The following is a 125,855-nucleotide window of genomic DNA, read 5'->3' on the forward strand; positions in this document are numbered from 1 at the left end:
GGGTGAGAATCATGTGTTAGGCTTGAGGCTCATGTGACGTAACGTTTTTTTGGAAGCTTTTGGAGGGTTTTCTCAAGGTGGAGGAAATCATTTGGAGCTTCTCTTTGTTTATGGTTTATTTTCTTAGGGAATTTTATTAAAAATAATATTAAAAGACACTTGATAATATTTGTTGTATTTACCATCTTGTCTCCTATGATATAGTCCATAGGATCAATGTGTTTAAGTTGAGTCACTGAGTTACGAGTGATTGAAGCGATCGCATTTCTAGAATAAAAGTTCTAGGATTGCATGTAAACATATTACATATGGAGATTCATTTGATATCATGCCTCCTCGTCCACCTGGGTTACAACCAGTCTCACGCCATGCATCATTAGAGGAGATAGATTCTATGGAGCCACCATCTGAGATGTACGACAATGAGTTACATGAGGGAGATGATCGTGTCCCATAAACAATATGAAAGTCAACTAATTGTTATCAGTCACTTATATTAAATTATATTTTTTTTGCAATAATTTATGTTATGTGTATGTAGATCCATCCACACCATCTTATTCTACATCATTCGCTTTTATATCATGTCCATCTATTTTCTCACTAAGAAAGTGATGGGTAGGTCAAGCAAGAGCTCTAGAGTTGATGATTCTACGAGAGCTCAATAGTAGGATCTCGATGGAGTTTAGGGATTTATATAGAAGAGCACCGGGGACTTTATAGTCCACTTTTCACTCATTGGGTAGGCCATATCCTTAGGGCTCACATGGAGGGGAAACTGAAAAAGTTTAAAGCCTGCGCTAATGACCAATTAGCTTGTGCATATCCCTGTATTACCCCAAGGCACTGTCCACTCCTTATAAAGGGGTTTCCCTTGAGGGTAGGCAGTGGTTGTGTGTGAATGTGATTCTGTTATGATCATGGGCTAAGTGTTTGACTTTCCACTACCTATCAGGCCGGTCTTTTGGTATTATTGGCTAGGTGCTTAACATTTAATATCAGAGCTACTACTTACGTTGGGAGTTCAAATCCCAGAGGGGACAACCTAGCGGTGTCGCTAGAGTGAGCCGTCGTGGACATTAGCTCGTAACAGAGGAGCTTGTTGAATGTCGGTTCATAAGAGCTTGAGGGCAAACTCTTTCTCCAAGGGGTGTGCAATGTTATGATTCTGGGTTAAGTGTTTGGCTTTCCGCTACCGTTACCTACCAGGCAGGCCTTTTGGGCAATATTGGCTAGTAACAAATTTATGAGAATAGATTCTAGGTGATAAAATTTCTAGGGATCGTGATTTAAAATCTCAATTATTTTTTATTTTATTCATGTCTAATTTTCATCTGTAGAGACATTCCCGAGTAAATATCGAAAACACTAGCAAACAAAATGTTTGACATACTACGGGGTTGAAGATTTTTATGCATATTAGAGAGGAGATAGTATGTATTTAACTCATAATATATTTTCTTTCAATTGTACTACTATGTAATATACTTACATGCATTTGTCCTTCTAAATGTGTAGGGTACAAATTGCTTTGATATTTGAGCAATTTCACGTTACTCGTCAGTCCTAGTACGGATGGACAGATGGATTTGAACAATTATATGTAAGTACAACTATAATTTTAACTTTATCATAAATAATATGTTTTTTTAAAGAAAAAAAATTATAACTATCTTATGTTATTTTTCATAGGAGGAGATGCAACAATTAGTACGAGAGGCACACGAGGCTATTAAGAAGGTTAATGAGTGTGCAATTGTGCATAGGGTTCATGGAGCTAAGTCTGGATATGTTAAGGAGTTGGGTTAAGCTCGATCTCATGTAGTCAAGATGGCCCAACCATCTTCATCTCAACCAATTGCATGTATAGAGGAGTTATAGGAAACTACAGTGGTGTTGTCCCAAACTGAGAGATGTACAGTGTCAGCCTAAAGAGCGGATAAATACTCTATGGAATGAGTATGAAAATAAGATGAAGAACTTAGAGGAGAAGATGCATTTGTTCTTTCAGTGCATGTAGACTTAGAGCGAGCCACCTCTATCCTCCCGCAAATGGTGTTTAATTTTTATTATTTTATACAATTTATTAAAAAAATTATAGGCTTTTTAAAACTTTTTCTACATATTTTGGTTATATATTATTTATTTTATAATTAATTATTTTTGTAATAATTTTATTTGTTAAGCAGGGAAAATCGGTTTAATAAAAAAATAGAGTTGTTTTACCCTTTTCCAACGAAATTCGCAATTCGATGGCAAACTATTGCATCTCTGACAGTGAATTTGAGAAATTTGCTAGCAACAGGTGCGTCTCTACCTGTGAATGTGTGAAATTCGTTGCCAAATATTTTGACTTTTCCCAATGAATTCGTAGGCAGAAGTTCTCCCAATTGAAATGCACAAACACATTTTGCCAATGAATTTTTTGTTGGGAGAAATTTTCTCAATGATTTTTTGGATTCTATCAGCAAAAAATTGGTTGGCAGAAGTTCTCCCTTATATTGCAGTGACTAATATAAGGGAGATTATTCTTCAACATATCTCTAGTGGCTGCTTCAATTGCAAAAGGCATCACACTCTCTCCAAATCCCAATAATCCCCCTCTTTGATCTGTTGATTAGTTTAATTACTCAATTACCTCTCTATAAATATGTTTGACTTGAGGAGCATTAAAGCATTTTGATAGATGTTTGCAATCCTTGAGTCGCCCTCCACCATAACCTGATTGACATTTAAGGAAATTAAGCAATTAAGAGAGTTCTAATGTAATCATTTCAACAACCTTATTTTGAAGTGACTTTAAGGGGAGCAGCAATAACCATTTTAAGCCTTCCATACCAATCCCTTATATCTAACTATATGGTCCCATGTTCTAAATTTCTTTTTGGAGGCAGATAAACCCCATTTTTGGAAGAGAATTTCCTCTTGCATACCAAAAAATACTAGCTTGAAATGTTGCCTTGTTCATAAAGGAAATTCAATCCAAATAAGATTACAAATGGACCCTATTAGGGGTGGTAACAAACCCAACTAGCTCTGAAATCATTCAAGTTTGGTTTGCAAAAAACTTGGCTCAGTTCAATTTTTACTTGAGTTTAGCTTGAGCTCAAACTTAAAATAAGACTCAAGCCAAACTTGAGATTTTCCAAGCTTGGCTTGTTAGTTTATGAGCTGACTCGTTAGCATAATTTTTTTTATGAAAATACCCTTTACTCTAATTATTCTCATCAATTCCCTCTTTAGTTAGTTGACAGTTGCTCTTATTTACCACAAACCTCAAAGACAATCGATCATTCAACCATTTTGGGTCCTTCAACATCTAATGTTGTTATTTGCCAATGGAATAAACACTATTGATAGAGGTGTTTGCTCTTTCTTTTAATTTTGTTAAGCTGGTTATTATACATTAATATGTTTCATTGCAAAGTTTTGGACTCCTCTGTGATTCCTCGCAGTTCAATAGTACCAAGGTCATCATAATATTTTGTTTTTTTTTTGAAGTTTTAAATATAGGTTGGAGCTCAAACCCAACTCGAGCTCAGACTCAAACTCGGTTAAACTTTTTGGGCTTGAAGCTGAGCTCGAGTTCGAGTATGAGTTCAAAGAATTCAGATCAAGTTAAGCTCAAATATAAACAGATTATATCTTGGCTCGACTCTATGCCACCCCTAGACCCTAGGTTGGAGCTTACTGCATCAAACTTCTTTTATCCAATTCACTCCTTATAACCACTAGGTGAATGCCAAAGTGATATTCTAAATTTCTTGTAACCCTTTATCATCAAATCGTTTTGAAAACCTACAAAAGAGTAAAGCTCTGAAAAGACCAATGAGTGGAAGCCAGTGGAAAACTTGAAGTCAAATGAAAGTGGAGAATAGGGTTAGTGTAAAGAGCTAACTTAGTTTTAGAAAAACTTTGCATATGTTATAAAATGTTGTATAATGTGAAAATCTCGGTCTTGTTACATGAGTTATGTGTTTACCATTTAATTCAATTTTACTATTAAACAATAATTCTAGGATTAGTGTAAGAGAAATTACTATTTGTTTATAGTTTATTGTAATTTTATTTCATTTTTCTAACATTAGAATAGAAGACTAGAAATCGGAGAAATTTTATTTTCTCAGACCAATGAAATTATCTCCGAACTTGTTTTATCTTCTTTCTAAATGTAAAAAATCCACAAAACTAACCTTTTATTTTTTTCAAAAAAATACTCTTATGTAACCATTTTTCATAACCATTGTATCAAATAATGGATATACCCCTTTCACCTATTTTCTCTTATACAAAATATGAACACACCATAATATTTTAGATTTTATTTTTTAAAATAAAAATGTCAAAGTACCCATTGAAATTTTTTCTAGTAGGTCACAAACATAATGCAAATATCCTTTTACCCTACTTTTATAATGCCATATAAAACAATAAAAATACCATTTTATACGTGCGATATGACACTACAAAAATACCCCGTCAGCTGAATTTTAGTTGTGTTAAGAGTTTGCTGCGTGTTTTTACTACTACAAGTTCCGCAAACAAATTTCAGAATTCGCTTTAAAAGTTGAAAACTCTACAGAAAAAGTCAATTTTCGTGGTAGAAAATGCAAAAAGTCTACTAGTAAAACCAACTCCCACTAGTAGAAATTCAAAAAATTTGCCACCAAAATACAATTTCATTGGCATGGAGTTAAACCTTTTCGAGTGAAATAACACAGGTTACTGACAGAAGTCAAATATCTACTTAAATATTTTCCAATTACATTGGAAAAAAAGTTCAAAAATACATATTATAAAAATGTTCTACCATCAAAATGTTTCAATTTATTGGTAGAAGTCTAAACTTCAAGCAACAAAATAATTATAATTTGTTGAAAATATTTGAAAAAAATAAAGATTTTATAAAAAACTCATGGCAATGAATTTCTTATTTCATTGGTAAAATCGATTCTTACAATAATTTTATTTTAACTATACTTAAGTGATTGTTCTTCAGATCCTTTAGTCCACCTATATTACGACTTATGAATAATCCTAAATTGCTCAATCTCAAAGCAATTTTTACCCCAAAAATTTTAAAATACGAAGTGAGTTTTTGTTGTATTAATAAAAAAATACTTCAATTAAATACATACCATCTCCTCTCAAATATGCATGCATGTCTTGCAATCTATAATATGTCAAACTATTTGTTTTCTAAAATCTTTTATATTTACTTGGGAATGTCTCTACAAATTAGAATTAAACTACATTAGTAAAAACAAAAAAAATAATTAAACCTTTTATACTCGACCCTACAATTCCAATCACCTGCAATCTCTACCTTGAAAGACACTCTAACACAGTTATTGCCAGTCTTTAAGGAAAACCCCTTTATAAGGGTCGATAGTGTTGTAGGGTGACCCCATGCTCCTTGTACCAGACGTGCATACTAGTCTTGTGTTGTCAAAATGCAACACCGCATGTTGAATACACAAAATCTACATCAAACTTTTACTTCAATAAATGAATACCACAAAACAAAAAACATTATCAAACATAACAATAAAGGTGAGTGTAAAAAAATCAAATGCTCAAAATTTTAATTTGCCTCAATATAGTGGTACCCACATGATAACTGCTCATTAGTGTAGGCCTTGAAATTATCCACTTTTACATCCATATGGTTGCAAAGAACATGACCTGTGGGTGAAGACCTATAAATCCTTGATGTTCTCCTTAGTGAATCTTTGGTTCTTCTTATTATGTTCATCTTTGGTTCACATTATGCTCGTATTATGCTCATTTTGGATTGCAATTAAGTTCATACTATTATCAGAATTAAGCTTAGCCAAAGTTAGGGTCCTATCACTTTTCCCTCATCTACCTAACTACGAACTAAAAAAAAAAAAAAAAGGAAAAAAGAAACACATTAAATCAGCATGCAACACAAAAATACAAAACAAAATGCATAGGCAGTTCCATTGTATTTTCACAATGGAAAAACATCTCCTTGCCACATGGACACTATTTCATAATACTTCAATCTACGAAAATAGTGCAAAATATACACCATGAATATGAACACAAAATATGGTATCACCATGAATATGTATAGAATATATCAATATCAACAAAAATATACACCCCGATAGAATACGAGTGATAACAAAAACACACCACGAATATCAACATAGAAAATAATATAAAAAGGAGAAAAACCATAAATAGGGTTACAAAAAAAACCCTACTAATGGTAGGATCTTAGGTTTAATTAGGGCTCAATTTGGATTAGATTTTAGAATTTAGGGTTTAATTAGGGTTTGATTCATATTAGGGTTAGTTAGGGTTTGATTCAGATTAGAGTTTAGGGTTTAATTAGGGTTTGATTCAGATTAGAGTTTAGGGTTTAGTGTTTAATTACGATTTGATTCAATTTAGGGTTAGCATTAGGCTTTAGCTAGGTTTTAATTAAAGGTTAATTAACGTTAGATTTGGATTAGGTTTTAGACTTTAATTATGGTTATGATTAGGGTTAGGGTTTTATTTAGGTTTAGGGTTTGATTAAGACAGATAACTTGTTCTCATGGACAGTTTTTTTAGGATTTCCGATGAATTTAATAAAAAATAAATTGATGATCTTTTGGTGTTGCCCACTAAAATTATTGAAGAGGAGGAACCGGAAGATCAAGTATCTTTATTAGTGCCTAAACTATAAGCCCTTGTTGATCAATAATTCCAACCAAGATTTGGACCCAGACCCGAATCTGAATCTGGATTTGAACCCAGTTTCTAGATTCAGATTTGGAATCAGTCACGAATCTATTTTAGATTTTAAAAAATAAATAAAAATAACTTATAGCGGACAACAAATAATGGCTAGCCGTGACGAGGCACGGCAAGGCCAGACGGAGCTTGATGGGAGCACGACAGGGTGGAACCAATCATGGTTTGCCGATTAAATTGTTGACCCAACTGAGCAGCCGAGTCACACTCAGTCATGGGTGGGAGAGGAGGAAAATAGAAATCCTAGACCGGGGAAAAATTCCCTCGATATACATTTTTTATTTTTAAAAATATATTGTTATAGGCTCAACCAATGGTTAAACCCAGTTGAATCGGGTGGAACCAAACATGATCTCCTTATTGGGTCAGTGATTGAGTTATTGGGTCATTATTGGGTCAGTGACTGAGTTACTGGGTCATTATTGGGTCAAGTTTTATAATGTATCACAAATTATTAATTCATGTTATCAAGTAAGAAGAGGAAAATTAATAAGAATAAATTTGAACCCTCTTAGTCTTAACTAGACACTCTTAGGATTTGTTTGTCCTAATGCAAACTTGCAAACACTAACACTAAATTTGAATCCTCTCGGCGACAGAGGCGGCGCTCCGACGGTACACCGAGAGAGAAGAGAAGTCGGGAGGCCGAGAGGCTCTATGACAGAGGCTCAGCTTCCTGTGCTCAGTGACGGAGGTCAAGAAGGAGGAAGACCGACAGGGGGAGGGGAGGAAACTCACACAATTTGAAGGTTCATTGTGGTGAAAAAAAGAACCATACAATACAATAAAAAAAATGAAAAGAAAAATGACAAATTAAGTTGCATTGAGTTTTAAGGCTTAAAGAAGAAATGAACAATTTCAAATTTTGAGGACCACAATACTATTCTAATCTTGTCTCTCCCTTCTTAACCTTAGTATTGTTCTTCTTGTCACCTTTTAGATTCTCCTTTGTTTTTCTGCATAATTTTTTTATTTAAAGTAGCTTAATAAAGTATTAATAATCCCCAACTATTTTTTCTTTTGGACATGGTTCTAATATTTTTGTATCCTTATTCAATGTACTTAGTCAATTTTTTTATGAAAAAAAAAACCCTTTTTCTAGTTTGGAACTTTGGATCCATATTTAGTTTAGGTTGCCCCAGTAAACTGTTTCACACCTGAGTCATCGAAAGGAAATTTTTTTATAAATACCCACAAAAAGAACGAACAAGGACAAGAACAAGAACATGACTAATAATATAATCAAAGGACCGACATGGGTGTGTTTGGCTGATTGACATGGAGACTTTGAATTAGTTTAATACAAAGAGAAAGTGGCCAAAGAATGCATGGGATTACGAAAAGCTTGAGGGAAGAAGTTAAAGGTGAGACAAGAATATTGCGTAACACCTAACACAATCTTTTGATAAAACTATATTATTGATAATGACATGGTGGACTTGCCCCAACCCTTACATCATAGTGGTAGTTTACCTAATGGTGGAAAAAAAGAAAAAAGGACGTGAAGCTTGTTATTTATGTGCCTTTCACCGATTAATCGTAAGCTTAATTCTCGATCCAACGAAAAAATTGCCTTTTTCCCCTTGTTTTTTGTTATAAATTCGTTCGAATGTGTACTTAATAGAAGTTAACCATTGTATCCATAAACCGGGATTAGGGTGAGTTAGGGGTGATTTAGTAAATTAATTGGATATGATAATTTATAATATTTTAATTATATTAAAATACTTAATCAGATACTATGTATGTATGAATGGGTCACAATGTGCCATACATAGGACATACGCCGTATTCGACCCCTCGTATCCGACAAGGAGCCGTACCCGTTTTGTTCTCTTGCGGGGATTAGTTTAATCTCTCCACGTGTGAATCCGGATCCTTGACCGTACTCCTAACCCGCCTCCTACGTGTCGATAAGGACTGATTGGTCATTTACGCGTGTCAATACGTGGTTGCACGTGCGGAGTCACCCGTGCCGATGACTCTTTTCTTTAGCTTTTCTCCGTCCAGTGGCAGTCGCCATTGATGGGTTAATCATACCGCGCCGAGTTCTGATCCGATCCGCCGTTTTGCGCTTCTGCCATCGTTGTTTTATTTAATTACTAGATTGCCACTATGAAGAACTGATTTGTGAAATTACCGATGTATTCCCCTTTCGGAACAGTACAAGAAACAGAAAATCTTCGATATGGTGATTAAGAATGCGAAAATGCCCTCGATTTCTAGGGGAAAAGGATCTAAGGTGTGCTGAATTTTCGAAAGTTGGCGTGAGGGTATTTTGGTCTGGGAGGGGAAGAACTGATGGATAAAAGGGCTTTGCGTGAGAAAGCTGCGGAGTGGATTAGTGGTGATGTGAACGTCGAAAAAGCAGTGGCTTCTGTTCAGTGGGAGATACCTTTTTGCCCTTTTTATAATTTATTGATTTTTTTATCCGATCTGATATATCTGTAGAAATTGGTAATGAAAAAAATTATGAGGAGATAAAATGGATATGATTTTTTTATATTTTGATTGGGTAGATAAATGGTCTATGCAAGCAGATGTTTGTTACCACCATATTCCCATCTATCCATCACAGAACCCATGAATCCGGACTTGTTTCAATCATCTTCTCCGTCTGTTTCACTGCTTTCAACTCGATCTCTGCAGTTGGAACTCGTGTTCCCGAGTCAAATACTGGGACTTCCCTGCTTGCTTCTCTTCTTCTTCCTGTCTTATGTTATGAATTTGTAAGTGGTAGAGCAGGAAATCCCGTTTGCGGGGAGTTTTATTTTCTGGGTACTGTTCTTGTGCTTTTTTGGTTTTTGGGTAATCTTGGATCTGGGACATTTGTGTTGGTTTTGGAGGTACAGGGGTCTTACTTTATTAGTCTTGGGAAGCATTTTAGAAGCTCCAGAAGCCCTTTAGTTTTGAGTTCGGAGAAGCTTTTGGTTGAGTTTGTCTGGGCTTCGCGATACTTCCCGGGTTGTAGACTAGAATTACAAGAGGAAGTGGAGGTCTCTGGATAAGATTTTTGGGTTGCTGGAGTCGCGGAAGACAAGTGGAGAGGATTTAAGGCTGCGTCTCCTTTTTGCGTTTGCTTATTGACGGAAGCGGAAACTTTGGTTGTCAATGTGTTCGTCCTCTTTGGGATTTAATTTGCTGGTGTCGGGGAACTCGAGGAAATTGTAAACTAAAAAGAGATAAGGCCACGAAGTATCCTCTTGTAGGAAGCCGATTAGGGATGAAGATGGCTTAGTGTTTTTTTCCGCGGCTTCGATGCTATCAGAAAATAGTTGCAGGTTAACCAGGCAGCATATGAGACTTTCATGGTGAATATTTTGGTCACAGTGGCCGCAGACGGCTAGTTCAGATTTTTTTCCTATCTGTTTTATAAATTCAATTACTTATTTTAATTTATTGGCTCCTGATTTTGTAGGTAGTTTCTCTGCTTTTTATGCTTTTTTGTTGGATTTTGTCTGAGATACCTATGAATTGGTTTATTGATGATAATACCATGAATCAGAGGCGTTTCGTTTTTTTCGATCAATTTTGGTCGAACTGGTCGGAGAAGTTCTCCAGAAAGGGTTTTCGGGCCTACCGGTACTATCAGTATATTGGGTCTAGAGAGCTTTGTGAAAATTGGTTGAGGAAAGTCTTGATCACATGGGTACTTGTTTCCATGTTGGTATCTTCAACAATTTTCTGGTACATGAACTCTCTGGCAGTAGAAAAGAGAAGAGCAGCACTAGCGAGCATGTGTGATGAACGTGCCCGGATGTTACAGGACCAGTTCAACGTGAGCATGAACCATCTTCAAACCTTGGCTATTCTGGTTTCAACCTTTCACCATGCGAAGAACCCATCTGCAATTACTCAGGTGCCTAATTTCTGCCGCTGGCTACTTGGTTATATTTATTATCTAGTCGTTTGAATCTTTTAATCTCTTTTTGTTTTACACCTAATCGTTTGATGATGCAGCAAACACAGTCGTATGGGCTGTGGATGCCACTCTACTTGTACATACCATAATGTAGGACCTCTGTTCACTGTAACTGGTGGTACATGCCTTAAATTCTGTTGTCTGACTACCAGATTTTGAGGTGTCTAATTTAGGTCCTGCTATTAGAAAAATAATCATACATTAGTCAGCTCTTGTCATGAGTTTTGGACTGAGACATGCTCAGTCGGTCCTAAGAAGGAGATTCCACTAGTTTTACGAACCTTTGTCCTGGTAATAAGTGCAGTGGATACACTAAAGTCACCTAAAGTAGCAAGTTTTCTGGCGTCGAAACTTGTTCTAGTGCTTCTTCCAATTCACATTGGGTAATGACTCCTTTAATCTACAGGCAACTTTTGCAGAATATACAGAGCGGACAGCTTTTGAGAGGCCTCTTACAAGTGGAGTAGCCTATGCTGTGAGGGTTCTTCACTTTGAAAGAGAGCAATTTGAGAAGCAACAAGGTTGGACCATCAAAAGAATGGATGCTGAAGAACAATCCCCTGTTAGGGAGGATGATAATGTTGCTGAATCACATCAGACATCTCCTGTGCAAGAGGAATATGCTCCAGTCATCTTTGCGCAAGATACTGTTTCTCATGTGATCTCCCTCGATATGTTGTCCGGAAAGGTAGGTGGTCAAGTTATGCTTGGAGTCTTCGGTAGTTTGGTAACAAGAGGCCTAATTGCTACTCATTGTCTCTTTATATTTGAACTATGGGGAAACTCTTTTTCTCCTTGATTTCTTTGGGTTCATTGTGTGGGATGTTTCTGAATGCACTTTGCAGCTTTATGCTCAAAATAATAATCTGATTTTTTTTCCTTTGCTAATGTTTTTAATCAGAGTTAATATGTGTGTTCAGTATTACTATAAGAATGAATTCCGGATTTGTAAATAAAGGACACATCTGCATGTAAGGTTGACATAAAATTTTGTCCTTTTTACATACATTGATGACAAGAAATTTGAGACCATCTTGTTTTGCTAAAATTATTATAAGCATGCATCTACAGGAGGATCGTGAAAATATTTTACGAGCTAGAGCATCAGGAAAAGGAGTTCTCACTGCTCCCTTCAGATTAATTAAATCCAAGCGTCTTGGTGTTATTCTAACTTTTGCTGTCTATAAGACAGAGCTTCCATCTAATGCTACACCAAAGGACCGAATTCAGGCTACAGACGGGTATGTGTCGTCATGAGCTATTTTAATTTGTTATCCTATCTCAACCTATGTGCAGCTCTGATGAAGACTATAAGTACCAGTTCACAATTTTATAAAACTTTTACTGGCTGCACAATCTAACAATCAGAATTAAATTCTTATTTTTGATAGCTGGAACTTCTTTTCTGTTCACTTCAATACCATTAACTGCAATATGTGACTGGTCTCTTGGTGGTATGCAAGTGATCTTAAAACTGGAACTCAGTTTGTTGATTGCCCATTAATGTTTATTCTAGAAATCATCCAGTGTTTTGTGAGCTAATTTTTTTTTTCTTCTGCTTATCAGGTATCTCGGTGGAATTTTTGACATCGAATCACTTGTGGATAAATTACTTCACCAACTTGCAAGCAAACAAACTATTCTTGTTAATGTTTATGACACCACCAATGCTTCTGACCCTATAAGTATGTACGGTCAGAATGTGACAGATAAAGGGATGCACCATGTCAGCACCCTTAATTTTGGAGATCCATTCAGATGCCATGAGATGCATTGCAGGTAATAAAAAAATAATATGTAAATTAACATCTGAAATTACAGATATACCTCAAGACTTACAAGATAATGTTAGTGTCTTGCTGAATAATTGCTATCATGGCAGATTCAAGCAAAAGGCACCATGGCCAATACTGGAGTTAACCACTTCACTTGGGTTTCTTGTGATTGCGTTGCTGGTGGGGTATATATTCTATGCAACTATGAATCGAATTGCAAAAGTGGAAGAAGATTGTCGTGTAATGACAGAGCTCAGAAAACAAGCGGTGGTAGCAGATGTTGCAAAGTCACAGGTAATTACTATTTTTTTCTCCTAAATCTCGATTAATGGACCAGTGGTTTAAATTATTTTTCTATATCTGCAGTTAACTGTTTGTTATTTTTCTCATAATTTAAGTGATTTATTTGATCTTCTTGTAGTTCCTCGCAACTGTTTCCCATGAGATCAGAACTCCAATGAATGGTGTTCTAGGTGAGTGATGACTCAGTTCACCTAAACTATCATTTGAGCTTTCATACTTCTCTCTTAGCCTCCTCCAATACAATCCGGGTCAGCTGGGCTCATACCTCTAACTCCAAGGCTAGGGTCCTTAGATAGAGCAAAAGGGCTTGAGGCTTTGGGGTCTTGTTTCCATTTTGTAAGTAAAAAAGATATATGCTTATCAGTCTCTAAAATTAAAAAGAAAGAATAGATATCTGACAAAATTAGATTACAGAAGAAATATGCGGCAAACAGACACTGACTTTTTGTTGTTAGATAAAAACAGTCCAATCTTTCATTGTACATGTGCTCCATGTCTCAAGCTAGTTGTTTGAAAATGAGAGTTGTTGTGTTTGGGATATTAGCCTCATATTGGTTTGGACTTTAGAAGATCTATGCTTATCAATCCCAACAATATTTGTACATTAGCAGCCATGTGCATTACAATATTTTCCTTGTTATATGGCATGGAGGCAGATTATATTGGATACGAATGTCCTCTGGACTGGCAACACAGTTCACTTCAATGCAATGCTTCTCCTAGAAAATTGCCATGTTTTGAGGTAGCCTAAAATTGCACATAGCATCAACCATCTTACTGCTGCCATTGAAATGCATCAAGTTTTAGGTCAAAAGTTAGATTAACTAATTTTATAAATGGCAATGCTTCCTCTTCTAGAAAGATTCAGATCTATTTAGAAGCACTCTTGTAACTAAAAAAATGTGATATCTGTGAAACTTTTAGGTATGCTGCAAATGCTTATGGATACAGATCTGGACATAACACAACAAGATTATGTTAGAACAGCACAAGGCAGTGGTAAAGCTCTTGTATCTCTCATCAATGAAATTTTAGATCAGGCTAAGATTGAATCTGGTAAGCTTGAGCTTGAGGCTGTCAGTTTCAACCTGAGGGCGGTCCTCGACGATGTTTTGTCTCTCTTCTCAGGAAAGTCTCAAGATAAAGGAATTGAGGTAACTTGCCTTTTACTCTTCCTATGATGTTTTATATTTTAAGTTTAATCTCTTTTTATTGTCCCTAAGTGCCTTGTATCCTGGAATAGTTGGCGGTGTACGTATCTGAACGGGTCCCAGAGATTCTAATTGGTGATCCTGGAAGATTCCGACAAATCATCACAAATCTGATGGGCAATTCCATCAAAGTAAGTTGTTCTTACATACCTCATTATGGTCATTATGTTTGAATGCAACTAACCAGTGAATTTTTGTTGATTAAAAAAAAAAAAGAGAGAAAGGAGCACATATTGAATAGGTCTAGTCAATGTCTAGTCTTCCTTTTTGCTTTTCTTCTTCTCCTCACTGTTTACATTTGACAGTTCACAGACAAAGGACATATCTTTGTGACTGTTCACTTAATCGAGGAAGTGATGAACCCAGTTGAAGTCGAAACAGAAGTTTCATCCACAGATACCTTAAGTGGCTTTCCAGTTGCAGACAGAAGACGGAGCTGGGAAAAATTCAAGGCTTTCAACCAAGAAGGGCCTCTTTTTCATCAGAGCTTTTCCTCACCTTCTGATCTTGTCAATCTAATTGTATCAGTTGAAGATACAGGTTCTGGGATCCCTCGAGAGGCTCACTCTCGTGTATTCACCCCTTTTATGCAAGTTGGTCCTTCCATTTCACGTACTCATGGTGGCACTGGTATTGGACTTAGCATTAGCAAATGCTTGGTGGGTCTCATGAATGGAGAGATTGGATTCGTTAGTGAACCTCAGGTGGGATCCACTTTCACCTTCACTGGAGTGTTTTCCAATGGAAATACTAATCCAAGTGAATTCAAAAATTCAGATAGCAAGTCAGTATCAGTGTCATCAGAGTTTCAGGGGAGGAAAGCCGTAGTAGTTGATACAAGACCTGTTCGATCAAAGGTTTCAAAGTATCATCTGCAAAGGCTCGGAATTCATGTAGAAATATTCTCTGATCTTAGCTCTGCTTTATCTTTTGCAACTAGTGGTACCATGGTTGCCAACATGATCCTCATTGAAAAGGAAGTCTGGTTCAAAGCTACTGATCTGCCAGCAGCTTTGATTAACAAATTGAGGAAGGATGGCTCACCTAATATGCCAAAACTCTTTCTTCTGGCCAACTCTATCAGTTTGAACAAAGTTTGTGCCATGAAAACTGATGGATATGTGCCACCTGTGATTATGAAGCCACTTAGGGCAAGTATGTTAGCTGCCTCATTACAGAGGGCAATGGGAGCTGGAAGTAAAGCAAATGGCCGAAATGGTGGGGTCCCTCCTTCATCTGTCCGTGATCTTCTTCATGGGAAAAAGATGCTTGTAGTAGATGACAATTTAGTTAATCTAAAGGTAGCTGAGGGTGCTCTGAAGAAATATGGAGCTCAAGTCGTTTTAGCTGACAGTGGGAAAAAAGCCATCTTCATGCTTAAGCCACCACATAGTTTTGATGCTTGCTTCATGGACATTCAAATGCCTGAAATGGATGGGTAAATATTCTCTTTTTCATGTAGTGTTTCAACTTTGAAATTTAGTTTTTCTGTAAGTGAAATGCAACGTATTATTTAAACTATCTTCCAGGTTTGAGGCTACGATGAAGATTCGTGAAATGGAACGTGAGATGAATGATCAGATTCAACATCAAGTGTCTGTAGAATCTGATAACAGAGCTTCTCTCTTTCATATACCCATATTGGCCACGACAGCAGATGTAATCCAGGCCACACATGAGAAATGTTTGAAGTGTGGAATGGATGGTTATGTTTCTAAGCCATTTGAAGGGGAACAGCTGTACAGGGAAGTAGCAAAATTTTTCAAATTAACAGCCACAAAATCTGAATAAGTAGCTAATAAAAGCGGGATTTGATAACTATGGACAAGGATTCTGGAAGGGCAGGTTTTCTCATATGGCCAACTTTCTTTGCTGTGTTGGTGTTGTTTGGCAGGTAAGATTTCTCCCTAGCGCAATATGCACATAAGCTCAGTTAGGAACAAATGATGTTGGAATGATGAGCCATGGTGAAATTGACTTAGAAAATACCAATATGATTCTGTGTTGTTTGGTGTTTTACAGGGAAAATTGATCCTTTTTTTTGGCTTTGAAGTTGGATTCAGTGAGTGTCTAGCCATTCCTATTTCTTGATGACAACTCATCATCTACTTTCAAGCTGCTGGGAAGGACCAATTTGTCATTCCATTTCAGTATTGGCTTACATTTGTTTCAGTAACTGAAGATTCTTCAAAGGGTAAATATCTTTCTTTAACCAGGACAAGATCGCTCAGATGAAAAACTAGGTCGTTGCCAACTGAAAAGTTGGCAATGTTGTAAAATAAACCAAGGAAAGCATTGAGAATTCATTTTTGGTAATTTTGGAGTGTATAGAGATTGGTGTTGTCAAGAAATTCGTTTAGTATGAATGCAGAGTTCTTGTAATGGAGGAGATGCTTGTAAATAACATTCTTAATAATGATTGAAGTCCTCAACTGTTAGTTTACATTTCAACTGTGAGTTTACTTATTGTTTACAGTATGACTTCAAACATCATCATCTTGTTAATGTTATGGAGATTAGCAGAACTGGGTAATACTAGTTTTGTGGGTATATCAGAATCTGGAGCTAGTGGAACATTCAGTAGTGAAACCTGTACTCCCAACTCATCCAATCTAGGAGTGTTTTTTCTTTTATCTGAACTTTTTACCCTTTTCCTTCAAAAACTCCAAATCTCAAAACTGGTTTCAAACAAATGTTTTCTCACCTTTCCTCATGACCCTATTTCAAATCAATTTGCTACTGAATGTACAGAAGATTATGAGCGTTCCTGGAAATTTATGCAAAGCATTCTGAAACGAATGCAGAGTTCTTGTAATGAAGGAGATGCTTGTAAATAACATTCTTAATAATGATTGAAGTCCTCAACTGTGAGTTTACTTCTTGTTTACAGTATGACTGCAAACATCGTCTTGTTAATGTTATGGAGATTAGCAGAACTGGGTAATACTAGTTTTGGCTGCTTTGTGGGTATATCAGGATCTGGAGCTAGTGGAAGATTCAGTAATGAAACCTGCAACTCCAACTCACCCAATCTAAGACTTTTTTTTTTTATCTGTACTTCTTGCCCTTTTCCTTCCAAAACTCCAAATCTCAAAACTGGTTTCAAGCATATGTTGCTTGACGCTATTTCAGTTCAATTTGCTGCTTAGTGTACAGAAGATTATAAGCGTTCCTGTAAATTTATACAAAGCATTCTGAAACACAGCAGAGCAGTTTTATCTCACTGATGGCAACAACTGAAAGGCCCCTTTATTACAAAAGCCTCATTAAAGCAACTCTCTCTCTCTCTCTCTATCTGGCTATTATCCCTAATCAATTAGTTTTCGTTTTTTCGTGTCTGGGCAACACCCAACATCTTTCTCTTTAATTCGTCGTAAAGAAACTTGCATCGACAATGATGGTTTGCCGCTTCTGCGCGAGCTGGTGATGGTTTGTTGGAAATCAAGCCATGACAGGTACGCTACATGGAAAGTTGTTCCGTCCGCCCCTTAGAGGAGGATCCATTTATTATTCGATGTCTCGGATTTTGGAAAATGCTGATAAGACACAGGCCGATAAATGACATGTATCTGTCAATATGTGTTAGATTTTTGAAAAGTTCCCTTATACTAACTTAATACTGAAACACCCACCGTAATTACAGTCAAGAGTTGGTTTAAATCTTATAAAAAAATGCATAAAACTTAATCTTCTTTAGTGAGTCTCATTAGAAAGAGGTGTGAAACTGGGAGAAGAAAACAGAGGAGAGGAAACTAGGGGCCGGTTTGGAACCAACCCAAAAGAAAAGAAAATGAAAAAGTTATTTTCTAGTTGTTCGACAGTAGAGAATCATTAAGAGAAAAGAAAATTAGAGAGAAAATCATAAAATGATAGAATTTAGGGAGAAAATAAAAGAAATAAGAATTTGAGAGAGAGTCTTAATTATTAAAATTTAAAATTTTGTTAAATTTATTTTTCACGTGTATCCAAAAAAGAGAAATTATATTTCTCTTCCATTTTCTCTCTTAGTTTCTATGGGTATCCAAACAAGAGAAAATAAACCTCTTATATTTTATTTTCTTTTTTCTCTACTTCTGTTCCAAACATAGCCTAAAGGAGAAAAACTTATAAGTCTTCTCCCCTTGTTCTTATTTGAGACTCGAATTATATATGAAGGAAGACGAGACAAGAGAAGGAGGGTATAGAGTATTAAGGTTTAGGGTTTAGTGTTTTGAGGTAAGAATTTAGGGTTTAGGGGAAGGAGGGTCCGCTTGTTCCTTTTTCCTTGAAATGAAATGTGAAGGGGGGGAGGGTTCAAGTGAATGAAGCATATATAGACTTAAGTGACCGAATTAGGATTCTGCCCAAAATTCCGATTCATTTGTTTGAAGTCGTCGGGACACTGCATCCCACGCCTCTCTTCCTCCCTCTCTTTTCCCCCTTCTCCCGCTTCTCACTCTCTTTTATCCTAAAAATCCTCTCAATTTTCGTTGATTTCCCCCATTTCGGTTTCGATTTCCTTCGATTTTTCCCGTTTTGGCGTCGATTTCTTTGATTCTACTTCGATTTTCCCTAAATTTCAGAAGGTATTTTTTTTAATTAATTTACTGTTGTCTTTGATTTAATTTTAATTTTGTGTGTGGTATTTGTATTGATTGTTTAATTACTGCATAATTTCGGGATTTATGGTTAGGGTTTACGGTATGTAGGGTTCAATTTCGTCTTTATAGGGTATAATTTTGGGTTTAGGGTATGGTTAAGGGTAGTTAGGGTTTTGGGTTAATGGTTTAGGGTATTTAGGGTTTAGGGTATCTTAAGGTAGGGTTAATAGAAATTAGGGTTTAGGGGGTAGGGTTTAAGGGCTTAGAGTTTGGGGTTTAAGGTTTGGGGCTTTTAGGGGTTTTAAGGGTTTAAGGTATTGGTTTAAAGGGTTTACTTTTTTGAATTAGGGTTATGGTTAATAGAAATTAGGGTTTAGGTTTTGAAAGGGCTAGGATTTATGGTTTAGTAGGGTGTACTTTTTGGAATTAGGGTTTAGGGTTTAGGGATTAGTGTATGTTGGGTAATGAAGGGTGGGTTAAGTCTAGTTCTAACTAGGTTGAGTCGTTTACACCGGCATCCATTAGCCAACGAAACCCGACACCCATCACTGACGAGGTACGGTTCGAAGTAATTGTGAAGTCATATGAAGCTCTACCAGGGGTGTTCGGTGAATTTGGACTTGATGAGTGTGTTTTTGCATTGTTTTAGTCATCTACAATGAAATTAGTTCGATTAAATTTTAAATGTTATAGAATTTTGTTGAATAATTTTGAAGTGCTATGGAATGATCTTGCCATGTGGTGAGGAAATTCGAGTGTTATAAATATCCACCACGTGGTATTTTTTTTCAATGTTTTTTGTGTTTCCATGTGTCTCTAGTTGCTAGGACGGGTAAAGGTTGTCTGATAAAGTTTTTTCCATGAGGACCATATCAGATTTAGATTATATATGGCTGGAAGAAGACAACAAAATGCTCGATCTCTTGGTTGAGCAGGTCAATATGGGGAACAAGTTGCCCAATGGGGTTTGGAAGCATGATGTGTATATGGACTATGTCAATAAGTTCAATGAAGACAGTCAATAAAAAAACTTGTGAGCAACTCAATAATCGAACAAGATCATAGAAGAATACTTACCAAACAGTAATGAGTTATCTCAACACTTGTGGGTTCAGCTGGGATGCAACCACATAATGAGTTACTGTATGTCATTCTGTATGACAAGACTATATCAAGGATGTAGATGTAGGTGGGGATACTCTATCACCATTCCTTAGCGAGAATGAGTCGACACCTGAGCATTCTTGAAGAGGTAACCCATCACCTTCAACTCTTCATAGAAAGAGAACCAAAATGTCCACTGAAGACACTGACAGATTCATTGATGCAATGAAGGATGTTATTGAGGCATTTAGGGATGTCATCAAGTCTAAAGATGGTACGAAGCCCTCCTGGAAATCTCGAACCTACTGATAGAGTTGAAGTATTGCGCTCTTGAATTGTTGAAGACGCCAAATAAGAGGTCATGTTTATGAATATGACAGTGAAAGAGCGGCTCGAGTGGCTTAAATTTTGTTTTGGTGAATTGTAGTAATGAGTTTTACGTACACTATCTATTTTGAGATGACTGTTTTTGTATTTTTATAATGATTTTTGAATTATGACATTGTAAGACTTATCATTGATCTTTTATGAATATCATTATGTTAAGATTTGTTTTCATGATTGTTGTGTTGTTATTGTGTGGATGAATATAGTGGATGTGGACAATTGAATGGATATGGTTGTGTAGGGTTGTGCTTGAAGGCAGGATGTCTGAATGGATATGGTTGTGTAGGGGTATGATTGAAAATAGATTATGATTGAAGATAAGGGCGTCTTTTTGTGTTTATGACTTTTAGAAAGTGTTGAAGAGAAGATATATAAACTTCTTACATGACTCTCATAATAAGAAATCACATAGAGCAAGAATTAATATGGTGAAGTCTTACAAGAGTCTCACAGAAGGTGGTCTCACAGGAGAGTCTCAGTTTAAAAATGTTTTAGTTATGTTAATCTTTTATTTATGTCGAGTTATTTAATTATTATAGGACTTATCTTTAAGTGTTAGAGTTTGGGTGTAATTGGGACAAAGGTAGTTTAATTGTAATAGGACTCTACTACTTTCCTCTATCATAAAAGAGGTTCATGTACTCTTATTACATCAAGTCAATGAAGTATTTATATTTTTCATAAATTCAACATGGTATCAATAGGATATGTGAGTTGACTTGGTCAACCCACAGAGATAATGTAATCCTTTTCTGATTTATTATCTCTAGCAGTTTAGGTTCGTATTTTTTTTCTCTTTTTAGTCTCTATACACGTTATTTGTTTTGCGTTTTCACCTCTATACTGAGCTTTAAATATTTTATATTATATATTGATGGAAATATATTTGAGTATAATTTCCAACGTAAAACTAATTTTGGCAATCAGAATTGTTTACAAAGAGAAATTGATATTTGATGTAGCAAAGGTTAGATTGCAAGAGAGGTTCGAACAACAACAGGATGCTTCAACTTTCAAGCCATTTTATGCTATCAATAACGAGACTTTATTTGGAGAATTATATATCAAAAGAAATATATTTAAGTCTATTTTCTTAAATATTCAACCAATTTTCTATCCGAGTCTTTAATATGTAGATATTGATCTTGGAAGAGTCAATGGTTATGTTGGCAAAAGGAGAAAGAGTACTTAGTTCGACCAGATTACAGAAACCAAAATTTATTAGATTATTTATCTAAAAAGAAGTATATTTTATAAAGAGAAGTTATACTTGGATGAAAGGTATTTAAGTCTAGTTTAGTAAAGAGAAATTTCATGTCAATATGACCTATAATTAAGGATATATTCGCATTGGATGAATCAAAGGTCATGTTGGTATCCTATTGCATTGAAAAATCCGAATTTAAACCAAATTTTTTGCGTCACTTTTTGAGTACTGTTATTGATCAACGATATAAGGAAAATATTTCACTTACCCATTTTTTGATTACCTTTCTCCAACTATCCTTTTTTTACTCTCACATACCCCTTTGGGCCAACTTCTTATGTGTTGCTTCGGTTGGTTTACCTTTTTATATATATAGATGTTTTTAAGTCTATTGAGACATTTTAAATGTATTCGTGGGTCTTTTATCGTCGTCTTGTGAATGATAGGCATTACCCACTTATCACTCATTTTTACCTTTGAGAGTCGGTGCTCAGGTTGGGACACCGTGATGGAAGAACTTATTACTACATCTATGTTATTTGGTTCAAGATGTGATCACTGCCTTTACCTCTCAGTTTGAGGGGGAGAAGTAGAAGAAGAAGTACAAGAAATATGTATTTTATTCTATATGTTGTGGTAATTTTAATGTGACAAAAATACTTAAGAAAGGGGGGGGGGGGGGGGGGGGGGGGGCACAAAAGATGAAGTTTTTGAGTCTATGAAGAATTTTTTGCAGCAAAGAAAATTGAAGACCAATAATCAATTTTATTGCAAGCTGAAGTTATAAACTCCAACTTAAAGGGGAGTGTTGAAGAGAAGATATGGAAACCTCTTACATGACTGTCATAGTAAGCAATCTCACAGAGCCAAAATTAATATGGTGGAGTCTTATAAGAGTCTCACAAAAGGTAGTCTCACATGAGAGTCAGTTTAAAAGTGTTTTAGTTATGTTAGTCTTTTATTTATGTCGAGTTATTTAATTATGCTAGGACTTATCTTTAAGTGTTAGAGTTTGGGTGTAATTGGGACAAGGGTAGTTTAATTGTAATTGGACTCTACTACTTTCCTCTATTATAAATAGGGTTCATGTACTCTGATTACATCAAGTCAATGAAGTATTTATGTTTTCCATAAATTCAATGGAAGAAACATGAATAATTTTTGTAGTTATCATTGTGCTTGTGGTATTTGCAAGTTTCCATGGATATTATGATAGACGAAGAAAAGATTGCAACTATGTTTGCATTCACATATATTTTGTTCACGATGGGAAGATATTATCTTTGCCATTACAATAGACATGAACCACATTCTTGTGGGATTGGTGGTCTATTGTATTTTCAAAAAGGCACTTGACAAATCACCTGTTAAATTTAGAAAAGTGTACAAGATGAATCAAATTGTATTTCATAAATTGGTAGAGATACTTAATAGTAGAGGATTTTTATAACCACAAAGACAATCTCAGTGGGAAAACAACTTGTATATTTTTTCCTAACTGTTGGTCAACAACAATTGTATAGTGTCACAACAGAGATGTTTGATAGATCGAATTGGACCATAAATAGGTATTTCAATAAGGTGTTGATGTTATTCTCAAACTTCACTTTGATTACATTAAATGGCCTTCAGAACGCACTCGAAGATTTTAAACAATTCGATGTTTTATCTGTACTTTAAGGTAACATCACTTGCTCTCTAATGAATAATTTTAGATTAATATATAAATTTACTTTGTATTAATTGAAATGGTATAATTAGGATTGTATTGGGGCTATTGATGAAACTTATATCTTTGCGAACACCCCACTTGAGCAACAACAAAGGTTCTGGAATAGAAAGGGTTATCTTCAATTATTTTATGTGGAAAATATTTTCTATTTTAGATAAATATTATCTAGTCGATGTTGGTTATGCAAATCTTCCAAGATTTTTGGCTCCATATCGATGAACTCATTATCATTTGCAAGAATTTAGAAACAATCTTCCTAAACATGATAAAGAATTATTCAACCGAAGACATTCATATTTGAGAAATACTATTGAGCAAATTTTTGGTGCTTTAAAAGCTCGATTTCAAATGTTGAAAGTTTTCCGTTTTCTTATAAGATCCAGATAAAAAATGTAATTGCTTGTTGCATATTACATAATTATATACATAGAGAAGATTACTATGATATGTTTGAAACGGAAAATGATGATTCGGGTGATGAACTTGGTGGAGGAGGTGATAAGGTTCAATTAGTAGGTGTAAATAATGATGAAGATAGAGATAGTCTTGTGGATGAAAGCATCTAATCAACAAACATTTGGAGACAACATGCATTAGAATCCACAAGAGTAGCACAATACCTAGATGTCATAGCGACTCGCATGTGGAATGATGATTGATGGTTGTATCTCACTGGTTTTGAACATGTATTTTGTCGTTCATATGTACTAAACTAGTAACTTGATGATTTTAATATTAAAGGTACGAACTTGTTTTTATCTTCCAAGGTATAAACGTTTGCTTTTATGCTGAAAATTGTGGACTATTACGAGTAACTCGGTTCATTATCAAACATATTTTTATTTTTTAATTATATATATGTTATTAATAATCTATCTTGTGTTATTAATAAAATAATTTATTTATTAATATTTTTACTATATTAAATTAGATATTTAAGATTGATAATTAAAATATTGTTAAAGTAACCATTTGATCAATTATTTTGGTTTAATTATACCATTTTTATAATTAATTAAATAATTTTTTTTTAATTTTTTGGAAATATATTATTAATTAATACTACGTAAAAAATCCATCTTGTGTTATTAATAAAAGAATACTTTTATTTATTCATTACATTTATTTTTAATTACTGTATTAAATTAGTGATCTAATATTGGTAATTAAAATATTATTAGAGTAAACATTTGATCAATTATTTTGGTTTAATTAACCCATTTTTATAATTAATTAAACCAATGATTTTAAATTTAATGGAGATATATTATTAATTAATAATACATAAAAATATATCTTGTGTTATTGATAAAATAATATATTTATTTATTTATTATATTATTTTTATTACTGTATTAAATTAGTGATTTAAGAGTGGTAATAAAAATATTCTTAAAGTTAGTATTTGATCAATTATTTTTGTTTAATTATTCCTTTTTTATGTTAAAATATATCTTATGGTATTAATAAATTAATTAATGTATTTATTATATTTGTTTATGTTATTTTTTACTTTTTTTTATAATTAATCAATGCACAGTTAATTGTGACACGTAATTATTGTATTAATAAATAAAAAATACTATGTAGAATTGTATTCTATAAGAAATGTGAACAGTGAATCAGTAATTCCAACAGTAATTTCGTATATCTTATTTTTTCTGTTTGTGAGGCTCCCATATTTGCCGACTACAGTAACGGTGGTTGTTCGAATCGCAACGACCTAAAAAATTGGTGTCGTCTTGCAGTTTCCAGCGCTGGGTTTAGGGCTTTTGGCTCTGTCTTTGGGTATCCAAAAATGGAGGAAAAAGGCACTGCAAACGGTAAAACCAGTCAAGAATTGGCCGCGGAAGGGCAAAAACATCTCGAGGATACAGTTGAAGCTGCATTTCAGATACTTTCTTCTATGAATGACGAGCTATGCAACCCTGCTTTGTGGTCTGCATCTCAATCATCCAATGGTGAAGATGCTCCGGATTCCTCGCATCATATGGAAATGGGCGGAGGTGCTCTGGACGAAGCACGTCTGCGTTACAAATCTGCGGTCGCTTCTCTGCGAGCTGTGCTTGCAGCAATTCCTAACTCGCAGAAGGTAATATAAGCATCATAGAGGAAGAAATTTGCCTCGTCTTCATTGAGGTACTTGGTACAGAGAGAAAGTTAATCGCCCAGGAGTGAAAGTGGATTTAAATTCCAGGGCGTCTTCTTACAAAGTAAATTTCGTGGTGCCACACTTTTTTTTTGACAAAACCAAGCATTTTATTAAGTTCTAATTGAAATGAAATGTTACATTCCTTCATATATGGATTTCACTCTCTTTCATAGGGCGAGGGGTCGAGTTCACTTTCTTGTTCTTGAAGTAAATGCCACCACAAGTAGCATGACTTAAAAGGGACGAGTTACCGAGTTTTGGAGGATTGATTACTGTATAGGAGGTCTTTGCATTTTTGCAGCCTCTGAGAAGATCGTTATTAATTTTTTTGTTATCCATGAAAGAAAATGAGTGCATGGTGGTCTGAGTTGGATGTATTATTGTTTAATGCCAAGTGAATTTGATTGGATTTCTCTATCACCAAAGGTCGTAGTGTCTCCAAGTCCCAAAAGTGTGATTTAGCTTGTCCCATTCAGTTCTTACACCTGTTAATTTGATTTCATATAGGGGAAGCCTCAAGATCCAATGGATTCCACAGCAGAACAAGTCGGAACCGAGAGACTGGAAGAACGCATTGTTGAGTTGAGAAAGGTACTCAAAAGTGTTATAAATTAAAATTAAGAGGAGAAATTGCAATTATTGCTCTTCTTGCCTCTTATCAGCTGTAGATAATTATTTAAAAGATTTCAAATTTTTATCTTGATTCTAAAACTTGAAGCTTCTTGAAAGTCATCCAGACTCAGCTTTTGCAGAAATATGTTGATGTTAGGTCAAACTGATGTAGTAATCTGTGAACCCTTTGTCCATTTCATTGTAATTAAAACTACTGGAATTAACACTTGGATCTGCGTCAAGCTTACATCTCAAAAGCTGTAGGACTAATCTTTAATGTGGATTATGCATTGTGGGCTATTATTAGTCACATGATAAATCACATGACTGTTGTTGTTGTAGGATTAACTACATTTACATATTGAACCACCAACATACCCAACAGCTTATGCAGTGAAGTCCACTGCTGAAATAGAAGATGTAGCTGATAAAGCAATCAGAAATTGAGGCATCCTAAAATCATGACATATTTTTTATGTTTTAAATTGGTTATATTACTTGATATTTAGGTGGCCACCGAGTCAAGATTGGTGTACAAGAAGTCACAAACACTTTTAAAGAGAATTAAAACTTTAAATATAGTGCTTGCCCCATCTTCTTCTTCTTCTACTTCTTCCAAATGCTGAGGGTGGTTCACTCCCAAACCTGCAAGGTTATGCACTGTGGGGAGGATGTGAATCCATTCATTGCAAAGATGAGGTTGGTTGTCCAAGGGACTCATTAGTTACTCATTTAGTCACATTATGTCCCTTTTAGTGCTAACTGTGAAATGAATGATTTTGGTAACTATGAGAACAATTAATTGAGCTTTAATTGTACCGGTAATCGCAAGGGGATAAAATGTGTGCTGCATTTATTCGAAAGATGAGGTACGGTCTCCAAGGTTTATCCCTTCAATTAGATGCTCATTTGATCACATTACTTGAATCCCTTTCCAATGCAACCGAAAAATGAAGGATTTTGATGAATGTGTGAAGAGCAGTGAGAAGAGCAAATACTTAAGGTTTAGTATGCCAAGGAGATAAAATTTGAATTCTGCTTGTGGAAGGGAGGATACTGGGACTGTTGAAGGATTGAGAAAAGAGAGGTTGATCAGCTGTTAGTAGGCATTAGTGTTAAGAGTTTTGTGGTTTATAAGTTTTGTATTCTATTACTGGGTCCTCATTTATTTTTATTGTTATAATTCATATGTTCTATGTATATATATTCTAAAACCTCTTTCAAAGTGATGCATCTCTTGTGCATTGTTCCAAGGTCCCTCAAATGGTATATCTGACATATCCACAATTTTTTTGCTTCATTGTGATTCCTTCTTCGTTAATGGTATTGTCCATTTACTTTTAATAAGATTGACTATGAAAGAGGATTTGAGTCCACTAGGAAAAAAAATGTATTTGATTCCTGAAACGTAACAGAAATAGCTAAGTCTTCTAGTTGATATATAGCTTTCTCATCAACCAACTCTCCCAATATGTTGGGCTGGCATTGAATTGCCTGTGGTGAGTATAAGCACTGCCAACTAGACTAGTTTTTATTAATCTTTTTTCCTCTAGTTAGGATTGTATTTGTTTAGGTTAATTTCCAGCTAGAACCCTCTTCAATACAACAATAATCTTTTTTAGGGTCATTTTAGTCTTTTGAACTATTATTCTTACTTGCTGAAGCAAAAGAATGTACATTGAAAAAAGAAGGGGCCAACCTCTCTCACATGGAATCAAGGGAAATAAGTAGGCTTCTGTGCCTACTTCACTTCCCCTTCTTTCCTCGTGTAGAGATGAGAGAGGGCACAGTTCCCCTCAAATTCTATTATTCTGTTTTTATTTGACATTTTAAATGAGGGTATAATAATTACCTTGTCATGGATGTCTCCATTGACATGTACTGGGTCCTTGCTTATTAGTCTTATTATTATTTTCTTGTTGTATGTATATATTCTGAAACCTCTATAAAATGGATGCATCGGTTGTGCATAAAGTGTTGTTCTAAGATTTCCTCACATGAGTCACATGCATTAAGTTTTTATGTCCTTGTGATTTCTTCAGTAATGGTACAATCCATATTCTTCTATGGTTATCACAGAGGATTTGAGTCCACTGGGACCAAAAGGAATTTTGTATTTTTTTCTTGAAACATAATAGTAATGTCTAATTCTTCTAGTTTTTACATACTAGTGAATTTTCATCATTGATCCTTGACTGTTATCAGTTTTGTGATCATGTCTACATTACAAGTATGTCTGAGCGCACATAATCAACATGATTGCCTAGTAGATGTCAGGAGGTTGTTGCTGCCTGTTGGAATTTTTTTTGGTCTGAGGATAAATAGCTCTCAACCATTTTCCCATTGGAAAATTTTCCACCAGTTTGTTGAGTAGTTAGGGCTTGCAATTTCAATTGAATTAACTAAATTTAGGGAGTAAGCACCTTCTCCATGAACAAACTGAAATATACTTTTAAGAAACAAATATTCCATTTTGAAGACAATGAGATGAGATGAAAATCCTTAAGCATAGAATATTCTCTTTTTGTTTTTAATAGTTGATAAATAAATGAGCACTAAGATTTTTATTTGGTGTTTGATTGAGTTGATTCGCTTTCTCTCATTGTTTATTAGGGAGATGTGTAGCTATTTTCTCTCATTTGAGTGTAGGACTCCATGCGATTTTATTTTCTCATTGTAAGCAGCATTGACCCACAAATATGGTAAATGGATATATAAATTTTTTCCATCAACAACTTTCCCTATATCTTGGACTGGCATTGAATCTCCTGTGGTGACTGTGAGCACCCAGTACATGTCTCCCTTGTACTAATGGTGATCTTTTACTAAACATATTACGAGCCTTAATTTATTCATTTCAATTAATCTGATAAAACAGAACTCAACCATCTTATTTGGTGATAATTTTACTTGTACTTTCAAAACAGACTGGTAATTGGGTATATTATGCCATTTATCTATATCAGTTCCATTTGATAAATGGCAGAGTTTAAACAGGTAAGAAATTTTATCCACAGATGACATAGTTGGATGGATAAATCAGTAGAACAGGTAATCAGATAAAATTGTTAGCTTTAATTGTCTGTAATACCATTTGTTGCAAACATTCTGAATTTTTGTATTGATAAACATACCCTACTATTTTGTCGGATTTATTCTGTTCATTTAAATGTAGACCTTCTGATAGTAATTTAGATTGCTCCAGTTGCTTGCTACTCATGGGCACTCATGGGCATTCCTGCCATTTATGTTGAATAATAAACATGAGCTAATGGTTAGATCTTTTAAACCAGATTTTGTAGTGCCACTCATACATATGTATCTATCTTATGCTTGTTAATCATCCGTGGATGCAGGAACTTGCAAATAAGAACAAGCATCTCAAGCTTCTCATTGATCAGCTACGTAATCTTGTAACAGACTTATCCACATGGCAAAGTCCTTGCTCTGTTTGAAAGCAGGAACAGGTTATCTATAAGATGAAGGTTAGTTTACCCTTTGCAATTAGGTTAGGGGTTAGTTTAGGTGATATTTTATAAATTACAGGATGCAAGTGTTCTCTAATCTTAAAGTTTCATGACATAACTGGTTTTATACAGAGTTTTTTTTATGTATCAGGCCTTAAATTTTAAAAAAGTTCAAATGAAGGGACATAAGCTTGCTTTTTTTCTAAATAAAGACTAGGTTCCAAGATTCTTTTTCAAATAGGGCGCTCTTGATGTGCATTAACAGTATAACAGGTGTTTTGATGGCAATAACCTTGTTCTTGTTAAATGATGTCTGGTATATGGTTGATCATGGTGGAGATGAGAAAGCGTGGTTGATCAAAGGATGTTTTAAACATTTTGCAGCTATGAGGAAATTTGGTTTTTTTTCTATTAAATGTGGTGGAGTGCTAATTAAACACGATGATTTCATCCCTTCCCTCAACTGTTATGGGGATGGATTCATGGACTGCGTTCTGCTAAGACAACCATCATGGACCCTAATTTATCCTCTTTAAGAAATTCCTTAGTATGTCCTCTTTTGGAGTACTTTGAAACTCGAGGCAGTTATCTGAAGTAATTTCGAGTATATATACTCTTACTCTATCAATTTTTAACTCATTAGAATCCATTTTTGATCAGGTAATCTACAGTTAGGGAAGCTGAAGGATGGGTACCCTTCAATTTCGTGAGCTTGGAAACACACTTCTTGTGGTCTTCAATTGGCTGCATTCATTGCTTGAAACTGAAAAGACCTCATTGGATATTTTTGGAGCTTCATTCTGCTTCAGTGGGTCTGGATGTCAAGCCGTCCAGCTGTTCTTCACATCCTATACCATGTATTTCCCTCTGTAGAATTCTGAACTAAGCTCATTCTGTGACCTGTGTCCATTGAAGAGAAACCCAACCAATTAACTAGGATGGTTAATTTCAGTTTTTTGGCATACATAAAACTTTGTAAAACTATAAGATCTTGGAGTTGTAAATACTAATCTTCCTGTCCCTTTTCTGCTGGTTTTGTTCTAGTTTACTGGACAATGTTAACCTTTTGAAATATTGTTTGTACTAGGGGAGAACTCTTTCCTTCGACAATTGAAAGGGAGTTCCACTTTTCTAGATAAAAGCTTGCACATTCTCATTCTCAATGTCAACCTTGTGAAATGACCCTGCACATTTCTTTGCTCTTTTCATATCTTCACTGTTATGAAATGCAAATCTCCAACGCAAGGTAGATTACGTTGGAGTTGAGTTGATTTTTTCTAAGGTCACTCGAGGTTTTTAAAATGGGATAACTTGGTAGCATGAAGTTAACCTAGGTAGCTTTTCAAGAGGGGTGAATTGAGATATATAAAATAAAACTTTTGGTGTTTAATACAAATTAATACAAGTAATAAAGTAAACAAGTATATACCACAAAAAGAGTATAGACTTTTTTTTTTTTTTGATATTCCTTTATTTGTAATCATCACCTAAGAACCCTTAGTCGGAAAAATCTTACTAATTGCTCTATTAGTTGGAAGTTTACATTCTCAAAGAGATTTCGACTCTCTTTAAGCTGTGTGTAATATCTTAATACGCTGTTACAAACTCTCCTAAAGAGATAAACAACTAGATTCTAGCTCTAGTTGGCCTTCCCTTTCTAAATTTGAGGTTTTAGAAAAACCTATACAGAATTTCAAAGTAAAATATAAAAGAAAAAAATTTACACCTTTGAGTGGGAGAATCAACCTTCTCTTAGTGAGATCCAAGTCTCCAATCTTTTAGAGTACAAGAGAGAATTTGAGGGAGTTTGAGAATATCAGGATGTAAATAAACTTTGAGAGATTTGAAAGGGATGGAAAATTAGTTTTTATTTTCTTCTCAAAAGTGGGTTTGAGTAGGAATTTCAAGTAAATGGATATTGAATACTTTTGGTTTTCAAATAAATGATCAATCAATTATCTAAGGGACGTTGGTGGGCTATTTATAAAAGCTTTCCAACCAAACTAGTCATTATTTAGCCATTTTCAAAAAGTTGATAGATACATTGATTGATTATTGGAAAGGTATGATTGATCAATTGTGTGTGACAGTTATATTTTTTGATTCCTAAGGGTTGTTGGTTGATCATAACATCGATCAACAAGTTTTCATGCCTTTAAGAAAAAACATGATTGATCGATCAATCCTACTTGATTGATCGATCATGCTTTATAGCCCTGGTAGAGCAAAAGTCATATGATCGATCATGTAAATAGGTATAATCGATCATTCTTTATGTCCCTTTCCGGCATATTGATCAAACTAGTCGGTATGATCGATCATGTTTATAGTTTATTATGCTTGGATTTGGTATGATCAATCAATCTAGTCTAGATGATTGATCACGTTTTATAACTCGTTTTGACAAGATGTTATATGATCGATCGATCAATCCAGTTAGGTTATTCGATTATTCTTTTATATTGTTTTCCAGATTACTTTCGATGATCGATCATGACCAATAACATGATAGATCATGCCAATTGTCGGTATTCTAAAATAACTTCTGAGCATAATAAAAAATGTCCTAAGGTGTTCTAGTAAGTTTTAAACATTAATATGTATAAGCTAAACACGATTTTGCAAAGAATTTTTTCGAAAGCTTCAAAACTCCTGCGTACCTTTGGATTGAAGGTTGGCTAACTGTTTTCATACATGGCTAGAGTTATTGAGATGTTTCTATGTGATTTGGCTCTCGTCTTCAAGTCTTCAAACTTTTTGTAGGTACTTCAAGATGACTTGATACTTCTTTGAGTTTGCGGTTTTGAGATGAATTTGTTGGTTTATTTGCAAAGAAAGTTGAAATTGTATCTCTTGAACACTTAACATTAGATATATTTAATTTAAATTTATTTGCTCAATTAAGTTTTGTTATCATCAAAATATGGATGAGAGCCAACGTATGTCAACATTCTCCCCCTCTTTGATGATAACAAAACCTAACTTATAAAAAGTAAAAATAACAATTCCCATATGTATTTGAGTGTCAAGTTCGTAACCTATTGCTCGCCTTGAATGTGTTCATACAAATGTTTACAAAATTTAGTATTAGCTTAGATTTTTCTTCTCCTTTTTGTCATATGTAAAAAAGATATGCAAACGTGAGAATAGTTTTGCACACAAAAGATGCTCAAGGCCTTTCGTTCATAATCAAAATATGTACAAGATACAAAATGACTTGATCTTTTAGGGGGGGGGGGGTTAGTAAACTTGAAGTCTGAGATGAAGATCAATCACATGACACCCTTTATCAATTGAAGTCGTTAGTGGAGCGCATATGACATTTCATCTGGATACTAGGGATGCAGTCTTTCATCTCTACATTTTAAAATCTTTCATCTTGTTGAAGACCATTTTTTATCTTCTTCGAGATGAAGGACGCGCGCGGCAAGATTCCCCCCCCCTCTCGCGCGTCCTCATTTCCCTTTTTTCCTCCCTCTCTCCTGCACCCCCTCTCTCGTCTCCCTGCGCCCCCGACATCGCTGCTCCCTCTCTTCTCTCGAACTCTCGTCTCCAGCCTCCATCTTTCGGTCTTCTCTCGGACTCGCCCTCTCTCTCGCACCCCCTCTCTCATCTCCGTGCCTCCCTCTCTTCTCTCAGACTTGCTCTCTGTTTTTCTCTCTCGCTTCTCTCTCTCTTATCCCTCTCAACCTCCCTTTCTTCTCCCTTTCAGCCTCCCACTCCCTTCTTTCTCTGGTTATTCTCATTCTCCCAAAATACCTTCCGATTTTGTTCGATTTCCCCATTCGATTTCGAAGATGAAGACAAAGATGAACTTGTCCACACTAACACCCTTTTTGAAGATGAAGATCATGTAGATGCATGAGATGAAGATGAAGATGAAGATCAAATTTCAAGTTTGTTGACTAACCCCCCCTTAAGGATAAATGCAAAATGAATACAAGAGTTAAATCTAGGCCAACTAAGGTAAAAGGGACTAAGCTGAAGGTGGAGGCTAGTCCGGTGGAGAGATGGAGGTGATGAAGGAACATAGAAGAGATCGAATCTCCAGATGGCTATCCTTGTTAGGAATTAAACACCCTAATTCCAAACTAACAAGAGCAATAATAATAAACGTGGAAGAAAGGAAAAACAAGTACGAAAAACAACAAGATTTATACAGGTTTACTTCAAGGTGAGACTACGTCCTGTCTTCCACCACTGTAGTAATCCACTATAAAGATGAAATAGTTTACATGAGAAATCGCACACACTTAGGTGTTTTCTCTAACCTCTCTTGGGCTACAACTCCAACTCCTTCTCGGTGATGATAAAACCCTAATAGCGACATCCCTCAATGATAAAGAGAAAATTAGGGCAACAATGATACAAGAGTAAAATTCTCAAACTGCCCTTAATAAAACAACAGTTAATATATTGTGGAATCGGCAGGGGGCTTCACCCCCACGCCCCTGGGAGGGATGTTTCCCGCCCCCTTTCCAATCCCCACACCGATCGCGAAGGTTGATCGGTGTACCGACTCGACGTAGGGCATTGATTAGGCTCCACAACTTAACAATCCTTGAGTTGTAAGAGTGTTTCTTTTATATCAGCCACATCATCCTCAATGCTCTAGAGTTGGTCAGAGCTGGAGGAGGTTTCAGTTCTTCTCTTTTGAACTCAAATTGCTCCTCATGATACTAACCGGGACTAGGCTCATCTCCTGAGCCTTCTCTTACTAATGCCTTCTTCCTTATTGAGTCCTTAGAGACCTACTTGCCTCTATACTTGGTCAAGTTGAATTTTCCAATTTTGATTTCTCCTATGGTCATCTTTTTTATTAGACTTACAATTTCTTCTTCTTCTTCAAGATCTATTCCATGATGCTCGAGGATGGTAGTGATAAGCTATCCAGAGGGTAGACTGCTGACATGAGTATTTTTCACTATATCCATCATCAGTAAGATCATGAAGCAGGCAAAGGTGAGCTCAGTGTGATGGGTCAGTGCCCAAAGACAAAAGATGTTGGCCTTAGTGAGATGTGAGAAAATCCCCTTCCTTAGACTGAGGATGAGGGTGACTATCTCCATGAAGAATCACAACTCCATCCTCAGATATATGATTTTGATTTCGTCGGAGCTTCCAATTATCTGATCGAAGATGAGTGAGATGGTGTCGTAGATTAATTGAGGATGCTCCTCATGTAAATCAGTTGACCGACTCTCCTTGATGTAACGCTTGAACCCTTGCTTTCTGGTGCCCAAAATGGTGTTAAAATCAATTGTGGTGAGAGTGATATGAGTCTTTGTCTTCTGGTGCCCAAAATGGTGTTAAAATCAATTGTGGTGAGAGTTATATGAGTCTTTGTCTTCTGGTGCCCAAAATGGTGTTAAAATCAATTGTGGTGAGAGTGATATGAGTCTTCTTGACAAATGTAGTGATCTTCAAGTAGCTATTCGCAATGTCTGCCACTTCAAGATTATTGGAAAGAGACTTTTACTGAGGTGGAGTAAAGAGGTTTGATACCTTCCAATACGGGCATATATGGCCTAGATACTTCTTGAAAGCCTTCAACCTCTCTCCCACAAAAGCCAAAGTTGAATCAGATGGCTCAACTATACTTTGAGTAGAAAATGTCTTCATGTAGTGACTTCTTGGGCCCTTTGACTGAAAGAGGTCACCCCAATGGGGCATTTCAACGAAAGATTTGTCTTCCCTAGGTGGGGGATCCTTCCTAGTGGCCCTCTTGGTCTTAACTACTAAAAACGAAATAGAGTAGGGAGGGCGAATTTCGGTGAAATCTAGTGAAAATGGAGGCAAATCGAACAAAGAAGTGAGAGAGGATGAATTTTAGAGCTTTAGCGAAAATGAGGGTTTTGGAAATGATTTGAAATTATTGGAATGAAGTTTAAACCCTATTTAAAATCATTTCCCATTGTGGTTAATCAATCAATTGAATTCTATTGATCGAATCAATCGGTTTAAGTTAATCGATTATGCGCTCTGTGTTGATCGATCATACCATATGCAAAGTGAATAAAAGTGATTTCAGTCATTCAATTTCACTCTCTTAGCATGAATTATATAGAATACCATTTCTAGTTTATTGTATATTACACTATTTAGACAAAGGTGGGTTACACATACCTAGTTCTTCTCTTAGCTTATAGAATTGATCAAATTTTAATGGTTTTTTGTGAAATTATTTGCAATTTGATATTCTATAGGAACAAATTTCACTTTAATTACCTTAGTTTGAACCAACTTTTGTATGAAATAGTGTATGATTTTAATGTGTTTTGATCGAGAGTGGTTAACATGGTTTTTACTTAGGCTTATAGCACTCACATTGTGACAATAGACTAACATTTTTTTGTTGCTCTAAACTGTAATCCTCTAGTTGTTGTCTCATCCATAGAAGTTGTGTACAACAACTCCCAACAACTATGTACTCAACATTGGTGGTAGATAAAGTAATCGAATATTGTTTCTTGGAAAAAAAAAAAAAAGTGAATCTCTAAATAATTGGTAGCTACCACTCGTAGTCTCCTATCTATTTTGCATCCAACAAAATCAACGTCATAGTACCTTATTAGATCTAGTAAAAGAATCTGAATACCAAAGTTCCAAAGTGGACGTTCCAAGTAGATATTGGAAAATTCTTTGATAGCCACTAAAGGGGGGGTTAGTCAACAAAATAAAAATTTGATCTTCATCTTCATCTTCATCTTATGCATCTACATGATTTTCATCTTCGAAATGGGTGTTAGTGTGGACAACTTCATCTTCATCTTCATCTTAGAAATTTAAAATCATTGATTTTATTAATTATAAAAATGAGCTAATTAAACCAAGTGTTTGAGTTAACAATATTTTAATTACCACTATTAAATCACTAATACAATAGAGTAAATAAAAAAAATTATGATTAATGAATAAAAAATATTATATTAATAACATAAGATAGATTTGCATTGTATTAATTAATAATATATTTTGACAAAATTAAAAGTAATTAATTAATCAAATGTATACTTTAATTATATTTTATTTACCAGAGACTTAAATATGAAGTTTAATATAGTAATAAAATTAAAAATAATAATAAATAAATACATATACAACTTTGAAAATAACCTAAAAAAAGTTATTCAAATAACGAGTTCGTGCCTTTAATATTACAATCAACGAGTTACAAGTTTAGTACATATAAATTACGCATATTCAAAAGTAAGAAGAGTAAACCATCATTTATCGTTCCACATGGATGTCAATATGGCATCTCGAAATTGTGCGGCTCTTGTGGATTCTAATGCACTCTGCCTCCGAATGCTTGTTACTTGGCTACCCACATCCTCAAGATCATCGCAATCGTCACTGTCTGTATCATCCATTGCACCTAATTGGACCGCATCACCTCCTCCACCGAGCTCGCTACCCGAATCATCATCTTCATCTTCAAATATATCATCATAATCTTCTGCACGTATATAATTGTGCAATATGCAACAAACATGTACAATTTTCACCTGGATCTTAAAAGAAAATGGAGGAGTGCCTTTTAACATTTGAAATCGAGCTTTTAAAGCACCAAAAGTTTGCTCAATAATATTCCGTAAAGATGAATGTCTTCAGTTGAATAATTCTTTTTCATTTCTAGGAATATTATCTCCAAATTCTTGCAGATGATATCGGGTTCCTCGATATGGAGCCAAAAATCCCGGAAGATTTGCATAACCAGCATTGACTAGATAATATTTTCCTATAATAAAAATTATATACCACATAAAATAACTGAAGATAAAATAGATAAAAATTACTGCATAAAAATATATTACTTACCTTCAGGTACAAAGATTTTATCTCGACGAGTCAATGCATGCTTCAATACACGGGAATCGGCTGCTAATCCCTCCCATCCAACAAGTACATAAGTGAATTGCATATCAAATGAACATGTTGCCATCACATTTTGTGAGAGAACCTTTTCTATTCCAAAACCTTGGTTGATCTTCAAGTCGAATGTTGGCTTTGATATGAGTTCCATCAATAGCTCCAATACAATTCTAATTATACATTTTCAATTAATATTTACTAACTTTGTATATTAATCTAAAATTATTTAGTTATAGGAAGTGATGTTACCTTGAAGTAGGGATAAAACATTGAATTTGTTAAAATCTTCGAGTGTGTGCGTTCCGAAGGCCGTTTGACGTAATCAGAGTGAAGTTTGAGGATTGCATCCAACACCTTGTTGAAATACTTACTTATCGTCCAGTTTGATCTATCAAACATCTCTGCTGTGACACTATACACTTGTCCTTGACCAACAGTTAGGAGGAAATATGCAAGTTGTTCTTCAATTGAGATGGTCTTTGTCGCTGATAAAAACCCTTTACTAGTAAGTATATCTGCGAATTTGTGAAATACCAGTTGGTTCATCCTGTACACTTTCCGAAATTTAACTGGAGATTTGTCTAGTGCCTTTTGCAAATACAATGGACCATTCATCCCACAAGAACGTGGTACACGTCTGTTGCAATGGTACATATAGTATCTTTCCATGGCGATCAACAAAGTTGTGAATGCAACCATAGTTGCAACCTTTTCATCGTCTGTCATAGTATCCATGGAAATCCACAAATTCAATCGCCTAAAATTCATATACACAAGTAAACATCAATCTTTAATCATAACCTATTTGCAATCACACCTATAAACAACCATATTCATCCACATTCCCACATCCTACATTCAATCACATCCTACATTTATCCACATTCCACATCCTACATTCAATCACATCCTACATTCATCCATATTCCACATCCTACGTTCAGTCACATCCTACATTCATCCACATTCCACATCCATACTCAAAACACCATATTCATCTATGCAATATATAAACACAACAACATATCAAATTTAAATACAAACCATACTAATAAGTCTTGCAACGTCATAATTCAAATATCATGTCTACTACATAATAATATTCCAAAAAAAAGTGTATTTATAACGCATTACAATTAGTTTTCAAAACAAAATTTAAGCCACTCGACCCGCTCTTCCACTGTCCATTCCATAAACATGACCTTCTTAGTTGGTGTATCCAACCATGAAGGAGCGCTATACTTCAATTCTGTAGGCAAGTCCGGGATTTCCCTAAGGGCTTTAACGCAATCTCTTAAAATATCGTCTTTCATCGTGAAATTCTCAAATGTCTTAGAAATTCGATCTATTGCATCAAAGATTCTTCTACTAGTGTCATTATCGGGCATTTCGGTTCTCTTTCTACGACGACTTGAAGATGACCGTTTACTTCTTTCAGATTGATTACCTAGAGACTCATCCATGCTTAATAATGGTGATGGAGTATCCCTAACTATATCAACATCCTCTGGCTCATCCATTGGGACATGTTCCGATTCACGGATCACCTCATCGCCCTAATCTACAAAGGTTGCAGCTCCTGACCTTACCGCTATTGTATTTCCTACCACCACAACTAATTTGCCGTACAAGGGGCAGCCTTCACGTCTATACTTCTTAGCATCTTTATGCTCCTACAAGAATAAAACATCATTTAGACGTCTTGGAATAGAGTTATACTAACGCGGAAAATATAAAAAATATTTTATAGTACATCATGTAGTTGAGCCATACAGATTTACTGACCTTTATGTAATCAAGCCATACAGAATTACATGTAGTAACTCGTTGTGTGGTTGCATCCCAACCAAACCCACTAGTGTTGATACAGCTCGTTACCGTTTGGTATGTTTTCTTCCATGCTCTTGTTCGATTCTTCACCTGCTCAACATTTTTTTTCATGACTGTGTCTTCATTGAACTTATTTACACAGTCCATGTATACCTCATGCTTCCACACCCCGTTAGGCAACTTGCTCCCTAGATTGACCTGCTCGACCAAGAGATTGAGCATTTTGCTATCATCATCGAATGTCCAAATATCATATGTTCGACCACTTGGTTGTCTTCTTGCAGCCATGTATAATCTCAATCTGAGACGGTCCTCACAGAAAAAACTTTATCAGACAACCTTTATTCATCACGAAAACATAAACCATAAAAAAATACCATGTGTTGGATATGTATAATACCCAAATCTCCTTACCACATGACAAAAACATTCCATAGCACTTCAAAAATTCTCAACAACATTCTCACACATTTCAAAATTAATTAAATTATTTTCACTAATGCATATGCACTAAACAATGAAAACACACACACATCAAATCCAAATTCACCGAAGACCCCTGGTAGAGCCCCATATAACTTCGCAGTCACTATGAACTGTACCTCGTCAGTGATGGGGGTCGGGTTTCGTTGGCTAATGGACGCCCGTGTAGGCGACTCAACCTTGTTTGAATTGGACTAAAAACCCCTAAACACTAATTCCAGAACTTAATACCTTAAAAGCCCAAAACCCTAAACCCTAATTCCAAACCCTAAACCTAAAAAACCCTAGAGCTTAAAAACACAAAACCCCCAAAACCTTAAAAACCATAAACCCCCTAAACCTTAAAAATCCTAATCCCTAAAATACCCTAAACCCTTAACCTAAACCCTAAACCCGAAACACAAACCATAAAAAAAAACCTAAACCATCAAACCCTAAACCCTATCACCTACTAAACTCTAAACCCTAAAAACTAATTCCAGGACTTAATACATTAAAAGCCCTAAACCCTAAACCCTACCCCCTAATTCCAAACCCAAAAAACCTTATAGCTTAAAAACCATAAACCCCCTAAACCTTAAAAACCCTAATCCCTAAAATACCCCAAATCCTTAACCATAAACCGTAAACCCTAATTACTGGACCCTTAAATACCGAGCAGCAAACCCTAAAAATAATCCATACACGAATCAAGAATTTAGACTATAAACCGTAACCCTAAATCCCAAAATAATGCACAAATAAACCCCAATTACGCACTGAAAATAAATTTAAATCAAATAAAACACTAATTTAATGAAAAAAAATTAGGGTTTAGGCATACCTTATGAAATTTGGGGAAATCCGAAGCCAAAGGGTGAAATCGATGTCTAATCGATGTACATATTAAGCAATCGATGCCCAAATGTCCAAAATCGAAGAAAATCGAAATGGAAATGGGAAAATCGAACGAAATCCGAAGGTATTTTCGGGGGAAAGGAGACTAGCCAGAGAGAGAAGGGAGTGGGAGGCCGAAAGGGAGAAGAGAGGGAGAAGAGAGGGAGAAGATAGAGAAGAAAGGGAGGTCGGGAGGGAATAGAGAGAGAGAAGCGAGACAGAGCGAGTCCGAGAGAAGAGAGGGAGTCACGGAGACGAGAGAGAGGGCGAGGCCGAGAGATGAGGCCAGAGACGAGAGGGAACTGAGACGGTGGCCGGAGACGAAGGACGAGATCGACGTCGGAGGCGCAGGGAGATGAGAGAGGGAAGGGAGTGCGGGAGAGAGGAAGAAAAAATGATAAATGATGACGCGTGATGGGGGGGGGGGTGCGAGGAGAGAGAGGGGAAAATGCGAGCGTCACCCGTCCTTCAATTCAAAGAAAATAAAAAAGGGCCTTCTTCCACATGATCGAAATTAAACCGTGGAGATGAAGGACCCCTTCATCCCCTGCATCGAGATGAAGCTTCATCTACGTTCCACTAACGACTTCAAGTGTTGAAGGGCGTTATGCGGTTGAAGATCATCTCGTCCTTCAAGTTGACTAACCCCCCCCAAGCGAAATTCTATAAGATCATATTGAAATCTAACACATAAACATAACAAAAGCATAATATCCGGGTCTACTAGCTAATAAATAAAGTAGAGACCTTATCATACTTCAATGCAATTTCTTGTCTATGGGTCTACTTGAGTTTGTTCGAATATAACTTTAAGGAAGAACTCATAGGTGTGCTACATGATTTGAGATTTTCAATGTTGAATATATTTACCAATCCTTTTGTATATTTGGACTGATTTATAAAAGTTCCATTTTCAATTTGAATAACTCCAAGTCCAAGGAAAAATATGAGTTCACCCATCAAACTCATTTTAAATTCATTCTTCGTGGTTCTTGGTAAATAAGGTCTTATCTATACTACCTCTTTTATATCCATTTTCGGTAAGAACTCACTAATTTTTTCATACTGCGATCTAGGAGTTTGCTTTAACCCATATATAGTTTTATGCAATTTGTATACATGGTTTTAGCTTGCTCATGTCTTTAAATATTCCAGGCTGTTCCATAATTTTTAATTTTTAATTTTTTATATTTTATTTTATAAATAATATGTTGCAAGAATTAAAATCCATTTTATTAAAAAAAACAATGGTGATCGCCCGAAACAGATATTCGAAGCCAAGCACGGAGACGGACGCCTCTCAACTCTCAACATTAATCTTCCTCGTTCCCTTCGCCCTTAAAAAACCCCTAGCTCATCTCTCTCTCTCTCTCTCTCTCTTCCCACTTCCTGCCATCTCCCTCTGCGTGCGCGCGCGACACTCGTACGCCCACCTCCGATGGATCCGGACGCCGTTGCAAAGGCTTTTGTCGAGCACTACTACTCCACTTTCGACAGCAATCGTGCCGGCCTCGCTAACCTCTACCAGGATACCTCCATGCTCACCTTCGAGGGTGAGAAGATCCAGGGCTCCCAGAGTATCGTCAACAAGCTCACCAGCCTCCCCTTCCAGCAGTGCAAGCACAACATCACCACTGTTGATTGCCAGCCCTCCGGCCCTGCTGGTGGCATGCTCGTCTTCGTCAGTGGCAACCTCCAATTATCTGGGGAGCAACATGGGCTGAGGTTTAGTCAGGTATTGTTTCATGTGCGATCTATTGATGCCCTTTTAGAGATTAAACTTGGTTGTATGTGATTGATCTGATTGGATTCGGCGGCAAGGTCCGCTGCATAGTACTGGAAACACGATTGTGTGATACTCATTTGCGGTTCCTATGTTTTTTGTGCAAGGATCTATTTGGATTCGGTATTCCAGATTTCTCGCGTACCTCTGACGCTTACGATGTTTTGTTTATTGACCTTGAAGGATTTAGGGTTTTGGCCAGTGTTGATTCATGGTGATTACTGAATAGCCGTTTTTTTTTAATTTCTTTTGTGATCATGGTTGTACATTTAGGATTATAAAGTGGTGGTCTATTCCTTGTGGTTTCTCCTTTTCATGATCGAATTTATAGGCACTTGTCATTTCTGTGTTGTGCCTTGCAGGTTTCCATTGATTTATAGAGGTATATAGTTGTTATGTTTATGAGACTTTCATTTTATTGCCATAAACTTATGTCACTCGTCAAATAAAAGAAATGAAAAATGTAGGCATGTGCCATCATGTGTTTTCTATTGGACTAATAAGGTAAAGTGTTTCCTCTTACTGGTTTTATAAACTAATTGAATGTTTTTCTGAGCTTGCTATAGTTGGCTTTGACACGGGGGGCTTAGTTAAATTTCTTTTTGATAATATGTGGTTGTTGCATTTTGAAGGTATATTGAGATACACAATCTTCAATATTTCTTTTACGCTAAAGGTCCTATCTGTAGGTTTTTTGAAGTTCAAGCATTTGTTAATGCAATAACAAATATGAGCTATCTGTCTGTTTTTATCATATTCTGTTGGGCATGATATTTTACCACATCTATCTTGATGGAGGTGATGTTTGGTTGTAGATGGCTTATTAGTGAAACTTGTCTCCTTATGATTAAATATGAAAATCATGTCTATTCTTTTAACAGATTGTTGAAATAGTTCTGCTTGAAAATGATAGGATTGCACTTTTGGTGAGATGCATAACTTAAGGAAACTTCAAGCACAATCTGATGTTTATGCTTTTTATGCTGTTTTTAATTTTTGAATAAATAAATTTTACATTTAATATGATTATTTTTAGAGTGTTTATTTGTTCGACCTCTTATTCATGAGTATTAGTGTTTTTAGGTTTCTAGTGTGTTATGAACTGTTTGGAACTTATTGGAATTTGGTATCCTGCAGTTATTTCATTTTGCAATTTCACGAAGGATTTGATTGATTTACTGTTCATTTCTATATGACTGATCCGTGTTATATGATATCTAAGTACATGATGCTGTCAATGTGATATCTGATATGCGTGGTTTCATTATATGTTATTTCAGTTATTGATGACCTTCAATAGATGCTCATCAACCTTATTCTCTCTGCCAGACATCTTGCTGGGTATTATAAGGAAATAGCAGACATGTTTACTGTGCATGATGCCATGAAGAACCATTCTATCATGTTTGCTTGCTGCCTCAAAAATTCGTTGTGCTTTATGAATTTCTTTGGAGTATTGTGGACATTGTCAGGGAAATTTTACTGTTTAATGGTAGTTTTTGAATTGAACAACATTAAGAAAATCTTTTATTTGTTGACTTATAAGTTTCCTAGAAAATGATGCTTAGATAAATAGGTCAGACTTTAGTAGTGGTTGTTGTTGCCTTCATAACTTGAGAAAGTGCATCTCATTTTTTGGGGTTCTCCCATTGTTGTGTTAGCTCTATGTTGATATCCTGTGACCATGGAGTGGTTCTTGCAACGCATGGTCTCTCTCATACAAAATTTATACTAGCTTCTCATGGTGCTGCTAAAGTAAAGATATATTGAGGATTGTGTATCTGGGGTACTTTTTTATTTAATTTTGAATGGGGGTGGTCAATAGTTCTGTGACATTTTTTCAATATATAAAATGTTTTAATTTACATGCTAGAGATGGGCGGCTGATGAGGTCAAACCACTGTCTTTTGGTCCAATGAAATGAAGGATTTGGTCTCAACTGTATTTAGCCACTCAAAATATGAAACTGTATTTGAAAGACTGCAAAATTTTGGAAGTTTAATATGCATGTGTCATGTGCTGTTTAGGTAGAGGAGAATCGTTTCTTTTCTCTTTCCAGTTGGCTCCCTTTGTCTCTTTCTTCCTTATTTTCTTTGAAGTGGCTTATTCTGCTTCTGTCTAATTAAATGCTTTTCATGTTTTTCTGTCAAGCTTCTTGGTTTTTTTGTCTGTTCTACTTCCAACCATAAACTTCATTTGCACTGTTAAACCTAAACTTTCTGATATTGCTTGATTCTCCTGCTCCTTCTCCAACACACCCACTAGGTGAGCAAACCTTAGCATATGTTTACGGATTTATTCAACATTTGCCATCATCAGTTTTGGATGGAGCTTCTCTATTCGTCACAACAGGTCAGAAGAAGACCTTCGCATCTGATAACCAATTAATAGAATTTTGCCATCATGAGTTTTGGAAGGACCCGAACTCGTTATGGGATTTAGATTCCTTATGGTAAGTAGAATGTCGAGACAATCAAAGATTCTTATTAGGAGGCCTTGAACCTGAATATCTAACAAATAAGAATGAACAATCATTATACAAAATACTGGTCATGGCTCTGCATATATGAATAAGGTGTGAGTTTGGGAATAAATGAAGGAAGAAATGCGAGAAGTTGTGGATGCATTTGAGACCAACACAAGGACCAATGTTTTTTTACAAGTCAATCTACGTGACTATTGGGATGCTTTTAGGGATCCAGTTATGATTTTCTTATCTGCCTCATCTTGATATGGGATTATTTTCATTTTTCATCCTTTTTACATCCCATGATGTACAGTTTGGCCTTTGTTATGTTAAAAGGTTTTGCAAATATTTATTGAAGAATAAACATGTAGTTACTTAGGTATGCCAACATCTAGTAAGATCGATGTTTTACCAATAGTTAAGGAAGAATAAACATGTAGTTATTTATGTTGTTTTCTTCAGCTATCTTCGCTGCATTATATTTTCTTACCCTTATTGTGATATATTCAGATTGTGGATACGTTTCTTTGTTCTGTTTTTAGCAACTTTGCTGTGGAGTGCTATTGCACGCGAAAGCTTAAGCCAGCACTTGTGTTTATCTAATAATTGTGTGATTTAAGAATATAAGCTTGCTGATTGAAGCCTAAAAGCTTGATGTCTGCAAACTTAATAGCTGGTCATCTGTATTTATTTCCTATGCATCAATATAATTCCCAATTTAATTTTTTTTTTCTATTTTTCGCATAATTTTTGTCATGTTTTGGTTGTTGTGCTGATAAACAATTATTGTGATGGTTGATAGATGTTTCACTTGATGCCTACCCCGCAAGGAAGCTTCTTCGTCCTAAATGACTTATTCCGGTTGAACTATGCCTGAGAAGACCTAAGCAAAAAGGGGCATCAATGATGGTAGACTATTCCTTGCTCATGTTAGCAGAACTATTGTGGTGATTGTGGGGGGATTTGTTCTGTTTGTTTTTTATTTCTTGTTTGTGAATCATCAGTTGGTTGATTGGCTGTGATTGATGAATATGATCTGAATGATGAGTCTCAAAGTCTAGCTTGAACATTTGGTGTAAACCAATTCTATCACCTTCTTCTCTGCTTTAATGGTAAAATCTTTAAGTACTATCTATGTAAGTCACTTTAGATAAATGAATGCTGATGTTCAGCTTTTTCTTGGCTGTTCTGAAGTGATCTTTTGTCTTGGTGGTTTACGGTATAGAGCTCCGCCGGATGTGTTGTCTTAGTCTCCTCTTTGGAGCAATGGACCGGTGGCTGATGCTGAACAAAATAATAAGGCCAAGCATAAAATGGGCTGCAAATTAAATCTTAAAGTGCAGCCATCCGGTCCTCAGCACAGCCCCATAAGCAAGGTGAGGCTACCAAGTGTTTTAAGACGAGGAACACAACAGATATCAGTTCTAGGTTTGATTTGTGTGAATTTTTTTTTTTTTTAATACATGAAAGCATATATGAGCTAGCTTCATAAGTGGTATTAGAGTAAGGTTAATTGTGATTTCTGGTGTGTAAGTCACAAATCTCTGTTTTATGTATTTATTATATAAAATATAAAATTAGTTTAATACAAGTATTAATTGTGTATGATTAATAATTAAAATCTGAAAAAATTCAATATTTTTTTATTTGTTATGCTGATTGAATTGATTTTTTTTTGTTATACAAAAAGTTTGTTTTGAAGGATAAGAAAGCAAGATCTATCATGTTAACGTTCCTGGACCCAAATGTTGAAACCCTATTTGAGGATCAACCTATCAACAATGCCATATTTGAAGCAGTAGAAGTTACATATGGATTGCTAAGGAGTCTCTCTGTTTGGGCCATCCGAGTATCTAATATTGTGCTCACTATGTTGAAGCCTAATGACTAAGGTTGTCAACTGAAGTATAGAGGAGAAAGAAAAAGCTTATGACGGGCTCCATGGCTGATGTAGTTAGTGATTCAAGAGCTTCTACTTCAAAACCAAACCATGTTAGGTAGAAAAAATAACAATTTTAAGAAAAAGGGAAAGAAACTCGAATTTGAGGGGAATGGATTTGGCCAAAGTGTGGCAAGATTGGTCACATCAAAGCCAAGTTTATAGCTAGTGGCAAGGGTGGGGGGCAAATCCCAAACTGAGGACAACAACCAAGATATTAGTCACAAGAACTATTTTCTTATTTCAAGGAATTGAAAACTGGCAAGCCCAAGGTTTAAATGGGTAATAACTCATATTATGATGTGCTAGGCATACGCACAGTTTGGATGAGGTTACCTAGTGGTAACTACTTGGTGTTGACTAATGTGCTTTTGGCTCCTCCAATTAGGAAGAACTTGATTTTCTTAATACAATCATGTTTAGAATAATATAAAATTTCAATAGCAGATAACCTATGAAAAATTATAAGTAGTTTATGTGCTACTTTTAAAGTATTTATCTATTTTAATAAAATACAATTTTTTTTGGTTTTTAATTATTAATTAGTTAAAATATTTAATAGTATAACCTGAAAATGATCATCAATGGCAGAAAAAAACCTGAAATCGGGGTTGAATTCATGAATTCGGAATTGAAAGAAGTGTAGCGTCTGATCTCTCTCCCTCTCTTGCTGACTTTCTTTCTCACTTATTTCTGTTCTCCCATTCCTCTGCGAAAACCTTACCAGAGCCTAATTTATTTCTAGAGCTTCATCACATGCAAAACCGACCAATCCCAGTTCTGTGTAATGACAAGTAAAAACATTGACATTAAGTATCACTACATCAGAGATCTAGTAAAAACCCATTGAACTATCCTTAGTATCCTCAGTGCTGGAATAAAACTCAAAAATTCAGTGGTTGCAGCCATCTGATGTTGTTAAGGATATTCACAAAATGACCTTATTTTCAGAAAGATGACTGTTGGATATGGAAGTTGGCTTGAGTAATTCCGAAACTGCTCTGGTTTCATTAAGTTTCTGATTTGGCTAAGCCAGTTCGTACGTCACTGCCCGACTTGCCCCGTTTAATCAGAAGGAAGAAAGACACCATCATCAGGTTCTCCACATGAAATGAACTCCCCATATCTTTCATATTACAGCAAAACAAGGACACTTCAGTCTACACTGTTCTTGGCTAATCCAGTTGAGGTAGTTCCGGTATGTGGATAGATGGAAGTTGAGGAGCTTCCACATGTGGACAACTGGGTGAAGCAGATGAATTCCCTTCATCAGTCTGAGTTGACTTACCATTGAAAAAGTTACCCTTGAAAAAGCCAGTCACCATACTTCCCACTGTTTTTAATGGATTACTCACTTTATTCTTCACAGAAAGGATAAGGGAAACTTCAGATAGCTGCCAAACTGCTGTTATAACAATCATAACAGAAAGCAGCCAATGCGTAATTCTATTTTGCCTCTTCACCTCTCTTAGCTCTCTCACTATCTCTTCAGTACTGGTCTTATCTGTTTTTTCTTGATGTTTAGAAGCTTCTTGCCCACTTACTTCTGCATTCACTTTGGATATAATCTCATTTGGATCAGCAAGGTGTTCAGGTTGCCCATCTGATTCTTCCTCCTTTAAAGATTCTAACTGTTACAGAGTACACTGGAGTAAGGAAAGGGCAAGCACTTGCCCTTACAAGCAGTTCAGCAAAAGAATAAACAAACCTTTCTTGCATGAACTGGAAATCTACATACATTACTTAATAGGTTAAAGTTATTTTAACAAACAAATCAAGAAAAAATCATCATATACCTCTCCAACAATCGAATAAAACCTATTAAGAACTTGAAGCAATCAGAACAGGACAAGACAGAAACCAAAAGTAACATAAAAGGAATCCCGAAACACTATTGATAAAGTTTTGCTTTTCTCTTCATTCAGCAAAAAGGAAAACCTGTTAAAAGTTTAAGAAAGTAAAAGGACTCTGCAGTATTCCATCAGAAGAATTCAAAATTCCATAAAAAAACGAAACTCCAATCGATTCATCCAGGGGAGAAGTCACCCCCACCATTGTTCTTACCGTAAGACTACCTGTAGATTATCAAAGTTATGATTTCCATCTGATCTGTTCACTTTACAAAGGAAGATCTCGAAGAGGATCGACAAGTAGACTGCAACTCGGTGACAAAGTCCAATCATACAATCTTGATTTAGTATTGAAGTACAGAAATTGCGAATAAATTTAGTGGAATTTTTTTATAAGAAATCATTGTCTTACGCATTTATGCACCAACTTGCCGGATGGCGGATGAACCAACCTATTACGAAATACGAACACGCAATTTAAGCATCATTTTACATCATGTGAGATTTGATATCTGAAACCCAGTATTCACACAAAGACTTCAGGAATCTTACAACAAAGGGGAAAAAAAAGCAGAACAACTGCAACAAGCCGCGAGCCAACCGAAAGCAATTTCAGGAATTCTAGGCAATTATCTTCGATGTTCAATTGAGCAAGGTGGAGTACCTGGAAGAGCAATCCGGAGAGCAGGAGGCGGTCTTCCTCAACTCCGGTGGTCGCATTTCTTTTCTCTTCGATTATCTCCTCGATCACGCGGTGAATAAGCTGAAAGTTCTCATCCTTGGCATCCAGTAGCAGGTTACTGCTCGTCACAAGGGGGTGACTCTTCTCCGCTGCCATTGACGACCAAGGAAGCTTCTGTAACGGAGCTGTGGATTGGAGCAAGGGGAACGAAGATCGATCAATGAAGCGAATGGAGCAAGGGGAACGAAGATCGATCAATGAAGCGAACGGAGCAAGGAGAGATGCAGAGGCTACAAAGAAGAGGACGAGTGGATAGGAAGAGTCGGTCCGCCGGACGGCCACCTCATGCAGGGAATCTTGAAGTCCCGCGTCCGTGGGATGAAGTTTGTTATCAACTTCCGTGCCCGTCGCAGAGGCAGAGTAGGCATGGGGTTGGGCCTCTAGGCTACTGGGATACTGGGTCACAGGCAGTTGAAGTTGAAAGATACTATTGGACTGGACTTCATTCCTGATGTCGCAGGCGAGGTGAAAATTTCCAATAGTGGATTTATCGAACCCAGGAAGAATTATTATGAAATTCTATTTTATCGTTGTTAAAGGATACTCAAAATTACTTTTAAAAATTAATTTTTGTATCCTCAGTTAAGTTGTAAAACCTAATTAAGGACCTAATTAACACTTTACACTTTCCACTATTAGAGTTATTATCGAAGAGGAATAAAGGTCCCTACCAAGAGACCTTCCAAGCGTCCTGCACTGTGGTCCTCACCATGAAGATAGATGAATGAATATTTCCTTGTGAAACAACACTTTCAAAATGAGTTACAGAAGAATTTTAAAACAACTATCATATGAAACAATTTACACTGAAAATGAGTGATAAACAACATTTTAAGCACTCCATATGTAAATTTAATCTACAGGGAGAAAATCCATCGAATAAGAAATTTTAAGGTCGTTTCAGTATAACCCATGTGAGCAAACTCATCACAGCAAGTCTGTATAAGAAAAATTATACATGTAATCTTCATTCTCCATATCAGTGTCATTGCCTTGAGATGTCAATCCCAATTCAGCCTGAAAGACAACCATGACAAACTCATTGAGGGCATGTTTTATAGTTCAATCCATGTGAAGTCAAGAAAGCCCAACTATGGCAACTGCAGTCTTACTTGGGCAGTTGCCAAAAAAACAAGCAAAGGAATAAATCCCTTTTCAATGGAAGGATAAACAAGCGATAAAACATCTATTCTGTATGCGCACAGAAAAACAATAGATGAAAAGAACTTATGGACTCCTCACACTGAAAAAGTCAAATCTATTACATAGTGTCACAATTCAATAGTTGATTTGTCAAAATTATTGTTCTTTTTTCTCAAGCCTTTTCTTATGTGTCCACTCCACAGTATAGTGTCCCAAAGTAAGCGAAAATCCACAAAGAAGATAACTCTGAAGGCTATGGGAAGTCAAGGAGATTAGGACTTTTGCATGGAATATACCCTAAAATTTTGAAAGACGTTGAAAACACCATAAGGAATAGTCAGAAAAAAGTATAGAAAATCCACATGATTAGGACTTTTGCATGGAATATACCCTAAAATTTTGAAAGACGTTGAAAACACCATAAGGAATAGTCAGAAAAAAGTATAGAAAATCCACATGATGCTTTGTTGATCTGTTAAATATCAATTTTTAGTTTCGTTAAAGTTAAAGAGTCTGAAGTTTTGGTTGAAATTTCCTAGAAATAAATAAATAAATAACTTTTTGGAAAAACATAAGAAAACCTAAAATAACATTGAAGCTTCTCAAAATCCAATGGTGTACTCATTGTTTTAGCATTGGTCAAATCACCATGTTCAACAATTTCCCAAACTATGAGAGAGACTATGAATTGTGACTAGAATGGGATTAAAGTTGTTAATTTAAAAATGTGATTCTCTCCAATATTTCAGCTAGTATGAGACTGCCTGACATTTTTCTATCTCGGTCCAACTTTCTAATGAGCAAGTTATGCTGTGTAGTAAGATTAATGAACAAAACTTCAAGCATGATTTCCAAGCCAAATCCATTGATTTCCCAAGCCACAAGATAGTGTACCTTTGCTTGCCGATAACTTGCTAGCATGCGTCGATATTGTTGTCTTGCCTTAAAAGACTCAGCCATGGATAGCACCCGTGCAACTGCTTCTTCCACAACTGCATCTACTTTTTGCTTCCGGAACACCTTAAGAATATCTTCTTCTTCTTCATTTCCCTCAGTGGGCTCCTGTTCAGTCTTGAAACCTCTTAGACCCATTTCTCCTCTGCGCCACCTAAGTATGGCCTTTTCTAAGACCCCTGCTGTCCATATAAGCTCCCTATACTTCTTCCTGACCTGGTAGCCCCGTACATAAGCCTACAGAAATAAACAAAGAATAAAATTAATACGAATCACTGAAAATATTTAATAGTTTCTGTGACTCTCCAGCTTTTAAAGCTATTGATGAAAAAGATCTATCCTTTCCTCAAAGCATTGAAAACTCTTCTCAACAAATACGAGGACTCCCAAGAGTGCAATTGTTATACCCAATACCTATAGGGCCTTTCCACAGTCAAGGTCTTTTTAATGTATCAATAATCTATCCACTAGCTTTACTAAACCGCATGCATTGCCAGCTTTTACCACTTAAGGCAAATTGAGCTTTATCCTCCAATTAAAGTGATCTATGGATGATGGCCCATCCATGATGGAACCTTTCAATTGGAGAATCAGTATAGCTTGCATATGCTAAAAAATTTAAATAGACATATCCCCTTTCATTTGTGATATTTTGTACGCAACCCATCTTTTATGCAATTTCATGGTTGATTCCACTTTTTGGAAATAGTTATCTCTATTCAGGTAGTTGATGAAATATAAAACTTAAAATGAAAAATCAGTACCTGTATCTTCACGATATTTCGGCGCAAGTTGAGAAACTCTTTTCTCCCTTTCCATCCACGATAATTCTTTTGGATTGAAAGAGCTGCATTATTTAACTTGCGAGCAGGACTGCTAAGAACTCTTTGGAGCTTTGACAAAACTGAGATTGCATCTGGAGTTAAACCATACTCATCAAAACTTGATGCAGCTCTCAGTTGCCTCTTACGAAATGAGTGGGCTCGAAAGGCAGCTTGTATACGAGCAGCAGCCTCAGCTGCATTTCTAACAGCAGCCAATGAATCTTTAAGTGAAAGTTGATCTTCAGTTGCACTAATAGGTAGTTGTTCACTACGGTCAGAAACGATCCCCAAGGTCCTCTCAGCCTCTACAGCTGCAGAACATTTAGAAATTTCATTTTCTTCCAGTGTCAGTGAGGATAAATGGCTAGTTAGGGCCACCTCTGAAAGGTATCCTGCCAGTCCTTTGTAACCTCTGGCAGCTGCTATAGAAGCTGGGTTATAGCCTGACAAATTTTGTGAAGTGGGATCCGTCACAGCCCCAGCTGAGGCACCAGCAGCCACAAGTGCAGCAACCATTTTCTCCCTGTTAGGGCACAAAGAGGTGTAGTTAATTTCAGTCATGTTGCTGAAATCTAAACCCATGTCTCTATACGGACTTCAGAATATATTTTTTTACTTATGGAATAGCAGCTAGTCAAAGAGTTTTTGCTCATAAGTACGTACTTCACATTTTTTCTTAAGCATGTCTAGATATCTCAACCTGAGAAATTTCAATTAGATAGTACTGGTGAAGTCCCATTCCTGGGCTCGGACATTTCTTTTTTTCTTTTTATTTTTTTGAGAAATGAGAGCATTTCACTGTAAGGAGAAGAAATATACAAAGAACAAAAAATTACAACAAGCTAAAGAGGGCCCCTAGCCAAAAGGCTAAAAAAATAAAAAATCTAAAGACAACAAATAAAGAAGAAAACTCAATCCAGAGGAAAAGAATTTTCATCATCAATCAATTTTAAACACAGAGAAATTGAGGAGAAATTGAACTTAGAAAAGAAAGAGAGAGATACTGCTGGTTGTCACAGAAGAATGACAGTGGGATTAGGTCAGATTACTTGATCTTTTTTTTTTTTTTTTTTTTTTTTTTTTTGAGAAAGGGTACATTTCATTTAAGCTCGGAGGGAAACAGGAAATACTCAATATGACAGGTCAATAGCAATGAGAGATTGACAGGCTACCCCATACTTAGCCAAAAGAATCTGCCAAGAAATGGGTTTCCCAGATCTGTCTTGTTGTCAATCTGAGTTATGTCAATAGCACATTCAGTAGCTCTTTGCTCAGGGTAGGGAGTTCTTGTTCACTAAGTAACATCTTCTAAGACAAAAATAACCCTAGACTCGTACAAGAACTTGATGCACTTGACTTAATACACGTAATGACAAAAGAGCCCTAAAGTAGGAAGAGTAGACATCTCAACAAATTGCAACTGGACACCCACCCACGCCAAAGAATCCATCAAAAAGTAAGCACTATGAAGCATATGGCACGATTTAACTTAAAGAGAACTACTTGGATCAAGATATTAAACAAATAATTTAAAAACTAAAAAAATAAGCATTAAAAAAGAGAAAAAACTATCTTATTAAGAAGAAGATAAACCAAAGTTTTATATGGTATTTCCATCTACATATCAGGTATAAGTTCAAAGTTCATTGTATATAAAAAGGAGTCAACAAAATGTTTTTAGTTTCATGCTTCACTGTGTCAATGTGATGGTCTACCAGTCAGCAGTTAATTCTATAAATCATATACTTGATCCTGGCAAGATATACAAAAGTATATTAAGACAAGAACAAGCCGGTGCTTTCCATATTCATCCATAATAGCTAGTGGTAAAAGAAAAGAAGGCAAAACAGAATGCACACTCCAATCCAAGAATGTAAGGTGCATGCATTTATTAATGTACCCACTAAATTTAACTTTTAACTGAATAGACTTCTTCATCTTGCTGCTCTACATATTTTATATTTCATTTCAAGATGCCCATGCATAATATCTGTTTCAGATTTAACTCAAGAAAAAAGAACGATAAAAGGAGACAATAGCACCATTGCATATATTTTGTATAAGATGGCAGTATTGCAAAAAATACATTTTTCTTATAAGAGTAAAACATTTGGATGCAACAGACGGTTGACTTGAGTCCACCTCCTGTTAAATAAAATACCGGGTGGCAATTGTGACAGGCAACTATTTTTCAAATATTAGACATATATAGATATAATATTCTAGGAGAGGTTACTCAAATCTCTATCCTATTTCTAGTTTATCAAACTATTCTAACAAAATCTTATTATAACATTGAAGGACATACCTCAGGAACAACTCTTAATTATTTAAAAAGATTCTACAAAATAATTGAAAAAAACAACTGGGATTACCTTCCAAATCTTGCAGCCCAATGCAGGGCAGTCCAGCCATTGATGTCACGGAAGTTTACACCAACCCCAGAACTTAAAATTGGATTTAGGGCCCACTCATAACCCAAAGCAGCTATCATGTGTATCATGCCTTGCTCTTGCTTGGATAAGGAAGTATCTGCTAACCCATCACCATCTTGGACTTTTGATAATGCCCACTGCTGCAACTTATCCTTTAGTAGTTCTTCTACCATCCATTCCAATGTCTGAGTTGAGGTTGCATTGCCAACAATGAGAGCCTCTATAATATGGCCCCAAGAATCATCAGCAACTCTCCACTTTCTAAAAAATTCGGTTCCTGATTCAACAGAGTCTTCCTTCTGAACAGTTACACTATCAAATCCATGATGTAATACTTCTGCAAATCTAGCCAGGAGAGCTAATTCTTCTTTGGTCTTATTTTCTTCTCTTTGTTGGAAGATGGACCTCAAAGATGAGGTCTGAGGCTCAGGTCGAAATTCAAACTCTCGTACTTCGCTACAGGCTTCCCTATCTCCAGATGTTATACAGAAACTTACCCTGCCAGAAGAATGCTGAGGAGAATAGCAACGCAATACCCCCTCTTGAATTACTTCCGCAGAAACTTCAATGTCACCAAACATACAAGCCCATGAACACTCTGAAGGACCACATAGAAAGTCTCCAGTTATAATAACCTGAAACACAAGTATGAAACAAGAGCTTAGCTTCAGTGTGCACTTTTCTCTCATCAGAATGATTTAACTTTCCTCCTCCACAGGTAGCTTATCTAGTAGAGCTCTGTAGTATCCTAATACTAACAGGATCTAGTCAACAAGAAATATTTGAGAGAACTGCATTTTGATTTTCTGACACATACTTAGCTTCTACACATAGACCAGCATGGTGGTGTCCAACAATCTTTTTTAGTACCCTATCAGATTCTTGAAATTTTAAAATAGTTTTTTGCAGTGAAGACATTTTAGTACCCAGTTGAACCCACTGACAACTTTGGAAAGCAAATAATGGAAGTGATATATATATAAATATATATATGAATCCTGCAAACAAGGCTCCATGCGAAGTCCCATAAGACAAACAAGTTTTGTCTGTTATCAAACTGATGTAGAAATTAAATTGTATAACCTACACTTTATCTGAGGTAAAAAATATAGCAAAGCATTCTAAATTAAGTTAGACCCGTACCAAAGATCTGATCTTTTTTAACTGAAAAAATATAAAATTGAGGATTATAGAGAGAAATTGAGAGGGAGAGGGAGAAGGAGAAGGAGAAGAGAGAAAAGAGAGTTCTGGAATGACTCGTTGGGGGTTGTGCTCGACCACCAATCTCTTTTATTAAGTGAGTTGAGGTCAATTTACAGGAATGCCCCTATACACTTAAAAATTACTTAAACCCTTATATCTCCCACTATACAGACTCAAATTACATGAAAATAAAACTAAAAATATATCTAAACATGTAGAATAAGATGATATAAAATCTAGACATCACAGCTAATGTAAAAAGATGAAACTACCCTTTAGTAGATTTCTAACATTAACCAATTAATTTTGTTGCCTTCCCTCATCAATTCCAATCAATTATTGGGTCCATGAAATGGCCATAATCAAGAGCAATTTTCTGAGCTTTTCAAAACGAACATATAGTCCACTAATTGGAACAACCTGTTAGGAGAAGAGCTTGATGTGGCCCCACTTACACCAAGTTAGTTGGATGCACTTTGCTGTACAAACATGAATGATAGATCATAACCATACAATTGACTGAAACTGATATTAGAGTTGGACCTAATTTGTTGTATCAACGTGAATGATAGATCAGACACCATACAATTGACTGAAACTGATTTTCGAAGAAAAGAAATTTAAACTTGTACAGAAAGATCAGAGCCTCTTTGCAGGTCACTTACTTTAGGAAGGTATTATTTGTTTTTAGGACATCTCTTCAAGAAACTGATGAAACTCGTTTGTGTCATAGGCCTTTGCACAAAGCCTTTATATGGAGCTTCCATAATACAAAAATTTCCTAGAATATAAGATTCTAAAGGCACATTTCCCTAAAATGTTGAAACCCAAGTGATGTACTCTATTAACCCATTTCGACATAGGCATACAAACAGATAGAAAGAGAGAAAAGAAAACTTGAGAATACATCCTGAAGACAGACCATTAGTGGATTGCAACAGTTCCACAGAGTAGATTCACATTTTCAGCTACATCAATATGCATAATTATAAGAATGCATTAGAAATGACTATGTTGCCCTCTATTATAAGAAGTTATCCTTGATTTTGGTTAACAATGTAAACTATCATCAAATGAAATTTAAGGACTTAACGAGTCAGGAGTAGGGAGTACTGGCTTTCAATGATAACAGAAAGAATCACCACAAAATACCTTAGTTCTTTCACCATTATAAGCCCATTCAGGGGATACTTCTCGGATACGGAACCTTTGAACTTGTGCAAGGGTCAAACTTGAATCTGGCGGAAGGGGAGTTCCAAGGAGGCTTTCTTGGTCAAACCACATCTCATAATAACCAGGAGAGAACATATTACTGTTACCTATTAACCCAGACCTGGCTTCCATCCAGTCAGTACTCTTGACCTCATGGAGTGTCAATACTGTAGAATTAGCTTCATGAGAATTTACTCCAGAGGAATACATGGAGAGTGTAGACTTCTCTACTTCTTGAAGGACTTCACTTGTTGAAGAGTCAATTGGATCATCAGACTCTAATAAGAATCTTCTAGCTTCTGAAAGTTGTTGACTTAAACTCTTCTCAGAAATAGAATTGTAAACATTCCCATTTTCTTCACTAGTTAAATTTTGATGCGATTTGGTGGTCATTTTTTCATGTTCTTCGGAAGCATTGGCTGGGTTTTGTAGCTTTTCCGAGGACGATAACGACTTACCCTGTAGATGCATCAAAGACAAGTACAATGAGCAACAATAGCAGAGGTCTGAAAAAGCCAAGAAGCGACCTTTTACAAAAAGAACGTCAAACAGATAAGTCAATTAGTCTATCATGAACAATTCATTAATTGAAGCCAATGAGGAGAACTTATGTTAGTGTTTGACAAATCCATGCCAAATATTTGACATGATTCCGACAAAAATTGTAATTAAAAACTTGGCAGCATAGATCCAGATGTTTAAATTCAAGTTCCTTTGAGCACCAAGAAGACAGCAGAGATACATAATGCTTCAGACTGAGAATAGCTGGAAATTTAAGGGGACTTGTTTGCTGAAGCATGAGACCCTCCATGAGCTAATTAACCAAATCAGGATTGTTCAGATGAGGTCACCAAATAAAATCTAATAAGTTAGTTTCAAACTTATTCACCTGGGGAGGTCGGATATTGTTACTTTTTCTTAAAATATAGCTAAGACATGCTGCTGAATTTAAATTTTACTTAATTTTCACTTCTCATAACAATTTGCTGCAAGCAATTTCCCGACTTACATACACAGCCAATGCATGCTAATAGGACTTTGCAATAACATTTGTGAATTATAAAGAAGCTTTTTTGAGGTCAAACATGGTTCAAATTGTCAGTTAAATTTAAGTTTTATTTCAAGGGAGGTAGCAAAAACCATTAAGATCACTATTAGAGTTGTGACTTTGTTATATTCTTAACCACTTTTTTTTCTGTTTTACATGTGCTGTTTTGGCATTAAGCTCTTCTTGTTCTCATATACTCTCTCCCTTGATAAAAATAGTCACATGAGTATAAAAATAAGAAGTGCATGGTACTAGAAAAAAAGAGATAGAAAGCTAAACTGACAATAAAAAAGAGCGAAAGACAACGAATAGGCTAGAGTTGTAGGAAGAAGAAAGTTAACTGAGAAATGGAGAGAGTTCTGCATGAGAAAGCTGATGTAGTATATGTTTCAAATAGGGAGAAATAGCTGAAGAATATGACGAAAGACAAAGGTATTCAAAACAATTGAAGAATGATCGATTAAGGAAAAAGAAAGAAGAGGACAATAGGTAAACATCATATTGGTCATATCCTTCTATTTTAGAAAGTTGCTAACTTGGTATCTTTTTTTTCTTTTTCTAAAGATGGTGTAATTTCTACAAAAAAAAAAAATCAAAAGAAACTTCATAGAGGGAAGAGCACAATCCTCAAATTCCAAGGGGAACAGAATCCTCAACAGGAATACAGGATCTGAAACACACCATCTTTAGCTAATATGTCCTGAACACTATTCACGAAGTGCAAAACATGAGTCCATGTAAGAGCCAAGTCAGATGTCAAGTTAATTCATCATAGAAATACCAAAGACACCACAGAGGAATAGATGACTTGGAAAAACCAAGTGATAACCACAAAAAATCCTCCTCAACAAATAATAGATATGAAAACTTCTCAAATTAAAGCTTAAGGTCTGGCTAAAGGGCTTGAATCTAAGCTTGAATGTGCTCGTCCGATAGGCCCAGACAAAACTAACTGAATGAAACCAGCAAGATCATTAATGACTCCCGTTAAATATAGTATCTTAGTGTTCTCTTCTATTATGATTAGCTACTGACATCTGAAAGTTCAAGTTTTACTCTTTTAACTTGAAAATCGGAAACTTCTTGAAGTTGAAAGAACAATGGCTGCACCACTCGTATTCCAATCTTGTCCCCCAAGTTTACTTTCTTAGTCTTGTGGTTGTAGCATCACAAAGAGTTGTAAGTCTGTTACATCAAAATTCATAGATGTTCCTATTATTTATAACCATTATGTTAACAACATAGTAAAAAAATATCAACAACAATGAGTAGAAAAATAACACTTGAAAATCCTAGAGAAGGGCAGTTTGGTCATTTTATATATTCTGTATTTCCTGGAGTCTACGTTATTTGTTCAGCATGTTTTAATATGTCATTGGTCTAAATTTCATGTAATTCTAGTAAATGTAGTGGGAGATATAAGGGATTAAGTACACTTAAAGTGAAGAGGGGCAACTTTGTAATTTGTATATAACGCCACTTATCAAAGAGAACGGGGTCATGCAAGGTCCTCAAGAAGACTCAATTTCAAGAGTCTTTTATTCCTCTCTCTTCTCTGTCTCAAGTATCATGCGAATGGAATCGTAGAACGGTACAAAGCTCAACTTGTAGCCAAGGTGTATACTCAAACCAATGGAGTCGATGTTTTTGAGACTTTTTCTTCGGTGGCCCGGTTGTCACATGTTTGAATTTTGATTTTTGTGGCAGTGAATCAAGGGTGGTCCCTCTCTCAGCTAGACATAAAAAATGCCTTTTCATATGGAGATTTGGATGTAGAAGTGTATATGGAGCAACCACCTGGGTTTATTGCTCAGGCGGAGATGAATAAGGTGTATCTGCCTTAAGAGGTGTTGTCATGTCCTTTAGTTTTTCCTAGAGCCACAATGATCGATCACTCTCTTTTTATCTTGAGGAGATCATTTGGAATTGTGGTACTAATAGTGTATGTGGATGACACCATCTTATCTAGAAGTGATGTAAGAGGTATTGAGGAGGTAACGTTTTATTTAGTAAAGTATTTTCAAACCAAGAATCTAGGTTCTTTGAAATATTTTCTGAGAATTGAAGTAGCTAGAAGCAAGGTCGGAGTTGTTCTAACCCAGAGGAAATATATTACTGATATGCTATAAGAATATGGACTACTGGGAGCTAGACCAGTTGAAACTCCCATGAAGTTGGACATGATTTACATGATGGAGAAAGTGAAGAACTTAGAGATAAAACAATATTTCGCAGGTTTGTTGGCAAACTCATATATGCTTTAGTGACTCATCCAAACATTTCCTCATCTGTGAGTGTGGTTAGTCAGTTTATGGAATGTCCACACAAAACTCATCTTGAGGCTGCACAAAGAATTTTGAGGTATCTGAAAGGAGCTCCTAGGAAAATGTTTGTTCTGTAAACTACATGGTAATATAAGATTTGAAGCCTTTTCAGATGCAAATTACGTTGGATCCAAACTTGATAGAAAATCCACCACTGGGTACTGTGTATTTTTGGGAGGAAATTTAATCAATTGGAAAAACAAGAAGCAAAATGTTGTGGCTCGCTCTAGTGCTAAGGCAGAATACAGACCTATGGCCGATACTGGTAGTGAATTGAAATGGGTAAGATCTATAGTCAAAAAATTCAATCTTCAAGAAGATGAGCCAATGATTATGTATTGTGACAATAATTGCCAAAAATCCAGTGTTTCATGAGAGGACAAAACATATTGAACTAAACCGTTACTTTATAAGAGATGCAGTGATGAAGAAAAGTGGTTACACCATATGTATGATCCTCACTTTATAAGAGATGCAGTGATGAAGAAAAGTGGTTACACCATATGTACGATCCTGTGACCAGATTGGAAATATGTTTACAAGGGCCTTGGGGACGCGTGAATTTGGGATTTTCTGCAATAAACCGAATCTCATGGATATATACGCCTCAACTTGAGGGGGAATGTTGAAAATCTTAGAGAAGGGCAGTTTGGCCATTTTAGATATTTTGTATTTCGTAGAGCATATGTTACTTTGTTCAACATGTTTTAATATGTCAGGTCTAAATTTCATGTGATTCTAGTAAGTGTAGTGGGACATATAAGGGATTAAGTCCACTTAAGTGAAGAGGGGCAATTTCAAGAGTCTTTATTCCTCTCTTCTCTCTCTCAATTACTTCCCTCTTTTCTCCATGTTTTACTTTTTCAAACACCAACAATTTAATCTAAGGGAAACTAATCTGGCTCCAAATTGAATTCCTAATATCGGTCGAAGTACTTATTTAAACCGAGAAAACAACTTGCCAACAAGCTTCCTAATTATAGATCTTATGACTTTTGTTAGTACAGTGAAAAAATTCATTAAACAAAGAATATACAAGGATACAGAATGAAGGTATCAAGTAACCCTAAAAATCAAGTATACAACTCATGCCGCGCCTAAAGTGTTAAGTTGTGGAGCCTAATCAACGCCTAAAGTGTTAATTTTTCTTTATATTTGGGGGCACCGTTGTTAGGGTTTTATCATCCCGAGTAAGATCATCAGTTGCGGCCGAGAGAGGTTAGAGAAAAACCACCTGTAAGTGTGTGCGATTTCTCTTGTAAATTATTTCATCTTCATAGTGGATTACTGCAGCGGTGGAAGACAAGACGTAGTCTCACCTTGAGGCGAACCTGTATAAATCTTGTTGTTTTTCCGTGCTTGTTTTTCCTTCTTCTGCGATTATTATTATTGCTATCGTTAGTTTGGAATTAGGGCATCTAATTCCTAACATAAAGGAAATGAATCACGTATAACAATATCATGTAAATCAACCCCCAACCAAACTAAAGAATCTGAAATATAATTAGCACTCTTAATACACCCCAAAATGACTAGCCGAAGTTAGTGTTAAGCTGCGGAGCCTAATTAATGCCCTACGCTGAGTTGGTCACGGATTGACCTGCGCGGTCAGGTTGTCGTGGGGGTTGGAAGGGGGGCAGGAAGCTCCCTTCCCGGGGGTGTAGGGGGCAGAGCCCTCGCCCAGTCCACGATATATTTACTTTTATTTCATTAAGGGCAGTTTGGGAATTTCACTCTTGTAATGCGGTTGCCCTAATTTTCTCTTTATAATTGAGGGGCGCCGTTATTAGGGTTTTATCATCTTATATTAAGGAGCATCTCAAGTTGCAGCCTGAGAAGTTAGAGAGAAACACCTGTAAGTGTGCGATTTCTCTTGTAAAGTATTTCATCTTCATAGTGGATTACTGCAGCAGCGGAAGACAGGACGTAGTCTCACCTTGAGAAGTACCTGTATAAATCTTGTTATGTTTTTCCATGTTTGTTTTTCCCTTCTTCCGCGTTTATTATTATTGCTCTCGTTAGTTTGGAATTAGGGCATATAATTCCTAACAGTTAGGAGGTCGTTTCCCAACTAATAACCGCAACATCTTTCCTGAAATGACCTGTGGGACTTTCCACACTAACATTCAGAGCAATAAGGTCCAAGCTATAGGTCTTTTCGACTCCCAAAAAGCTCACATCCAACTCAAATCCCACCTGGGACTTCGGTCCCCCCAATGACTCCCCAACCACTTTAAATATCCACTCCCCCTCCATCCTTTGCCCCACCCCCCTTCAGATACTCAATCCGCACCCCACCATGGAAGCCTCAAGGTCCAAAACCAAATTTCCTGCCACTACCCCCCAACGTGAAGCTGAAAAAAGGTCTTCCATAACCCCCTTCACCTACACTTACTCTAGAAAAAGGAAGAAAGGAAAAGCTAAAGCCACCTCCCCCCACAAAAATTGCCTCCCACAGTCCTCCCTACGGAAATCCCTCCTCCGTTGTCTAAACCTACACCAACCTCAACCTCAACCTCCACCAACCTCAACCTCGGCAACCCCCCACCTGATTACGCCGACTCCTCTTATGAGTCCCATCATCATTATACGTTCCCTCAGTTCTACTCCCCGCAGCACTGCTACATCAACCCCCCTCCTCCACCCTACCCGCATCAAATCCCATAAGATAAATCATGTCAGCCCCCCTCTCGAGCCCCGGCCAATCTCTCTTCCCCACCAAAAATCACCTTTTCACTCTTCACATCCAAAACTACTGACATCACACCTTTTTTACACGCCACCTCTGCAACCCCCACTTCCCGAGGACCATCAACCTCGACTACCCCCCACCTGATCACATCAACTCCTCTGAGTCTCACCATCATTATACCTCCCCCCCACCTCCACCCCCACAAAATTTCTCTCCAGTCCTCCCTATGGAAATCCCTCCCTCTTGGTTTGAACTTCCTCCAGTCTTCCCCTATGGAGCCCCGCTATTTGGTCTGACCTTCCACCAATTTTAAACCCAACCACGCTAACTCCAGCCAGTCAGCGGGATGATCTACTCCAGTTTCTGCTGGAACAAGAAAACTTCCCACCAGAGGACTTTTCGGAAATGACGAAGTTGGCAACAATTCTTTGTTCATACTACCTGGAAGCTAGCGAGACGGCACAGAATATCACCACCCCACGTTCTTCATGATCGTGCTATCTTGGAATGTTAGAGGACTTTGTTCTCAGTCAAAGCGAGCACTCACCAAAGCAGCCCTTTTTTATTGTAAGCTAAAAATAGTAATTCTTCTTGAAACAAAGCTGCAATCTTTTGATTACTCTTTTGCCTGTGAATTATGGTATGACTCGGATCTTGCGTGGGCCAATGTTGATGCGATTGGACATTCCGGTGGCATCGTTGTCATTGGGGATCCAAAAGCAGTTGATGCAATTTCCGTTATGTCGGGTCATTTTTTAATCGGTCTGCGCTTTCATGATCACACCCTTGGAACCTCATGGGCGCTAGCTGGCATCTATGGGCCTACTCGACACTGTGACCGGGCATCTTTCTGGGAGGAACTCTTCCAACTCATTCAATTATGGGACCTCCCCTGGCTATTGGCCGGAGACTTCAATGCTACTCTTCTCTGCTCAAATAAAAACCCTCCTGCCACCAGAACCTCATCTTTAATGAGAGTCTTCTCCGATTTCATTAGAAGTCTTGGTCTCTCTGAGATTCCCCTCTCGGGGAAAAAATTCATCTGGACAAATTGTCAGACCCCACATGTTTTGTCTAAGCTGGACCGTTTTTTTGTCAACAATGAATGGAGCCAACTTTTCCCTAACATCTCTGGCCAAGTCCTAAACAAAATTGGATCCAATCATTGGCCTATTCAAATCAATACTCGTCCAGTTGCATGGGGACGATCCCCCTTCCGCTTTGAAAATGCTTGGATATTGGCCGAGTCATTCATTCCTTCCCTCAAAAACTGGTGGCTTGAGCAGGAGACTCATCCAAACCCGGGCTGGGCTCTTCCTCTGAAACTCAAAGCTCTCAAGGCAAAGATCCGATTATGGGCAAAAAATCACCGAATAGCAGTTGCTTCCGGGAAAGAATTGATTCGTCGCCACATATCTGAGCTGGACTTACTTGAAGAACAAAGGTCAACCTCTCCTTCTAATTTACTTGTTAGAAATCAATTAAATATAGAATATTTGAACTTTCTTCGTTCAGAATCTGTTCGTTGGAAACAACGTGCTAGATTTCAATGGATGGCCGAAGGAGATGGGAACACAAAGTTTTTTCATTCCATCGCTTCGGCCAGGAGGAGGACTAACCGTATCACTTCACTCTGTCATGAAGACCAAGTGATAACGGATAATACCACCATTTCTAACCTTCTGGTGAAGTATTTCACAGACCTGTATTCAAAAGAAAGTTACAACAGACCTAAGCTCCAACAGCTCGATTTCCAACGTATTTCCTCTGATGACACTGCAGAACTGGAAAAGCCTTTCACATCTGATGAAATCGATTTGGCTGTCCTCGGCTTGCCAAAAGACAAAGCTTCGGGACCAGATGGCTTTAACAGTGAGTTTTACCATTGTTTTTGGGATCTGATAAAAAACGATATCAATGCTTTTATCCACAATTTCCACCAAGTTGGCATAACTCATGAGGAATCGGTGAGTCTTTTATTGCTCTTGTCCCAAAAAAGTTAAATACTGAGTTACCCCAAGAATTTCGTCCCATTAGCCTCACCACTAGTTCTTACAAAATCATTGGTCGTCTCCTGACAAATCGGCTCAATGCCATCCTTCTGAAGGTTATCAATCCCTGTCAAAGCGCTTTCATCCAAGATAGGAATATTTTGGACTCTTCTATGACGGCTCATGAACTTTTAGATTCTTTAAAAAATTCTGCCCAACCTAGGTTTGTTCTGAAAATAGATTTTGAGAAAGCTTTTGACCGGGTTGATTGGAAACTCGTTGATCACCTTTTTGACCAAATGGGATTTGGCACAAGGTGGAAATTTTGGACGAGGAGCTGTATTTCTACACCTTATTCTGTCCTTGTAAAGGGAAAGCCGCACGGTTACTTCAAAGCATCCAGGGGGATTAGACAAGGTGACCCTTTATCACCTTTCATGTTTACTCTCATTGGTGAGTACCTTGTCTCAATGCTCCGTTTTGCTAAACGTTCGGGTTGGTTAAGTCCCGTCTCTGAAGACCCAAACCAAGACATCCAGATTTTACAGTATGCTGATGATACAATCCTTTTTGGAGAAGGGTCTATGAGGCAAGTTTCTCACATGAAAGCAGTGCTGAACATTTTTGAATTAACAACTACTCAAAAGGTAAGCTGGGCAAAAACTTCAATCATTGGATTTAATATTGAAACTTCAGTGCTAAATTCGATGGCAAGTTATTTGGGGTGTACGGTTGCGTCACTTCCTTGCACTTATCTGGGCTTGCCTCTGACTCCGGTCTTGCCTACAAAGAATGCCTGGTTCCCTGTTGTTGAACGCCTTGAAAACCGTCTCGCATCTTGGAAAGGCAAATTTTTATCCAAAGCTGGTAAGTTGGTTCTTATCAAATTCTGCCTACATGGTATTCCCACTTACTTTCTATCTTTATACCATTGTCTTGCCTCTGTTCGAAATAGAATAGAGCTCTTAAAAAGAAGATTCTTATGGGATGGGCCAAATGGGGAAAGAAAGTATAGTCTTGTAAAATGGGATGACGTTTGTAAACCTATTACTATGGGGGGTCTCGGGATTCGGGATATTGCAACAACGAACAAAGCCTTACTCTTGAAGTGGATATGGAAATATAATATGCAACCCAATCTGTTATGGCGGAAAATGGTAGAAGTTAAATCTGGGAAAGACAATGGGTGATGGATTGACAGCGGGAGACTTTACATGTTATCCCCCGTATGGAAGAAAATTGCCCAACTCCTTCCTGTTTTTAAATCTGCGGTCAAATGCTTTATTGGTTCTGGCAGTGAAACTAAGTTTTGGACTGACTGGTGGGTTGGTTCAAGCTGCCTTAAGGATAGCCATGGATGTATTTATCAACTGTCAAGAACTCAGAATGCGATGGTTTTTTAGCAACGGCTGACCTCGGGCAATTGGAACTTACATCTCAGGCGAGCGTTGACTGATGCCGAAGCTTTGGAAGCAGCTGATCTGGTAAACAATAAAAATAAAAAACTCATCCGATACAATCATTTGGACGCCGAGCAGACAAGGTATGTTCTCTACTACTTCTGCCTATAACCACATGATCTCCACCCAAACAAATCAAGCAGCACATCCAGCTGCCTTTGCATGGTCTTTACACATTCCTCCGTGCACAAGGTTCTTTATCTGAACCGTTTTTCGTAAGAAACTCTTAACTTCAGACGCTTTGTTACGACGCGGGAATAGTGTTCCTAACCCATTGTGCCGTTCTGTAATATATCTCCTGAAACCGCAGATCACACCCTGTTGCATGGCGAGTATGCACATTTGGTCTGGACCGAACTGATGAACAAAACAGGATTAAAATATTGCCCATCACAATCTTCACTACGATAAGCGCTCATCTTCCAAAATTGGGGAAAATATTAATATTTTGTTATGTTGGGTACATGGTCTGGAATTTATGGAAAGAGAGAAAAACAAAAAATTTAATCAGAAATCTCTTCCATGGAAAATTCTCTGTGACGGAATCATAGGGCAAGTATCCTCTTACGAAAGGAATTTTGCAATTTACAAGGATCAAACTTGTGCGAAAACTGGCAAATTATTGCAGAAATGTCCTCTCCGACTAAAACTCCTGAAATGGTAATATGGTCTAGACCTCCAGCAGGTCACTTCAAATTAAATTTCGATGGTAGTGCGCTAAGTTGTCCAGGTCCTGCTGGATATGGTGGAGTAATTCATGATGAAAATGTGAACCTTCTTTTCTCGTATGCGGGTCCAATTGGGATATCAGATTCAACAAGTGCTGAGTTATATGGGTTGTACAACAGGCTGAAACTTTTCAAGCAAAAGCTGAAGGGAGTCCTCCAAGTTGAAGGTGATTCAAAATTTATTATCAGTTGGTGCACAAAGCCTTCAAAACCTCCATGGCATCATTGGGAGTTATTTGAAGATGTTTGTACTTTAATTTCTGAAATTCAGTGTAAGTGGAATCATATTCCAAGATCGGCTAATCATTTAGCCGACGCTCAAGCTAAAAAGGGTATTTCCCTCCAACATCTTGTTGTGGAGGAAAACCTTTCTAGATAGGTATCGTATTCTCTCTCTTCTTAGTAATATATTCACACATTTCTCTCAAAAACAAAATTTAGTGTTTCACTTCGTGTTTTCCATTCTAATAATGGGAATGAATTCATGAATCATAACTTGCTTCTTTGAACATCAAATGGAATTTTCTTTCAAACATCGTGTGTTTATACCCTATAACAAAAATGGTTGCTTAAATGAAGAATCGACAAGTTTTGGATGTGGCTGAACTATGTTGTTCCAAATGATGTCCCTAAAGCATTCTCAGGCAATGTGTTCTTATTACACGTCTTTTAATAAATTAGATGACCTCCTTTGTTCTAGGAGGACATTCCCATGCACGTTTTAAAACCCCAAAGCAAACTAATTCATGTGTGCCCTCTTTGGTGTTCCCATGGATAAGCTATCGCCTACCGAGGGAGAAGTGCCTGGCATTTAGTTTGTACCCAGTTCTATTGTCTATATCTCCATCCCATGGTCCATTTGTATATGTCTAGTTGTGAGGAGTGTTAATAAGATAGTCCCACATAGATAAGTGTTAAGAAAATATCCTATGGTTATTAGTTGATAAATGGTCCCCTTAACTTGGCTAGTCATTTTTAGATTGATCTAGACCCATCTATAACAATTCGCAACAAAAGCTACCCATCTTGAAAGAGAGCAAATCTCATCATAGACCATCTATTGTAAGAATGTTCACTTCGATCAAACTATGAATATCTGAATTTGATCATGCTTCTAATCCAATGAATATCAGGAATAGGGCATCTGCATCCCTATCTTTTCTCTCTTCATAAGGATAAAATGGTCTTCTGCTGGAAACAATAAATTTTTTTGTACAGCGATCAAAATATTTTCTGAAATTTTATAAGTTTTTTGACTTAGGCCTTTGGGTCAGTGCTCACATGAGGATTTCCGGAGTAAGTCAAATAGGGGGTGCATGCATGTATAATCAACATTCAAAAAAAAATCTATTAGTCGAAGTCAATGAACTTTCTTTAATTAGATCCATCTCATCTTTTTTTTTTAATCTATAACGTGTATTGAGAATTAAGGTTTAAGGGTATTTATGTCTTTTCACACTATTATATATGTGTTTTTATGTCTTTCTTAATTAGAAGAAGTCTCTAGTTTCATTATAGTTGAGTTATGTCAGTAATTAGCAAGTACCTAGATGCTAAGATGTGTTATTGTTATGAGGAGACATAATTGTCTCTGTAATGTAACTACACTTAAGTGATAAATAATAGAAGGTTAGGGGTCAATTAAAGCTCCTAAGGAGACTGCCTGACTTGCATCAGTTCTCTCTCTCTTCCACTCTTCTTCTCCTCTTCTTGTACTCTTCCTTTAACCTTCTCAAGTGCAGAAATCTGAACTTTGACAAGGTGAAAAATAGAATGATGGACACCAGGGAGACAATTATATTAGCAAAACAGGAACATACTCTCTTGTTGCAAAACAACTTTAACTTTGGCAAGAAACCCTGATTCAAACTCAAGCTTTCCTACCTTAGAAGAGTCAGGGACATCGTTCAGGCCCAATTTATCAAAACTTTGCCCTTGGGGATTAATGCCAGATGAACTTGGGAACTTTTCAAACATATCTATCCAGGAATCGATAACAGAATGTTGACCCTGAAGGACCATTGTGTCACCTACAGAGAAAATCAATTAAGCTCAATACAAATAATACTTTAAAATCAAAATACTGAACTTTGCACATATTTTCTTCATAAATTTATGTGCTAATGCAGTATCCAAACAAGAAAATCATGTAAAAGAAAACAAAAGAGTGGTCATAATTTAAATAATTTAAACAAGGACCTCCTTTGTATGGCCAACCATTACTACTTTATAGTGGACAAGTTCAGATGAGCAGCTATTTGTAAAAAGATACCGCAATACCAGTTTCCAAAAGTAGATACCTACTCCTTGAACCATCCTTGCCTTCTCTTTCTGGGAATTCTGGTAGCCTTGTGTTTGGGCTTGAGACACCTATTATAGTGTGTTTCACACCACAAACTACATTCAGAAAGCAAGAGTGCTGTCTAGGGCCCAGCTCCAGCAATCAGGATTGTCTTGACCAAAAGTATATATTCATTGTTATTTGCCCCCTCTTTTCTATTTACTAACTTGGTATATAAGGCTATTGACTGCTGACATTTTCCATATTAATTTTTTCCAAATTAGTTAAGAAAAACAACTTCTTTTAGTTCTTTCATTTCTTGATAATAAAGAAGAAAGTCCCTGCACATTTATTTAGTTCAAGAACACACCGTCAACAGCAATGACCAAGCATGAATCATAGTAAATCTTCCTCTCTTTCTTAATATTTTCTTAAAACCACCATTCAGGAAAGAAGAGTTTGAAACAAAACAAAACTAGCAGTAAACCAACCTTCACACTGAGGCAACATTATATTCCTAATGTCATCTTGCTTACTACTTGGCCTGAGTCGTTCCCTTCCATGGTCAAGAATTCCAGAGTATTTTGACTCCTCATCCTGGTTGGAGTATGGAGGAAGTTTTTCCATGTAAGACACGGCATCATCACCATTATCTAAACTCAACTGTGCTACAAGCCTTCGCAGTGCATGATGAACCCCCTCTTGTGATGAAGCACCAATATCTCTGTGTACATCCTGTGGTTCCAAGTACTTGTTGCCAGAAGCTAACTTCGAACAAACTTCATCCACAGAGCCTGCCGGACTAAGTGAACTCCTATTTTGTCCATTTGGAATCTGAGCATTATATACAGCACTCTGGCCGAGTGGTGAACTAGACTCTGTTGAGAAGTTCAACATGGGTCCACCACTGTGTCTTCCCTATAAAAAAATAACCCAAACTTACAGATAAGTTGAAGTGATTATAAAATGAAAACAAATAGCTAGTTTATTTCTTTGTTGGGAGCACCAGTAGCATGAGGGATAAAGAAGAATCATCCAAGGAGACCCCATAACGTTATACAGCTAAGGAATGAGAAAATCTTACATAATATGCACAAATTCATCTCATTAACCTCAAAAAACCTTTTTTCCCCTAACAATGTCCGTATTGCCAGCTACATATGAAGGATACATAACATATAAAAACTATCACATATTTGAGGTAAAAGTTAGGCCAAGAAAAAAAAAAAAGTTGTCAAATGATATTTGAGATATCAATTAGGATAGGAATGGGAACTCTGGAGTTCGATGCTTTGGGAGTAGGCGAGGAACAACAAGACCGGCGCTCCCGTCTCCGACCAGACAAGGAGCCACAACAGACCTCGACAGCAACCGTGGAAGATTCTCCCCTCTGCTCCGATGATGGTGACGGGATCATCACTCCCGAGCTTGTGCGAGGTGCTTCTTCGGCTATCCAGCAGGATGATGACTACGGAGAACATGGCAGTGTATCGGATAGTGATCGTAATGGATGGACGACACTGTAGAAACAAAAACAGAGAGGGATGGAGCCAAAATATGATTCAAGACACTGGTTTTCTTTCAGCAGCACAGAGCTGTGGTAGAGTACCTTTACAGACAGGAATGGACGATTTATCCGCATTACGGTAAGAAACAATGGGAAGTGATCCTTCATCTCGATCCTTGTGTCTGTGGAGAACCTCTTCCTCCAGCATTTCGACGATATCACTGGGGATGCTTCTTCGGGGGCAAAACTCGTGGAATTCAGTGTGTGGGCTATATCTTTCTCTCTCTGTCTTCCGGCATAGAAATACCAGAGAATGCAAGATTGTCCAATGCAGAGGCGACCTTGTCATGGCCAGAATCTACTTTCCTGAGCTTGCGGAAGCTTCCTTTACCTGGTCTTCTTTTCATGACAGTTTTCATCACCTCCTCCAGTCAAGCCATTTTATCGACCCAGCCTTTCCTTTGGCTTCTCCCACTGTCCCGCTCAACAATCGTGATCATCCCCCCCCCCCCCCCCCCCCCCTTCGTGTCAACACAGCTTCGTCCCCCTGCTTTCTCTAAACTGGCCCAACCCACCATCTTCCTTCCACCGGTTTCCGTGTAATCATCGACTGTTTCACTTTTGAGCTCTCTTCGATGGCTCATCCGGTTTCAATCCTCAGAGGACAAATCTGCTACTCTTCACATCTCCCCGAGTGACTATACTGGTCTCGCAACCAAAACGGAATGGCTTGCCTCTCATTCCAACAGCCCCTTCGGACAGTGGATCTCAATCTGGGGTCTACCAACAGAGCCCTGGTCGGAGGATACCTTCAGACGCATTGCCAGGTCTTTCGGCAAATTGATTAGGCTGGCAGAAGACACGATAAGTATGGCCACACTCGACGTTGCTATGCTGTTCATTGCTCCGATGCTTCACTAGGAGGGCCTCTCTTTCTCCAAAATCATCGTGGGAGCAGACTTCTTTTGGATTAAAATCATTTTCGGTGACATGTCCACTGGTGACTCTCCGGCGTTTCCTTTCCAACAGAAGAAAAGTCTGTCTCCACCAATCCCAACAACCAGTATCGACCGAGTCGACCCAACCAACCCAGCACATCAATGGCCACCTCGGACTCATCAACCTCTCTGCCACACTCCACTTCAAATTCAAACCCACTGTACCTGAGCTGCTCTGCAACTCCTGTTTTTCCAGCTGACAAACCTGGCATACATGCCAGCACCCCTGTCACCATGTCTACCATCTCACCTGTCACTATAGTCCCTCTCATCAATACTTCCTGCACTGTGTCAACTGCTTTTCCTTTATGCAGGTCCTCCTGTGAACTTCCCTCTTTTCCTGACAACCTTTCTATTCAATTCCCTCCACCAGCACCCGAACCAAACGATAGCACCCCTTTATTACCCAATATTACTCAAAAAGAACCAAACTTCAACTAACACCCCTCCATAACTCTCCACCCAACTGCCATGTCGACAATGTTAAGTTGTGGGGCCTAATCAACGCCTTACACTGAGTCGGTGGATTGACCTTCACGGTAAGGTCATCATGGGGGTTGGAAGGGGGCGAGGAGCCCCCGCCAAATCCACGATATATTGACTGCTGTTTCATTAATGGCAGTTTGGAAATTTCACTCTTGTAAAGAGGTTGCCCTAGTTTTCATTTTATAATTGGGGAGGGGCGGGGGGCACTATTAGGGTTTTATCATTAATCACCCGGAGTAAGATCATCAGTAGGTGGCTGAAAAGAGGTTAGAGAAAAACACATGTAAGTGTGCAATTTTGCTTGTAAACTATTTCATTTTCATAGTAGATTACTATAGCGGCGAAAGACAGAACGTAGTCTAACCTTGAGGCGAACTTGTATAAATCTTGTTTTGTTTTGTTCTCGTACTTGTTTTTTTCCTTCTTCCGCGATTATTATTATTGCTCTTGTTAGTTTGGAATTAGGGCGTCCAATTCCTAACAAGTGGTATTAGAGCTTTGGTTCGTGATTGAGAGCAATGACTTGCAGAGAAGGATCAACACTTGGAATCAATAAGTTTGATGGTATGGTATGAAAGATGATGAGTGGAATCTCCTCGATAGACAGGTGTTGGGTGTAGTCCGGTTAACACTATCGAAGAACGTTGCTCACAACATGGCGTCGGAGAAAACCACAATGGGGATGATGAAGATTTTGTCCGACATGTATGAGAAGCTTTCCGCAAATAATAAGATACATCTCATGAAAAAAAATTCTTCAATTTAAAGATGACAGAAAATACATCAGTGGCATCACATTTGAATGAGTTCAGCACGATTGTCAATCAACAGACCTTCATTCAAATTAAATTTGATGATGAGGTTCATGCTTTAATTCTTTTGGCGTCTCTGCCAAATTGTTGGGAGCCTATGAGGGTTGCGGTTAGCAACTCTGTAGGCAAAGGGAAATTGATCTTTAATGATGTTTGGGATACCATTCTTATAGAGGAAGTTCGTAGAAAGGACTCCGGAGAATCATCAACATCTAACTCTGCCCTAAATGTCGATACTAGGGGCAGGAACTTTGAGAGGAATTCCAACAAGGGCAATGGTAGAGGGAAGTTAAGGAATGGTAGAAGCAAGTCCAAATTCAGAAGGAATGCGGGATGCTGGAATTGTGGCAAATCTAGTCACATAAAGAAGAACCGCAGAGCATCGAAGAAGGATGAAAAGAAAAGTGATGCTGTAAATGCGGTGACTGAAGAAGTACAAGATGCTTTACTCTTGTTGGTTGATAGCCCTATTGACTCTTGGGTGTTAGATTCAGGAGTTTCTTTTCACACTACCTCACATCGTGAGATCATGGAGAATTATGTTGTTGGGGATCATAGGAAGGTGTATCTTGCTGATGGAGAACCTTTGGATATTGTCGGTATTGGTAATATCAGTTTAAGGATGTCAAACGGGTTAGTGTGGAAAATTCACAAGGTGAGACATGTACCAAAACTAATGCATAATCTGATCTCAGTAGGGCAGCTTGATGATGAAGGTCATAATGTGACTTTTAATGGTGCTGCCTAGAAAGTCACTAAGAGAGCCATGGTTGTTGCACAAGGAGTTAAAACTGGAACTCTTTACATCACTTCCAGTTGCAGAGACAGTTGTAGTTGCTGATGTTGTTACTGATTCTGATTTGTGGCATTATAGGATCGGTCACATGAGTGACAAGGGAATGAAAGTGCTTCAGTCCAAAGGGAAGCTACTAGGGTTGAAAACTGTAAACAACAGTTTGTGTGAAGGTTGTATTTTTGGCAAGCAGAAAAAAGGTAAGTTTTTCTAAGACTAGAAAGGAGCAAAAGATAGCTAAATTGGAATTGGTTCACACTAATGTGTGGGGGCCTTCAACTGTTACTTAGCTTGGTGGTTCTAACTACTATGTGACATTTATTGATGATGCAAGCTGAAAGGTATGGGTTTATTTCCTGAAAAAGAAATCTGATGTCTTTGATGCATTCAAGAGATGGAGAGTAATGGTTGAGAATGAGACAGATTTGAAGGTGAAGTGCTAGCAGTCAAATAATGGGGGATAATACATAGATGATGATTTCAAGCGGTACTGTGTTGATAATGGAATCAAGATGAAGAAGACCATTCCTTGAAAACCTTACAGAATAGTGTGTAGCTGAGAGGATGAACAAGACCTTGAGCATGTGATTACATGCGGCATTACCAAAGATTTGATCTAAGGCTATTAGCACCGTTGCCTATTTGATCAACAGAGGTCCTTCAATACCATTGGACTGCAAAATACTAGAAGAGGTCTAGAGCGGCAAAGCAGTAAACCTTTCTTTCTAGAAAATGTTTGGTTATGTTTTTTATATTCACATTGATTCTGTTGTTAGAAGTAAACTTGATGTTAAATCTAACATATGTTTCTTTATTGGCTATGGTGGTACCGAGTTTGGTTATCGATTCTAGGATGACCAAAGTCGTAAGGTTATCAGGAGCAAGGATGTGGTTTTCAATGAAGGTGCCCTGTATAAAGACATGTTGAGAACAGAGTCTGAGAGTACAAGTGTTGAAGCCAAGAAGTCTAAAGTGATTCAGTTGAGAGATCTTCCAGTTATTGACATGGAGAATATTGCTCAGGAAGACCAAGAAAACATACCCCCAAAAATAAATCAGAACATTCATGTAACTAAAGTCAGGAGATCTGCCAAAACTAGCAGACCACCACAGAGGTACTCCCCTATGCTGAATTATATTCTATTGACTAATAAAGGTGAACCAGAGAGTTACGAGGAAGCCGTGCAAGTTGATGAATCAACCAAGTGGGAGTTGGCCATGAAGGATGAGATGGATTCACTGTTATCCAATCAGACAAGGCAATTGATCGAGTTACTAAAAGAGAAGAAGGCCTTGCAGAATAAATGGGTGTACCGAATCAAAGATGAACATGATGGTAGCAAACGGTACAAAGCAAGACTGGTTATAAGGGTTTTCAACAAAAAGAAGGCATTGACTACACTGAGATTTTCTCTCCAGTAGTGAAATTGACTACTATTAGAATAGTGCTTGGACTAGTGGCAAATGAAGACTTGCACTTAGAGCAGTTGGATGTAAAGACAATCTTTTTTCATGGTGATTTGGAGGAAGAAATTTACATGATGCAGCCACAAAGCACAGGGAAAGGAGAAAATGGTTTGCAAACTACAAACTACAAAAGAGTTTGTATGGTCTTAAACAGGCTCCAAGACTATGGTATAAGAAGTTTGACACCTTTATGAGTAGTAATGGTTTCTTGAGGTGCCAGGCAAATCATTGTTGTTAAGTGAAGAAGTTTGATGACTCCTACATCATTCTACTGCTATATGTTGATGACATGTTGATAGCAGGTGCTTGCAAACAGGAAATAGATAAGTTGAAAAGGGAGTTGTCCAAGAAGTTTGCAATGAAGGATTTGGGTGCTGCAAAACAAATCCTTGGGATGAGGATTACTAGAGATATTAATGTCTTGAAATTGTCACAAGAAGAATATGTGAAGAAGGTGTTGAACAAGTTCAACATGAACGATGCAAAACCAATGAGTACTCCTTTGGTTACTCACTTTAGGCTATCTAAGGAGCAGTCACCTTCTACAGAGCAAGAGCGAGCCTATATGGCCAATGTGCTGCCTTATGCTTCTGCTATTGGCAGTCTCATGTATGTCATGGTGTGAACTAGCCATTGCCGTTGCAGAGGAGATATTGATGATGAATTAGTCTCCAAGTGGGAGATTGTTAAGTTGTGGAGCCTAATCAACGCCTTACGCCGAGTTGGTATGCGGATCGACCTTCGCGGTAAGGTCGTCGTGTTTGTTTTTTCCCTTGTTCCACGTTTATTATTATTGCTCTCGTTCGTTTGGAATTAGGGCGTCTAATTCCTAACAAGTGGTATCAGAGCTTTGGTTTGTGATTGAGAGCAATGGCTAGTGGAGAAGGAACAACACTTGGAATCAACAAATTTGATGGTATGGATTTTGCGTTCTGGAGGATGCAAATCTAAGATTATCTGTACAGTAAAAAGCTACAAGCACCACTTCTGGATATGAAACCAGAATGTATGAAAGATATGAGTGGAACCTCCTCGATAGACAAGTGTGAGTAATCAGGTTAACACTATCGAAGAACGTTGCTCACAACGTGAAGTCAGAGAAAACACTGCGAGGATGATGAAGATTCTATCTGACATGTATGAGAAGCCATCCGCAAATAATAAGGTATATCTCATGAAAAAACTCTTCAATTTAAAGATGACAAAAAATGCATCAGTTGCATCGCATTTGAATGAGTTTATCACGATTGTCAATCAATTGACATCCGTTCAAATTAAATTTGATGATGAGGTTCGTGTTTTAATTTTTTTGGCATCTTTGCCAAATTGTTGGGAGCCTATGAGGGATGCGGTCAACAACTCTGTAGGCAATGGGAAGTTGATCTTTAATGATGTTTAGGATACCATTCTCGCGGAAGAAGTTCGTAGAAAGGACTCTAGAGAATCGTCAACATCTAATTCTACCCTAAGTGTCAATACTAGGGGCAGAAACTTCGAGAGGAATTCCAACAAGGGCAATGATAGAGGGAAATCAAGGAATGGTAGTAGCAAGTCCAAATTCGAAAAGAATGTGAAATGCTGGAATTGGGGCAAGTCTGGTCACATAAAGAAGAACTCCAGAGCACCGAAGGAAGATGAAAAGAAAAAGGATGTTGCAAATGCGGTGACTAAAGAGGTACAAGATGTTTTACGCTTTTCGGTTGATAGCTTGCCCTATTGACTCTTGGGTTTTAGATTCAGGAGTGTCTTTTCACACCACCGCACATCGTGAGATCATGGAGAATTATGTTGCTTGAGATCATGGGAAGATGTATCTTGCTGATGGAGAACCTTTGGATATTGTCGGTATTGGTAATGTCAGTTTGAGGATGTCAAACAGGACAGTGTGAAATATTCACAAGGTGAGACATGTACCAAAACTTATGCGTAATCTGATCTCAGTAGGGTAACTTGATGAAGAAGATCATAATGTGACTTTTAACGGTGCTACCTGGAAAGTCACAAAGAGATCCATGGTTGTTGCACGAGGAGTTAAAACTGGAACTCTTTACATCACTTCCAGTTGTAGAGACACGGTTGCAGTTGCTGATGCTGTTACTGATTCTGACTTGTGGCATTGTAGGCTCGATCACATGAGTGAGAAGGGAATAAGAGTGCTTCAATACAAAGGGAAGCTACCAAGGTTGAAAACTGTAAACAACAGTTTGCGTGAAGGTTGTATTTTTAACAAGCAGAAAAGGGTTAGCTTTTCTAAGGCTGGAAAAGAACAACAGACATCAAAATTGGAGTTGGTTCACACTGATGTGTGGAGGCCTTCAGTTGTTACTTCCCTTGGTGGTTCTAACTACTATGTGACATTTATTGATGATGCAAACCGAAAGGTATGGGTTTATTTCCTGAAAAAGAAATCCGACATCTTTGATATCTTCAAGAGATGGAGAGCAATGGTTGAGAATGAGACATATTTGAAGGTGAAGTGCCTACAGTCAAATAATGGAGGAGAATACATAGATGATGATTTCAAGTGGTACTGTGCTGATAATGGAATCAAGATGAAGAAGATTATTCCTGGAAAACCTCAACAGAATGGTGTGGCTGAGAGGATGAACAAAACTTTGAACGAGCATGCTAGAAGCATGAGATTACATGCGGGATTGCCAAAGATGTTCTGGTCTGAGGCTATTAGCACTCTTGCCTATTTGATCAACAGAGGTCCCTCAACACCATTGGATTGCAAAATACCAGAAGAGGTTTGGAGCAACAAAGAGGTAAACCTTTTTTTCTTGAAAGTATTTGGTTGTGTTTCTTATATTCACATTGATTCTGCTGTTAGAAGTAAACTTGATGCTAAATCTAAAATATGTTTTTTTTATTGGTTATGGTGGTACCGAGTTGGTTATCGCTTCTAGGATGACCAAAGTCGTAAGGTTATGAGGAGCAAGGACATGATCTTCAATGAAGATGCCTTGTGTAAAGACAGGTTGAGAACAGAGTTTAAAAGCACAAGTGATGAAGCCAAGAAGTTTGAAGTGATTTAGTTGAGAGATCTTTCAGCTATTGAGTTAGAGAATATTGCTCAGAAAGACCAGTAGAACATACCCCCAAAAGTAAATCAGAACATTCTTGTGACTGAACTCAGGAGATCTGCTAGAACTAGCAGACCACCATAGAGGTACTCCCCTGCACTTAATTATATTTTGTTGACTGATAAAGGTGAACCAGAGAGTTATGAGGAAGCCGTGCAAGTTGATGAATCAACCAAATGGGAGTTGACCATGTAAGATGAGATGGATTCATTGTTATCCAATCCAATTAGATATGGCAGTTGACCGAACTACCAAAAGGAAAGAAGACCTTGCAGAATAAATGGGTGTGGGTGTACTGAATAAAAGACGAACATGATGGCAGCAAGCGGTACAAGGCAAGACTGGTGGTAAAGGGCTTTCAACAAAAAGAAGGCATTGACTACACAGATTTTCTCTCCAGTAGTGAAATTGACTACTATTAGAATAGTGTTTAGACTAGTGGCAAATGAAGACTTGCACTTAGAGCAGTTGGATGTAAAGACAACCTTTCTTCATGGTGATTTAGAGGAAGAAATTTACATGCTGCAGCCACAGGGTTTCAAAGCACAAGGAAAGGAGAAAATGGTGTGCAAACTTCAAAAGAGCATGTATGGTCTTAAACAATCTCCAAGACAATGGTATAAGAAGTTTGACACCTTTACAAGTAGTAATGGTTACTTGAGGTGCCAGACAGATCATTGTTGTTATGTGAAGAAATTTGATGACTCCTACATCATTCTACTGCTATATGTTGATGACATGTTGATAGCAGGTGTTTGCAAACAGGAAATAGATAATTTGAAAAGGGAGTTGTCGAAGAAGTTTGCAATGTAGGATTTGGGTGCTGCAAAACAAATCCTTGGGATGAGGATTACTAGAGATGCTGATGTCTTGAAACTGTCACAAGGAAGAATATGTGAAGAAGGTGCTGAACAAATTCAACATGAATGATGCAAAACCAGTGAGTACTCCTTTGGCTAGTCACTTTAGGCTATCCAATGAGCAGTCACCTTCAACAGAGCAAGAGCGAGCCAACATGGCCAATGTGCCTTATGCTTCTGCTATTGACAATCTCATGTATGCCATGGTGTGTACTAGACCAGACATAGCTCATGCAATAGGAGTTTTGAGCAGATATATGAGTAATCCAGGTAAACAACATTGGGAAGCAGTGATGTGGATTCTCAAGTATTTGAGAGGAACTGCAGACTCAACCTTATGTTTCAAAAAGTCAAACTTGGGATTACAAGGTTATGTAGATGCTGGGCTGGAGACATTGATGGCAGGAAGAGTACCACTGGATATATATACACATTGGATGGTACAAGTTAGTTGGGTCTCTAAGTGGCAAAAGATAGTTGCTCTTTCCACCACTGAGGTAGAATACGACGTCGTGACCGGAGCCACCAAAGAGATGGTATGGCTGCAGTCTTTCTGGGAAGAATTAGGTCTCAAACATGGGAAGAATGTGTTGTATTGTGACGGTCAAAGTGTTATTCGTTTAGTAAAGAATCTCGTTTATCATGCCAGAACAAAGCACATACAGGTGCGTTATCACTTCATCAGATCGGCTTTAAAGGATGGAGTCTTAGCACTTGAGAAGATTCAAGGAAGTCAGAATCCGGCTGATATGCTGACAAAGACTGTTACGATCGAGAAACCGAAGTTGTGTTCAACTTCAGTTGGACTTCTCTGAGGATTGAGAAGTTGTTGCCACTGCAGAGGAGATATTGATGATGGATTAGTCTCCAATTGGGAGATTGTTAAGTTGTGGAGCCTAATTAACGCATTACGCTAAGTTGGTCGCGGAACCCCCGTCCGATCCACAATATATTGTCTGTTGTTTCATTAAGGGCAGTTTGGGAATTTTACTCTTGTAAAGCGGTTGCCCTAGCTTTCTCTTTAAATTTGGGGGCGCCACTATTAGGGTTTTATCATCTTAATCCGAGGAGCATCTCGAGTTGCAGCTCAAGAGGTTAGAGAGAAACACTTGTAAGTGTGATTTCTCTTGTAAACTATTTCATCTTCATAGTGGATTACTATAGCGGCGGAAGACAGGACATAGTCTCACCTTGAGGCAAACTTGTATAAATCTTGTTGTGCTTTTCGGTGCTTGTTTTTTCCCTTCTTCTGTGTTTATTATTATTGTTCTTGTTAGTTTGGAATTAGAGCGTCTAATTCCTAACAAACAACCCTCTCTTTAACCAGTCCCAAAGTGTTGACTCGGCCTCCTTGAGTTCGTGGCAAACCCAGCCACAGGTTACGCCATCCACGCCCCCCCCAACACACACACACACACACACAAAGTTTCTCCTCATGTCTCCCCTCCTGACTCTCCACCAGCACAAAACTACCACTCTGATTTTGAGTCTATGCTGGTGCTGGACCTCGTATTACCAACTCATCCCCCCCAATTCTAGCAACCTATCAGCGCGGTCGAAGGGGTCAAAACAGGTCTCCCCAACAAGGTGAATCCAATGTTGTTGCAAGCCTGCCAGGACTCAACAAAATTCTTTTTCCCCACCCAAACGAAAGGTGCCACCGGTATGACGATGAAACCTGGCAACAAATGATGAATTTGGCAAGGATCATGGGGATCGTATACAAAGGCTACTTACCGGGAGATGAAAAAACTGAGGGAGTCCAAAACAAGAACAATAAATGATTATTGTCTTATGGAATGTGACAGGAGTTGGGTCTGTTTGCAAACAGGTTGTTATTTATCACTGTCTTGCGCAATTCAAGCCCTCAATTGCAATCCTTCAGGAGACAAAATGTCAAGCTACGGATGATCTTCTCACTAGGAACCTCCGGAATTGTCCCTCTCTCAATTGGACTGCTGTTGATGCAATTGGGCACTCCAGAGGCATTCTTATTCTTTGGGACGGCTCTTTATTTGATGCTCTGGACATCTCTCCAAGGCGTTTTTCCATTGGAGTTCATTTTCGTGATCTTTCTTCCGGCAAAGATTGGTGTTTAGCCGATGTGTACGGCCCCACTAGATATCGTGAGAGGCGTGGCTTTTGGGATGAGCTACTTAACCTCAATCAATTTTGGTCTCATCCATGGCTCTTTGCGGGGGACTTGAATGTCATTCGGTTCTGCAATGAGAAAATGCCGCCTACTGCCTACATCTCATCTTCCATGCGCGGCTTCACTAGTTTTATTGGTGGATGTGAATTGGAAGAGATCCCCCTCTCCAGGAAATCAAACAACTGGTCCAACAGGTTCGATAGAAACAAAAGGCCTGTTTCAAGTGGTTGATGGATGGGGATGTGAATACCAAGTTCTTTCATGCCCTTGCCTCGAAGAGGAGGAGATCTAACCGAATTACCTCCTTATGTATCAATAACGAGGTAACATCAGATAGGACCTCCATTACTAATGAGTTGCTCAAATTTTTCTGAAAAATGCACAATCAGGTCAAAGATTCAGCACCTTCACTTCTCCAATATTTCCCCTATGGCAGAATTTTTTTTGGAGGTCCCTTTCTCTTCCAGTGAGATTGAAAGGGCTGTTCTAGGAATGGCATGTAATAAGGCGTCGGGGCCCAATGGATTCAATGGTGATTTCTACTTTCGTGCTTGGCCAATTATTAAGGAGAACATGTGTGCTATGGTTCGAGGATTCTACTCTCGAGGTATTACCTACCGTAGTTCGGGTGCCTCCTTCATCGTCTTGGTCCCTAAAAATACCAATGTGGAGCATCCTGGTGATTTCCAAGCCGCAAGTCTAATCTCCAAATCTTTTTTTTTTTTAATAGTGTTGATTTTATTAAAGAGAAAGCTACAACAGAACTGAATTACATATTAGGGAGACCGTCCCAAACAGTGAGAGATTGTAGGGAGGTCCCATGTTTAGCTAATCTATCGGCCGAAGAGTTAGCCATCTAGGAACATGATGGCAAGTACATGAAATGTTAGATACAATGTCTGAGATAGAGGATAGAATGGGCCAATGTCTCCATAGGGGGAGGTGCATCCCGAGCACCAGCTGATAACAACTTTGGAATCACCTTCAATAAGGAGTTTTCTTTGAAGATGGTCCTCGAAAACTTTAACATATAATGGAGGGCAGACACCTCTGTGGTGGTCGAATCCGCAACACCAACCGGACCAGCATAGGTGAGGATAACTTCGCCACGGCAATTTCTGAAGGCACCCCCGGCACCCACCGAGCTCGGGCACGCCAAGGTGCTGCCGTCGAAATTCATTTTGATGCAATCACTAGGTGGAGGGGTCCACTCGACTCTGGCAGGAGGCTTATGAGGACCCGACATATGCGCAAGGAGACGGCATCAAAGAGATATTCCCACCTGGGGGTCAGATTCTTTTTTGGTGTGAAGCCAACTAGAGATGAGGCCCATGGTGGAAGTGGCAGTGCTCTCGATACTGCTGAACTTGAGATTGAAGCACCGGTTGTTGCGTTCTAGCCAAAGACACCAAGGAACATGAGTGCTGAACTTGAGATTGAAGCACTGGTTGTTGCGTTCTAGGCAAAGACACCAAGGAACATGAGTCAAGCAAGCGGAGAAGAGCAATTTGCCAATTTTAGGTATAAATATCCCCAAGACCATTTGGACAGTGCCAAAGAGATCTTTGTGGAGCCGTAGCTGGATGCCAATTTTTTGAAACATGGCCATCCAAGCACCCCAAGAGTAACTGCAGTGGAGAAAAACATACTGACTCCTCATAAGTGCCTCAAAGGGGGCAGGTCTAATCTCCAGTTCTTACAAGATCATTGCCCAACTACTTGCTTATCGGCTAAAGGCACTCCTTCCTACAGTGATTCATCATGGCCAGGCCGCTTTTCTAAAAGGAAGGAATATCCTCGACTCCACCATGACGACTCATGAGCTCATTGACTATTTCAACTACTCAAAAGAGCCTCGTTTTTCAGGGTTAATTGGTCTCTTTTGGTTGATTTGTTGGGGCATATGGGTTTTAGGAATCGTTGGAGATTCTAGATTAAGAGTTGTGTATCTTCGGCATCATACTCTCTTATTCTCAATGGATCAGTTTGTGGTTTCTTCAAAGGTTCTAGGGGCATTAGGCAATGTGACCTCTTCTCCCCGTTGTTGTTTAACATTGTGGCAGAATTTTCCTCTCCTCCATGATGTATTCAGCTAAAAAGTGTGGGTGGCTGCCTCCGATCAATCAGCACTCGGATTTTGATGTTCCTATTCAGCAATACATGAACAATGCTATTATTTTTGGGGTTGGTAATCTTGAAGAAATTAAAAGGATAAAGGTGGTGCTTGGTTTGTTTGAGCTGGCTTCGGGCCAAAGGGTTAATTGGGGGAAGATTACATAGCTGGGCTTCAATATTGATTCGAAAAGTCACTCGGTGATGGCTAGTGAATTGGGTTATTCGATCTCATCCATTCCTACCACATATCTTGGGCTCCCTTTATTCACCAGGCGGCTTCCAAAGATTTTTGGACTCCTTTGGATGAGAAGTTTGCATCTTGCCACTTGGAAAGGACGTCTTCTCAGCAAGGCAAGGAGACTCACCCTCCTCAAGTCCTGTATTGCTGGTATCCCAAACTACTTCTAATACTTCTTGCCTTGCCCTGCATTCATATGTCAGCATCTGGAAAGAATCAAAAGTTGCTTTCTTTGGAGAGGTTCTTGTGCTGATTTCAAGTATCATTTGATGAATTGGAAGGATGTTTGGCAGCCCAAGTCCCTTGGTGGGTTGGGTATCCGCCTCACTAAAGATATGAATAGTGCACTCCTTTTAAAATAGATTTGGAGGTTTAATTCCAGCTCCCCTAATCTATAGTAGAACATGGTAGCTTGGAAGCTCGGTTGGACTTCTTCTTGGTGGACCTCCGAGGGTAGGAGGACTTTGTCGCCAATATGGAGGTCTCTTTATTTGTTTCTTCCGATCTTTTGCTTGGCTATTAGGCATTATGTGGGAAATGGCCAATCTATCAAATTCTAGGGGAACTGGTGGACCGGGGGCGAGCCTTTGAGAAAATACCTTTAATGGAATTTTCCGCTTATCCTTATACTCGGAGATCATTATGGTCGATGCTCATAGTAGCGGTAGTTGGAACCTCCATCTTCGTCGTAGTCTTTCAGATTCTAAGGCCTTGGATGCTAGCCGTCTTTTGGAGTCTCTTAAGCAGGTCAAACTTCGTCCTCAGGATCCTAACAAGCTGCTATGGTGGCCTGATAAAGGGGGTTCCTTTTCGGTTTCCTCGGCCTATCTTTTCACCAAAGGATGGTCTTGCCCATTTACTGTGCATGACGTGGTTTTCACTTCGCGTCTTTGTGCCCCTCCTAAAGTTAAAATTTTCAGGTGGAGTGTCTGTGTCAACAAGAATCTTACGGTAGACAATCTTCAGCGACTTGGAAACCCTTTAGTTGACCCCCTCTGCCCCCTCTTATGGCCTGGTGGAGGAATCAATTTGTCACCCTCTTCTCCTATGCACCTTCTCGTGGCGGGTTTGGTCTTTGGTGCTCTACCACATTGGTCTACAGTTTCGTTTGTCCGCGGATTTGATTGTTGCCAGCTGGATGCTTCTGGGCACTGCCCTGGGAAAATTGTTGATCTCTGCTTGCGTGGCATATAACCCATAGGGTCTCTGGGCTGAAAGTTTCAAACGCTTCAAAGAAAAATTTGAGTTTATTGATCAAGTTGCTGATATTATCTCAGGACATATTTCCTCTTGGCTGAGTACTAAGAGGGCCTTCTCTCCTGTTTTTTGGGTCATCTATTGGGGACAATTGGTTGTGTTTGGCCCAGCTTCAGATTCCTTTGCGCTCCCCCACTATTCAGGAATGGCTGGCTCCCCAACAGGATTCCTCAAGCTAAATTTTGATGGATCTTCTCTCGGCAATCCTAGGATGGTGGGTTTTTGGCAGTGTTATTCGGGATTATGGATATAGCTTCTTCATTTTTGTACTTATCTCACATTCCGAGATCCACAAATTCTGTTGCTGAAGTCTTTGCTAATCTCTTGTTGTTATGGGATCGTTCTTTTGAGCTTTTGTAGCCTTTTGGCCTTGTTTTCCTCTTAATAAAATCATCCTTTTGGCTATTGTGCTTGTTGAAAGATAAGCTCAACCCACACGACCAAGGAAGGCCCACATATCTAAGATTATTATAAGATGGGCCACACGACCAAGGAAGGCCCACAAGATGGGCCCAAGCCCATAAGAAGTAGGAACCACAATGATTACCATGAGCTGTCATCCTTATCACATCAATTGGAAGATCAAGAAGAACTCACAAAAGTATCTTTATCTTAGGGCCACGACCAAGAATAGTTTTAGTTTGAGTTATGTTTGTCTTTAATCAATATTGAGTTATTTAATTATGTTAGGACTTATCTTTAAGAGTTTTTGGGTGTAATTGGGATGAGGGTAGTTTTATTGTAATTAGACTCTGCTACCTTCCTCTATTATAAATAGAGATTCATGTACTCTGATTACGACAAGTTATTGATGTCAATGAAGTATTTCACTTTTCCATAAATTCAACAGTGCTCATGTGCCCCCCCCCCCCCCCCCCCCCCCCCCCAAACGTCACTGGGATGTATTTTTCGAGATTATGGATATGGCTTCTTCTTTTTTTGTACTTAGTCTCACATTCCGAGATCCACAAATTTTGTTGTTGATGTCCTTGCGAATCTCTTGTTGTCATGGGATCGCTCTTTTGAGCTTTTGTAGCCTTTTGGCCTTGTTTTCCTCTTTATAAAATCATCCTTTCTCTAAAACCAAAATATTGGAGATATCTATTTAGAAGAAATGATGTTGAGCATTCCATATTTGTGTTGCATAGGAATGCTAAATTAGATTTTATCTTCCCTATGTTGATGACATTATTATCTTTAGGGATGATTTTGAAGGGGCTGCTGATTTGAAATAGTACATTGGGCAACAATTTAACATAAAGAATCCACAAAAGTCTCAAGCATTTTCTAAGAATTGAAGTAGCCTTTCTAAGGAGGCATTAATCTTTCTTTTTTTTGTAAAAGAAGAAGGTGATTTCATTGAGGCCAAAGACTAAAAAACAGCAACAGACTAAGGAGGGAAGATTAGAACCAAGAGAAATTGGAGATCAACCCCCCCCCCCCCCAGCTCTTTTTTTTGAAATGATGCTGAATTTTATTAAGAGAGCTCAAAAGAGCAAATTACATGGGGGGAAGCCTTTCCAAACAATGAGAGATTGCTGGGAGGTTCCGAATTTTGCCAATTTATCAGCCAGAGAATTGGCTGATCTAGGAACAAGGTTCCAACTACAATGAATGGGGACGATACAATGTCAGCAATACAATCAGTGATTGGCCAGTGGCACCAAGAGGGGGAGCTATCTTTTCAACACCAGCAGATGACAGTCTTTGAGTCTCCTCCGATAAGCAGCTTGCCATGGAGGCGTTCTCTGAAGATTTGGAGGCCGAATAGAAGAGCATTCACTTCAGCAGTATTTGAATTAACAATATCCACCGGCCCAGCATAGGATAGAATAGGGTCTCCACTGTTGTTTCTGAAAACACCACCAGCTCCAGCTGGCCCAGGATAGCCTAAAACACTGCCATCAAAATTGAGTTTGATGGGGGATCCCTGGTGGCCATAACCGGATTCTTCCAGGGGCCCGCCATATGCACGATCAAACCCCAATTTTCTCGAAGGGAAACACCCGATAGAGAGGCAAACTCCTTCCTAGTATGTAACCAACTCGAGATAAGGCCCACTGCCTGAGAAGCTGTATTATCCGGGGTGCTAGCCTTGAAGTTGAATCTCTAGTTATTTCAGTAAGCCCATTAATACATATGCTAACATGGAACCAATTACAAACAGCATTACCAGCAAGATTACAAATCTCATAAAAACATTTGAATGCCACCAAAGAAGGCATTAAGCTTTCCCAATCAAAGTGTGCATCAAATTACAAAGACGCGTGAATAATTGCAACTTAAGCCTGCTGTTTGTCCCATGGATAAGAAGACAATTAGGGGCTGATGAAAGTGATCCCTTCAACTTTTGCAATTTTGTGAGCGTTACATTTTACATGCCAATTATTTCTCAATTGGTCAATATTTTGACCTCCCTTCAAGTTAGATAACATGATGGAATTCTTCAGTTATGAAATTATGCTAAAATCACTCAACAATGTACAGATGACCTAGAAATTACAGTGGTGAAAAAGACAAGCAACAATGTAATGCTCAAGTGACAAAATTTTTATCAAGCATATTATCTCGATATATTTTTTGTAACATACGTAGTAACTGTTGCATCCAAGAACAATCAGGATTCAGTGAACTCACCTCTCCGACTTCTCTATAATGAACAAGAACAATGTGTTCCCAAGCCCTGCAAAGCATAATTGTATACATCATGTGACTCCAGAATATTTACACAGGAAACCCAGTTCACAGGTTGGAGTATATGTATTTCAACAAACTGATCTTTAAAAAGATGAAGTACCAATACAAATAAACAAGCCAACAGAAAGCTGCATAGCAACAAATTATGCAATTCACCTTTATTTTCAGAAAAAAAAATTAACCTAGAGCACATAATATGGCTTTTCTCTAATAAGGTATCTTCCACATTATCAGACTCAGAACTAAGCAGCTATTTTAATCATAACTGATCCCTACTCCTGGTCTGAACGTAGAAAAAACCCAGGGCAGAGAGAAAAATTGGCTGGACTGGAAGGTTTAACTGGTTTGACCGCGGGACAGCATGTAGCGACCTAGTCAGCCAATGGGGAATTTATTGGTCAAGAAAAGAACAAAGTGAATGCAAGACTCAATAATTTGACCCTGAAATCAGTCTGCAGCCTGAATGACAGAGTCAATAATTCCTTCCACAAATGGACCTGAACTCAACTGCGACTTGTGCTAGGAAGCAAAAAAGCGAGGGGAAACTGAACTGAAAGCAAAATTTGCAGAGCAGGCAGCTCTGTTGGAGAACACCTCGAAATGACATCAATGTAATTACCTTCCCCAAGTCAAGGAGGTGGCAAAGACGGTAATTTAAAAGTCTTCTCATAAGGATGGTTCAAGGGTGTAATTATCTAATAAGATATATGTCTACTTATGTCTTTTCCTTTTCAAAGTTTGTAACCTTAAGGGCATTGTAGTCATTGTAAACTTCCTTCCACAACTATAAATAGAAGCTCAAGGCATGGGGTAGATCATTAAGTCTCCCCTCTCCTCTCTCAAATTCGTCCTTATAATTGTCTCCTCTCCCAATCTCTCTCTCTCCATCTCTCTAGCCAAAAGTTCTCTCTTTTTTCTCTCTTCTCCTTTCTTATCTTCCTTTTCTTCCTTTTCTTCCTCTCCTCTTTCACTACCTTGGTCAAGGACCTTGTCAAGGGATCCTAAATTCAACAAGCCCCGTAGCCCCCAAATAAAGGGAGAAAGCAGGAACAGGCAGTCATCCGTCTCGAAAAATTGTTGCACAATATGCAATAATGATTTTTTACCAAGTTTAGAATGAGTTCCTTAGTATTGATAGATAAAAGAATGCTCCTCGGCTTGCAGTCCGAGAGGATTTTTTTAACAATGGTTCTTTTGGAATGCAAGCAAATTCCCCAAATGTTCCAAGATATAATGATCATTGGGGAGGTTGTTGGGGGATTTTTGTGAGCTCTTCAACTCCAGGCAGTTGACAATTGTAGATTTCTCCAAACCAAAAAACAAGTTCCATAATCTTTTCCCATTCGTTGGGTCGATATCTATGCTTCTCTGATTGAAGTGCCACTACAAACCTCAGAGATTGCTCACTGGGCAAGAGAAGGGGAGGACCACAGGAGCAGAATCAATCGGAAGGGCAAGGGATGGTGGGCCAAACCCACTAGATTCAGCTATTGTTGGGTTTTGTGGGTGAGACCTCTCTCGTCGCCAATAGATGTGCAGGGGCGTGGAGGATACAGTTGATCAGGTTTGAGCTGGAGGGGTGGCTGGATGGTTAGTTGTATTGACAGATGGTGAAGAGTCTATATCAGAGTGTTCGGAAGGGTTCTGAATTCATGACTGACAGAGAGAGTAGGGATAGAAATGGCGAGGCTTGGTAAGATATAGAGGGCTCGATGCTTGAAGGTGGTCGATGATGAGGGTGTGGAACTGGTGATGGGATTAATTGTTGGGTGGTGGGTGGTTGACAGGTGTTGGAAGGGGGGTAGTTGCTGAAAGGGTGGCTGGGTTGAGTATGAGCCCAAGTTCAAGTTCACTTCTTAGAGGCCATAAACATTGAACAACTTTAAATTTGAGATGGTTGGATATTGATACAAGGAAGATAATGAAACATGAAGTATCGGCCAGTGGCACCTAGAGACGAGAAGTTGCATCTTCCAATGATGTATGTATCCTCTTTAGAAATTTTCAAGTTCCTTGCTTCCTTGTGGCCTAACCCCTGTTCTCCTATGAAAGCTTCAATCGTTTGGAGATCCAAGTTAAGAGGGACATTCACTATCATGATTGGTCCTTACATTTTGTTACAATGTGGGACCCACCATGGTTGCACGAGCTGGTGGGACCCACCATGAGAATGTGAGATGACATGATGAATCATCACACGAGCTAGCATGAGTTGGAAGATGTGAAGCACGAGCTGGAATGAGTAGGAAGATTTGAAGATCAAGTGGGACCCACAAAGATAACAACGAGTTGGTATCCTTATCACATGAGTTGGAAGATCAAGTGGGACCCACAATTATAACCACGAGCTGGCATCTTTATCATATGATTATGTCCTCATAGAAGAGTTTTAGTTTGAGTTATGTTAGTCTTCTAATTATGTTGAGTTATTTTATTATGATAGACTTATCTTTAAGAGTTATAGTTTGGATGTAATTAGGAGAATGGTAGTTTAATTGTACTTGGACTCTACTACTTTCCTCTACTATAAATAGAGGTGTTTGTACTTGAATTAATAATAAGAAAGTGAAGTAGTTCTCCACTTCTCTCTGGTGAAGACTTCCTCTCTAACCTAAACTCTTTTTCTTTTTTTCTCTCATCTCTCCTCTCTACCCCGAGAGCTCTCTCTCTCTTTCTTTTTCTTTCTCCCTCTCTCACCTTGCTCGAGATTTCAATAAAGGGGTCCTAAATTCAACATGGTATCAAAACATCAAATTTAGGATCCCCACGTCAAAAGGAATGCTCTAAGAAGTTATGATCAAAGCTACTCATAGAAGGCTCTTTGTGAAGCAAGATTGAAACTCATGAGATAAGTTTTTTATATTATTCTTATTATTAATTCATGCTACTGGTTTTCGGATTTAGAAGCTGGTTTAGAGATGATTTTATGGTTGTCTTCACCATATGAGATTATTGAGATTTATGCATATCGGATTAGAAGAAGTTACCAAGACAGTTTTGTCGGTTTGGAAATTTTTTTAATTGAAAACCAGTTTATGTTGAGATTTTATGCATAAAACGTTACAATTTTGTGGGAACAAGATTTCCTGATAAAGAAGATTGGTATTGAGCCTATTATGAGTAGTTATTTATTCATTGGATTTCAAAAATATGATTACTTAACTTCTATGCTAAGCCTCTCCATTAACCAAGTTGGTTGAAGAACTCTACTTGGTTTTTTTATTATTATTTGTTGGAGAATTTTTTTTTATCATTAACCAAGTTGGTGTTTTTTACTTCAGCGGTATTGAAATCAGCAATGCCCACCGGTCCAACATAAGAAAGAATAAGTTCTCCTTTGTTGCCTCTGAAAACACCACCTGCTTCGACCGGCCCAGGACAGCCAATAGCACTACCATCAAAATTGAGTTTGACGCAATCGCAAGGGGGAGGATCTTAGGTGGCCATAACTGTAGTCCTGCAAGGGCCTGTTATATGAGCGATCAATTTCCAATTTTCCCGAAGGGAAACACCCAATAGAGCTACAAACTCCTTTATGGTATGTAACCAGCTCGAGATAAGGCCCACAGCATGTGAAGCCGTATTGTCTGGGGTGCTAGCTTTGGAGTAGAATCTCTGGTTATTTCGCTTGAGCCATATGCACCATGGGACATGCGCAAGACATGCCAAAATGATTAACTTGCCCAACCGAGGAAGGCGGGTCCCCCTAATCATCTCATAGGTGCTGAAGAGGTCCTGATTTAGCCCCATTTGGAGCCCAATCTTCATCCAGACTTGCCAAGAAAATCCACGATGTAAGAGAACATGCTGGACTGTCTCATCACACACACCACAAAAGGGACAAGAATAATCAGGGGCGGTGAAGCCTCTTCTATGAAGATTGCCAGATGTGAGGATTTGTTCTCTGATGGCCGACCACATGAAAAACTTGATTTTACTTGGCATTGAGAGCTTCCAAGCCAAGTTTGCCTTGTGCTCATGCATACTGTAGTTTTGCTTTCTGATATAAGAGTAGGCAAAAGCAACAGTGAATCGGCCATTAATGTTGGATTTCTAAGTCAGCTTATCGACTGCATGCTCCCGAATGGTAATACTGCTGAGTCTGGATAGGAGAGAGCAAAAAGTCAAAGTTTCCTCATCATTTAGTCCCTGGCGGAACGGGAAGCTCCATGACTGATCCCTTCAAGAATCGGCCACTGAGCAAGAGAGGTCCCTAGCCACCCTAGAGAGTTCCGGGAAGTCCTCCGAGAGGGGGCGGGTATATCAGAATGTACTTTATACTCTGTACATAAACAAAAACTTAACCACATAAGAAGAAAGGTAACAAGCCTAATTGTTATAGGGCATATGACCAAACTACCCTGAATTGGTAGTACTTGACACCTAAAGGTCAAAAGGCCAACTCAAAATAGTTAAAAAATTATGCTTTTAAAAAATAAAATTGTGAAATGCCCACAAATTCAAAATAAAAAAATAAAAACTTAAGGGCATCTTTAATTTCCTACTCAGAAGTTTAGAAACAATTTCTATGTTTAGTGAAGTATTGTCAAAGCTTCCAGAAAGACAATTGCTTGAGGATATACAAAAAAAATTCAAGAAACTTTTTATAAACCTATTATGATAAAAATTACTCTAGTAAAATCAAATTCTTCATGTGGACGGCCATCAGGGAATAGATCCTCACCTCTGATAACCTCCATAAAAGTGGTTACATAGCCCCCGATCGTACTTGTCCCCTTTGTGGTGTGTGCGACGAGACAGTCCAGCATGTTCTCTTGATTGTGATTTTTCTTGGCAAGTCTAGATGAAGATATTTCAAAAGATTGGACTCCAAATAGGGCTGCATCAGGACCTTTTCGGCACCTATGAGATGATTATGGGAATCTACCTAGGCAAGATAATTCTCTTGGCATGCCTTGCGCATGTCCCATGTGTTGAATTTATGGAAAAGTGAAATACTTCATTGACATCAATAACTTCTTGTAATCAGAGTACATGAACCTCTATTTATAATAGAGGAAGGTAGTAGAGTCCAATTACAATAAAAATACCCTTGTCCCAATTACACCCAAACTCTTAAAGATAAGTCGTAACATAATTTCATAACTCAATATTGATAAAAGACAAACATAACTCAAACTAAAAGTCTTCTTGGTCGTGACCCTAAGATAAAGATACTTTTGTGAATCCTTGATCTTCCAACTGATGTGATAAGGATGCCAGCTCATGGTAATCATTGTGGGTCCTACTCCTTATAGGCTTGGGCCCATCTTGTGGGTCTTCCTTGGTCGTGTGACCCATCTTATAATAATCTTAGATATGTGGGTCTTCCTTGGTCGTGTGGGCTTGAGTTTATCTTCCAACACACCCCCTCAAACTGGGGGTGAGAGAACAACATGAACTTCTAGCTTGCTGCAAATGATGTATAGAATATTTTTGTATAAAATGGCACATCTTCCAATATGTCTTCATCTTCCAACATTCCCCCATACTTTGTTGCGTCCTTCCATGAGGCCCTGCGGCATTATATAAGTGAGAGTAAAAATCACTCCTAGCTGGTAAGCCATTGCTTCATACTCCAGTCCTAATGCTGGATGTAGGGCACACTCCACTTCTATCGGTAGTGTGTCTATCGGCATTTCTCTAAAGTGTCCACCACCGTGTCCCTCCACAGGACAACGACTCTCAAGTAGTAGGAAACATAAAAGTCATTACAGGGGGGGGGATGAAGTTCCTCCGTCATGGACTTCTAACCACAAATAATTTTGATCTTTTTGACGGGGATGAAGTTCCTCCGTCATGGACTCCCAACCACAAATAATTTTCATCTTTTTGACGGGGTAAAATAAATGATGACATGAGGCCACCTCTTCTTCAATAATAATGTCCCCAAAGAGACATAATAGTTGCAGCTGAATATAACACAACCATCTTTCAACACATATAACATGAACCAACCTTGTAGAAGGACCCATGAAATAATCATAATCCGATATAAATATTTTTTCTTAGATGCACAAACTTCATCTTTTGTGCTCCCCCTTTCTTGAATATTTTGGTCACATAAACTTATCCACAACATAAGGAATAAAACCTCTTTCTTGTACTTCTTCCACTTCTCCCCCTCAAGCTGGAATGTAATGGCAGTGATCCCAACTTGAAAACAATGGGCATAAATTCGGATTTTTCAATACAACAGAATACCAACATGAACTTTGATTCTTCCAATGCGATTATTTCTTTAAATATAGATCAAATTGACATGAAATTTTATTCGTATGAACCTAGACTTAAATATCTTTCATCCAAGTATAACTTCACTTAATAAAATATAATTTTCAGAAGATAAATAATCTACTATATTTTGGTCTTTGTCATCTAGCCAAACAAAATACTGTTTCTCCTGTTTTTCCAGAATGACCATTGACTCTTCAAATATCAATATCTCCTTATATAAAAATCATACCGAGAATTGGTTGAGTAGGTAAGAAAATAGACTTACGTATCTTTCTTTTGATATATAATTCTCCATATAAAGTCTCTTTATTGATAGCATAAAATACCTCAGAATTTGAAGCTTTCTACTACCGCACGAACTTCTTTTTCAATCTAACCTTTACTACTTCAAATATCGATTTCTCTTTGTAGATAACTCAAATAAAAACTTGGTTGAATAGGTAAAAGAATAAACTTACATATCTTTCTTTTGATATATATTTCTCCATATAAAGTCTAGTTCTTGATAGCAAATAATACCTCGAAATCACAAGACTGATGCTGCTACTCGAACTTTTTTGAAATCTGACCTTCGTTCATTCAAATATCGATATATCTCTGTAGATAACTTCGATTGGAACAAATAGGTTTTCTATAGAAAGTAGACTCAAATATCTTTCCGTAAGTATATAATTTGAAATATAAAAAACTACGTATAGAGATAAAAAACGCAAAGCAAACTACAGGTGCAGGGACTGAAAAAAATAACTACGAACCTAGACTTAGGGTTTAGGGTTTAGAGAAAAGGATCACATTACCTCCGTGAGTTGACCAAGTCAACTCACAGAACCAGCTCTGATACCATGTTGAATTTATGGAAAAGTGAAATACTTCATTGACATCAATAACTTGTTGTAATCAGAGTATATGAATCTCTATTTATAATAGAGGAAGGTAGTAGAGTCCAATTACAATAAAACTACCCTTGTCCAATTACACCCAAACTCTAACTCTTAAAGATAAGTCCTAACATAATTAAATAACTCAATATTGATAAAAGACAAACATAACTCAAACTAAAACTCTTCTTGGTCGTGACCCTAAGATAAAGATACTTTTGTGAGTCCTTCTTGATCTTCCAACTGAAGTAATAAGGACACCAGTTCATGGTAATCATTGTGGGTCCTACTTCTTATGGGCTTGGACCCATCTTGTGGGCCTTCCTTAGTCGTGTGGCCCATCTTATAATAATCTTAGATATGTGGGCTTGAGTTTATCTTCCAACACCATGGTGCCTATGGCTCGAGCAAAATAACCGGAGATTCAGCTCCAAGGCTAGCACCTCGAACAATACAGCTTCTCAGGCAGTGGGCCTTATCTCGAGTTGGTTACATACTAGGAAGGAGTTTGCCTCTCTATCGGGAGTTTCCCTTCGAAAAAATTGGGGTTTGATCGCACATATGGCAGGGCCCTATAGGAATCCGGTTATAGCCACCTGGGATCCTCCCCCTCATGACTGCAACAAACTCAATTTTGATGGCAGTGTTTTAGGCTGTCTTGGGCCGACTGGAACTGGTGGTGTTTTCAGAGACAATAGTGGAGACCCTATTCTATCCTATGCTGGGCCGGTGGGTATTGCTGATTCAAATACTACTGAAGTGAGTGCTCTTCTATTCGGCTTCCAAATCTTTAAAGAGCAGCTTCATGGCAAGCTGCTTATCGAAGGAGACTCAAAAACTGCCATCAGCTAGTGTTCAAAAGATAGCTCCCCCCCTTGGCGCCACGGGCTAATCACTGATTGTATTGCTGACATTGTGTCATCCATTCATTGTAATTGGAGCCTCGTTCCTACATCAACCAATTTTTTGGCTGATAAATTGGCAAAATTTGGAACCTCCCAGCAATCTCTCATTATTTGGGAAGGTTTCCCCTCTTGTAATCTGCTCGTTTGAGCTCTCTTAATAAAAATCAGCATCATTTAAAAAAAATGATAAAAATTACTAAAAACTTGGAGTTCTTTGAACTTCTCATAAATGATAAGAGGCACTTTCTTATCCAAAAAATGAGTTAACCTCCAACATCTTCAAAGAACTTCCAAAAACTTAAATGCTAAGCAAATGACACTTTAACCCAATGACTTTTACCCAATGCAGATGAGTGAGACCGATATCAACAAAGAATCACAATAAAAATTCTTCTTTTCATGCAAGGTGGACTATGGAGTGGCCAAGTAATAAACATCGAATACTTACGGATCTAACATCCAATAGCTTCGCCTCTGAAAATTCGGATTTTGCTCTCCATGAGCATAATAACAATTCAAAGTATCAACATTCCCAACCTGAACATAAAAATAGGGATAGTCACTCTACCAACAAAGTAAAATGAAATGTTTTGCTTCTGGTTTAATAAATTCATCACTTTCTAAAAAAAACAAAGTAAAATGAAATAAAAAAGAATGTATACTCACCAAATAGCAGTGGAATCCTTGCAAACATGTTAAACTGTATTTCTTGTCCTCTGGATTGGCATGGTGTCTAAAATTTATCTATTTACAGAATACTATCCATTTCACAGAATTTTCTTTTTTAGTCTCATAATTAGCAAAATGTGTAGAATAAGTTATCCAGATTTATGACAACGCCAAATTCTAGACATGGTGTTTCGGGTACAAGGAAATTTTCTTACGAAAAATCTCATAAAGAAATTTGGAATGGAACTTAGGAAGAAAGACAGGAGAAAACTGAGGGAGTCACTATCGAGAGCAAGAAAATCAGAGAGGAAGAAACTACATAGGTTATTCAAAACAGGTAAAACAGGAAGAAGACAGAAGGTTAATGAGAATCTTAGCAAGAGCTACAAAATAAAGAAAATGAGTGTTCTTTGGCCGTGCTAGAAGACACCTAGGCCCCACATGACACAGTGAAAGGTTGAAGCCAATCAAAAAAAGCATAAAGAAAGCATAAGAAGATAAAGTTACAAGTCAATGGCCACAAATTTTCAGTTTGAAGATCCTAGCACTCAATTACCTAGTAGCTGTAGGAGAACAAATCTTATGAAGCTCACTTATCAGGGTTGTTCCCATTGAACAACCTTTTGTAGTAAAATACAAGATTTGAACTTCAAGAGACTGTAAATAGTTATCTTGAAATTAGCACATCGTCAAATGCAGGAATAACTGTAATGATCAACAGGGTGTCATGGTGTAGTTGGTCATCACATCAGTCTAACACACCAAAGATTTCATTTTCATTAAAAAAAGAAAAAAAAAAGAATAACTGTGAGGTACCACTCTTCAAAGAAGAAATCTCCAAGAAAAGGATTGAGTACAGAAGCTACTAATAATGCCCATTTCTGTACTGGGTGGATAATAAAAAGGCAGTGAAGGCTTGGAATCATCAGTTATAGTGATCTAGCTGTCTATGAATAGAGAGTAAGACTGTGACCTATTTAAACATTTCTTTCTTTTTGTTCCCTTGAGGAGTCATGCGAAGAACATTTCTAGTCAAGAGTTTGCAGTAAATTTTTGGTGTTGGGAGGCATTATCCCATCATTAATTCCTAGAGTTTAAGGATCATCTATTAAAACCTGAAATCTGTGAAAACTATATAGAAAAGAAACATCCATTTATATAAAGCAACAGCTTAAATGATCAAGTCTTTCTTTTTGTTCCCTCTAGGAGTCATGCGAAGAACATTTCTAGTCAGAATTTGCAGTAAATTTTTGGTATTGGGAGGCATTATCCAGTCATTAATTCCTAGAGTCTAAAGATCATCTATTAAAACCTGAAATCTGTGAAAACTATATAGAAAAGAAACATCAATTTATATAAAGCAACAGCTTAAATGATCAAGACATCAGCACACAGTAGCTCTATCTAGTTCATTAAATAATTTTAATATCTAATTTTTTTTAGAAGTTCAATATCTAATATCACTTTATTAAATACAATATTTACAATAACCAGATTTAATACCATGCCATGTACTCAACATCAACTACTATGCAACATTTTTTACATCACCCGAGCTCACACTTAGTGCACAAGAGTCCATGAAGAAGAGGAAAAGAATGAAATTGTTACAGGCCTTGAGTCGCTCATGTGCTTCTCCAACAGTTTTCCCATCTCTCTTTTTTCGCCAAGCATAACCATCTTTACGGAAAAATCGATGGACCCTCCGATTGAAAAGGAACAGAGAACCACCTGTTTAACATACACAGCCTATAGTGATATGACTTCTCAATAAGACTGTTAGATCATTATGCAGAAACTAAAGCACTTTGGATTTGAATTAACTAAACTCTGACCAAATGACCAGAGTAGGAAGGATTACTTGGTGGATTTTGAATATTCCCTTGCATAAGATGTTGTCTTTCATAATTCTGCAGCAAAAAGAGCACCTCAGCAGTTTTCAACCACCGGTTTTGAGCTTCTCGATATAGCTCATTGATATCCAATTCTGGAGTTGATAAGGAACAAAATCAAAAAATAGTCTATAATAAACATGCAGTACTTTATACTTTATTAGTAGAAACTAGTCACAACCACCAGCATAAATTTCAAGAAAAAGAGTAATTACTAGAATTTTTGGAAACATGGTATTACATGATAACATCCTTTCCTGATTTGGGAAGTTTTCAATTTAGCGAATAACTAGTAAAATGCGCTTTTCGATTCATGAGACACTCATATTCAGCATTTTCTTAAATGAATATATGGTCATAATGAAGATTCCTTTCTGCTATAGACCAATAGTATGTCAGCATCATGAAACTTTTATACTTCTCCAAATGTTTGTATTGTTTCGAATGCAAACTGATGCCATGATTCAGAATATATGGAGGAACCAAAGTTTATCCTGAGGCCTTCTACATATTTTCACTTTCAATCCATAACCTTGAAAAGCAAGAGAATGAGCATTTTGCCACCAGGGAATATGAACTTACTATACAAGATTCATACGTTTAAAAAATAATACAATTTTTGGGAGATGAACTGTGGCTTTAGTTAGATTATGACTTCCCTTAAGAAAGATATGCCCAGGCTACAATATGTCTTTGACCAGTCTCTCAAGGCTTGTTTTAGTTTCTTGTCAAGTAGGAAACTCCAGATCAGAAACCACTCATGTCAAGCAAACAAGGGGCTTGAGTTGATTTACTTTCTTTCAAAGTATAAAACTTCCTCAGTTTTATTAGCAATTACAAAACTTGGTACGATAGAAACTTTATTAACTTTTTTTGAGAGTTAGTTTCTTTTTTTCTTTTTTCTTCTTTTTTTACTGCTGTTAGAATGGTAAATTAACAAGCAAAACCTGAATTCCTTCCCATTTTTATCCAGTTTCAATATAAAGAGTTTTACGTTTACTTGGGATTAACTTTGCAAACTATAAGGCAATCCTTTCTCCAATTTCCTTGCAGTCCATCTTTCATATGATTGTAACCATGTCGTGAATCAATATATGAATATTAAGACGGACGCAGCTTAGTCCACCTGTACCTATTCCATTGAGGGGGCCGACCCTGGCTTCACAGCCAAAAGAAACACAACTTCCCGCTTTGTGCTTCAGCTAGGACTTACTCATGAAACACAACTTCCCGCTTTGTGCTTCAGCTAGGACTTACTCATGAACACGTTTTAGAGAAAATCACATCATAACACAGCCAACGTAAAATCTTAAACCACAACCATCCGCTAGTAAAACAGAAAAAACTCAAGACCTAAAATCCAGGTGAATCTGGATTAGAAAAATTTAACTAATACAATTTTTTCAGTAAAAGCAAAAATAAAACAAAACAAGCGAAAAGAAAAAGAATGAAAAGAAAATATGCAACTCTACATACCTCTGGTTGCCATCATCGTCCTCGGTGTCTAACCAGAACCCAGACCATGAACCTGAAACCTCCGTAACAAACTCGTCACCTACCAGCCCTCAATTCTCAATCCTACGGTAACGGAGCTTCTGTGTCGCTCTGCTAAGAAATTCGAAGCTCGCGTTCTACCTTGGAGTGCAGCAGGAGAGGCGAGTTCAGAGCATTTTGCGACTGGAAGTACAAGGACGTCAGTTCATCACCTGTGGAGATTCGAATCATGTCGGTAGGTGCAAACCCACGTGTCCATTTCGGCCACCAGGGTCTTCAGCACGTAAATGCCACTAGTGGCCTGAAGCGTGACCGTGGCCGTGACCTGCAATAAACTAAATTATCCACTATCGGTCTGCCACGTGGCTTTTTGAGATAATTTCAACTGCCACGTAATGGATAACCGTAAAAAGTACAAAATACGTAGTCGATGCGTTGAAAGCGGAAAGTGGACGACCAGAAAATATCATTTTGTGTTTCACGTTGTCTGGAATATTGGTCGAGTAGCTAACGAGGCGAAGATCTTCTACTCTTACTGGACAATACTAAAACCAGGGAAAGAAGAAAATTAGGTTGACCAAACAAGCCTCATCAAGGGAATTACTCCTGTCCTTCCTCTTCGTTTTACACGATGAAAATAGAAAAACTCATCCTCCCAACTGAGGTGGCACCAAACAAAACCAGCTCGCAAATCGTTTGAGTTCGACCAGAAAAAAACTCAACTTAGTTTAGTTTTTATTTGAGCTCAAACTTGAAATAAGATTCGTTAAGCATAATAAGCCAAACTCAAGATTTTTCAAACTCGGTTTGTTAGCTCATGAGTTGATTTGTTATCACAGTTTTTTTATGAAAATACCTTTTACTCTAATTGTTCTCATCAATTCCCTTTTCAGTTAGTTGATAGTTGCTCTTATTTACCTTAAACCTCAAAGATGATCGATAGCTCAGCCCTTTTGGATCCTTCAACATCTAATGTTGTTGTTGTTTGCTAATAGAATAAATAGAGTTTTTTTTTCTTTTAGGTCTATTAAACTGGTTATTATATATTAGTATGCTCCATTACAAAGTCTTTAACTCCTTTGTGATAGCTTGTAGTTCAATGGTACTAAATTCATCACAATATTCTCTTTATTTAGATTAACCCAAACTCGAATATATGCAGGTTTAAACTTAGCTCGGTTCGATGCCCACACCTACTCCCAACTATAAGTAAACGACATGAGCATGTGTTTAGTCAACAAACATAAAATTTGAAGTTCATCTTCATCTTCATTTCAATCATCTACATGAACTTCATCTTCGGAATGGGTGTCAGTGTGGACGAGTTCATGTCCATTGGAAAACAGTTTCCAGTATTAGTGCCCCAAATGAGAAAAAACAGAAAATAAGAGAATTAGTAACTTGTAAGAGTATACTTAATTAAAATATAATACTTAAACATTAAATTAGGTAAAATAAATATTATTACTACACGAATAACTAATTTAATGTATAACTAAAATATATTAATATATTAATTAATTAAATTATATATTATATTAGTTAATGATTACTGTTTATCGTACATTAATACAGTAATTATGTGAGCCAATTAAATGTGCACATGATTAATCATAAAAAAAAATAACATTAAAAAACATAAACGAATATAATACATTTAGTTATTAATTTATTGATAATATATGATGTGTTCTTTAACATAAAAAAGTCATGATTAAAAGAGCGTGAGAGGGGGGTGCGGGGAGAGAGAGGGGCCCGACGTTTACTTAAAGTAGTTCTTTCTTACAGTCTTGCTTTAGCTCGTGAACCTTCTTGAGACTGAAATTTTTTTACTAAAAAGACTAATTGCAAGCCTCTCTAGTTTTCGGTTTCTGCTCATTTTCAAGTACATGTGTTTTCCACGAATCTGAGTTTTGCAAAGGATTTGAAAGGATATCACATCTATGGGGCACACAAATCCCATTACCACTTGTTACCAAAAGACAAAAAAAAAAGAGAAAAAGAAGTTCCATTACCTTTTGAGTAAGCACAAGTATGATAATACTTTCCTGTCTTGGTGGACTTGCTGCGTGCAAATTATGCATTTGGTTGTCCAGAAGAAGAGAACATTCCAATGATAAATATCTTATCACAGAGAAGTAAGCATATCTAACACAGGAAATGACAAAAGCATATCCCAGGCCAAAGAAGGGGGTCAGAATTTGAGTCAAGATTTCTGTCAAAATCTCACAGTTTCTCTGCACTTCCTGTAATTCCTCATGCTTCGATAAATTTGTTATGGAGACAGGGGAGCAGAGAAGGAGCTAATGAGGAGAAAATATGGAAAAAGGAGATATCATGGGAAATTTGTCAGGAGCAATGTATCACTTAAAATGAAATTAATCTTTTTCACTAGTATGACTATTCCTCAGTGACAGCTTAAATACAAGCATGAATATATGAGGTCTCTAATAAAGTGACTATAAATTCAAATTTTAATTATAGACTGGAAAAACTTGGAAGGTAAAATAATAAGCTTGAGCAGGGAGATGTAAAAGAGTCTATTTGCTTAAGATTTTGGGTTGTTCTTAACTCTAATGTCCCAATAACAAAATAAAATCCAGACAAAACTTGAAAATGGATGTATTTCCAATAAGGCTAGAAGATCAATTTCCATTAAAAATGTATGACTCACTATTATTTTCAAACAGCACAAGAAACTAGTCCACTCCTTCCTACACCCTAATTCCAGAGCCTAAACCCAAAAAAATCTTGACCTTAAAAACACAAAACCCCCAAAACCTTAAAAACCCTAATCCCTAAAAATACTATAAATCCTTATCCATAAACCCTAAACCCTAATTCCAGGTCCCTTAAATACCGAGCACCAAACCCTAAAAATAAACCCTAACCCGAATCAAGAATTTAGATCCTAAATCCCACAACTATGCACCAATAACCCCAAATTAGGCACTAAAACTAAAATTAAATAAAATAAAACACTAATTTAATGGAAAAAAATAAAGGTTTAGTCATACTTTCTGAAATTTGGGGAAAACCAAATCCGAAGGGTGAAATCGAAGCCGAATGGGGAAATCGATGCCTAATCAAAGTAGAAATTAAGCAATCGATGCCCAAATGTCAAAATTGAAATGGGAGAAATCGAACGAAATCAGAAGGTATTTTAGGGGAAAAGATAATAGCGACAGAGAAGGGAGTGAGAGGCCTGTTGGAATTTGTGTTTGTATCGACCAGGCCGGTCCTTGTATAAGATCCGTGGGGTTGTTTTCCTAATAGGTTCGAGCCTTTTAGCCCAATGGTTTCAACATGGTATCAGAATAGGTTGGTCCCGAGTTCAAGTCCCGCTCCCATCGAATTTTGTCCTAGGTATTTCTGGTGAATTTGTCCCGGGTTATTCCGGTGAATTTGTCCACGGGTTTTTCCGTGCGGGGGAGTGTTGGAATTTGTGTTTGTATCGACCGGGCCGGTCCTTGTATAAGATCCGTGGGGTTGCTTTCCTAATAGGTGTGAGCCTTTTAGCCCAATGGTTTCAACAAGTCCGAGAGGGAGAAAAAAGGGAGGCCGAGAGGGATAAGAGAGAGAGGGAGTCCGAGAAAAGAGAGGGAGGCACGAAGACGAGAGAAGGGGTGCGGGAGAGAGGGCGAACAAAATGAAAATGAGAAGAGAGCGAGAGAGGGAGGGTGCGGGAGAGAGAGAGAGGGAAAAAAAATGTCGAGGGTTCGAACCCCGTTGTTTCCTTCATCCGGATGATTGGCAAAAACGGTCGAAAACCAAATTCCATTTTTTATAATGTGGAGATGATATTCTGCTTCATCTCCAGCATCCAGATGACATGAAATTTGGCGCTCTACTAATGAGTTCATCTCCTATACTGAATAATGTGATATGTCTAACTTAAAAAACAATATTAATATTTTTCCCAATTCAAACTCCACTTTAGAATTTAAAAACCTTGTGTAATTGGAACACACGAAACCAGAGTAATATTTTCTTAGTGGGGAACATAATGGGAGACATTTTATATCTTAGACCAGGACATCCTTTTGACCACCAATTACATGGTCATGTTGGGTCTTATTTAGAAAAAAAACAACTCGATTACTATGGTAGGAACACACAAAAAAGCAAATTCGCCTGGAGTTTAGCCAAATAGAAATGTTTCAATCTCATCTCTAGTTTTTTGTCCAGTTGCAATCCATGGTTGACGTAGATAGACTTGACTTCAAACACCATCTTACCTTCTTTGTAAGTCCTAAGTTGATGTGAATAAATGGGATCATTAAAATTAACATGGAAGTAATTTTAATAACACTAAAAAGAGTATTTAAACTAAAAGTAATTATCCAAATTAACATAAAGGGTCCTACATTAAAATTAGATGATTTGAATTTTTCATAGATTATGTTGCATGTTATGTATCTTTTTGTAGGGGTGGAGGTAGTTCTGGGTTTTTAAAAAATTTATGTTTATCCTGTGAACCTTACTTGAACTTCCTATCTGTGAAAACCTATTATGGGTGAAAAATAATAAATTATAGAATTACACAACCTACAATATTTTACTGTAAAAATCCATGTAAATCGATTAAATTGACAACTTTTAACAAAAACATTTAAAAATTTTGTTATGAAAATAATGTTGTTAAAAATGGACTGAATCGATCAATTCAATCAGGTCAAACTGGAATGGACCGTTTTCCAGTTCTTATTTAGAAAAAAATAAATTTTACGATTACCTGAATCAGGACTAGTTCGATAATTGAAGACCCAACACTTGCATGAAAAACATCATATCAACTTACAAATTTATTGGATTGTGTTAAAAACTAATGAAATGGAAAATATATAATAAATCTAATGATAACATCCCATTTCGGTCTAACCCAGCTTGGTTACAACTTCCCATCTTACGAGTTTGATGATTAGTTCGGTTTTAATATTATCGATGAGAAAACGGGTCATTGGCTCATCCATGCTCTGGAAAACCCATCCTAGTCAAAATCGGATCAAGTTAGTTCAAGTTCTTATTTTATTTAAATAACTAAAACTACAAGAGGTCTGGAATAATTTCATTTTCGGTGCCGATATCACCAACCCATGTTTTCGAATAACCGATTTGAAAACATGTAAATGCTTAAAATGAGCATCAAGAGATTCTGAATAAACAAGTATATCATCAATATAAACAATGGTAAATTCAGAATAAGGAGCAAATATATCATTCATAATATTTTGAAATTCAGATGGAGCATTTTTCAAACCGAAAGGCATAACATTCCATTCAAAGTGACCAAAAGGGACAGTGAATGCAGTTTTATATTTATCCTTTTCATTAATTTGAATTTGCCAATATCCAGATTTCAAATCAAATTTGGAAAAGATTTTAGCAGAAAACAATCTGTCTAATAAATCTTTTTTATTTGGGATGGGGTATCGAATCCATCGCAAACAATCATTAAGTGGTTTGTAATTAACCACAAGTCTGGGAACACCTCGTTCCTTTTCTGCATTTTTATTGACATAAAAAGCAGTACAACTCCATGGGGAGTAAGATTTGCGAATTAATTTTTTATCCAATAGATTTTGGATTTCCTTTTTGCAGAGGTCTAGTAAAGCATGTTTCATTTGACTAGGCCTAGCTTTGGTGGGAATGGTTCTTTCATTGAACCCATCAATATATGGTAAGGACACAGTATATTTATGTCGATCCCAAAAAGCCGTAGGAATCTCACTACAAATTTCTTGGGTTAATAATTTCTGCAGAGAACTAATTTTCTCTTTGATATCTAGAGTTTCCAATTGTTGTTCAAGGGTTAACAACTGTAATTCTTTGTGTAGGAAACTCAGATGATGTTCTTTAACACTTCTCAATTCAGAGATCTCATTAATGAAGCTAATTTGAGGAGGAGATTTGAATGAGAAATAAATAGGTGTATTATTAACCTGACCTTGGATTCCATGATTATCGATGCCTTTAATTGGCATGATTTTCTCCAGAAATGGAGTACCTAATATGACTTGTTGAGTCATATTTTTAACTAATAAAAAGTCAGTTGTAATGCACTGATTATTAGTGCAGATGGAGGCATTATTCAATTTGTATTTAATTGTCATTTTGTCTCCATTGGCATTTGCCAAAGTTTGAGTGGTTTTCTCAAAATATTGGGTTGGAATCAACCCTTCCTGGATGCAGTTTAAGTCTGCTCCACTATCGATCAGCGCTGTCAGTTTAGGAATGACAAAGTTCTGATCAATCACCAAATTAATTACAGTATGCCATCTTTGATGGATGACTTTAGTAATTTGATTCAAAAAAGAACCTTCAGGTGTCTTTTCTGATGAACATGTGTTTTCACATTTTTGTTCAAGCTTTTTATACAAAGATTTTAATTCTTTTAATTCATGCTTGATTTCTTTAATTTCTCCTTGTAATGAGGAGATGGATATTGGTTGTTTTGAAGAGGTGTTTGCTTCATAACGACCAATAATTTCTTTCAAAGAATAGGGTTTTACTCCTGAGATAGGAGGATTACTCTTTGAAGTACTTTGAATTTGATCGAGATATTCTTTAATTAAATATCTCTTGGTTTGAGGATCTTCCTCTTGATCAATGTTCTCTAACATGCTGCGCTGCAGGGATGTCAGAACATTAATTTGATGCATTTGAGATACAGATTGGAGATGGGTACAACTGCAATCTGGATCTTCTGATTGACTGGATTGACTGGATGAGGCATAATCAATATCGTCTCCAGAATCAGAATTTAAGAGAATTTTAGCCAACTGGATTCTCAATCCTTCATCTATCTGAAGTTGGTTTAATTTCTCTTTTGTTTTGCATCTATTGGAATAGTGGCCTAATTTACCACATTTATAGCAGACAATTTTCTTTTTGTCTGGAGGAGTCCTTCGAGGAGGAGGTCTCCGAGGGGGAGGTCTCCTAAGGTCAGGACGAGTCTTGTGATGAGACTGTCGTTTGGGATATTTCCTACTCTGATGCGAGTAGGGTTCTCTCTTAGGATGAGAGACTTTCCCTTTACCCTTCCTTTGATGAGAAGGTTGGGGTCCTGTGTCACAAGCAAATTGTTCACAGAATTCCCCAAGCTCACGCTTACCAGAAATATTCTGTTGTTTCAGCTGAGCTTGAAGTTTTAAATCATTACATAGGGCCATTCCTTCTTGAATAATAGCACTGGTAAGGAGGCCATATGTATATTGGTGGTAGTTGATTGCACCACCTTCATTTCCTATTCGCTTTCTGACCTTATTGGCAAAAAGCGGAGGTAAGCCATCGATATATTTGGCTTTCCAATATTCATTATTGGCATCATTTCGTTGCATCACTCTACTGAGGAAAACATCTTTATACCATCTGAAATGGCTAAGTGTTTTACACCGCAAATTTTGCAACGTCTCCCTTCCCTTATCTGTTTGGGAAGTAAGTCTGCCAATAAAATGATGAACAATACAGGAGATTAAGGTATAAACTGCATCGTCCTCGCCTAGGTATGCAGGACCTGCTTCAGTTTTAATTACCTTTTTGGAATTATAAATTTCCTGGTGTTGTTCATGGGTGAGGAGATTATCCCACCAACCTTTTAGGATTCCCGAGAATCCAGCAGTTATCATTTCTGCTATTCCTTGATCAGAATTTTTATGTTGTCTACAGATGGTTGCATACATTAACATCCGTTGACAATGTTCCATTATCTGATATTCAGATAAGCCATCTATACTCCATTCATAGATGGTTCTCCCATCATAGGATTTTTGATCTAGATACAAATTTTCTTCATACAATAGGTCCTGAGGTGTAGGCCTATGGTAATATCTTTTGAGTTCTAGATCCCATTTCCGAGTAGATGATTTTTGATAATCCAATTTTTGGATACTCGGTTGATCTTGAATCATTTCCTGAAGAATTGCTTCAGTTTGTCTAATATTGGTGAGTCCTAAATCCTGTGGATTTAAGGTTTGACCAATCTCAGAATCAGAGTATGCTGAAGGAGTTAAATCTTCAGAATTATTTTGAGATAAAGAACCTTCTTGCAATTCTTCATCCTGTGAATGGTCAACTTCCAAAACATGTAGAATTGGTAAATGTTTTTGGATGTGTTGACTTACCACATTAGCCGACGTTTTGGGCTTTTTCTGGGCTTGTTTAATCTGCTCTTCCGAGAGATTTAATTTGCCAAGCCTTAATAGCAATTCTTTTACCACTTCAGAATTGTTATCTAATTTAAAGTTCCTGATTGGAACTGGGGGTTTGATGAGTGGTTTATCATTCATCAACAATGGTAATTTTCGAGAAGATAAGTCATAAGGATTTTGACATACCTTTTCGGTGACATCTTTCTCCAATAAATCTTCCATACGTGTCAGCTGTTTAACAATCTCACCAATATCAGACAAACTGAAGCAATTCTTCAGGAAATCGGTATCAGAGCCATGGAAGGCTAAATCTAGAATATCCAGGTATGAAGTGAACTAGTGATAAATTTTTTATATGTTAATCATCAGGAGAGTTAACTTAGTTCGTAATGTTATAATAGTTTACTATTCATCGTCATTCTTGTTATGATATGGGACGTCACCCAAGTCGCGTTGAGGTATGCCCGTGTTGCCGTTGCCGTGGATAGGCGTAGGCGTTGAAGGGCCACTATACTCTTAAATCGTTGACAGACGTGTATCTGATCAAGAAGATGATGAACAGTAAATAAATTATAAGCTTAGGAATCAAAGTTTGCTTTGTTCATGATTCTTATATAATAAGTTTATAATATGTTTACTTCATACTCGGATATTCCCCCTTCTGGTTCTTTTTTACCACTCGTGGCTGTAGGTTAATTTTAATTGTGTTTTTATTTTTGTGTTTTTATTTTTGACTTTTATTCCAATTTGTTTTAAATGGCATCCAGTAGTAGGAGTACTGGATCAGTTAAGAATGCATCTTTGGTTGAATATAAAGTTCAACAACAATTAAACGATTGGACAATTCCGTCCATCAAACCTACATCAATATACAAGAAAGGAACTTTCACCCTTTCTAGTACCATGGGAATTAAAACCATGGAACAAACAATTAATCTTGAAAATCAAGATTCCACTCTAAAATTATTAGAGTTAACAGATCTCAATAAGTATCTAGCCGATACTGAGAAAAAATATATGCATATTGGATGCATACAAATTGCGTTCAAACCCTTGACCTTATTAGGGATGAACACATGTCTACAGGCCATACTTAGAGATGGTCGTTGTTTGGATTGGAAACCCTCATTAATGGGTATCGTAGAAACAAGTCTCAGTAGGGGACCTGTTTACTTTAATGTCCATCCAAACCTTACCCTATCATTAACAGATAGGAATTTGTTAGAATCTGTCCAATTGAGGATTCTAACACAGGGATACAATTTTATTCCTGGAACTGAAACCATTGTTGTAATAGCAAGGATTCATTTCAAAATTATGAATACCTTAGTCCCTACGGTATTACACTTACCAGATCAAGGTAAGACTGTTTTGATCGAAACCGATCTCATGAGTGCGAATGTTGCCACTCCAAGGATGATCAATTGGGAGGAAATTCATTTCCCAGCCAACTGGACTATTCCTCAGGCTGTTCCTCCACGACTCCTGATTAATCAGGATATTGATCATGTCATCCAATCAACTGATGGCGATGTGGTAATCAATTTCAAAGCTAATGTGGTAATCAATTTCAAAGCTAAGACTCCATACCGAGTCTCTTTACCACCCACGTCATCCCGATATTCGGATGTAGGTCCATCCTCGCGCCTACAAGAATTGGATGAAAAACAATCCTTAAAGGATGATTCCTCATTAAAAGGAATCCAACTATCAGACACCCAGGTACCTCATGGGGTCTACCGAGAAAGGGAGCATGATCGCACTTCTCCCACTCCCAGTGAGATGACTGGTTTTACTCTGTGATTATGATTTTTACACCTTACCAGAGTAACCCAGACCCACCACCTTTTGTGGTGGATAGAGCAGCCATTAAAGCTGAATTCTTTCACCCCAATAATCTAGGTTTCAAAAATTGGTTTTTTGACACCTATGGGGCCGCAGAACGCATGGAATTTTCAAATGACTTTTATCTTTATTTGGAAACAAATAAGGTTATCATGTCCTTTGTTGATTGGTTCATGCAAACCAGACTAAAGAAGGCAGAGAAACGACCCTTAGTTTCTTCTTCTAATGCTCCATCTCTTTCTACCCTAACGAAAGAATGGCATCTCATGTCTGGCATCAATATCAGATCAGTACATCCTCCTACTGATCCCATTAAACTTGAATTTGCAAGTCCTTCAGGAAAATCTCCTGAATTTGTTGAAGCCGTTGCTTTTGTCAACCCTGAAGTGACCATAAACCCAATGGGTCAAATCAGAAGACAAAACAACTTTACCAATTTAAATCTCCAAACGATTGGCCAACAGCTGACACGTATGGAAGATTTATTGGACAAAGATGTCTCCGAGAAAGTATGTCAAAATCCTTATGACTTATCTTCTCGAAAATTACCATTGTTGATGAATGATAGACCACTCATCAAACCCCCGGTTCCAATCAGGAACTTTAAATTAGATAACAATTCTGAGGTAATTGAAGAATTGTTATTACGGCTTGGGAAATTAAATCTCTCGGAAGAACAGATTAAACAAGCCCAGAAGAAGCCAGAAACTTCGGCGAATGTGGTGAGTCAACACATCCAAAAGCATCTACCTATTTTACATGTTTTGGAAGTTGACCATACACAAGATGAAGAATCTCAAGAAGGTTCTTTATCACAAAATAATTCTGAAGATTTAACTCCTTCAGCATACTCTGATTCTGATATAGGTCAAACTCCTGATCTTCATGACTTGGGTTTAACCAATATCACTCAGACTGAAGAAATTCTTCAGGAAATGATTCAAGATCAACCGAGTATCCAAAAATTGGATTATCAGAAATCATCAACTCGGAAATGGGATCTAGAACTCAAAAGATACTACCATAGGCCTACCCCTCAGGACCTATTGTATGAAGAAAATTTGTATCTAGATCAAAAATCCTATGATGGGAGAACCATCTATGAATGGAGTATAGATGGCTTATCTGAATATCAGATAATGGAACATTGTCAACGGATGTTAATGTATGCAACCATCTGTAGACAACATAAAAATTCCGATCAAGGAATAGCAGAAATGATAACTGCTGGATTCTCGGGAATCCTCAAAGGTTGGTGGGATAATCTCCTCACCCATGAACAACACCAGGAAATTTATAATTCCAAAAAGGTAATTAAAACTGAATCCGGTCTCGCATACCTTGGTGAGGACGATGCAGTTTATACCTTAATCTCCTGTATTGTTCATCATTTTATTGGCAGACTTACTTCCCAAACCGATAAGGGAAGAGAGACATTGCAAAACTTACGGTGTAAAACACTTAGCCATTTCAGATGGTATAAAGATGTTTTCCTCTCTAGAGTGATGCAAAGAAATGATGCCAATAATGAATATTGGAAAGCCAAATATATTGATGGCTTACCTCCGCTTTTTGCCAACAAGGTCAGAAAGCGAATAGGCAATGAAGGTGGTGCAATCAACTACCACCAATATACATATGGCCTTCTGACCAGTGCTATTATCCAAGAAGGTATGGCCCTATGTAATGATTTAAAGCTTCAGGCTCAGCTTAAACAACAGAATCTTTCTGGTAAGCGTGAGCTTGGGGAATTCTGTGAACAATTTGCTTGTGACACAGGACCCCAACCTTCCCATCAAAGGAAGGGTAAAGGGAAAGCCTCTCATCCCAAGAGAGAACCCTACTCTCATCAGAGTAGGAGATATCCCAAAAGACAGTCTCATCAAAAGACTCGTCCCGAACCTAGGAAACCTCCCCCTCGGAGACCTCCTCATCGAAGGACTCCTCCAGACAAAAAGAAAATTGTCTATTATAAATGTGGTAAATTAGGCCACTATAGCAATAGATGCAAAACAAAAGAGAAATTAAACCAACTCCAAATTGATGAAGGATTAAGGATCCAGTTGGCAAAAATTCTCTTAAATTCTGATTCTGGAGATGATATTGTCTATGCCTCATCCAGCCAATCAGATGATCCAGATTGTAGTTGCTCTCATCTTCAATCTGTGGCTCAAATGCATCAAATCAATGTGCTAACCTCTATGCAACAAAGTATGCTAGAGAACATTGATCAAGAGGAAGATCCTCAAACTAAGAGATATTTAATTAAAGAATATCTCGATCAAATTCAAAGTATTTCAAAGAATAGTCCTCCCATCCAAGGAGTAAAACCTTATTCTTTGAAGGAAATTATTGGTCGTCATGCAGCCGAAACCGCTTCAAAACAACCAATATCCATCTCCTCATTACAAGGAGAAATTAAAGAAATCAAGCAAGAATTAAAAGAATTAAAATCTTTATATAAAAAGCTTGAACAAAAATGTGAACACAACCATTTGCACCCAGAAAAGACATCTGAAGCTTCTTTTCTGAATCAAATTACCAAAATCATCCATCAAAATTGGCATACTGTAATTAATTTGGTTATCGATCAGAACTTTGTCATTCCTAAACTGACAGCTCTGATAGATAGTGGAGCAGACTTAAACTGCATCCAGGAAGGGTTGATTCCAACCCAATATTTTGAGAAAACAACTCAAACCTTGGCAAACGCCAATGGAGACAAAATGAAGATTAAATATAAATTAAATAATGCCTCCATTTGCACTAATAATCAGTGCATTATTACTGACTTTTTATTAGTCAAAAATATGACGCAACAGGTCATATTAGGAACTCCATTTTTAGAGAAAATTATGCCCATTAAAGGCATAGATAATCATGGAATACATGGACAGGTTAATAATAAACCAATTTATTTCTCATTCAAATCTCCTCCTCAAATTAGTTTCATAAATGAGATCTCGGAATTGAGAAGTATCAAAGAACATCATCTGAGTTTCCTTCACAAAGAATTACAGTTGTTAACCATTGAACAACAGTTGGAAACTCTAGATATTAAAGAGAAAATTAATTCTCTTCAGAAATTATTAACCCAAGAAATTTGTAGTGAAATTCCTACAGCTTTTTGGGATAGACATAAATATATTGTGTCTTTACCCTATATTGATGGGTTCAATGAAAGAACCATTCCCACCAAAGCTAGGCCTAGTCAAATGAAACATGCTTTACTAGACCTCTGCAAAAAGGAAATCCAAAATCTATTGGATAAAAAATTAATTAGAAAATCTTACTCCCCATGGAGTTGTACTGCTTTTTATGTTAATAAAAATGCAGAAAAGGAACGAGGTGTTCCCAGACTTGTGGTTAATTATAAACCACTGAATGATTGTTTGCGATGGATTAGATACCCCATCCCAAATAAAAAAAATTTATTAGACAGATTGTTTTCTGCTAAAATCTTTTCCAAATTTGATTTGAAATCAGGTTATTGGCAAATTCAAATTAATGAAAAGGATAAATATAAAACTGCATTCACTGTCCCTTTTGGTCACTTTGAATGGAATGTTATGCCTTTCGGTTTGAAAAATGCTCCATCTGAATTTCAAAATATCATGAATGATATCTTTGCTCCTTATTCTGAATTTACTATTGTTTATATTGATGATATACTTGTCTATTCAGAATCTCTTGATGCTCATTTTAAGCATTTACATGTTTTCAAATCAGTTATTCGCAAACATGGGTTGGTGATATCGGCACCGAAAATGAAATTGTTTAAGACCTCTGTTCGATTTTTAGGTCACAATATTCACAAGGGAAAAATAGTTCCCATTGATCGAAGCATTGAGTTTGCCTCTAAGTTCCCGGATGAACTACTGGAGAAAACTCAACTTCAGAGATTTCTAGGAAGTCTCAATTATATTGCAGATTATTATCCTCATCTTGCACAAGATTCTGCAATATTGCACAAAAGACTCAGAAAGAATCCTGAGCCTTGGACGCCCAACCATACCCAGGCAGTCCAACTAATTAAGAGTAAGGTTAAACAACTCCCTTGTCTTAACCTAACTAATCCTTCTTATCCGAAGGTTGTAGAGACAGATGCCTCCCATATAGGCTATGGTGGCATTTTGAAACAACAAAATCCATCAGGTAAAGAAGAACTTGTTCGATTTACCTCTGGAAACTAGCATGATGCACAGCTTAATTATTCCACTGTAAAACAAGAAATATTGGCAATAATTAAGTGCATTCATAAATTCCAGGATGATTTATTAAATCAAAAATTCCTTTTAAGAGTTGATTGTTCAGCAGCCAAATCGATTCTTAAGAAGGACGTGAAGAATCTTACTTCCAAACAAATCTTTGCCAGATGGCAGGCGGAATTAAGCGCCTTTGATTTTGATATAGAACATATCAAAGGAGAATTGAACTCCTTACCTGATTTTCTAACCCGTGAATTTCTCCAGGGTCAAAATCATGTATAACCCCGCAAGGGGCAATCCACTCCCAATGAGAGGACGTGGAAATCAACAATCCAGAGGCCGAGGCCGAAAGAATCCAGAAAGAGGAAATTCCTCAGACAAGAAGGGCAAAGCCCCAGTGTCGTATAAAGAGACACTTGAAGTAGAACCAGAGTATATTACTCTTCCTGACAAGGAAACAATTCTACTCCTCAATAAAGAGGATCTTGAGGGTACATTGGATTCCTGGGAGATGTTACAGAAATGGCTTGGAGAAGCCTACTGTCCCATCCGTGCAGGAAAACGATGGTATTCCTTTGAATCTATTTTGGTTCATTTAAATTCTATATCAGTGCATCATACACTGACAAATGTGGCTAAATGGGATAGCCCAAGAGCGTACAGTAAATGTACAATCCAAAGATTCATGCATCCCTCAACATGGGAAAAATTTGATTTGGCTAAAGCAGCTAACCTTCCTAATGATAAGGAATTTAATTATTGGGATTATATGGATTCATGGTATAATACCTTTTATTACCAAAATCCTTCCCATAGGCATTCCTGGTTTTTCCAATGGGAAAAGAATGTCTTTCAAAGGTCATTACCTCTACCCAGTTGGGTATTTGCATGGTGGATCAAATTTGGGCCACCCATTTCAATATTACCTGAGCCCATTAAGGCTTGTTTTAGTAAATGGACTCAATCCAGTCCTGAGCTTAAAGCTTTGGGTTATGAAAAACCCCCACAGTATTGGGACAGTCTTATCTTCTTTATGGTATTTTCTTTACCATGGATTTGGAGATGGGATTGTACTACAGGCTTTAATGAGAAAAGCCTACCAGTATTATTACGAACTTTTCATGTTCGATGGTGGAAAAATTTCCCCAATATTGATACCAAAGTTGCAGAAATTAAGTCTGCTATCATACAAAATGAAAACAATCTTGGATTGCATCGCATCCCGGAAGTCCATTATGACTCCGACAATTTATTTGCAAGTTTCAAAACTCAATTAAAGAGTTTGATTCCGAATATCTCGGAAAAAGATATTATGCAAAAATTATTAGAATCAATGAAGGATTCTATGGTTACTCAGTGCAATGAAGGCACTTCTTCTCACCACCCAGCAGACGATAACATGTCTATCTCAGAACCTTCTGCTGCTGAAGATGATGAAGATATTGATTATAATAGCACAGAGCAAGATGATAATGCTCAAGACTCTTTACCGGATAGTCAGCCACCTGATGAGGATCCGGAAGAATATATTAATCTTATGTTGCAAGCATTCAAGGCAACATCTAAAAAGAAATAATTTTGTAGGATATGACTATGACAGATCAATCTGTTCCAGATTCGTCGGCCAAGTCCGTCCAAAAGCTTAAGAGGAAATCTTATCCTCCGGCCCACAGTTGGCCTATTTGTCACATCAATCAAGGCTCCTACAGTATATTTGGTCGGCCATTTTCCATAAAGTCTCACTCATGGGATGCCGCCAGTAGCCGCCTGCATCGGATAAGAATTAAGGCTCTTCGTCAACAAAAGATGCTTTGGGACAAAGCCCATCAAATGTCACTTTCCAATCTCAATCAAGGAGAAAAAAAGGATAAGAACGATGAGCATGAGGACTCATCATCATCGAATCTCAATAATAGAGATAATGACTCATCACCTCAATCATATAGGTTACTTTTTGTTAGTAGTGGTGGATTTCAAAAATATTAGAATCCACATTATTTTCACTCCATCTATATAAGGAGTTAGTTTCGTTAGATAAGGCATCATTGGAAAAATCTTCCCCTTTGTGTTCAAGGTTGCCTACGCTTGTGTGTTTCTCTACTTGGAGTTTATTGTAAGTACTTTTATGATATTGTGAATAAATTAGTAGTGATTTAAAGTTATTCTCTGCCTGTTTCTCCGTTTACTTGCCTTCTGTCTTCCTTCCTACTTCCGGTTTTAATATTATCAATGAGAAAACGGGTCATTGGCTCATCCATGCTCTGGAAAACCCATCCTAGTCAAAATCGGATCAAGTTAGTTCAAGTTCTTATTTTATTTAAATAACTAAAACTACAAGAAAGACCAACAAAAATCTTGTTTTTTTATAAATAAAAATAATTATTTTAACAATTTTTTAATTTAGGTCCAATTAGTGCCCTGGTTGGAAATTTATTTCTTTAGAAATACTTTTCTTACTAGAAAATTACATAGAGATTTAAAACTTTCCTTATCTATTTAATTGCAAGCACGGTTGTCTCCCTGCTCTACCCTCCATGTTTCTCCACCTCCCGATGTTGCCCTTCATATTAATTGCAAGAGAAGAGGAAGATCGTCTCTCTTTCTCTTCCAGCTGCTGTTGCTTATTGCTGTTGGGATCGAAGCAGAAAATGTTGGATTGGTGGGAGCTCGGAGGGGGAGACAGATGGTTGCGCCATTTGAAGATGACTCCTCTTTGCCTACCCTTTTTGGTTCTTTATGGCGCAATCTACGCTGGAAACTTTGCGACACTGGAGCAAGATTTCAACGAGATCTGGCAGCATTTACATTGCCGTCACCGTGGCGCACATGAGTGAAGATGTAGAGGAAGATGAAACAGAGATGCGGAATCCCAGCACGAGAACCTCGCGGTTCCCGTGGTCCATCAAACGCGTACATTCCAAAAGATAGTCCAATTTGGCCAAGATTGTTGTCGGTGTTTGATGCCTTTGATCGTTTTTGGCGCTGTTCCGGCAATCGCTGTTGTCGTCTTTCGCTTCCGAGACCGCCTGTCACTTCAATTCCATTTACCCGTCTGATACTTCATTGTTTTTCTTACCCGTCCGTTCTGCGGCACAAACCACTTTCCCGGAAACTTCCCTCGAGTGTTGACATAATTCTATCGACGGACCCGTCTTAACAGGTTCGTATCGCTCCCACCCATTTGAATTTCCCGGGTTATCCGAGAGTGTTGAGATATTTATATCGATTGACTTTTTATAGATTTGCATGTTGTGCATTTTTAACCAGTTAGAACCTTGTCACCAAAGTGTTTCACCTCAGGGAACACTAATAGCTGGAAAAGGTAAGAAAAGGTGGAAAAAGGAAGAAGCTTTTCTGTTTAATCGTATCTTTTGGTCACTTACAGAAAGAATCATTCGGAAGAGTGTGGAAATTATCTTGAAGGAAACTCAATTATTGAAGAATAGGATCAATATGCTGCAAATAATGAATTCATTTTTCACCCAGGGCAAGGAACTTTAGGATTCCATTACATTAATGAAAAATAAAAAGATAAAAAAATTAAAGGAAGCACTGACATGCCCTAAGTTCTAGATTATTTACTATATATCCTGTAATATAGCAAAAAATTAGAATTTTTTTTACTCCTTTTGTTAAATAATAAGGAAGTAGAAGTTCAAAGATTCTTTCAAGTACCTAGATTTTGATTAATTTCTTAGCTATTGAGTGTGAAAAGACTAGTAAAAGTTCAAAGATTCCTTCAAGTACCTTGATTTTGATTGATTTATTAGCTAGACTGGTTTTGAGTTGAAATTGTAAAAAAGGAGTTGCTTTTATATGATAGGAGAAAGAAGAAATCAACTAAGTTAAAAATCCAATAATGATCACTTCAGAAAGCAAAAGGAGTCGAACACACACCATTGAAGTTGAGTATGTTAGGAATTAGATGCCCTAATTTTAAACTAACGAGAGTAATAATAATAATCGCAGAAGAAAGAAAAACAAAAATGAAAATACAACAACATTTATATAGGTTCGCCTCAAGGTGAAACTACGTCTTATCTATTGAAATAAATGAATGAATAATTTCTCGATCCTTTACATTCACCGATCTAGGTATTTATAGGTTACAGAATGATAAGATTTTATATGATAAAGATTATCTCTAAGAGAGTTTACATGCCTATAGAGTTACAAGTTAAGACAATCTCAACTTCTCTCATCTTTATCTTTATTACTATCTTTCGTCGTCGTCGTAATCTACTATGAAGATGAAATAGTTTACAAGAGAAATCTCACACATTTACAAGAGTTTTTCTCGAACCTCTTTCGGGCAGCAACTCAAGATTCTCCTCGACGATGATTAACCCTATTAACGGTGCCTTAAATATAAAGAGAAAACTAAGGCAATCACAATACAAGAGTGAAATCCCCAAATTGTTTTTAATGAAACAATAATCAATATATCATGAACCTTTTACATATCAACTCAACGTAAAGCGTTAATTAGACTCCACCGTTTAACAAAGTACACAACATTGGAGCTGAGCACATCCACATGGAGTCATATATAAAGCAAAAAATCAGCACCTATCAAAAACATCCCTTATTGTTACAATAAACAAGAACCCCCTTTGTATACTCAAAAGAGAGTCTAGCCATGTCCTCCCCCTTGGTTTCTGGCACCAAAAGAGAAGCCTCCTAGTTGTGTTACATGGACAAGAATGTTTGCCCCCGTAGCAAATAATTTGGCTAGGTCAACCAAGTCACTAATTGAACCAATAAACAAGCCTTCACTTACCCGGTTTTGGGAAGGGACCAAGTGAGCTTGAATGGGATGATTGAAATATCATATGACATGTTTTTTTATTAATCTCTTTAATCACTAATAATTGGATATTGGATTTTTTCACTAATAATTTGATTCTGGCTCATTGATTTTCGATAGGGCTTTAGGAATAATAATAGTCAATTTCTCATTTTCTTTTCTTTTCTTTTCTTTTCCATGGGGTTCTAAACAAATCCTTGGAAAACGGTAAGCCCTCATGGATACACAAGTTATGTAAACCCTAAAGTATTACAAAATAAAAGCTCGTTTTGCCCCATCTGACTCCAAATCCCAGCATTTCAACTATGGCTTCTGGACAAAATGTAGTGGTGTTAGACAAAATTGTGCAAAAAAATAATCAGAACTTTCTTTCATTCATTAATAGTGTAAATTTCCAGCACTACATGTATCTGTACGCTGAGGGCACCAAAAAACTGGCCTTGATCACTTTGCCTGCGTTATTCTGGACGGGGAGCCGCTACTGAACCTGTTTCCAAATTTTACAAAAAAACGAGAAACACTTTTCACAACTCCACTGCCCAATACAATTGGTTTGTAGTTCTCACACGACAAACGCTACAGGACTGGAAGATATGCATCTACTGATGAGACTAGCTGCTTCTTTCCCGGAATCTTCAAGACTAAAGGGGGAATGGAATCTTTGTTCATGGCTTGTTTAGGGACCAGATCTCCTCAAGTAAGCCATGACACCAAGTCCTGCAACTAGGGCAGCACCAGCTGCAACTGTATGGTAAGCAGCAGCCCATGCATCTCTGTGAGCAAATTCCATGCTGGTTGATCCACCATGATTCTTATTACCAGAGGCAGAATAATCTAAATGTAGCCTCAAGCCCTATCGCAAATCAACGTGCCAGAATCAATTCCAGTAATGCCGAAAAAGTACTAGAGACTTTAGAGTGAAAGATTTAGTACTTTAAGCAGGAAGTATGAAAAGATGACTTTAGAACCAACCTAACAATCTCAACGAAAGTTTGAAACCAGCCTAACAACAATAGGTGAGCAGCCAGACGACTCTAAAAAATATAACTCTTGAGTCTAACATTCAGAAGGTTATAATCACAAATTTTGAGAAGTAATTGAAGAGTACTTCATCTAGGATGACCAGATTCGGCTTCTTAGTTTATTCTACAAAGATTAACAAGATAGTTACCATATACCAACAATATGCAATATGCAGTGGTTGTATACAAACAAATATCCAAATAATTTTTTTTTGTGAAGATTCAGATCTTGGTCTCCATTAAAAGAGCTGATTTTTTTTTTTCTTCTGGCCCTCATACTAAAAAAATATAGATATGAAGCAATACTCAATTAAAATTCAAATATAAAAGCAGATAAAACACTTAAATAAATAAAACTCACAGAGAACAATCACAGGAACTCTATTACCTTCCATCCAGCTAATCTGGCATGGTCCACAGCAGTAGCAAAATCACTGTCAGATGCAACTACAACTTTGTCGTGGTCTTCATCTTCGTACTAGAAATAAAATTGCATCAGAAAACAGGGGGAAACAGCCCTACATAAGAGAACAAGAAGCCAATATGAAAAAGAGAGTGGAATTATTCAGTATTATAAGTACCATTATCAGTGGTAGCTGGTTTCGGTCTATGTCATCCCCCACTCGCTGAAGAATGGCAGTCATAAGATCTGTCAAACTTCGTGTATCTGATCAAGGCACCACAGAAGTACAACTTAGAAAAAAGCTACAGAAGACTTTGCACTATTCAAAATACAAAACATTCTACAGAGTATCACTTTAGGCTTCATCTGAAAAATACTGGAAACACCAAATTAAGCAGAGGATAAGACAAGCAGGACAGTAAAATGACATGCTCCCAATAAAAATAAAAAATTAAACCCTGCAATATGTGATGATTTTTTAGAAAATGGAGAAAAGTAAAAAGTTATAGAAAATTATATTGAAACGTCATGAACATAGACAATATTATAGTATCGAAGATATTTCATTTTCAACATGTTTTCATAATCTTGATTATTATATATAGCTGCATACCACAGTTGAATCTATGCATCCGACCCTTTCTATCTTGTAACTTAAAGCCAAAGGCATAACTATCACCCAAAGCTGGATAAGCAGCAGATCTGCTCCCATCTGTTCCTTCGGAAGCTAATTTCATAGACCCCTCGCTGTTAAACAGGTAAGATGTGATTCAGACATTCGTACTTTGCAATTCATTGTACATCCACAGTAGCACATGCGAGAGTACAACCTTTGTGAATCTTCTTCTTCATCTAAAGGTCCCAAGGCCAGAGCAGAATCCCAGAACTTCTGCATCATAGCACTCGTTGCTTCATTTCCAATTCCTCCACTATTTCCAACCTAACTTGATGAAAGTGAAAAATATCAAAACATTTACCGTAACAGCAGGGTTTAAATTTAACATCAAAAGGAACTAAATTAGACCAGAACAAGTTTGGGAGATGTTGACAATACAATGATCATAAAATAACTGTCAAGCAGAGTCCAGATATTTTTGGCTTTGTGATACCTTACATGAAAGTAGTGGAAAGACAAGGGATCTAGAAACGCAATGAACATGAGGCTTAGAGAGCAAACAAATTCAGAAAATCAATGTTAGTCAAATAAGTTTCTGAGACAATAATTATGTTCTCAAATAAATTGGATTTCAAAGATTGAGTTTGGAAGAGAAAAGAATCAAAATGTGCTCTGCACAAAAGATATCGAAGACAACATAGGCTGGTGAACAATTCCCAGATTTGGGCAGAAAGAGCAGACATGAGACAAAGCATATGCATTTGACTATCTTTCTATGATGTAATTGAGGACAAAATTAAGAAAACACTAACATTCAGCAGATGTGGTATAATGTAAAAGTTAATGCAAAAACCTAAAATATTGCATAGTCTTATTCTCCAGCCATTTATTACCAATTAACATATAATGTATAAAAAAATCAAAGAGAGTTTCTCTTATATTTCTACTTAATAAAAATGAAATCAGTTCGTGAATAAAGGAACTCTAGGAAGAGGCTTACTGTGGCTACTGCAGCATGAGTTATGTGGATAACATCAATAACAGCAACAACATTTCCTTCTGTTCAAATACACTCAAACAAGTAAGAGAAAGAGTGATGAAGGCATAGTTACAACAGTTATGATAACTGACTTTTATCTTTTATTTTTCTGGGAAATAATTACCTCTATCAACAACTGGAAGGTGTAAAAATTTTCCATCATGCATAGTATGCAGAGCATCAAGGATAGGTGTATCAACTGATGCACATTCAGGATTTGGTGTCATGACCTGGAGAGGAAATTGCAACTTTATACTGACTGAAAAATAATAGACTTAATTATTTATAAAAATTTTAACAAATCTTTCTGTTTTCATAGTACATGCCTTCTCTACAGGTGTTGAATCTGGTGGAAGGTTTTCTGCAATGACTCGCATTAAAATGTCCCTTGAACTGAGTATAATTCCAAGAAGTACAAGAGATATTGTTATTACATGCCATTCAATATATAAATAATAAATCGTTACTTCATAAACCGTAAAGTTAATTTACAATATCAATTTTTCAAGGAAAATAAATAAACGACGCTCACGTTAGAATCCCACTTGGTTTATTTTCAACTGTTATAACAGCTGAATTCAATCGAAACTCATGCATCTTCTTTGCCGCAGATAACACTGAGTTAGTTGAAGAGATTGTAACCAATCTGAGAAAAGCATTCTAGTCAAATAAAAATAATTTTGAAACACCAAGATCCAAAAATCACATAGAAAAGAAAAATAGACAAAAGAGGATATTACCTACTTTGGATTGTCTGAAATGATAGTGGATAGAACAGGCCTAAATATTCGCTCACGTAGTGTTTCAATAAAAGAATTAGGACCTGAAAATATTTGGATCAAATACATATTGAGACTGGAGAAAATGTATTACAACATAAGGTTTTATATATCAGGAAATAAGATAAAGATGTCAAGAAATGCGTGGACAGATATAGTCAGCATAACCAAGATACCCACCAGAAATAGAAGTTCCCCAGTGTTTTTCCACACCTTCCACAGCCGCAGCAATGGCCTTACCCTTGTCAGCAGCCCTTTCCATGCGTGCAATGGCATCATATAGGCACTTTGCTATGTCAAGTAAAGCAATGACCTCACCATTCTCTACAACAGGCAAGTGCCTAAATTTTCCTGCAAGGATAGATGCAATTGGCATGAGTTTTCTGGATTAACCAGCAATGAGTTCCATAGAGGAATAGGTATCACTTATCTAGTTAAGGAAAACAGATTAGTACTGAAAATTCACTGACCTAGTACCATCTTCTGCAGTGCTTCCACAGCTAGGGTGTCTGAAAGAACGAATACTGGATTCCTTGTCATGACTTTGGAAACAGGAGTATCCTCAAGTTTTAGTTCACGGGCAACAACCCTTGTTGCTATGTCCTTCAACAATCACAAGACAAAGATAGAAATAATTACAGAAGAAACAGTAAATGATAAACACATCACCTCTATCAGCATGACACAGAAACTACACTGACCTTGTCGGTTAGTATCCCACAAAGCAAAGCATTTGAATCGGTGAGCAATAAGGCATCAACCCTCCGAGCAGCCATCCGGCGGCAAGCTTCAAGCACAGTAGTGTTTTCCGGTGCTGTCAGGGCCTTGGACAATCGCAACCGCTTAACTGTTCTCTCACCTGTAGCTACCCTGCTCCAAAAAACACAGATAAGCAGAAACAATGAGGGTCTGAAATATAACTTTGGTATAATAGGATTGTAATGATAATAGATGGATAACGAACATGATTTGTTTGGTCTCTCAAATAATTAGCATGGGTTTGTACAACTGATAATTCAACGCAAGCAGCTACATGTGGTGATTATAAGAGACATATCTACAGGAGATAGGATTGATTCTAAAGTCTGAAGTAAGTTGCTATTGATAAGACATAGGTATAAGATAGCCAAAATTTTAGCAGTGAAGATTGCTCAAAATTGCTCATCATGTAGAAGACAATAAGAAGTCAAAGAATGACATGTTTCCACATCATCTCCAAATGCAAAGCTTATAAGACGCCACAATCATAGAGAAATTGCACAGAGATTTATATCGTTCGACCCGTCAAGAACGAAACTATAGACATGTAAACCATTATTTGCTAAGGAAAAATCCTTTTGAGTTTCAAATCAAACATGTCAAAGGCTAAATAAAAACCGATACCCGGAACGAGAGCCAGAGGTAAATGATTTCCGTCCAGGATCGCCCTGTCCGTTTTCTAAAGACTTCTTCTTCCCAGGTGCTGGCGCGTTCAGCGTCATACTCTTTCTACCGCCCTGACTGCCCATTCCGTTATCTGGAACCCAGACAGGCTAATCCTTCCTCAAATGAGAAACAACCAGAAGGTTCTTAACCAGCTTCACAAGCGACACACGTCAAAATCAAACCAAATATTTCATCCGAAATTCCAAGCTCAATGCTGTCAGCAAAACAACAAAACGCACAAATCGATCGCTCCGTCTCCGCTTTCGTACATTAACAACGTCTCGGCGATAAAATGGAAGCTACGTTCAACCTTGACAAACGAAATTCCAAGGAAAACGAGCAATCGGAATCAACGTGCTTTCCAACTGAGGAACGGATTATTCAGCCGGATTTTGATCGGAAACTACACATCCAGCGACGGAAAAACGAAGAACTTCGATCGCTGTCTGGTGTCCCGAACAAAACCCAATCGAGGAGCCGACATTGGTAGAGGGAGGACACCAGACAGCTTCAAAAGGCCGCCGATTCGACATGTACACGTAAGCGTTAACGAACGCCACGAAATTTGGAATTTGTGAGGCCGGGGACCCCTCCACTTTCCCGGGAAGGAACCTTCAACGTTTATCACAGGACCCTCTCTATACGTGCTCTCTCTCATTGACCTTGGTGAGGGTCTACCAGTAAAATAGAAGGAAAATGAGGGGAAAGTAGAATTTGTTCATTTTACCCGTAAGCATCATTTTTTTGGGGAATTAACATAAACGCGAAGCTACACTATTTCAAAGAAATAATGATAAAAATACCCAAAATCTTTTAATACTCTGTTATATCAATATTTTATTTTATTTTATTTACAAATTAATAGTTCCCTAATCTTTATCCTCAAAATATAAAAAAAATAGTTCTAATTCACCAAGCCCTTTTTCTGTAAATATTGTTTTGGACTATAAATATTTTTAAAATTATAAAAAAACATAAAATTTATATATGGATGCTTCTAATACCTCTAAAACCTAGTGTTTAACCAAATATCAGTATAGATAGCTTGAATCTCTAAATTGTCAAAAACTCAATCTTAGTGGATGACCTTAATGTCTAATTTAACGAGGATCTTCCAATTGAGAACCGATTAGTCGACTTTGATGGTGAGAGTAAAAGAGGTAATGAACCATACCTTGGGTCTCCCATTATGTTCGATATTGAAAATGTCATAGAAGAAGTAGCAAAATACAAGTGGGACGATGATGAGGTAATGACATGGATATTTGAGTATGAACAATCATAGAGGTCACCCTAGTTACAGTTTGGAAATGATCTTTAGGCATCTCAATGAACTTTTTTTTTAAGTCCTTCTAGATGAATCAATTAGACAAAATTGCTCACACCAGACCACTGTTAGTCTAGATTCGGCATATGTAGTCGTATGTGTAGATAGAAGCTCCATACACTAATCAAAACAGTAATAGTCTAAAACAAACTTCATTCAATTTTAAAAGCAAAAAAAAAAAAACGACCTAACTTTAGGGCATAAAAAAAATACTATTCACTTTTTAAGGGTAACTCAAATACAAATCACCTATTAGGTGAATAATAAATAGACTTGACATGAGTTACATGTTGGACACAACCCCATACTTTTTAGGTAGTGGGTTTAAACA

General features: G+C 37.4%; 6 protein-coding genes across 8 annotated transcripts; 3 read left to right on the forward strand and 3 right to left on the reverse strand.

The window, feature by feature from the left end:
* The first annotated feature begins 9,349 nt into the window (after nucleotides 1-9,349).
* Nucleotides 9,350-16,427, forward strand: LOC137962323 (histidine kinase 3). Its single transcript, XM_068809124.1, has 12 exons — nucleotides 9,350-10,079; nucleotides 10,187-10,627; nucleotides 11,097-11,378; nucleotides 11,762-11,931; nucleotides 12,257-12,469; nucleotides 12,573-12,759; nucleotides 12,887-12,938; nucleotides 13,693-13,922; nucleotides 14,012-14,110; nucleotides 14,285-15,417; nucleotides 15,509-15,873; nucleotides 16,002-16,427. Exons 1-11 carry the CDS (start codon nucleotides 10,077-10,079, stop codon nucleotides 15,768-15,770), a joined length of 3,072 nt encoding a protein of 1,023 aa, XP_068665225.1. The 5' UTR covers nucleotides 9,350-10,076; the 3' UTR covers nucleotides 15,771-15,873; nucleotides 16,002-16,427.
* Nucleotides 16,428-24,691: 8,264 nt separating this feature from the next.
* On the forward strand, nucleotides 24,692-30,303 carry LOC137963835 (mediator of RNA polymerase II transcription subunit 30). Its single transcript, XM_068811047.1, has 4 exons — nucleotides 24,692-25,081; nucleotides 25,649-25,732; nucleotides 29,110-29,238; nucleotides 29,881-30,303. Exons 1-3 carry the CDS (start codon nucleotides 24,788-24,790, stop codon nucleotides 29,206-29,208), a joined length of 477 nt encoding a protein of 158 aa, XP_068667148.1. The 5' UTR covers nucleotides 24,692-24,787; the 3' UTR covers nucleotides 29,209-29,238; nucleotides 29,881-30,303.
* Nucleotides 30,304-41,573: 11,270 nt separating this feature from the next.
* On the forward strand, nucleotides 41,574-45,639 carry LOC137962313 (nuclear transport factor 2B-like). The gene is made up of 2 exons (XM_068809110.1): nucleotides 41,574-42,019; nucleotides 45,337-45,639. Exons 1-2 carry the CDS (start codon nucleotides 41,723-41,725, stop codon nucleotides 45,409-45,411), a joined length of 372 nt encoding a protein of 123 aa, XP_068665211.1. The 5' UTR covers nucleotides 41,574-41,722; the 3' UTR covers nucleotides 45,412-45,639.
* Nucleotides 45,640-47,138: 1,499 nt separating this feature from the next.
* LOC137963845 (uncharacterized) lies at nucleotides 47,139-49,431 on the reverse strand. Its single transcript, XM_068811061.1, has 2 exons — nucleotides 48,988-49,431; nucleotides 47,139-48,104 (listed from the first exon to the last, which is right to left on the reverse strand). The coding sequence occupies exons 1-2, from the start codon at nucleotides 49,159-49,161 to the stop codon at nucleotides 47,649-47,651; spliced, it is 630 nt and encodes a 209-aa protein (XP_068667162.1). The 5' UTR covers nucleotides 49,162-49,431; the 3' UTR covers nucleotides 47,139-47,648.
* A 378-nt stretch (nucleotides 49,432-49,809) lies between these two features.
* On the reverse strand, nucleotides 49,810-100,071 carry LOC137962861 (calmodulin-binding transcription activator 4-like). 2 transcript variants are annotated; one of them, XM_068809970.1, is made up of 12 exons: nucleotides 99,886-100,071; nucleotides 98,379-98,504; nucleotides 98,133-98,248; nucleotides 96,297-96,385; nucleotides 87,769-87,814; nucleotides 69,852-70,278; nucleotides 68,964-69,109; nucleotides 56,777-57,295; nucleotides 54,362-55,056; nucleotides 51,927-52,509; nucleotides 51,103-51,399; nucleotides 49,810-50,082 (listed from the first exon to the last, which is right to left on the reverse strand). In XM_068809970.1, the coding sequence occupies exons 1-12, from the start codon at nucleotides 99,899-99,901 to the stop codon at nucleotides 49,993-49,995; spliced, it is 3,150 nt and encodes a 1,049-aa protein (XP_068666071.1). In that variant the 5' UTR covers nucleotides 99,902-100,071; the 3' UTR covers nucleotides 49,810-49,992. The 2 variants fall into 2 exon arrangements, with proteins under 2 accessions (XP_068666071.1, XP_068666072.1); XM_068809971.1 differs by lacking the exon at nucleotides 56,777-57,295.
* A 19,184-nt stretch (nucleotides 100,072-119,255) lies between these two features.
* On the reverse strand, nucleotides 119,256-124,696 carry LOC137962254 (CBS domain-containing protein CBSCBSPB1-like). Of its 2 annotated transcripts, none has more exons than XM_068809018.1 (14): nucleotides 124,156-124,696; nucleotides 123,474-123,642; nucleotides 123,243-123,375; nucleotides 122,953-123,123; nucleotides 122,738-122,816; nucleotides 122,526-122,639; nucleotides 122,320-122,386; nucleotides 122,118-122,223; nucleotides 121,955-122,013; nucleotides 121,169-121,278; nucleotides 120,952-121,085; nucleotides 120,517-120,602; nucleotides 120,324-120,413; nucleotides 119,256-119,766 (listed from the first exon to the last, which is right to left on the reverse strand). In XM_068809018.1, the coding sequence occupies exons 1-14, from the start codon at nucleotides 124,278-124,280 to the stop codon at nucleotides 119,590-119,592; spliced, it is 1,620 nt and encodes a 539-aa protein (XP_068665119.1). In that variant the 5' UTR covers nucleotides 124,281-124,696; the 3' UTR covers nucleotides 119,256-119,589. The 2 variants fall into 2 exon arrangements, with proteins under 2 accessions (XP_068665119.1, XP_068665120.1); XM_068809019.1 differs by having other exon boundaries at nucleotides 119,681-119,823.
* Between the last annotated feature and the right edge of the window lie 1,159 nt (nucleotides 124,697-125,855).

This window comes from Aristolochia californica, unplaced genomic scaffold (genome assembly GCF_029961685.1).
Source record: "Aristolochia californica isolate CCGP_79_NKW_82.1479 unplaced genomic scaffold, dmAriCali1.0.hap1 SCAF_4, whole genome shotgun sequence".
NCBI classification, from domain to species: Eukaryota; Viridiplantae; Streptophyta; class Magnoliopsida; order Piperales; family Aristolochiaceae; genus Aristolochia; species Aristolochia californica.

Coding starts and splice junctions, on each gene's coding strand:
- LOC137962323 (XM_068809124.1), top strand. Junction 12,939..13,692: donor TCCAATGAATGGTGTTCTAG/GTGAGTGATGAC, acceptor TGAAACTTTTAG/GTATGCTGCAAATGCTTATG. Junction 13,923..14,011: donor CTCAAGATAAAGGAATTGAG/GTAACTTGCCTT, acceptor ATCCTGGAATAG/TTGGCGGTGTACGTATCTGA.
- LOC137963835 (XM_068811047.1), top strand. CDS start 24,788: ATGGAGGAAAAAGGCACTGCAAACGGTAAAACCAGTCAAGAATTGGCC. Junction 25,082..25,648: donor CAATTCCTAACTCGCAGAAG/GTAATATAAGCA, acceptor GATTTCATATAG/GGGAAGCCTCAAGATCCAAT. Junction 25,733..29,109: donor GCATTGTTGAGTTGAGAAAG/GTACTCAAAAGT, acceptor CCGTGGATGCAG/GAACTTGCAAATAAGAACAA.
- LOC137962313 (XM_068809110.1), top strand. CDS start 41,723: ATGGATCCGGACGCCGTTGCAAAGGCTTTTGTCGAGCACTACTACTCC. Junction 42,020..45,336: donor ATGGGCTGAGGTTTAGTCAG/GTATTGTTTCAT, acceptor GATGGTTGATAG/ATGTTTCACTTGATGCCTAC.
- LOC137963845 (XM_068811061.1), bottom strand. CDS start 49,161: ATGGCAGCGGAGAAGAGTCACCCCCTTGTGACGAGCAGTAACCTGCTA. Junction 48,105..48,987: donor TCTCCGGATTGCTCTTCCAG/GTACTCCACCTT, acceptor ACTCTGTAACAG/TTAGAATCTTTAAAGGAGGA.
- LOC137962861 (XM_068809970.1), bottom strand. Junction 87,815..96,296: donor AGCTATTGGATGTTAGATCC/GTAAGTATTCGA, acceptor TATGCTTTGCAG/GGCTTGGGAACACATTGTTC. Junction 55,057..56,776: donor ATAATGGTGAAAGAACTAAG/GTATTTTGTGGT, acceptor CTTGTGTTTCAG/GTTATTATAACTGGAGACTT.
- LOC137962254 (XM_068809018.1), bottom strand. CDS start 124,280: ATGGGCAGTCAGGGCGGTAGAAAGAGTATGACGCTGAACGCGCCAGCA. Junction 123,376..123,473: donor GTGGGATACTAACCGACAAG/GTCAGTGTAGTT, acceptor TGATTGTTGAAG/GACATAGCAACAAGGGTTGT. Junction 120,414..120,516: donor ACCAGCTACCACTGATAATG/GTACTTATAATA, acceptor TTTTATTTCTAG/TACGAAGATGAAGACCACGA.